This window comes from Rhinoderma darwinii, chromosome 3, assembly GCF_050947455.1.
Source record: "Rhinoderma darwinii isolate aRhiDar2 chromosome 3, aRhiDar2.hap1, whole genome shotgun sequence".
Lineage (NCBI taxonomy): Eukaryota > Metazoa > Chordata > Amphibia > Anura > Rhinodermatidae > Rhinoderma > Rhinoderma darwinii.
The window spans coordinates 319,571,181-319,715,359 of NC_134689.1; the positions used below are offsets into that span (position 1 = coordinate 319,571,181).

The 144,179-nt window shown below is 44.0% G+C and overlaps 1 protein-coding gene across 1 annotated transcript; it reads left to right on the forward strand.

The window, feature by feature from the left end:
- Positions 1–2,877: 2,877 nt before the first annotated feature.
- SYNM (synemin) lies at positions 2,878–93,600 on the forward strand. The gene is made up of 4 exons (XM_075858235.1): positions 2,878–3,740; positions 57,334–57,458; positions 82,443–82,516; positions 89,012–93,600. The coding sequence occupies exons 1-4, from the start codon at positions 2,946–2,948 to the stop codon at positions 93,355–93,357; spliced, it is 5,340 nt and encodes a 1,779-aa protein (XP_075714350.1). The 5' UTR covers positions 2,878–2,945; the 3' UTR covers positions 93,358–93,600.
- Positions 93,601–144,179: the final 50,579 nt, after the last annotated feature.

Consider the following 144,179-nt stretch of genomic DNA (forward strand, 5'->3'; position numbering starts at 1 on the left):
GTGCCTCTTTCTCTAGATTTGCCAACCAGTTAATTTTGGTAATAAATTCTTGTCTGGTAGGTCTATGTTCGTCCAGCCAGTGTTGAGCTTTCAATTTGTGTGCCATGTATAACATTTTGGCCACTGCCACCTTACCGGGCTCCGAGGTCGTCAGGTCTTCAACATATCCCAGCACACAAACAAGCGGACTTAATTCAACAGTTACATGAAAAACTTCGCTTATTAGGGTTATGACCTCTCCCCAGAAACTCTCCAGCTCCCTACAGGACCAAAACATATGAAGCATGCCCGCAGAAACATCTTCACATCGGGGACACAGCAGGTCAGGTTTAAGGGGGGATTCACACGAGCGTGATTTGGCAGCGTGTAGACCGCGTGGTTTTCGCGCGGCACGCAATGCCCTATAGAAGTCTATGGGGCAGTACACACAGTCCGTGTATTTTGCGCAGCGTTTGTTCGCTGCGCAAAATACGCGACAGGTTCAATAACTCTGCGTATTTCACGCATCACGCACCCATTGAAGTCAATGGGTGCGTGAAAACCAGGCAGGTCGCACGGAAGCTCTTCCGTGCGAACTGCGTGTTTGCGCAACAGCTGTCAAAAGGATGAATGCAAACAGAAAAGCACCACGGGCTTTTCTGTTTCCGAACATCCAAACGGAGTGTCTTTGCGATTAGCGAACCCCGACAACCGAAGCTAACTTCATCGGGTTCGGCCAAACTCGTTTTGGCCGAAACCGGCAAAAAAATTTCCGGTCCGCGACGTCGGAAGACATTCACTGTGCATGGTGCTGAAAGAGTTAAACTGTTTCAGCACCATGGACAGTGACTTGCGATCCCAAAATACATGAACCTGTAAAAAAAAACGAAGTTCTAACTTACCGATTACTCCTGTCTCCTTCCTGCAGTCCGACCTCCCGGGATGACACTTCAGTTCAAGTGACAGCTCCAGCCAATCACAGGCCAAGCACAGGCTGCAGCCAATCACAGGCTGCAGCGGTCACTTGGACTGCCGCGTCATCCAGGGAGGTGGGGCCCGATGTCAAGAGAGGCGCGTCACCAAGGACGCGTCACCAAGGACGCGTCACCAAGGCAACGGCCGGGAAGTTCTCGGTGAGTAGGAACTTTATCTTTTTTTTTTACAGGTTTTTCGCTGTTGTGTTCGGCATTCACTGTCGAGGGTGCTGAAAGAGTTAGCTCTTTCAGCACCTTGGACAGTGACGGGCGTCGACAAGCCTCATCTCTATGATGGCGGCTGCGCGAAAATCACGCAGCCGCGCATCAGACACGCATGACACACGCAGCTGTCAAATGGTTTTTGCGCTCGCAAAACGCTGCGTTGTTTGCGCGCGCAAAAACGCAACGCTCGTGTGAATCTGCCCTAACTCCAATATCGTACAGAAATGTTGGCATCTTATATACCTTATGTAGATATAAGAGGGACAGTCTGTGAGCTTCACTCAAGGATAGTTTTGGTACCATCTCCAATATTTCCTCCCAATGTATATCTTCCGATGTCCCTATTTCTGCCTCCCAGCGTTGCACGTAACATGTTTACATAATGAAAAGGTTATAACACACACTTTGGAGTTAGGGGAGTTGAGGAGGAGTGAACTCAGCGTCTAAGCAAAACAAAGTAATAATTCTCACCATATAAATGCCCTTTTACGTAGGCGAAGCATTGTGTAAATGAGCATTCATATGAACGCTAGTTCACAATCAACCATGAGCATTCATTAATCGACTGATAGACTCAGACTAGTTTATATGGCCAATTTTATAGTCACAAGTCGGCAGCACATCTCCCTGTGTAGACAGGGAAATCTACTGCTGACATGATGGAAATGTACAGGGACGAATTATAGTAGTAACAATCGCTCGTCCCAATACATAAACGATCAATGTTTCTTGTGAAAGGGGCAAACTTAGCCTTAGGCCTCATGCACACGACCGTAGCCATGTGCACGCCCGTGATTTTCGAGTCCGCCAGCAGCGGACTGTCAGCCGTAAGCCACCCGCAAATTGCGGGCAATGCACATGGCCGCGGCCATTATTTTCAATGAGCCCGGACCGCAGAAGACGGCCGTAATAAGACATGTCTGTTCTTTCTGCGGTGCGGGCTCCCGGGCCATGCACAGACCGTAAAAACTACGGTTGTGTGCATGGCCCCATAGAAATGAATGGGGCCGCAATTCTCCCGTCGATTTTCGGGGGAATTGCGGCCGCAAAAGCACGTTCGTGTGCATGGGGCCTTACTTGGGCTTTGTATCATGTTATTATATAAGGCTGTGTTTAGTGAAAGGTACAATTGCATCATTCAGCGATGAGGGACACAATGCAACTTTGCAAACAATGAGCGGAAATCTGTGAAGGGAAATATAGGATAATTGGTAAGGTAAGTTTATACGAACGTTTATTATTTTACTATTTTAGACCCACAATTATTTTTTTTTCATATCTTGGAAAACCCTTTTCCGGCTACGTTCACACATAGTTGAATTGCTGCAGATTTTCTGTCCGGATTTACGGGCAGAAAATCTGCAGCGTATTACATTAGCAGCAAAATGGTTAATATTATAAGAAAAAACCTCATCCATACGTTGAGAAAAATCTGCTGTTTTTTTGGTCTGGGAATTTACCAGTGACTTCTCCTATTCCTATTATTCTCCTACTCATAACTTTCTTTTACAGCACCGTCCCAGCAGATGGCGCTGTCTCACGTTACACTGTGCAAAACTACCACCTATTTTCATGAACTTTAAAAGTACTTCACAAAAGTTTTCTGCCCATCTACGAACTCCTCCTTCTTAAATTGTCACTCCCTATAGCTATGAAGGCTGTGTCTCTGAGGAAGAGTCTCAGATCTCTTTGGGGGCAGTTTGAGGAAAGGTGACCTAAACTTTAGGATAGCACACAGGTGCATAGGGATCAAAATTGGTTTTAATCATGTTGCATGTAAGGAGAGGGTTTGGGGATGAGAAAGCCCAACTAAATGAATTAAATAAACGTTTGGACCAGTACCTCTCCAGAGTAAGGCAGCTAGAAGGAGAGAACCAGGTACTGGTAGATGAGATCCACAGACTTCGCCAGGAAAGAGGGGCAGAGTGGACAGAGAATTACTACGATGAGTTATGCCAGTTAAGGAGAAAAGTGGAAGAGCTCAGTGTACAAAAATGTGAAGCAGAACTACAGAAAGACAACCTTTGGCAAGAGATTCAAGATTTGCAAGGATTATGGGAGCAAGTGAGGTCCATGAGACTTAGAATTGACAAACAGCTAGAACTTTACAAGCAAGATCTGCAGCAAGCAAAAAGTAACCAGGCAGCATTGGAAGAACTGTATTTTCGACTTCAACAAGAATGTCAGATCCTTCAAACTTCCCAAAAAGAGGAACTTTTTGCCCTGAGAGATCAGGCTCTTCAGATGCCTTTGCAAATTACTATGCAGGAGGTTGTGCGACCCAGGCTAAGCCTAATGGATGTACAGAGCTTGGCACTGGAGCTTTCAGAATCCTGGAAGGAGGCTTTCCTAGTCTACCAGAAGAAGATACAAGAATTAGAAAATACACTGAGGTTGGATGAAGTACATTGTCTTGGCGTGGATGAGGAGGTCAGAATACAGAAACTACACATAAAGGAATTGCGTAGAGAGTATGAGGAACTCCTGGGAATACAGAAGACGTTGGAAAAAGAGCTCCTGAGGATGAAAGATAAGTACAGGCTGGAGGTGGAGGAGTACCAGGTAGGTAGGTCCATATCATATAAAAAAAATCAAGCTGTGTATAATAATAATAATAATAATAATAATTTAAAAAAAAACAAGCGTCCTCTATTAATAGGTGGCAGCATATTCCACAGCCATGATGGGAATCAGTAAACATACAAAAATGACACATTTCTTTGTGCTTTATCTTTTATTTAACTTTTCAACTTAATTAAAGACCACAAAATAAAATTACCTGTAAATATAAGTATTTTCCTTTTCCACCAAGTTGTCAAGAATTGTATCCAGACACTTATTTACAGCTTTATCTGTTTCTAGGAAAATTGGTGACCACAGTAATTGCCTTTGGAGCCTAAAAACGGCTTGGCACCAAACTTCCCAAGTCTCCTGAATGCCACATTTGTCTAGTTGTGTTTAGTTCAATAATCTGTTCATAGATTTCTGCAAAAGCTGGGTGACAACCAAGATAACGGATACTACAGTTCCCACAGGGGTTGTAACCCGACTTTTCTAGAGTGCAGAGGCAGGATAAGCTGGTACCCCAGGTAGGGATTTTAAAATGCTCTCCTCCACCACAATGAATGTAATTCACTAAAGCAAAGTGCTCATCAGACACAAGAACATACAGCATTATCCATACCTCCCAACGATCGTAAAGAGGGACAACTCATGCGGCACACCATATAATATAATGCCTCCATAGTGACTCCCCACAGTATAATGCTCTCATAGTGCCTCCCACATAGTATAATGCCTCCATAGTGCCTCCCCACAGTATAATGCTCCCATAGTGCCTCCCCACAGTATAATGCCTCCATAGTGCCTCCCCACAGTATAATGCCTCCCATAGTGCCTCCCTACAGTATAATGTCCACATAGTGCCTCCCCACAGTATAATGCCTCCATAGTGCCTCCCCACAGTATAATGCCTCCATAGTGCCTCCCCATAGTATAATGTCCCCATAGTGCCTCCCCACAGTATAATGCCTCCATAGTGCCTCCCCACAGTATAATGCCTCCATAGTGCCTCCCCACAGTATAATGCCTCCATAGTGCCTCCCCACAGTATAATGCCTCCCATAGTGCCTCCCCACAGTATAATGTCCACATAGTGCCTCCCCACAGTATAATGCCTCCATAGTGCCTCCCCACAGTATAATGCCTCCATAGTGCCTCCCCACAGTATAATGCCTCCCATAGTGCCTCCCCACAGTATAATGTCCACATAGTGCCTCCCCACAGTATAATGCCTCCATAGTGCCTCCCCACAGTATAATGCCTCCATAGTGCCTCCCCATAGTATAATGTCCCCATAGTACCTCATCACAGTATAATGCCTCCATAGTGCCTCCCCACAGTATAATGCCTCCATAGTGCCTCCCCACAGTATAATGCCTCCATAGTGCCTCCCCACAGTATAATGCTCTCATAGTGCCTCCCACATAGTATAATGCCTCCATAGTGCCTCCCCACAGTATAATGCTCCCATAGTGCCTCCCCACAGTATAATGCCTCCATAGTGCCTCCCCACAGTATAATGCCTCCCATAGTGCCTCCCCACAGTATAATGTCCAAATAGTGCCTCCCCACAGTATAATGCCTCCATAGTGCCTCCCCACAGTATAATGCCTCCATAGTGCCTCCCCACAGTATAATGCCTCCCATAGTGCCTCCCCACATTATAATGTCCACATAGTGCCTCCCCACAGTATAATGCCTCCATAGTGCCTCCCCACAGTATAATGCCTCCATAGTGCCTCCCCATAGTATAATGTCCCCATAGTGCCTCACCACAGTATAATGCCTCCATAGTGCCTCCCCACAGTATAATGCCTCCATAGTGCCTCCCCACAGTATAATGCCTCCATAGTGCCTCCCCACAGTATAATGCCCCCATAGTGCCTTCCCACTATATAGTACCCTCACACAGTATAATGCTTTCCCACACAATATAATGTCCCTATAGTGTCCCCACACAGAATAATACCCCCATAGTGCCTCCCCACACTGTATAATGCCCCATAGTGCTTCCCCACACAGTGTCATGTCCCATAGTGCCCCCCACATAGTATTGTGCCCCATAGTGCCTCTCCACACAGTATTATGTCCTCATAGTGCCCCCACATAGTATAATGCCCTGTTAGTGCTACCCCACAGTATAGTGCCCCTACAAAAGTATAATGCCTCCATAGTGCCGCCCCTTACATGGTATAATGCCCCCAGACTGCGCTCCACATAGTATAAGGCCCCCACAGTGCCCACTGCACAGTATAATGCCCCCAACAATGTATAATGCCCCCCAAAGTGACAACTCACACAGTATAATTCCCCATAGTAACCTCCACAGTTTAATGTCCCCATAGTGCCTCCCCACAGAGTATAATCTCCCCATAGTCCTCCCACACAGTATAGTGCCCCCCACACAGTATAATGAGGACCCAGATACAGTTGAAATGGAACATGTTGCCTCCCAGGACAACGGGACATCGCCCGGAATCCAGGACTGTTCCGTTGGATCGGGGACGGTTAGGAGACATGGTATTATCAGCTACTCAGACACAGTGTCCAATTGGTTGTACAAAGAAGTTTAAAGTCAAAGCACTTTATTTTTTAATCCATAATTTCCTGCGCATAATGTGCCTTAGGCAGCTGCCTACTCTGTCAGTGACCTGCCACTCAACCCCGCCTTGCCTCAATGGTAAATTTTCCCAGTAATGCAGTGACACCATGTTAGAGGAAGTACATTTGCACAACTGGACAAATTTGCTGTTCAGGATACTGGGAAAGGAAAGTGGCAAGCCTTTTTTAGGGCGGGTTCACACATGGCGGATTTTCACTTAAATTCCGCTGCGGACACTCCGCAGCGTTAATCCGCAGCGGAGCCGTTTCTCCATTGACTTTCACTTTAATTTCGCAGTGTTCGTTTACACGATGCGTACAATTCCGCTGCGGAGCATAGGCTGCGGAGCGGAATGTGGTGTCCGCAGCATGCTCTGTCTGTTGCGGAGCAGTGGCGGACTGGTTGCGGACTCATGGCGGAATTTCTCCATTGACTTCAATGGAGATTCTAAGTTCCGCAATGAAGTCCGCAGCTGTCATGCACATGTCATGTGTGCTGCGGATGCGTCTTGCTTTTTTAACTTGACATTTCTTCATTCTGGCTGGACCTATGTATTTCTAGGTCTACAGCCAGACTGAGGAAGTCAATGGGGCTCCCGTAATGACGGGAGCGTTGCTAGGAGACGTCAGTAAATAGTCACTGTCCAGGGTGCTGAAAGAGTTAAGCGATCGGCAGTAACTGTTTCTGCACCCGGGACAGTGACTACCGATCCCAATATACATGTATCTGTAAAAAAACATATAAGTTCATACTTACCGAGAACTCCCTGTTTCTGTCTCCAGTCCGGCCTCCCAGGATGACGTTTCAGTGGAAGTGACGGCTGCAGCCAATCACAGGCCAAGCACAGGCTGCAGCGGTCACATGGACTGGCGCGTCATCCAGGGAGGTCGGGCTGGATGCCGAAGGAGGGACGCGTCATCAAGACAACGGGCGGTAAGTATGAATTTCTTTTACTTTCACTAGGGAAAGTGCTGTCCCTTCTCTCTATCCTGCACTGATAGGGAGAAGGGAAGCACTTTTCCTGCAGTCCGCAGCGGCCAGTCCGCATCAATTTTCTGCACATTTTGTGCAGATCCGCAGCCGTAATCCGCAACCCGGATTAGGTGCGGCATTGATGCGGACAGTTGCGGAGGAATTCCGCCATGTGTGGTCATGCCCTTAAGCTGCAAAGGCAGTCTTTGCGGTTGTCACCAGCTTCCCTAGAAACAGATAAATCGGTATACATAAATAGATGAATAACATTTTTAACAACTTAGCGGAATAGGACAAGGAATAAATTGAGAAACACTTTAACCCCTTCCCGCTCCTTGACGTACTATTACGTCATGGCAGCTGTATCGTTCGCGCTCCATGACGTAATAGTACGTCACGGGAGTAACGGCCGTTTCGGCCGTCCTCCCGACACATACAGGAGCTGTGACGCTGCTCTCTTGTTCAGCAGCTGTCACAGCTCCTACAGCGGGGACCGATCGCTGTGTCCCCGCTGATTAACCCCTTAAAAGCCGCGTTCTATAGAGATCGCGGCTTTTTAGGGGTTAAGCTGCCATCGCCGGCCTGCTACGCGATAGCGGCCGGCGATGGTGACTATGGCAACCGGACACCAAACAATGGCGTCCGGCGATGCCATAGACGGAAGCCTAGTGGGTCCTGACAACGTCAGGACCCACTATGCTTGCTGTCAGTGAGTAGCTGACAGTTCTAATACACTGCACTACGCATGTAGTGCAGTGTATTAGAATAGCGATCAGGGCCTCCTGCCCTCATGTCCCCTAGTGGGACAAAGTAATAAAGTAAAAAAAAAGTTAAAAAAAGTTGTGTAAAAATAAGAAAATAAAAGATTTAAAAGTATTAAAAGTAAAAATCCCCCTTTTTCCCTTATCAGTCCTTTATTATTAATAAAAATATATAAACAAACAAATAAACTATACATAATTGGTATCGCCGCGTCCGTAACGGCCTGAACTACAAAATTATTTCATTATTTATCCCGCACGGTGAACGCCGTAAAAAAAATAAATAATAAACCGAACCACAATCACAATTCTTTGGTCACTTCACCTCCCAAAAAATGGAATAAAAAGAGATCAAAAAGTCGCATGTACCTAAAAATGGTACTGATCGAAACTACAGTTCGTTACGCAAAAAATAAGTCCTCGCACGGCTTTATTGATTGAAAAATAAAAACTTTATGGCTCTTAGAATAAGGTAACACAAAAAGTGAATGATTGTTTACAAAACGTATTTTATTGTGCAAACGCCATAAGACATAAAAAAAACCTATAAACATCTGGTATCGCCGTAATCGTATCGCCCCGCAGAATAAAGTGAATATGTCATTTATAGCGCACGGTGAACGCTGTAAAAAAAAACGAAAAAAAAAACAATCGTACAATTGCTGTTTTTTAGTCACCACGCCACCTAAAAATAGAATAAAAACTGATCAAAAAGCCGCATGCACCCCAAGAAAACTACAATGGATTCCTCAAGGGGTCTAGTTTCCAAATTGGGGTCACTTTTGGGGGGTTCCCAATGTTTTGGCACCACAAGACCTCTTCAAACCGGACATGGTGCCTAATAAAAAAGATGCTTCAAAATCCACTAGGTGCTCCTTTGCTTCGGAGGCCGATGCTTCAGCCCATTACCGCACGAGGGCCACATGTGGGATATTTCTCAAAACTGCAGAATCTGGGCAATAAGTATTAAGTTGCGTTTCTCTGATAAATCCTTTTGTGTTATAAAAAAAATGGTATAAAGAGGATTTTCTTACCAAAAAAAAATGTAAATTTCACCTCTACTTTGCTCTAAATTCCTGTGAAACACCTAAAGGGTTCATAAACTTTCTAAATGCTGTTGTGGATACTTTGAGGGGTCTAGTTTCTAAAATGGGGTGTTTGATAGGGGTTTCTAATATATGGGCCCCTCAAAGCAACTTCAGAACTGAACTGGAACCTAAAAAAATAAATAAATGAGGCAATACTTCGCTTCTTACATTATACTGATAATGAGCCGTGCCCACCCCGAGATGACCCCAGTTTTGACCGTTTGTATAAACGGAGACCCCTATTAGACCGTTCCAGTGCCCGGTTTTCCCAAGCATACACCCCTGAGAAGTGTATTTCTATTGATGAGTCCCTGGTACATTTTAAAGGGAGGGTTCAATTCCGCGAGTACCTGCCGGGTAAGAGGGCAAGGTATGGCGTGAAGATGTATAAGCTGTGAGAGTGCATCAGGGTATACCTACAGGTTTAGGATATATGAAGGAAAGGCCACCCCCAAACCAGACTGCATCCTGGACTACAATAGGTACATGGGAGGGATGGACTTGTAAGATCAAGCCCTGAAGCCCTACAGCGCCATGCGGTGTGGTATAAGAAGCTGGCCGGGCACATCATACAGATGGCATTGTACAATGCGTACATGCTACGTCGATGTGCAGGCCAGACGGGAACTTTCCTGGAATTTCAAGAGGTGATTATCAAGAACCTAATCTTTAGGGACCAAGAAGGGGGGGGCACCCAGTACTTCTGGAAGCGAGCCCACACGCATCGTACCAGGGCAACACTTTCCAGGAGAAGTTCCCCAAACTGGCAAGAAGGGAAAAAGTCAAAAGAGGTGCAAAGTCTGCTATAAGAGGGGGTAAGGGAGGACACAATATATCAATGTGACACGTGTCCCGAATAACCAGAGCTCTGTATGAAAGTGTTTTAAAATTTATCATACATCCCTTGGTTTATAATTTACCCCAATTTTACTTACCCTGATGCACTCCACACAGCTTATCCCCCCTCGTCTTTCCCCTCTGATCCCTGCTGTGTGTCCAGGCAGCTGATAACAGCCACATGTAGGGTATTGCCATACCCGGGAGAACCCACATTACAGTTTATGGGGTGTAGGTCTCCGGTCAAAATGCTCACTACACATGTAGATGAATGCCTTAAGGGTGTAGTTTTTAAAACGGGGTCACTTCTTGGGGGTTTCAACTGTTCTGGTACCTCAGGGGCTTCTGCATACATGACTTCGCACTAGAAAATCCCCAGTAGGCCAAATGGTGGTCCTTTCCTTCTGAGCCCTCCCATGGGCCCAAATGGCAGTTTATCACAACAAATGGGGTATTGCGGCCCTCAAAACAAATTGCGCAACAGAATGGGGTATTTTGTTTCTTGTGAAAATAAGAAATTTTCAGCCAAAACTACATATTATTTGAAAAAAATAATTTTGTTTTCATTCCCAGCCCAATTCAAATAAGTTCTGTGAAAAAACTATGGGGTCAAAATGGTCACAACACCCATAAATGAAGTCCTTGAGGGGTGTAGTTTCCAAAATGGGGTCATTTGTGGTTGGTTTCTATTGCTTTGATACCTCTGGGGCTCTGCAAATGCGACATGGCACCCGAAAACCAATCCAGCAAAATCTGGACTCCAAAGAACACACAGCGCTCCTTTCCTTCTGAGCCCTCCCATGGGCCCAAACGGCAGTTTATCACCACAAATGGGGTATTGCCGCACTCAGGACAAATTGGGCAACAGAATGGAGTATTTTATTTCTTGTGAAAATAAGAATTTTTGAGCTAAAATGACATATTATTGGAAAAAATATATATTTTTTTAATTCCCAGCCCAATTCAAATTAGTTCTGTGAAGAAACTATGGAGTCTAAATGGTCACATTACCCATAAATGAATTCCTTGAGGGGTGTAGTTTCCAAAATGGGGTCACTTCTGGTGGGTTTCCATTGCTTTGATACCTCTGGGGCTCTGCAAATGCGACATGGCACCCGAAAACCAAACCAGCAAAATCTGTACTCCAAAGAACACACAGCGCTCCTTCCCTTCTGAGGCCTCCCATGGGCCCAAACGGCAGTTTATTGCCACAAATGGGGTATTGATGCACTCAGGAGAAATTGGGCAACAAAATTGAGTATTTTGTTCCCTGTGAAAATAAGAAATTTTGGTAAAAAATTACATCTTATTGGAAAAAATGTCATTTTTTTAATGTCACAGCCCAATTGAAATAGATGCTGTGAAAAAACTGTGTGGTCAAAATGCTAACAACAACCATAAATGAATTCCTTGAGGGGTGTAGTTTCCAAAATGGGGTCACTTTTGGTGGGTTTCCATTGCTTTGATACCTCTGAGGCTCTGCAAATGCGACATGGCACCCGAAAACCAATCCAACAAAATCTGGACTCCAACAAACATATAGCGCTCCTTTCCTTCTGAGCCCTCCCATGGGCCCAAACGGCAGTTTATCACCACAAATGGGGTATTGCCACACTAAGGACAAATTGGGCAACAAAATGGGGTATTTTGTTCCTTGTGAAAATAAGAAATTTTGATCACAAATGACATTTTATTGGAAAAAATGACATTTTTTTCATTTCAGAGCCCAATTCAAATACGTGCTGTGAAAAAACTGTGCGGTCAAAATGGTAACAACAACCCTAAATGAATTCCTTGAGGGGTGTAGTTTCCAAAATTGGGTCACTATTGGGGGATTCCTACTGTTTTGACACCTCAACACCTCTTCAAACCTGGCATGCTGCCTAAAATATATTCTAATAAAAAAGGGGCCTCAAAATGCACTAGGTGCTTCTTTGCTTCTAGGGCTTGTGTTTTAGTCCACGAGCGCAGTAGGGCCACATGTGGGACATTTCTAAAAACTGCAGAATCTGGAGAATACATATTTAGTAGTGTTTCTCTGGTAAAACCTTCTGTGTTACAGAAAAAAAAATGAATAAAATTGAAATTCAGCAAGAAAAATGAAATTTGCAAATTTCACCTCCACTTTGCTTTAATTCCTGTGAAATGCCTGAAGGGTTAAAAAACTTTCTAACTGCTGTTTTGAATACTTTGAGGGGTCTAGTTTTTAAAATGGGGTGTTTTATCAGGGTTTCTAATACATAGGCCCCACAAAGCCACTTCAGAACTCAAGAGGTACCTTAAAAAAAAGGCTTTTGAAATTTTCTTAAAAATATGAGAAATTGCTGTTTATGTTCTAAGCCTTGTAACGTCCAAGAAAAATAAAAAAATGTTCAAAAAACGATGCCAATCTAAAGTAGACATATGGGAAATGTGAACTAGTAACTATTTTGGGTGGTATAACCGTCTGTTTTACAAGCAGATGCATTTAAATTCAGAAAAATGCAATTTTTTCAAAATTTTCTCTACATTTTGCAATTTTTCACCAATAAACACTGAATATATCGACCAAATTTTACCACGAACATGAAGCCCAATGTGTCACGAGAAAACAATCTCAGAATCGCTTGGGTAGGTTTAAGCATTCCGACGTTATTACCACATAAAGTGAAATATGTCAGATTTGAAAAATGGGCTCTGAGCCTTAAGGCCAAAACTAGGCTGCGTCCTTAAGGGGTTAATCCTCAGCAGCGCTGGTACTCCCATTTTTATTTTATCCCAAGTTTTCACACTAATACAAACCGTATTATATTTTAAGACATGGTATACAGTTATGTGACCTATTAAAAAGTTTCCATAAACTTTAATCCCTATACAATCTGTAGTGACATCATTAAAAATCTGCATGCTGTTCATGCACCTGCTATAGGCACAGACAGTCAGACTGGGCCTGTGTAACTGTAGATGTAATGGGCATACAGAAATAGATTCACTTGTTCCATATCTCTCTTCTTTGTAGTGTTTAAAAGGGTTTACTTTAAAATTACTTTGATGACTTATGCTTAGTCTCAGCCTATGCTATTAATCTAGATCGACAGACTAAAGGGCAGCCGTTACTTCATCGTAGTCCTTTCCACAGAGCAGTCCATATGCATTCTGGTACTGTCTGGCACTGCAGTGCATGGACCACAGCGTCACAAGGAAGCTCCAGGTCACAAGGGTCTACCTGCTGGTCTCAAGGGTTGGACGCCCACTGAACACACGTACCTAAGGATATCGCACTTACGACTCAGAATGTCAAGAGACAAAAACCAAAAAAAATCTTCTGGTTCTTAATTACAAAACTGACTGCACCCTGAAAGGGTTTCTGCCCTTTCAAAACAACATTGAAAACTGTGGCTGCGTGTTTTCCACATGGTTTTCTATATCACAGTTTTACTCTACTGAAGCTCATAGGAAAAACATAAGAAAACTGTGCGATTTGTTGCAGAAACATTTCTGTGACAAAAATACGTTTAAGATATCTGAATGCACTGAGAGTGAAAACGCACCATTTGTTCGCCTGCCACTTTTCTCAACACAAACAATATTTTTCATTGTGTCGTGAAAAAGGGTCATAGTCTGCATGATAAATTCAGCAAATCTTTCAAGGCATGCTAGAAATTTTTTTATCTTCCTTATGCCACCTCATGGCTGGCCTCCTTAACACCAGTATTTTGCGCCAAACAAATGACATTTGCATTTTTCAAATTTTATTAACTACACCCTTTTTTCTAGAAACTTTTCAAAACTGACTAGGAAATTGCCAAAAGTGTCTAAAACACATCATAAATTTGGTACACAGCATGAATTCTGGCGCATTTTGCTTAGTACATCTCCCCTATTGTCTAAACAATTTCTGCCACTTTTCATCTTAGAAAAGTGTAGGTGAACCACACCAGGTAAATCTTAGTGTTGTACAATGGTGTTGGCCTAAAGCTGGGGGAAATAAAAATAAGACATCAAGATAAATATAATTTTAACCCATTCCCGACATTTTCCGTATATATATATATATGGCACTGTCAAAAAGGGATTCCCGCACATTGGGAGGGATCACGGAAAGCGGGAGCACTGTGCCTGTCGCTAGACCTGCATAAAGCTTTTGATTCCCTGACCTGGGACTATTTATTTTTCATTCTAAAGAGTTGGGGGTTTGGCGATAAATTTATCACCACCTTGAAAAGTCTGTACTCGACTCCATCTGCCCAGGTGATGATCAAGGGATTCTTTGCAGACCGTATATCCATAGCCCGGGAAACGAGACAAGGGTGCCCTCTCTCCCCTATTCTTTTTGTACTGGCAATCAAGCCCCTGGCCCACCTGATTAGTATGAATAATGACATAAAAGGTGTTGAGATTAGGGGTCAGACACACAAGTATGCACTTATTGGTAATGTCATCCCCCCTTACTTCCCTCCCGAATCTTTATCATGTCTTAGACCAGTTTTCCCAAATTTCAGGATTGAAAGTCAATCATGACAAGTCTGAGGTATTGAACATCAGCATCCCATATTCCATGGCCAAGTTTATACAACTGAACTTTGAGCTTAGATGGAGGGAAGACAAAATCTCCTATCTGGGGGTTCACATCATTCCTTGCTATTCCATCCTTTTCCACACAAATTTCCTCCCTTTAAAACAAAAACTGAAAACAGAACTGCTGCACTGGGCTTCTATGCCTTCCTCCTGGTTCGGCAGAATAGCACCTGTTAAAATGACGGTTCTTCCCAGAATCCTATACTTCTTCCACACTTTACCAATAGATATTCCTTCCCTCTATTTAAAAGACCTCCAGAAGTTTATATTGTCCTTCATTTCGGGTCCAAAACATTGTAGTACTCTTTATACTACTAAAGTCTCGGGGGGATTGGGTTTATCGATCCTAACTAAATACTATCATGCTGCTCGCTTGACACCCTTAATCTCACTCCACAGCGTAGGTAGCCAAGCACGTTGGATTCCTATTGAACAGGCAGCTACTCCTGATATTCCTGTTGACCAGTTGCTATGGTTGTAACCCAAACAAAGACCACCTGTGTTATGCCCGCTCCTCTTTTCTTCCTTGGCGCTGTGGGATAGGTTGAATCACAGATTCCGGTTCTGTTCTATACACACACCTGCAGCCAGATTATTTGCTAATCCTACTTTTGCTCCTGGCATGCAGCCGTCGGCGTTCCAATGGTGGTTGGATAAAAATCTATACCGTATTGGATATTTCTTTGATAGACTAGGTATAAAACCCTGTCATTTTTATCAATCTATACATCACATGCCGGACTCTGAGATTTTTCGCTTTCACCAGATACATAATTTTTATGTCCTCATTTAAACCTATATGGGTTCTGCAAAGTACTTCAGTATTTGAGAATCTATGCCTAAATAACACTAGTGGTCATCATCTCTTGTCTATATTATCTACTTATTTTTGCTCTCTCCATCGGACAAACTATCATATATGTCTATGTGGGAAAGGGACTTACACATGTCCTTTTCTGTTAGGGAATGGCCAGATATGGCAGAACGCACCGCAAAAATCTCTATTAATGCTTCACTGGTTGCAGCCAATTATAAAGTATTTTTACGGTGGTACTTAGTTCCATCTAGACTGGCCAAGGTGTTCCCTTCTTCCTCATCTTTTTGTTTTAGACATTGTGGATGTGTGGGGGAGCCTCTGCATATATGGTGGGATTGTCCAAAGGTGCGCCGGTTTTGGAGACTAATCTTTAATTAACATGTTATATTTTATAACTCAGATTAACTTGAAACTTTCCCGTCACAGGCGTTACTTAATGAGACCATCCCTGGATTATCTAAGGTCTCTCACAAATGTGTATCCTTTCTTTTCCTGGCAGCCAAAATTGCTATAGCTACATCCCGGAAAAGTACTGTAATTCCTCTTCACCTTGTTAAGACTAAACTGAATTGGATTATGGTTAATGACCGACTACGCTATGGTCTCAGATAAGGAAGAGCTCTTTCTTCAAGTTTGGCAGCCATGGCTCAGTTATTTTGAGATGATCTCTTAGGTTCATTTTGCCTAGAAGACATTTGACACTCATTCCCATACCCCCCCTCTTTTCCCTTTTTCTCTCCCTTCCTTTTATAACTTTTTTTTATGTTTTTGTACTGTTGCAATATTCAGAATATACTTGTTTGTCATGAGTCAATTTATGGGGCTTGACCCCCTGATGCTGATTGCATTGTTTGATGTAAAGTTTATCTTTTCTTGAAAATCTTCAATAAAAATTATTGAAATATAAAAAGGGATTCCATCAAACTGCAGTACTATTACCTTCTGGTGAGGACGCGGGCTCAGAAGCGAAGCCCGCTATATCACCAGCGGGAGTCAGCTTTATATTACAGCTGACACCCTGCAGTAATGGCCAGAATCAGAGCCAGCTCTGATCCGGTAAATTAACCCCTTAAATGCTGGCGTCAATAGCAACCGTGGCACCTAAGTGCTTTTTAGCCCATCGGCACCCCAGTGACACCTAATAAGCTTCCTGTCAGTGTAAAAGTGACAGTTCTAACACATTGCAGTACATAAGTAGTGAAATTTATTAGAAAGGAGATCAGGGGTTCAAGCCTTCAAGTACCCTAGTGGGGCTAAAAAAAATAAAGTTAAAAAAGAAAAAAAATTTGTTGTACAAAAAAAATATACATTAATATAAGTTAGAAACCAAAAATCGCCTTTTTCCCCCATAATAATTTTTTTTATATTGGAAAAAATTAAAAAATATATACATAATTGGTATTGGCCATCACGGCCCATACTATAAAACTAAAAAAGTGTTTGTGACGGAAGCCTTAAAGAGAACCTTTGACCTCCCTATACATGTGCAGCTGAGTGCAGCATGGGCAGGGCTGCACAAACCCTGGGGCACGTAACATTTTTTTCCTACCCTCCTCCGTTATTTAGATATTGGTGCCGTTATATTTGGCGCCCGATATTTAAATAACCCCCTAAACTGTCAATGGGGCGTGTACTGGAAGGGGGCGTGTTAATATGGCTGTGACACTGTCCAATCAGATATGGACAGTGTTACAGCAAGAGCGAGGATAGAGGAGAGAGTGTCCGCGCGCGCACGTTTTCACTCTCGCTCTTCAGCTTTCAAGATCAGTCTTCTGCCGAACTGGCAAGGGGGCGTGTCACTGCTATGGACAGTGTAAGAGCTGGGGAGCGCTTGCACTGTCCGTAGCAGAGACACGCCCCCTTGCCAGTTCGGCAGACAAAGTACAAGACAAGAGCTGAAGAGATGAGAGCGCACATGCACGCTCTCCTCTCCACAGCTCTTACACTGTCCGTAGCAGTGACACGCCCCCTTGCCAGTTCGGCAGAAGACTGATCTTAAAAGCTGAAGAGTGAGAGCGTGCACGCTCGCTTGCGCACACTCTCTCCTCTATCCTCGCTCTTGCTGTAACACTGTCCATATCTGATTGGACAGTGTCACAGTCATAGTAACACGCCCCCTTGCCAGTACACGCCCCATTGACAGTTCAGGGGGTTATTTAAATATCGGGCGCCAAATATAACGGCACCGATATCCCCATGTATGGGGAGGTGAAAGGTTCTCTTTAAGACAAGTGTGTGCCTCTAAACTAAATCAAACAAGTCAAGTCTACATCTGAATGGCTGAAAAAATTAAGCTTAAGGTTTTGGTCTGGACTTGTCAAAGTTCTAACTGGAACCCAATAGAGATGATGTGGCAGGACCTGAAACAATTACTTAAACAAAATACTACCAATGTATATTAATTAAAGTAGTTCTTCAAAGAATAGTGGGTAACAGTTTTTGGAGCAAAGTTATCATGAAATTATAGGAAGCCTCAGGTTGCAATTATTTCTGCTGAAGTATTGTAATGAGATAATACGTTTGAGGGGGCGTTTGACATGGTCCGGCTTTTAACTATAGTCCCAACTTCCCATGTGACATTTTTTTCCATAGGGAAACTCAAAGTCATACAATTAAAAAACATTAACAGGCGGCAGTAGGGACTCCTATCCTTATAGAGTACCCGACCCTTCTGAGATTCTGTAAGTAGAGTTCACTGATACAATATTCTATGTAAAGGTTCATTCAAGTCATTGGCACTTTGCTTAAAGATTTCACAGTAACAGAAATCTCTATAGAGCACTGCAGCCCTTTCATTCTTGAGATCAGTGAACTCATGGTCTGCACTAATGTTCTGACAATGTTCTATGAAATGTTAGAAGATCATTTTTGGCTCAATTTCAAACCCTGTTACAGGGTTTTATTTGTCTAATATTAAATTTCGTATAAAGAAACTATCCATTATGACAAATATACAATAAAAAGTCTCTGGGAGCTAAAGGGACTGTTTCCAATAACATTATGGTAAAATATACTGTATTGTGTCTGTAAATTCTATTAAAAGGGTTGTCTCATAAAGCGAACCCTTGTCCAAATGCCCTAGTAGTGTTTATGGACATCATAAAGGGGGTTTCCTTGCTCGGGAACCCACTCTATGAGTCAGAACTGAGAGCCGCTCTGTAGGAGTAGTAGTTGCAGGGGAAAACCGTGAAGAGACGCAGCTAGAGATCAGCTCATCTTCCTTTTAAAAAGATCTTGTATTTGTGGAAGAACCCCTTTAAACTGTGATCCAGAATGTTAGATGTAATTTGTACTTACAAATCCCATATAAAACATTTATTAATGGGGTTCCGTACAAATGTAAATGTAGCATACAGAACCCTTTTAAAGATGTTGTCCCAAAAAATACTTTTATGATCTGTCAATCTCAAACATGTTCCAGCTTTTGTTCAGAATCAATGAGGGTCCCCGCTACTGGATGCCATCGATCTGATTTTTATGACAAGTCTGAATAGCATGTCATGAAAGGTTTTTTTGGTAGTCCCCTTTTAAGGTATATTATATTTCACTGAAGAACACATTGTTTTTATCTTTGTTTGTACTATAATTCTAGCAACAGTGGATATAAAAAGTCTACACACCCCTGTTAAAATGCCAGGTTTATGTCATGTTACAAAATCAGTCCAAGATGAATAATTTCAGAACTTTTTCCACCTTTAACCCCTTAGTGACCAACAATACGCCTTTTTACGTTCCTCACTAATGGGCTTTAGGCTAAGGCGACGCCTTTTAACGTGATCGCTTTAGCCTAAAGTAGCGCCGAAATGAAAGATCAGAGCTCCGTTCTCTCAGCTACCGGAGGTAGCTGAGAGTTCGGAGCAACGACCAGAGACCATAACGAGTGGTCTCTGGTCACGTGATCGCCGTGAATCGCTATTTCACGGCGTTCACGCTAAAGCGGCAAATCGTCGCCATTTCTCTCTCCTCTCATGGAATAACTCCTTAGAGAGGAGAGAGAACGGGTAATTAGTGCGGCCCCCCCTCCCACGTCCGATCCCCCCCGTCCGATTCCCCTTCATGTCCGATTCCCCCCCCCCGGTCCGATCCCCCCCCCCCGGTGCGATTCCCCCCCCCAAAATGGCGCCCGCATGCGCTTTGCATATCTTACCTGTGTCGGCAGCTGGCACAGCAACAATCAGGGACCGTTGTGACTGGTCCCTGATCAGGTGATCTCTGTGATAAAACCTATCACAGAGATCACTGACAGTTATTTTCATAACACAGCCAGGACATGGGCTGTGTTTCTCTCTCCTCCCATTGTAGTTGTTCTGAGAGGAGAGAGAAATCAGTCTGCTGTGAAGAAAGAAAAAGTGATAAAAAATCATCGTTCTAATATATACATATATATATAATATATAAAATCTATATTAGCGTCAGCGCTAGTTTAGCTTTAGTGCTAGTTTAGCGTTAGTTCTAGTTTAGCGTTAGTGCTAGTTTAGCGTTACTATAGGTTTAGTGCTAGTTTAGCGTTACTTTAGGGTTAGGGCTAGTTTAGCGTTCGTGTTTAGGGCCGTTAGAATTTATTTTACGTCTGTTATATAAAAAAAAAATATATATAAAAAAAAATAATAATAATTTGTGTCGTTTTTAGGATTTTAGGTTTACTTTAGGGTCAGGACTTATAGGGCATATATATATATATATATATATATATATATATACATACACATATCTATAAATATGTCTCAGCGTATGTACAGCGCAGAGCAAGCCTACGCCTTGCTATGTTCCGACACTTCTGAAAGCGAAACAGACACCGCTTCAGAATTTGTTCCTGACAGTGACAGTGACGATTCTAATTCTACCGCTGAACCCCATAGTCCTATGGTGGTGGATACGTCAGTCGCTGTAGAGGTGTCAAGTGCAGGGCCGAGTGTTGCAGTCCCTCCCGTGATGTGGGATCCTGCACTATCATTTTCCCCCCAAGTACCCCAATTTGAAGCGACCCCAGGAATTAGTGTCGACGTCCAAAATTTTACCCCCTATAATTTTTTTAATTTATTTATATGTGATACGGTCCTAGACTTGATAGTCCAGCAGACTAATCTGTATGCTAGGCAGTTTGTTCTACAAAAGCCTGCGTCTATGTACTCCAGAATGTGGAGCCCCACAAGTGTCCCAGAAATAAAAAATTTTTTAGGCATTACCCTCAATATGGGTTTGGTTAAAAAACCCTCTGTCCGGTCCTACTGGACTTGTAGTGCTGTCCACGCTACCCCTGTATTTGCAGCAGTGATGTCCAGAAACCCATATGAGGCCCTAATGCGATTCATGCATTTTACTGACAATTCCCAAGTCCCCCCAAGAAGTGACCCAGCCTATGATCGGCTTAATAAATTAAGGCCATTAATCACTCTACTAAATGATTTATTTTTAAAGTTGTACACCCCTGACAAAAATTTGTCTGTAGATGAATCGCTCATGAGCTTCAAAGGGCGTCTTTCCTTTCGTCAATTCATCCCTTCCAAACGAGCCAGATATGGGGTGAAATTGTACAAAGTGTGCGAGAGCACAACGGGTTACACCTGCGGTTTCAAGATCTATGAAGGCAGGGACTGCCAAATTCATACCCCAGGCTGCCCAGAAACTATTGGCACCTCTGACAAAATTGTGTGGAACCTAATGGAGCCATTTCTGCACAAGGGGTACCACGTCTATACAGACAATTTTTATACAAGCGTTGCCCTTTATAAAGCCCTCCATCCTGCAAATACAGGGGCCTGTGGGACAGTACGGAAGAACAGAGTGGGACTCCCACAACAGTTGGTGTCCAGGCGTTTGGGAAAAGGAACATCCATGGCCCTTGCAAGTCAGGAATTGCTTGCAGTGAAGTGGGCCGACAAGAAGGATGTCTACATGCTGTCCACCGTACACACGGACACCACTGTGGCAATTACGGAGAGGGGGGCTACCACTGCAAAGCAGAAACCTGTCTGTGTAACAGACTACAACAAATTTATGGGGGGTGTAGACCTTTCCGACCAGGTGCTTCAGCCTTACCTGGTGAAGCGCAAAAATAAGGCCTGGTACAAAAAGGTAGCAATCTACCTCATCCAGGTTGCTACCTATAACAGTTTTGTTATGTTCAAAAAAGCCCAAGGAACGCTCACTTTCCTTCAATTTGAGGAGAAGGTCATTGAGCATCTCCTTTTTGAGTCCACTATACCGGCACAATCCTGCGAATCTGAGGATGTGCGCAGGCTTTCAGAGCGCCACTTTTTACACCCTATTCCTTCCACTGAGACCCAAAAATATCCCCAAAAAAGGTGTTGGTATGTAGCAAGCATGGCAGGAGGAGGGATACCCGCTTTTATTGCCCCATGTGTCCATCAAAACCAGCCCTTTGTAACTACCCCTGTTTCGAAACCTTTCACACGGTTGCAAATTACTAGAATTTAACACAAAAAAAAAAAATGGGTTGGGGGCCTTTTTAGGGAGTCAATTTCTTTATATTTTCGTGGGCTTTCCAAGTAGGGATTATTTATTGTGGGAGAGGTTGTAGAGCACATTTTTTTCAGACCGTGAAACTAATTTTACCCCTTATGATTTATTTTATTTATTTGTGGGTGATCAAGTGCTGGAATTAATTGTCCAGTACAAAATCCCACATCCACAATTTTTTTATTTTGACTGTTCTTATGACTATGTCCTGCCACATACAGCTGTTACATTCCTAATTCTGTACCGTGATACGGGCATGATCTTTTTTTTTATTTGGAGGATCTCTAATAATTGAGCTGTTCCTTATCAATACACCATGGGCTTTGTTACGGTTCTTCTGGAAATACTGACATCATTTTGGGGATTAGTGATCCTTTACTGTTCCTATAGATGGTTTTGGACACTGTCCCTTTATATATTCTGTAGGTGATTGGTTGTTTTGTGCACATAGCGGTTCCTACCTTGCCGGGCAGGGGCCTGTTATGGTGTACCGCGTCACTTGGCACATTCGTCCCTCATAAGGATTGATGGAGCTAAAGAGACGTTGTACAACCAGTCACTGGAAAAAAAAAACCTTGTCATGGCAGCCCTGCAGGTGTTCTTCTATCTAGTGAACAGACTCGAGTTTGCAACATAGTTGGATACATTTTCCTCCATTTGTTTGAAGATATTGCCCGTCACTCCAGTACAGTTTATTTTTTCCTCTCTGACTGATTTTATATTAGGACAGAATTCTGTCCACAATTACATCATAATGGCACCAACTGCTTCTTCAGCAAGACATAGTCATAAGTACAGGCAAATACGTCTATAGCAACATGTATCCGTTATGAATACACGGCTTCACTTCTCTTCTGTGCCGCACAAATTTATTAATGTGGCATATTTCTAACAAAATAACCTTCTACCACGTCTCCTCTATTTCATGTGGAAACTTAATAAGAGTTTGAAGAAAACATTATATACCCATAGTGTCTGAAATAATAACCATTATTTCCTCCTTTAAAAATTTTTGGTTCGCATGCCCACTACACCACTAGATGAATACCTTTAGGGGTTTAGTTTTTAAAATGGGATCATTTCTGCGTGGTTTTTTTTTTTGTTCAGGCTGCTCAATGCCTCTAAATGGATGATATGGGGCCTAGAATTTATTCAATTGTGCCCTGAAAGCCAAAGGATGCTCCCTCTCTTTTTGGCCCAGCCACACGTCTAATAAGCAGATTGGGGCAACAATGGGAGTATTTTTGAAAACAGGAGAAACTGGGTGATAGATTTTGGGGTGTGTTTCTTCATTCTCATGGTCGCTTTACAAAGAAATCGGTCTTCAAAGTGATACTTTTATATAAAAAGTGATTTTTTTTTAAATTTCACCAGCTATGCATTAAATTTAGCAAAAAACTGTGGGGTCAAAATACTCACTACACCCCTAGATAAATACCTTAAGGGGTCTAGTTTTCTTAATGGGGTCGTTTATGGGGAGTTTCTATCGTTCTGGTAGTTCAAAACCTCTCCAAATGTACAGTGGGGTCTAAAACATTTTCAAGCAAAATATGAGTCCTGAAAGCCTCCGGGTGCTCCCTCCCTTTCGGGCCCTGCCGTGTGTCCTGGCAACGCATTAGGGTAACAATGGGGGCATTTTTGAAAACAGGAGAAAGAGGGTGATAGATTTTGGGGTGTGTTTCTTCATTCTCATGGTCGCTTTACAAAGAAATCGGTCTTCAAAGTGATACTTTTATATAAAAAGTGATTATTTTTTTAATTTCACGAGCTATGCATTAAATTTAGCAAAAAACTGTGGGGTCAAAATACTCACTACACCCCTAGATAAATACCTTAAGGGGTCTAGTTTTCTAAATGGGGTCGTTTATGGGGAGTTTCTATCGTTCTGGTAGTTCAAAACCTCTCCAAATGTACAGTGGGGCCTAAAACATTTTCAAGCAAAATATGAGTCCTGAAAGCCTCCGGGTGCTCCCTCCCTTTCGGGCCCTGCCGTGTGTCCAGGCAACGCATTAGGGTCACAATGGGGGCATTTTTGAAAACAGGAGAAACAGGGTGATAGATTTTGGGGTGTGTTTTTTTCAAAAGTGCTGCCAAAATAGAGTAAAGAGATGGAAATATATATTTAATAAAAAAAATTGTACAGTATGTGTGTACATATGTGACATATTGCAGTTAAAAATAGGGAAAAATGATAATTTTTACAACATTTCTTCAATTTTTCTATTTTTTAAGTTATTTCCGCAAATCGTATCAGTCTACTTTTACCACTAAAATAAAGTACAACATGTGACGAAAAAACAATGTCACAATTACTTGGATATTCAAAACTTTCACAGAGTTATTCTCTGATAAAGTCACACATACCAGATTTGACAAATTTGGCTTGGTCATTAAGGTCCAAACAAGCTTGGTCACTAAGGGGTTAATGTCACCTATAATCTGTACAATTATATTGAAAAACAAACTGGAATTCTTTTAGGGTGGAAAAATAAAAATAAAGAACAAAAATAAATAATGACATAAATAACTCATGAAAGAATAAAGTAACGTTAAAACCAAGCACACAATTGTTTTTCTTGTGAAATTCTCGATAAGTTTGATGTGTCACATGACCCTCTTCCCTTTGAAAAAACTAAAGTTGGATACAAAATGGCCGACTTCAAAATGGCCGCCATGGTCAACACCCAGCTTGAAAAGTTTCCCCCCTCCCATATACTAATGTGCCACAAACAGGAAGTTAATATCACCAACCATTCCCATTTTATTTAGGTGTATCCAAATAAATGGCCCACCCTGTATTATAAGCTACTTATATACCTTCTTTTAAATGACAGATTCTATAAGTATTTTTGTCAACGCCGCTAAACAGGTGATGAATGACAGAAGACGTGACCCTGCAGGGCTGTTACAGTAATCAAACAATTCCTCAGCTATATTTAACCCCCCTCACTTAAAGGCCGGTGACTGATGAAAGCTTGTGTGTCAAGTATATACAATATAATTAGCAGCTCTGCTGACATGAAGGTTAGACATTCGCTTAAATTATCCTGCATCAGAGAATGTCATTACACGAAACCTACTGTGCAATGCCGAGTGCATTGATGCCAGTTGGTTACGCAGTCAATGGTAGGTGTTAGGGAGTGTTTCTGGAATGGCTTTATGTAATGTTATTTATGAATTATATAGTGTTCTGTATATTAGAAATTTTAGTGTTAATTGGTGCATCTGTATTATATGTTAAGTTGGTAAAAATTCTATTCAGCCATTACAGCTCCCACATGGGTGGTCTCCAAACTTTCCTGAAGTCATGAATGGCAAACATGCTAAGGTATGCTGTAATGCCTATGTATTTCTAAATAACTATGCTGATTCACCATTCTGGAATCAGGCAGAGCTGGTTGTCACTCAGATTTTCCAGAAACACATTTAACAAACTAATTGGTAAATTAACTTGACGGAGGAGGATGCGTCAAGGACTCATATTTATATTATATTTTCTTTAGCAATTGCCATTCAGGAGTCTATAAAATAGCTGGATGACAAAATAACATTGAAGATAAATATGTCCAAATAATGTCAATAAGTACATTTTTGTTACTGAATGTGAAAATGTAAATGTAAGTTTAAAGGAACAGTGTTACCAAAATTTTTTTTTTCATGTCAGTTTTATGTTAGTGTTTTATTAAAAAGTTTTTATTTATTTGTGTGTTTGTGTGTTACTTTTTTCTATTTTTTCACTTTTTCTTCCCTATGGGGGCTGCCATTTTTTTTTCCATTTCTGTATGTGTCGATTAACGACACATACAGACATGGAATACGGCAGCCACAGTCCCATAGGGACTGCGAACGGGGCCCGTCCCATCCACTTCTGTGTACGCCGTCTGTGTGGGAACGGCGCATGCGCCGTTCCCACACAGTCCAATTTGAAATGCGCGCCGTCCGGCGCCATTTTCCTGTGGACCGGAAGTCGCGGCTGGACAGTAAGATTACTACTTCCGGTCACGGCTTCCGGACTTGTGCACTTGGACCAGCGGCAGCAGACGGAGTGGACGGGCCGGAGGGAGCCGCGGCGGCAGGAGCAGGTAAGAGATTTCTATGTATGTTCGTGTTTGTGTGTGTTTACTACTGTATGTAAACCTACTACACTGTGTGTTAGCTCAAAAAATGGCGACACACAGTGTAGGAGGTTAGACCGTTCAATCCCCTCGTTTATCCCGGCACTAGCCAGGATAAAGGAGGGGGGGATTCTCAGAGCTCACTAGAGCGAGTGCTTTTTTCCCAATTTTGCAGCAAAAAGCAATGTGGTTGCTTTACCACATGCAATGCTGCAATTTTGGGAATAGCTCCATCTAGTGACCAGCACTGGGAAATATTATAAATTAGAATCTAATTTATAATATTTCCTGACTCGTGAAAAAAATAAAAAAAATTTGAACAATGTTTAATCACCTACACACTAAATGTTTAACTAAAAAAAAAAAAATACATGTTTTGCTGGCAACACATTCCCTTTAAGTGTATGTTCACAAATGTCAGAAGTCTAGCAAGCAAAATGGGGGAGCTGGAGGCCTTGGTACTGGAGGAACATATAGATATAGTTGGTGTTGCTGAAACATGGCTAGACTCTTCACATGACTGGGCTGTAAATCTACAGGGTTTTACACTGTTTCGGAAAGACAGGAAAAATAGGAAAGGCGGTGGTGTATGTCTGTATGTGAGAAGTGATATGAAGGCGGTGGTGTATGTTTGTATATGAGAAGCGATATGAAGGTGAGTGTGAAAGAGACATTAGATGGTGAAGATTGTGAGGAGATTGAAACCTTGTGTGTGGAATATTTAAGGTGTTACACAAAGACAGTTAGTACATGAGGCGATACATCATTAAGATAAGCAATAAAATGGAGGTTATAGGGGTGATGACTTAGGAGTTAAGGGGTCTGGAGTCAGTCTGATGGGGGATGTGACGTGTGTCCATGTAGTGGCTCATAAATCCAAGTGTTAGTTTGAGGCCTTGTGTCAATGACTGGAATGTTATCATCAGCTTGAATTCACAAATTTTTTCGTTCTTAAAATGACCCTTCAGTATTAGGACCTTTAAATCTTCCAAACTGTGGTCTGGTCCAGGGAAGTATTTTCCCACGGGTGTATCCAGCTGCTTTTTTATTGTTTGTCTGTGGAGATTCATTCGTGTTTGTAGTTTTTGTTTTGTTTCTCCAATGTAGATTATTTTTAATTACTTTTATTGATGCACCTTGTACACAGTATCATGTACACTAATTGGAGGATGTACATGGGAAACATGAGAACGTGCCAGTGATTTTATTGTCCTGTTGCGTATTTGGTTTGTGGATGGTGTTTGATGACAAGATGTTGGTACAGGTCTTGCATTTACTACTGTTGCAAGGAAAGGTGCCAGTCTCTGATGGTTATGAGAGGGCACTTCTGACCAGGACATTGCTTAGGTTTGGTGGCCGTTTGTATGCAAAGAGAAGTAAATCCCGGAAAGCTTGCATAAATAATTTTTCTCGTTAGCTAATAAATGTATCATACCTACAATACTTTTGTCTTTTTTGACACAAAAGTATTTCAAATTGCATATTGTTTCTGGCAAAAACGGTACTACACTATTTTTTACTGTACCCAATAGTTATTAAAGAGCTAAGTTCGGTTATTTCTTTCCCCCTCTTCAGAATATTCAGAGATTCTCTAGTGACTGGTATAGTACTAAGGGACTGGCACAGGGTAAATGTGGTGCCTATTTTCAAAAAGGGCTCTCGGTCTTCCCCTGGGTAATTATAGGCCAGTAAGCTTAACATCCATTGTGGGAAAAATGTTTGAGGGGCTATTGAGGAACTATGTACAGGAGTATGTGACAAAAAATAGTATTATACTGGCACTCTGCCTGGGACACTGCTCTGCTCCTGACAACACTGTCCATATATGGACAGTGATGTCAGGGGCTTCCCCAGAGACACAGTCCCGGAGCCGAGCCGCTAGCTCTCTGCCTGGCACTCCTCTCTTCCTGACATCACAGTCCATATATGGACATTGATGTCCAGAACAGAGCTGAGGTTCTGGGCAGAGCGCTAGTAAAGTTGGCACCTATCTATCTATCTATCTATCTATCTATCTATCTATCTATCTATCTATCTATCTATCTCTAAGTATTACACTCGGGACCGATCTTGTTTTAATTACTCAAAGTAAAATTGGAACAATGTTCTATTTTAATTGATTGCGCTGGATCCTCTATTTTTTCGTTTTCCCGCTAGTAAAGGCTCTGCTCCGGTACTCCGTCTCTGGGGAAGCCCCTGACATCACTGCCCAATATATGGATAGTGATGTCAGGGGCTTCCCCAAAGACGAAGTCCCGGAGCAGAGCCGCTTCTTGCGCTCTGTCTGGGACTCCTCTCTTACTGACATCACCCATATATGGACAGTGATGCCGTGACGACGGCAGCGTCAGCACCAGGCGGCCAAGTGGGCCCCCCCCAACGGTAGTGGGTCCCTGCACTTGCCCAGGGTCGCCGGATGCTGACGCTGGCCCTGCTTGAGCCTCTCTCTTCTATGTCCTTTTGCCAATCAGCTGTGGGGTTGTATTTATAACTTTTATTTCCCACCTGTCTTTGCTAGTGAATTTTCCTATCTACTGGTTTCTGATCAAGCTCCTGACTGCTCCTGCACTTCTGTTTTCTGGACCTTGTGTATACTGACCTCAGCTTGTCTCTCGTTAACCCTCTGCTCACCGATTCTGATTATCCGCTCCTGGCTGGTTTTGACTTTGGCTTGTCTGATTACCTCTACTCCGTTTTTGGACTTTTAGTTAACCCTCTGGCTGTCTGGTTTCCAGCTCAGGTTTGTCTGCATTGCACCTTTCATCCAAAACTAGACTCTGTTAAGACAACCTGGGTTCTAAGAAGCAAAGTCCATCCCACCTTGCAGTGAGCTCTGGTGAACCCCTTAGAGTAGCCTTAGACACTGTCGATCAGAGTGGTTACAGATTTGAGGTTGCGGGTTTACGTGCACACTCTCTCCTGGCAGACTCCAGCAGCCTTGAGGCATCGCTCCACTTGCATTTCTATAACAATGGCTTTTAAAAAAAGGCATACGTGTAGATAAATTCCTAGAACTAAAAAATATAAGCTCCTATGTCAATGTGTAGAATTTTTGTTTCATCACTTCCCTTTTTCCCATCCCGTGGTTGAACTTCATGGACATATGTCTTTTTTCAACCGTACTAAGGTTGACATCACGGTCAGTAATTATGAACGAAATCTACTGTCGTGTGCATGGAGCCTAACTATGTAACAATCACTGCTGGAGCTGTAGCACTGGCCATATTAGGCTGCGTTCACATCTGCGTTGTGGCTTCTGTCCTAGCGTATCCGTCAGAAGACCACAAGAACGGAAGTTAACGTTTCCGTAAAAAAATCCATTGATTTTAATGGGTTTTACTTTTGCATCAGTTGTGCTCATTTAGACTCCGTTCTGTCAGGTTTCCGTGTTTTTTGACAGAAGAAATACTGTAGTCTGTTGTGCTATTGTTTCCGTCAGAAAACACAAAAACTTGACAGAAAGGAGCTTTACGTTTTTTTTTTTAACATTGAAGTCAATGGATGACAGATATAAACTGATATGCCATTCGTTTGTATCAGTTATGCATTACGTTTAACGGATCCATGGTTTTCGGCACATGCGCAGACGAAAAATGAAAGCAAGAAAGATGCAAAGATAAAAATAGATCCGTTAAAAACGGAGTATAACTGATGAAGAATTGACATAAACAGAAAGAAAAGAGTCAGTTTTTTTGACGGATCCGGTAAACTGGTCCGTCAAAAACAAACATATTTTACCTTACGTTGAATTGAGTCTGGCATCAGTCAAACTGTCCGTTTTTTTTGTATTTCAATGGATCCGCTAAAACGGATGCCACAATGCAGATGTGAACGAAGTCTTTTCACTGATGGAGATATAACTTAGGCATCATTTACACAAGCGTAATATACGCGCGTGCGACGCGCGTGCTTTTCACGCGTGTCGTACGCACCTATATTAATCTATGGGGCAGTGCAGACAGTGCGTGAATTTTGTGTAGCGCGAGTGCGATGCGTAAAACTCACGACATGTCCTTTCTTTGTGCGCTGTTCGCGCATCACGCACCCATTGAAGTCAATGGGTGCGTGAAAACCACGCATACCGCACGGAAGCACTTCCGTGCGAACTGAGTGGTTCGCGCAACAGCTGTCAAACTCAACGTGCTTTTCTGTTTACAAACATTCAAATGGAGTGTCATAATGATGGCGGCTGCGCGAAAATCACGCAGCCACGCATCATACACTGATGACACACGCAGCTGTTAAGTGCCTTTTGCGCAAAACGCACACGCTCGTGTAAATCAGGCCTAAGGGTCTATTTATACTGTATTTGAGCCTTCCGACAGAGGTATATGTCGCCCATATGGTTACATGTAAAAAAAAAAACATATACTGTGCGATATACAGAGGTAGCCAGCTATCTCTTGACTCTTAATGCATTAAATACACAGTGGCAAGAAACTTTAACTTTACTTTTTTTAATGACTTTTCAATGGCTTTTGTTGTGTGATATCACGCTGCAGCAAGATATCAGAGTCAAAATAAAGATGGCTACATCTGTACTGGATGTACAACATCTACTAGAATTCTCTATATTGAATACCGTACTCAACTATGCTACGCCATAAAGTACTGCTAAAAGGACACTGTTTTGGCATACGTCAGATCAATGGGAAACTATGGATAGATTCGCATATGCACTGGGAGGTACACTACAAACACAGTGTGACTAGGGCCTAAGGCTAGGTAAACCCCATGGTTGGCCAGTATTCATCACTATACCTTTGCCTCAACTGCACTGAGAAGCGTAGTCAACTATGCTTTTAAATACACCTATATAAAAAACGTATATCGCACGCTATATATATATTTTTTTAGGAGTCAATGGCAGACGTATGCAACTGTATGAGCATATAGTTGCATAGTTGCATATGCCTGGAACTTGTATGGCTAAAAACATAATGCCTGAACCAGTGGCGTAACTACCGCTGAAGCAGCTGCAGCGGCTGCTACGGGGCCCGCAGCATGAGGGGGTCCGTGCCACCCGCCGGCATGGGCTCCCACCCATGGCCGGAGGCTCCGCTAGCAGCCGCTATGGATGCTACAGCGCGATGTCACTGAAGGGGTTGTTAGGCTTGTGCGCATGCATGACCAGCGCTCCTTTCATTTCTATTGAACTGTGCAGACCCCGGAAGTCCGGGGTTTCTCATGGAGAACTTCGGGGAACTTTCGGTCCGCCGTTCTTATCGCTGCCAGCGATCACACATGTATCCCCTATCCTGTGGATAGGGGATACATCTCTTTGGTAGGACAAAGGGGGGGCTGTATGGCGTTATCTACAGGGGGGGGCTATATGGCGTTAGCTACAGGGGGGCTGTATGGCGTTATCTACAGGGGGCTTTATGGTGTTATCTACAGGGGGTCTGTATGGCGTTATCTACAGGGGGCTATATGGCGTTATCTACAGAGGGGGCTGTAAGGCGTTATCTACAGGGGGCTGTGTATGGCGCTATCTACAGGGGGGCTGTATGGTGCTATCTATAGGGGGCGCTGTGTGGCGGAATCTATAGGGCTGGCACTATCTGGCACTTGGTGTGATACCAAGGGGAGGGGGGCCCCTTCAAAAGTTTGCTATGGGGCCCAGTCTTTCCTAGTTCCGTCCCTGGCCTGAACATAGTGTGAACATAGTCTAAGAAATGCCTGAAACAAATATTATGCATGAGGATTTCCCTGGTTCTTCTACTTAAAGGTATTTTTTTTTACTTATTTCATAGGGATTTGCTATTTAAGCAATTTCATTTAACCTCTGTAGTACATGACCTTATTTATTTCTAGCTCTTTGCATTCGGATTTTAAGTGTAATCTTGTGAAACAACATGTAAAACCTCACAAGCTTTTAGCCTTCCTGGCTTCTAACTGTTAGGAGACTGTAAATGCTCACAAGCGTCGAAAGTAGTAACCCGACAAAATTTCCACTGGGGGTTACATTATCTGGATAAGTAATTGATATTGTAATTTCCTGTGACATCGAATTTTTGATTTTTCCCTATTGTTTAAACAGAAGCATGGAAAATGTACAAAACAGACTTTGTCTATAGACTTTAGCTTTCCTTGATGGATATATATATATTAAGAAACCTTGTACAACTACTAATACAATGAATAAACTAAGAAGTATTGTTTACTTCTCCTATCTGAGATTCACTTCCAAAATTATGGTTAAAAGCGGATTGATTGCTGTAGGCTCGCCAGCACTGACAGGTCGGGATTCATACATTAAAATGCTGTATGGTACCATGAATAGGTGAAGACTGCACAGTATTAAGGGCCTGTTCACATCACCGTTCAATTCCGTTCCGGTGTTCCGTCGCAGGGTTCCGTCGGGTGAACCTCACAACGGAAAGTGAAACTGACAGCACAGCTTCCGTTTCAGTCACCATTGATCTCAATAGTGACGGAAACATTGCTAATGCTTTCCGTTCGTCACCATTCCGGCTGGTTTCCGGTTTTCCGACGGAATCAATAGCTGAGATCAATGGTGACTGAAACAGAAGCTGTGCTGTCACTTTCACTTTCCGTTGCGGGGTTCACCCGACGGAACCCTCCGACGGAACCCCGGAACGGAAATGAACGGTGATGTGAACAGGCCCTAATGTATATTTTCTCTTTACGCAGCGAGGCAGGGACTCCTAGCGTCGTACATAACTATGATGCTAGGAGCCCGGCTCCCTGCAGCGTGCTCGGTCCGGGACCTGCGGCCGAAATACGTTCCGTCCGACCGAACATGCTCGTGTGAATCCAGCCTTATGCTGCGCATTCACAACATGCTGCATGGGTCCCATATGATGAAATGTCATCACAGGAGACTGCCTGGACACATAGCAGCCGAAAAAGAACAAGGACGCATTGCTATGACAACGCTGCAAGAGGTAAGTATAGGCCTTTATTCAGCCGAATATACGCATCAAATTAAAGCCCCATTTGGTGCAAATATTTGATTGGATTTCCCTGTGTGTCCTGTATCTTCAGGTTATATTTACACAGTGCAGTCAAATTGCGGTTGATTGGTTTCCACGGTATGTGCATGGCCCAGGAGCCTGGACCGCAGAAAGAACGGACATGTCTTATTACGGCCGTATTCGGCGGTCCAGGCTCATAGAAAATAATAGACGCGGCCATGTGCACGGCCCGCGATTTGCGGGCGGCTCGCGGCCGACCCGAAAATCATGGCTCTGTACATGGCTACGTAGGGTCGTGTGCATCTGGTCTTAGGAACCATGTCAGGTTTGAAGAGGTCTTGTGATGCCAAAACAAAGGAAACACCTTTGGAAACTACACCCATAAGGAATTAATCTAGAGGTGTAGTGAGCATTTTGACCCCACAGGTGTTTCATACATTTTATTAGAATTTGGACATGAAAATTTTAAATTTTTTCCAATAAGATGTTGTTTTAGCTAAAAAAAAAACACAATTTCCAAAAGGAACAAAGAAGAAAAAGCCCCACCACATTTGTCAAGCAACTACGTAAAACTACGTAAATACCCCATATTTGGTCATAAACTGCTGTTTGTGCACATGGCAAGGCTTAGAAGGGAAGGCGCGCCATTTGGCTTTTGGAGCACACATTTTGCTGAATTGGTTTCTCGGGAACAGTGTCGCATTTGCAAAGCCCCTAAGGTACCAGTACAGTGAAAACTCGCGAAAAGTGAATCCATTTAGGAAACTATACCCCTTGAGGAATTTATTTAGGCTTGTAGTGAGCATTTTTACCCCACAGGTGTTTCATAGTTTTTATTAGAATTGGGCAGTAAAAAAAAGTTTCATTAAGACGTAGCTTTAGCTCAAAATTTTCATTTGCTCAACAAATAAAGGGAGAAAAGAACCCCAACATTTGTAAAGCAACTTATCCAGAGTAGGGAAATACCTCATATGTGGTCATAAACTGCTGTTTAAGAAAACGGTAGGGCTCAGAAGAGACATAGCGCCATTTGACTTTTGGAGCACAGATGTTGCTGGATTGGTTTCTTGGCACAATGTCGCTTTTGCAAAGCCCCTGTGGGACCAAAAATGACTCCATTTGGGAAACTACACCTCTTGAGGATTTCATCTAGTGGTGTAGTGAGCATTTTGACCCGACAGGTGTTTCATAGATTTTATTAGAATTGGGCAGTGAAAATAAATATTCAATTTTTCTCCAGTAAGACGTAGCTTTAGCTAAAAAAAAATTCATTTTTTTCATTTTCTCAACAAATAAAAGGAGAAAAAGCACCCCAACAGCAATTAAAGCAGTAAAGCAATCTCTCCCGAGTATGGCAAAACCCATATGTGGTTATAAACTGCTGTTTGGGTACACGGTAAGGCTCAGAAGGGAGGGAGCGCCATTTGGCTTTTGGAGTGCAGATTTTGTTGGTTTGGTTTCTGGGTGCTATGTCACATTTCAAAGCTCCTGTGGGACCAAAACAGCGGAACCCCCCCCCCCCCAGAAGTGACCTAATTTTGGAAACTACACCCTTCAATGTATTCACCTAGGTGTGTAGTGTGCATGTTAATCCCGCAGGTGTTTTCCAAAAATTAATGTGCACTCGATGCTGCAGAGTGAAAATGGATATGCTAATATGTGGTGCCAGGATTGTGCAACCATGAAAAGACAGCTCTTTTATGCTGTGTTCCCCGGTTTTAAAAACAACCTACATGTGGCCCTAATCTTTACCTGGACATTCGACAGGGCTCAGGAGTGAAAGAGTACCATGTGAATTTGAGGCCTAATTTGGCGATTTACAAAGTATTGATTCACAATTGCAGAGGCTCTAATGTGAAATAATAAAAGAAACCCCTGATAAATGACCCTATTTTGGAAACTACACCCCTGAAGGCATTTATTAATGGGTGTAGTGGACATTTTCACCTCACAGGTCTTTTGAATAAATGATTGTGCTGCGGATGGTGCAAAGTAAAAATTTTAATTTTTCCCTAGATATGCCATTTTAGTGGCAAATATGTAGTGCCCAGCTTGTGCCACTGGGGACACACTCCCCAAAAATTGTTAAAAGGATTCTCCCATGTATAGAGATGCCATATATGTGGAAGTAAACAGCTGTTTGGACACAGTGTAGGGCTCAGAAGGGAGGGAGCGCCATTTGGCTTTTGGAGCTCGGATTTTGCGTGGTAGGAGTATTACTGGTGTAACGTCTAGGGCCGGGGGTCGTCGTCGTGACTTACCTCTTGACGATCCCAGCCTTAGACATCCCTCTTCACAGGTACCCTTTGCTATTGATTTCAGAGCTCTTTGATCGTATACGGGGGGGGGGCGAAAAAAATTTCCAAGCTTGACCTGCGGGGGGCTTACAATCTAATCCGGATCCATCAGGGTGACGAGTGGAAGACTGCATTTACATTTGATGGACATTACGAATATTTGGTCATGCCCTTCGGCCTGTGTAACGCTCCCGCAGTATTTCAAGAATTTGTGAATGATATTTTTCGTGATCTCCTCTATTTCTGTGTTGTGGTGTATCTCGACGATATCTTGATTTTTCCCCCAGATCTTGTGACTCATCAGGGCCATGTCCGCCAGGTGTTGCTTAGATTAAGGGAGAATCATCTTTAAGCCAAGTTGGAGAAGTGCGTGTTCCAAGAGAAGTCTCTTCCCTTCCTGGGCTATATCATCTCTGATCAAGGTCTCAATATGGACCCTGAAAAGGTCAAGGCTGTCCTGGAGTGGCCATGTCCCCAAGGCTTAAGGGCCATACAACGCTTCCTGGGATTCGCCAACTTCTACAGACTGTTCATTCCCAACTTCTCTTCTCTGACAGCTCCCATCTCCACCCTCACTAAGAAGGGTATGAATGCCATGGTATGGACTTCAGTGGCGGAAATCGCATTTGAAACCTTAAAAAAGGCCTTCACGTCAGCTTCTATACTTCACCACCCTGATGTATCGTTACAGTTTTCATTGGAGGTGGACGCCTCCTTTGTTGGTGCCGGTGCACTACTGTTCCAGAGAGGTTCGAAAGGCAAGACGATGGTATGTGGTTACTACTCCAAGCTGTTTTCTTCTGCAGAGCACAACTACTCGATTGGAGATCGGGAGTTACTGGCCATCAAGCTGGCCCTGCAGGAGTGGAGACACCTACTGGAGGGCGCAGTTCATCCTATCCTGGTCTTCACGGACCACAAGAATTTGACCTACCTACAGACGGCTCAACGGCTGAATCCTCGTCAAGCCAGGTGGTCATTGTTTTGCACGGTTCCGGTTCGAACTCCACTACTGACCTGCCGACAAGAATGTGAGGGCCGATGCCTTGTCTAGATCATTTGAGGCAGAGGACACTGTGGAGTCCCCACAGAATATTATCGATCCTTACTGCATCTACTCTGTTAACCCTTTGCAGGTTAGAGACATTCCTCTGGGAAAAACTTTTGTACGGCTGGCAGACAGAAGAGGATTCCTTCGCTGGGGTCACAGTTCCCAGCTGGCAGGTCACGCGGGTGCCCATAAGACCCGAGACCTAATTTCCCGTCAGTTCTGGTGGCCCACGCTGCCCAAAGACGTCTTGGACTTTGTATCCTCCTGTACGGTGTGTGCAGCAAACAAAGTTGCACACTCCAGACCAGCCGGTCTGCTCCAACCACTGCCCGTGCCCAATGCCCCTTGACGGCATATTGCTATGGACTTCGTCACGGAACTGCCTCTCTCTGTGGGATGCAGTGTGATCTGGGTGGTGGTAGATCGTTTTTCTAAAATGTCTCATTTTGTTCCTCTGACCTGCCTGCCTTCTGACACTCGACTGGCGGATCTCTTCATGCAACACATCTTCCGCCTGCACGGATTACCCCTGCATATTGTCTCGGATCGAGGGGTCCAGTTCACCTCAAAGTTTTGGAGAGCACTCAGCGGCCTACTCAATGTAAAGTTGGACTTCTCATCAGCTTACCACCCTCAGTCCAATGGACAAGTGGAGAGGATTAACCAAATTATGGAGAACTATCTGCGGCACTTTGTCTCTAGACGACACGATGACTGGGTGCAGCTGCTCCCGTGGGCGGAGTTCTCTTATAATAACCATACCAGTGAGTCCACCACCTCCAGTCCGTTCTTCATAGTCTACGGTCAACATCCTCGAATACCCCTGCCCGGCGCTACTATGTCTCAGGTGTCTGCAGCCGACTCTACCTTCAGGAACTTTCAGCAGATATGGCAGCAGACACGATCTACTATTCTGCTGGCGGTGGATCGCATGAAGAGAAAGGCAGACACTAGAAGACGAGAACCCCCCCCCCCCCCCGTTTCTTCCAGGTACAAAGGTCTGGCTGTCTTCCAGGAATATCCGCCTGAGCGTGCCATCCTGCAAGTTTGCTCCCAGGTTCCTTGGACCCTTCGAGATTCTACTACAGATCAATCCTGTGCCGTACAAGCTTCGACTGCCTCCTACCCTCAAGATTCCTAACTCCTTCCACGTCTCCTTGCTAAAACCCGTGGTCCTGAACCACTACTCCAGGACTCCTAGCTCTGCAGTGGTTACTGGCGGTTCATCCAGAACTTTCGAAGTAAGGGAGATCCTGGCCACCAAGAAAGTAGGAGGCAGGACTTTTTACTTGGTGGATTGGAGGGGATTTGGTCCAGAGGAAAGGTCTTGGGAGCCAGAGGAGAACATCGATGCTCCTGTCCTCGTGAAGACATTTCTGTCCCGCTCTGGTCCCAAGAAGAGGGGACGTAAGAGGGGGGATACTGTAACGTCTAGGGCCGGCGGTCGTCGTCCTGACTTACCTCTTGACGATCCCGGCCATGGACATCCCTCTTCACGGCGTCAGCTCCCTCCAGGGAGACGCCGGCACTGTCTTCCGGGTCCTCGTACTGATTCCCGCAGGGCGGGCGCGCCCGCGCGTGCACGGCCTTGAAGGGCCAGTACACATCCAGCTGTCACCTATCAATTATCAGCCCAAATGGTTGCTGGACTATAATTAGGGGCTCTGCCAACTGGTTCCTTGCCTGAGCATTGTTGTATACCCTAGTTTGTCTTTCTAAAGGTCTCCCAGTGTTTTCCAGTTCCCAGTGTTACCGGTTCCTGCTGCCTGTACCCTGTATCTCGTGCTATCGTACCTGCTGTGAAAGTCAAGTCGTGTCTTCCCGCTGCATCCGCGGCGTCACCTGCTGGAAAGTCAAATCGTGTCTTCCCGCTGCATTCGCGGCGTCAACTGCTATGAAACTCAAGTCGTGCTACTGCCACTGTCTACATTGCCTCAGGTACCCGTTCAGAACTATAGACATTGTTTTGTACCTTGTTGGCCAGCTGCTACCCCGCTACGCAGTACGGCCTAGTGGGTCCACACCCCGCGCCGTGACAACTGGTATTTCAGTGTATAATGAGGGGGCAAATGTAAGTTGTGCGGAGTACATCAGGGAATAATAAGAGGGTATAATAATGGGGTACAAAAAAATAACAACATAATTCATAGGTGTGTGTTACGCTGTGAAGCAATCTTTTCTGCACAGGCCAGTATCACATTGAGAAATGTCCTTTCTTATCTCCCTTTTGATCCACACTACGCACCTTTGCAGTTTGGGGAATTTTGCTAGGAAAGTGTTGTCCTGGTATAATACGGGTACCCTCGCTTCCAGCAGATACGTTGCTGAACCACTTCCTGGTTCCCTAATTTTAGGGCCTTGATAAATCGACACTTGAAACAGAAGAAATGTTCCCCTCGGGCCTGCACAACTGCATATTTTTTATTTCTTGAATTATGGGAGTCTCAACTTACTTTATTTTTCATAGACGTAGTGGTATGAGGACTGTTTTTTTGCGGGACGAGCTGTAATTTTTATTGGTACCATTTTGGGGTACATGCGACTTTTTGATCACTTTTTATCCAATTTTTTGGGAGGCAAGGTGACCAAAAAACAGCAATACTGGCATCGTTTTTTTTTTATCTAGTGTTCACCGTGCATTATAAATGACATGTTAGCTTTCGTCTGCGGTGGATTCCGGCAATACCAAATTTATAGCACTTTTTTATGTTTTACAACTTTTTGCACAATACAATTACTTTTGGAAAAATAATGTATTTTTTCTGTCGCCATGTTGTGAGAACCATAACTTTTAAAAATGTTGTCGAGACGAGCTATAGTTTTTATAGGTAACATTTTTGGACACATGCGACTTTTTGATCACTTTTTATTCCAATTTTTCGAAGGCAAAGTGACCAAAAACAGCAATTCTAGCATTGTTTTTTTTAGTTATTTTTTTACTGCATTCACCGCGCAGGATAAATAAAATAATATTTTTATAGTTCAGGCCGTTACGGATGCGGCATATGTATGGTTTATTCATTTTTAAAAAAAAAAAAATGACTTAAGTGAAAAAGGGTGATAGTGTTTTATTTTATTTTATTACTTGAGACTTGAAGGTCCAATTGTCTGATTTATCTTCTAATACATTTTACTATCTATGTAGTGCAATGTATTAGAACTGTCAGTCATTTACAGACAGCAAGCTGATTAGGCTACACCTCCGGATATCATCGCAGGGCTGCCGATTTGCTTCAAACCCCTTAAGATGCAACGATCGCTTCCGATCACTGCATCTAAGGGGTTAATTTCAGGGGTCGAAGCTAGCTCCAGTCCCTGGAATTACAGCAGGTTGTCAGCAGCAACATACAGCTGACTCCCGCCGCTGATGACACAGGCTCAGCTTCTGAGCCCGCGCCATCTTGCCTTCGGTATCAGAAGCCTTTTAGGCCCCGCCTCTGGGTGGGGGCCTAGAATGCTTCCGTACTAGGCAGATCTGGAGTCCAGTATTAGGCCTCCGGTCGCCATTGCAGCCATCAGCACCCCATCAATCTTGTCGCTGGGGTGGCGATTGGCTGCAAACACCTTAAATGCAGCGGTCGCTTTTGACCACTGCATTTAAGGGGTTAATGGTGGGGATCGGAGCTAACTTTGGTCCCCGCCATTACAGCAGGGTGTTAGCTATAACATACAGCTTCTGAGCCTGTGTCATCCATTTGTCGTATGGATACGGCAAATTGCAGGAAGCACTGGCTTTCCATGACGTATCCATACGACAAATGTCAGGAAGGGGTTAAATATTGTGACCCCCCCTGACTGTGGTGTCGACAGGAGAAAAGTGGCGCTGTGGTCGCTTCGTTCTAGTGATTATAGCGGCCAGACCAGTTCTTCCGGGCATCTTATAGTCAATGCCTGACCATGTGGCCTCCGGAAAAAGCTGAACAGTAACAGGAAGCGGTGCAATACTTATCCAGTGCCTTTGTTCCAGTGATCGGTGGAGGTCACAACAGCTAGATTGACACCAATTGGACATTAATGACATATTCTAGCAAAATGGCATATTTATCTGCCATGGGGACAACTACTTAAATTTATGTTCTGGGCAAAATTGTATTTATTTGATTTAAAGGAACACTGGGCTACAGTATACCCCTCAAAATGATATACCTATTTGATGGACACAGGCAATCAAAGAACACAAAAGAGAGTCCCTTTGTCATGCACCCCGCCCCCCTCAGGCCCTGCACTAGGCATAACACCAAGTATTCGTTTTGCATAGTGCTCATCGTGTTAAAGAGAACCTTTCACCTGCCCACACATGTGCAGCTGAGTGCAGCATGTAATGGGCAGGGCTTCACAAACATTGTCTCACTTTAATTTTTTTTCCTATTTTCCCCGGTTATTTACATATCGGTGCCGTTATATTTGGTGCCCGATATGTAAATAAGCCCCTGAACTGTCAATGGGGAGTTTCTATCTAACTAAATGGCAAGAGGGTGTGATATCTTCACTTGACATTGTCCAATCAGCTAGGGACAGTGTCATGGCGGCTTGCGCTGTGTTCCCTCCCGCGAGAACACACAGAGACTGGTGGTTCTGCAGAGAGCGCTCTCTCAGTCTGTGTGTATTCTCGCGGGTGGGAACACAGCGCAAGCCGCCCTGACACTGTCCGTAGCTGATTGGACAGTGTCAGAGCGAAGAGATCACGCCCCCTTGCCATTTAGTTAGATAGAACCTTCCCATTGACAGTTCAGGGGCTTATTTACATATCGGGCGCCAAATATAACGGCACCGATATGTAAATAACGAAGGAAGTTAGAAAAATTATTTCAAGTGAGACAGTGTTTGTGAAGCCCTGCCCATTACATGCTGCACGTGTATGGGCAGGTGAAAGGTTCTCTTTAAATATGATCAAATGATTGCAAGAGAGCGGCATTCTATTAGACATCATTACCAATCTACTTATCATCCAGCCCCAGCTTGTCATGCATCTGCGCCAGTAATAAATATATTTTTTCTTGACAAAAAAATATTTAAGCCTACATGAACTTAACTTGTTGATGTTAAATTATATAATGCAATATCCAATTAATTAATTCATGCTCAAAAAGGATTATGGGATTTAAGTGTATATAAAGGGTAGTCTAAGGGGTGGACTGACCATTCTGGCAGTGCCTGAGAACCCATAGTCAGAGGGGGCTTATAGTCAGCAGATACCAATCACTGAGAAATATGGCGGACAGAGTGAGGGTATGTTCACACGGGCTATTTTCGGTCATTTAAACGGCCCAAAAAAGTCTGGAAAATCGGAAGCAGAATGCCTCCAAACATCTGCCCATTGATTTCAATGGGAAAAACAGCGTTGTGTTCTGACGAGGTGGTTTTGAAAAACGGCCGCGTAAAAAAAGGCAGTGAAAAAGAAGTGCATGCCACTTCTTCAGCCGTTTTTGGAACCGTTTTCCATAGACTAAATAGAAAAACAACTCCAAAAACAGACGTAAAAAACGCAGCGAAAAATGTGAGTGGCTTAAAAAAACGTCTGAAAATCAGGAGCTGTTTTCCCTTGAAAACAGCCCCGTATTTTCAGAAGTTTTTGAGTTTGCGTGTGCACATACCCTAAGACAGTTCCCGTCATTGTCCTTTTCAGTGATGTTATACTGCTTGTGTCCTGGCTCAACAGCTAGATTTTGTTGGATGGCATGCTGCAGAATTTTTCGATACTGTTGCAGGATGCTGGGAAAAGTTATTTGTTTGCTCAATGTGGTTTTTGACCATATATTTTATAAAGCAGACTATTAAAAGTTCAATTTTATTTTCTATGAAACCATTCTCTGTAAATCCGTTTTGAAACTAGTGAAATCTATTGCACCTTCACTGGGCAATTGCTGTGAATTTTTTTGGTATAGTTAATGCAAAAAACTGGTGTAAACTGCTTAGTAAATGTTGACCATTATGACAAATTCAGCTCGCTTACATCTGTATTAAAGAGACTCTGTCACCACATTATAAGTGCCCTATCTCCTACATAAGGAGATGGGCGCTGTAATGTAGGTGACAGTAATGCTTTTTATTAAAAAAAACGATCTTTTTTCACAAAGTCAGGAGCGATTTAAGTTTATGCTAATGAGCTTTCTTAATGCCCAAGTGGGCGTACTTTTACTTTCGACCAAGTGGGCGTTGTACAGAGGAGTGTATGACGCTGACCAATCAGCATCATGCACTCCTCTCCATTCATTTACACTGCACTAGCGATATAGATATATCGCTATGTGCAGCCTCATACACAAGCCCTAACATTACTAGTGTCCTGATAATGAATACACATGAAATCCAGCCTGGACGTCATGTGTACTCAGAATCCTGACACTTCTGACTCTTTTTTGTGAGATTCCAGCAACGGATACGAAATCTCGCGAGATCTCGGAGCTAAACGAGATTTGGTTTCACTTGCCGGAATCTCACAAAAAAAGATTCAGAAGTGTCAGGATTCTGAGTACACATGACGTCCAGGCTGGATTTCATGTGTATTCATTATCAGGACACTGTAGTAATGTTAGGGCTTGTGTATGAGGCTGCACATAGCGATATATCTATATCGCTAGTGCAGTGTAAATGAATGGAGAGGAGTGCATGATGCCGATTGGTCAGCGTCATGCACTCCTCTGTACAACGCCCACTTGGTCGAAAGTAAAAGTACGCCCACTTGGGCATTAAGAAAGCTCATTAGCATAAACTTAAATCGCTCCTAACTTTGTGAAAAAAGATCGTTTTTTAAAATAAAAAGCATTACTGTCACCTACATTACAGCACCCATCTCCTTATGTAGGAGATAGGGCACTTATAATGTGGTGATAGAGTCTCTTTAATAAGAGTCAATTTTGCACGGACCAATCACATTTTTGTAGACTAGTGCAGAGCAAAAAAAATAAATAAAGGACTATAGTTCTCCAAATAAAGTATACAAAATACCAATTAGAATATCAAATTAACTATGATAAACTATTGAAGTGCCAAGACGAGTAAAATGTTATGCATGACCCAAAATACTAGGGCCAATATTGCGCCACAAATTAGGTTTTACTCAAGTTCTTATGAAGTGTTTCCCAAACAAGGTTCCACAAAGCCCTAGTTTGCCGTGAAACCTGGTGAGGTGCAGGGGTGGACATGGTACATTTGTGTCCAAGCCGGAGATGATTAAATGCACCTCCTCCCCCTTACCATGTCAATGTTCAGTGAATACTGCTTGTCTTGGAAATGAGGTCCATGGAAGACTGAGGAGTTGCAACTTTTCTACTAGGGACAGCAACCTCAAAGAAGTTTGGTTTGGAAGTCGGCATTGCTGTTAAAAATGTCATTTAGAATTTAGGGCTGAATGAGAATTATGGATTGTTTGTCCTGCCACCACAGCAAACTTCTATGAGGTGTTCACTGTCCTGTGAAAACATATTTCAGGAGTTCTCATTATTAAGACCTACTAAGAATTTTTATAATTACAAAAGGTTGGGGAAATGGTAATGAGTCCTGTTTTCTGACATCATATGCCAGTTTTGTGCTACAAGTTAGACACATGGTCATACAGTGTTCTACAACACATCGTCTACAGAGTTACTTATCAGTCTGCTCCAGCTTGTCATGTAACTGCTTCAGTGATAAGAATTTTAATTTCAAGATATTTCACTCTCATGGATTCAATTTTGCGTTCTTATTCCTGTAAAGTAGATTTATGCTATGTGGAATTAGTCCTTGCATAGGCTGTGCTGCTAATGTGGATTGCTTTTCCGTTGTCCACAGTAGAAAACCACTGAAGTCTAAAGCCTGGCCACCACATTTTATGTATTCCACTAAAGCCTTTGGAGCTGCCGTGTATGTAAATAATCAAAATTCTGATGCAGTACCAAGTAATAGCAGCACAACCAGTGCAACTACTAAAACTAGAACATGCATGTACTTTAAAGTTCAAGATTGCTTGTGTTGTTACCAGCTGTCTCTAATATTATGGAGCAATGTCATGACTGAAAATGCAGAACTAAAAAGATTATTAAATGCAAGTCATGTATGCCAAGAACCCAATAGACTATGATAAATTATACAGCAATATCACTAGTGTCGTGGAAATCCATCGCTCAAAATATATTAGACTCAAATTTATACGAGTCCAAACAGACTCTCAAGGTCAGACCCCATTAGTCAGTATCCTAATTAGGATATTTCACCGATATATATCGAGAGAGGAGAAGAAAACACACAGACTTTGCTGATATGCTCAAAATGCTCCTCTGAAGGATTTATTACCAGACTCAAACTGTTAAACTGAAATTCAGAAGGGGTGTAAGCTTGAGGTTAACCAATCAGAGACAATGTAACAATATTTGTTATTCAGTAAAAAGCATACAATAAAATACATCCCAGATACATCATTATAATTCTTCACACATTAGGTTTTGCAGTTGGCCTTATCTCTTTTGGACAGAATGTTCCCGTGGAGATGGGGGAGACCATCCTCACGCATACTTGCCACCCTCCCATCTCCCTCCCTGTCCATTCTCTACCAACTTCGCATGGGAACCAAGGTCAAAGATAAAACATATGAAATCAACATTACTTGTATTAAAGGAACAATGACTTTTCTATTCACTACAAAAGAACCAAGATGGGAACTCCAGACAAGATGGCTGCTGCACGAAACTAAATCATTTAAACATTATCATCACTTTCACATAATACATATCTTAGTAATTCGGCATCCTGCTTGATAATTCACAATGTAATTTCATACAGAGAATATAAGCAAATAAATCATCCTTCCCAAACCCCCTTTTTTCTCATATTAAATTACAGAAATTATATATTATGATTATGAAACTCAAGCAATATATCAATAGGGCCACAACTAATATGATGCCATCACCAATGTCCGGTTAGGGTATGGGGTCCCACCAGTGTATTGACAAGTCCTGTACATCATCGTCCTCTTCTTCTCCTGTCTTCTGATTAGAACACTTGATACTGCTGACGGATTCACTCAGGTCTTTGGTCTTTACTTTGAACTTTGCTGATGTCATCAGGACTTGGTTTGGTCCTTCTCATCTGTCAGACCCCGTCTCTTTTAGTATATGTCACCAGGCGTTACACAGCACCTCATGCTGTGAGCCTGGTGTGAGATCCCACGTAGGCGGATTAGTGGAGTGTTATTGTGACCACCACAAACCCTCCGCATCTGCCTTCTTCCTCCGGTAAGTTACTTGTCTGGGCGGCTGCTTGGAATTGTGACACTGCCGTCAGTTCATGACAAACGCGTTGTACTGGCTCCGGCTGCGCCTGCCGCACCTCAGTAATGGAGTTCATCGTATTAAAAATCTTTTAGTTCATATTTACTGGCACTTGCTGGGGACCCCCAACCCTTGTCAATTGTTAAAATAAATACTAATCTGGTGATAACATCTACGTACTATAAAAGTTGTTCTAAGTACATACAATAACAATGTCAGGCCCTTAAACTAAATCAAACAAACACCTTTTATATAAGAAAAACTTCTCTGTTCAAATGGACATGGCACCTAGAAGATGTGTAATTATTGGGTACATTTCATTTGCACTTGGTGTCACGCTTTCCAGCAGGATTTGTACCTTGATCTGAGCTGATTGCCTGGAACATCTCCAGCTCACCAAAATATACACAGATTCCACATATTTATCTGACAAATGTCGCAAACCAATTGTTTTTTACTCTAATTTGTATTGCATGGGAAGGCCTCTCAAGGTCTGTTCTCTTCGTGGGAGGCGGGTATGATAAGGTTGGCACCGGTCTGCCAGGACTGTTCTGTAAGCAAATCAAACAGCTCTAACAGAATTTAGCAGCAACAGCTGTAAAGCCTGGGACATACCAATTAGATCTTATCAAATCGATCCTTGCAGTCTTGGGGCATATGTGAGGTCATACACCATCAATGCAAGTGCCATCAAGAGTGCCTTGGGTGTTACCGGTTCACCTTCCCTTATCCGTCCACATTCTGTTAGAATCTGGTTCTCACGCCTTCCGCTCCCAGTTGGACTCTTCCTGTGGAGAACAAGCTATTTCATTGTATAAACATTAATTGATCTTAATCAAATAATTTATTTGAAGAAAAACATTAACAAATAACATCTTTACATCAAACGTTCACATTGAGCAATAACTAGAAATGATACATGCAAACTCATTTTTCTTCTTTTTATATATATATATATATATATATATATATATATATATACATACACACTGCACAGAATTTTCCTTTCACAATAACAACGACAAAAAACAAATAACTAAAAATGTTTTCAAATGGGAATATTCCACTTCTGTACCTTTTATCTGACGCTTGACTCTAATAGTCCAATGCTAAGGCTGGTCCAGAACTTTACATGAAACTTAACTTCAGTATTTAATATTCCCACAACACTTCTTAAATACAATTATTAAACAAACTAACTTTGGAATAACATCTGGAGAACTGCTGATATCTTATTGTACAAACATCAGGTCAATACTTGGGATAACATTGTTCCCCTGTCACTTACACACAACGTCTGCAGTGGGGAACATACAGGCCGGGCTCCAGGCCCCCCTGAGAAAAGATCTACACACACGAGCACATTGTCATACACTTCTACCTCGGGTAGTTGTATGTTCTGCAGTCGCTGGGACGGGTAATCTGGCCAGGCTGCACTTTTCACAGGTACCTTTGCTGCTTTACCTATGTCATGCCGTGCGCACATCATGCTGGCTGCTACAAACCTAGTGGTGGCATTATTGTATCCAGGGACAAGCCAATTTACTGATACCTGGCTGCACATACTCTTGTTGTCAGTTCTGTCTTCTCTCACTCTCTCAATTGGCTTACCCGATGATCCAATAAAATTCCTACTACTAATGGGCCCATAATTGTGGGCGATGCCAAAAGCGTACCTAGAGTCAGTGTAAATGTCGGCCGTCTTACCTTCTGCCAGGTTACAGCCTCAGCGAGCACCTCCAGCTCCGCTCCTTGAGATGAACAAGAAGGTGAGAGTGGTTTCTGGGTAATTAACCTTGTGCCTCGTATCCTGTTCTACACATACTGTATATGATGAAGTATGTCTACATTACAAATTTACATTGGAAACCCATGTCACATATAGATAGAACATTTCAAAAGGGTGGAGTTTTATTGTTCCACATTCATCTGATGATCCAGAACACTTGTAAATCCCACCCACCAGGTCCTGTAAATACCTGATTAATACAAAAACAAACAAAATATATTACTGAAATCTGGCATAAAATAAACAATATTCAAACAATTTTTTTGTTTTGCCTTCTCCCCATCTAAATCTATAAAGACTCATCTGTGAGTGACGTCACCTCTGCCTCCTGTGTAAATTTGCTGGAGGGGGATGGTCTTTTACACAATACCTCATATTGGGTGGAGACTACAGCACAGCTTACCCAGTGCCATATTCACCGTTCTGGAAGGATCTGGAACCATCTACACAGAAAAACCTCAAAATGTAGGTTACTGTCATACACATTTAATCTGGGTTACTCCTTGAAGCTCATACACATTTTGTAGATCTCCTAGAACCAAATTCATTAATTCAAAACAAAATAAAACACAAAACAAAACTACCTGATCAGTCCCTTCAACATTCCCTCCTATTTGGACTCTGCGAAAGTAATGTAGCAGGGTTCAAAACTACATATCAACATAATAAAATTAGGCACTCTTCGCGGCAGTAGCAGTACTACATCGTTTACATAGAGTGCAGCAGGGCCGGTCACATGACAAATCGTCGTATCGTCATCAAAGAAGACTGTGCGACTAGACTTCCGGTTCCACGGCAGCGCTATAAAAATCGATTAAAATCTCAGGATCAGCGCGACGGGGGACCAGAATGTAGATTAGATCACATACTGCAGTGAGTACACTGCTAATAATTTTTGGTCCCATGATAACCCATTTAAATAGACAAATATCCGAAGGACAGGACATCAAAGGAAACTATGTTGCAGTTAGTGTATGTGTACATGAGTCGTTTTTGTAATTGTGGCAAAAAATGCAGCGTTTTTTTTTACAAAAACTGAGTGATTTTTCCGTGATTACTGTGATTGTGGCAAAAAAAAACCGCAACAAAAAAGACTCATGTAAACATACATGTCATGCACAAACAGAAAAAATGGGACATAGATATCATCAAAACCACAAAAAAGGCCATACTTACTAGGTAGGTGGGTGGGTGAAAACCCGTTCCCATCAGGACGCAGACGGGTCAAAGAATGCTGCAGAAGGAGTGTGCATTAAATAGTGATAGCCCCTCCCACTAGTCTTGAGGGGACTGGCGAACTAAGTGCTCAAAGGTGTGCGATAAATGAGTGTCAGTGTAGTGCTAGGGTGTGAATGGATGGTAAAAAATAAATATGTATGTATAAAAGTGTCAGAACTGTGTAATAATGTAATAAAAATAAATAAATGTGATGAATAGGGGTCAGTGCTGTGAATAGTACATGGGGTGTCAGTACTATGTGTAATACGTGGAGGGATAATGTGCTGGTCGTCAGGCATGGCGTATCTTGCCGAATAACAGCCTATTTGTAACGCCGCTAGTGTTAGCTAAAGCGGGCTGCTCTGCATTCCAAACCAAACGCCAGCACATCATGCCCTCCCATCATGCCCTCTGCGTCCTGATGGGAACGGGTTTTCACCCACCCACCTACCTAGTAAGTATGGCCTTTTTTGTGGTATACATGTCATGCAGTCATGTCATGGGTAATTGCTACTTCTTCAAAATTGTGGCAAAACACAACATTTTTATCAAAATTGCAGAAAATTTGTTGCCGCAAAGTAAGAAAAAAAGGGCAACCGCTATGTCTGAATATACCCTGAGAACATTTGGGGAGATTTACAAAGAAAAAATTTGCAAGAAATTCCAGCTCAATTTACGGTAAAAGAAATGTCACGAGTCAAGGGGTTAGAAGACAAGGAGTAATGTGAACCTGTTATTTGTCTTCTTGACTCATTCTTACTATGGCTATGCATTATCTACTGTCCAAGGAAGGAGCAACAGCTGACCATCACATCCACGTCTGATAAACTTTTATAACGTTTCTGTAATGACGTGGTAAGGAGACAGACAGGTGAGCCCTAATCTACCCGCCACTCAGTCCCTGCCTACTTACACGACCCGTCCTAGGCGTCCTAGGTGACGGCGTACAACTGGGCGACGGTCCCTACGCTCAATAGGTGCACGAGAGACAAACAGACAAGGGGACACAGAAGCTACGGGAAATGGGGCAGTTGCCCACGGCGACACCGTGAGCAACAAGAGTAGTGAACGAGCCGAGTCAAACCAGGAGTGTACGAGGTACCAAACGCAGAGCAGGAGAGTAGTCAGTAAAGCCAGGGGCAATTTGAAGCAGAGGGCAATAGTACTAGCAGGAACAGCAGAGCCAGGAAACCAGACAGAATCACAGGCAAGGAAGAGCAGGAAATGAAGGTATAAATAGACAGAGGGCGGGAGCTAGCTCCGTCTGGCCAGGCTGTGATAGGTTCTCCCACTCCTCAGCCTACCAGCCTGAGTGGTAGCAGATGGAGTCACTCTATCAGACCTAGGAGCAGATGTAGACTGATTAATCACGGGCGTCGACACAGAAGCTGTGTCAGTCAGATCCTTTACAGTTTCATTACATGTGACTGTTGCGCCTGAACACAGAGCAGCCAGAAGAGCAGGAACGCATTTCAATGGCAGTGCAGCGAGAGGTACTTGGGCATTACAGGTTGGGCTGCGGCTGCCCTGCCGGGACTGCGGGGATCTGTACTCCCAGAACTCCCAGCAGCCCCGATCATCTGCTCAGCAAAGTAAAGTCTCTTGTAGAGTACTGTCTGGGCTGTGGCTGCCCTGGTCCCTGCTTGTTCTATTAACATCTCTACACTGGAAATCTTCTCTCTGCTAAGTCAGCACTACAGAGCATTGCTGGATTTACTGACCCTGCTGCTGGGCCAGAATTATTCACTTCTCTGAGTAAGGCTGCATTCAAACAAGCATAATATAGGTGTTTTTGTGCGCCCCTATTACAGACACAACATCTGGACCTCTCATGGTTCATGAGAACTGGGGTGAGAGAACATAGGCTTTTATGGTGTTCTAAATCAGGATCTCATGAACCGCGGGAGATCCGGGTGTCAAGTCCATACTACAGGTGCAAAAAAGTACCAGTCTTAAGCTCATGTAAATGTGGCCTTAGTGAACATCAGCAGCAAATGTTCTCTCTGAAGGCAGTAGTGCTAGCATAGGCAGGGCAAAATGTACAGTACAGCCAGCAAAGCTCTGCAGCTATTTTATAAGAGGTTGCAAGAGATGGTTTAACCCGTGTAATTACCCCCCACTATTGGGTACAGCCTGGTTTTGGGTGGTGTTTTTTTAGTAGCTAAAATGCTAATGTTAGTTTAAAGAGGCTCTGTTACCACATTATAAGTTCCCTATCGCCTACATAATATGATCGGCGCTGTAATGTAGATAACAACAGTGTTTTTTATTTTGAAAAAAGATAATTTTTGACCAAGTTATGAGCAATTTTAGATTTATGGTAATTACTTTCTTACTGCCCAACTGGGCGTTTTTTAACTTTTGACCAAGTGGGCGTTGTACAGAGAAGTGTATGACGCTGACCAATCAGTGACCAATCAGCGTCATACACTTCTCTCCATTCATGTCCATTTGTACTGAGCACAGTGTGATCTTGCTGTGCAGCCACATACACCCACATTAACGTTACTCAAGTGTCCTGACAGTGAATGTACATTACCTCCAGCCAGGACGTGATGTCTATTCAGAATCCTGATACTTCGGTAACGTTTGTGTGAAATTTACAGCACAGCAGGCGTAATCTCGCTGTAAATGACAATTTACAGCGTAATCTCGCGAGATTACGCTTGCTGTGCTGTAAATTTCACACAATCGTTACAGAAGTGTCAGGATTCTGAATAGACATCACGTCCAGGCTGGTAGTGAGCTCTATTCACTGTCAGGACACTTGAGTAACGTTAATATATGAGTAAGTGACTTCGCATAGTGATCTAGCAAGATCACTATGTGCTGTGTAAATGAATGGAGAGAAGTGTATGATGCTGATTGGTCAGCATCATACATACACTTCTCTCCACAATGCCCACTTGGTCAAAAAGTAAAACACGCCCAGTTGTCCATTAAGAAAGTCATTAGCATAAATCTAAAATAGGTCATAACTCCGTCAAAAATAGATCGTTTTTCTAAATAAAAAACACTGCTGTAATCTACATTACAGCGCCAATCACATTTATGTGGAAGATAGGGCACTTATAATGTGGTGACAGAGCCTCTTCAACTTTACTAAAGTGTCTTGAGAGTGAATAGACATTACCTCCAGCCAGGACGCGATGTCTATTCACACTCCTGACACTTCGGTAAAGTTTGTGTGGGACTTAATAGCTGCACAGCGTGATCTTGCGAGATCACGCTATGTATGACAGCACAGCGAGATCATGCTGTGAAGCGATTAAGTCCCAAACAAACTTTACCGAAGTGTCGAGAGTGTGAATAGACATCGCGTCCTGGGTGGAGGTGATGTCTATTCACTCTCATGACACTTCAGTAAAGTTAATGTAGGTGTATGTGACAGCACAGCGTGATCTCGCGAGATCACGCTGTGCTGAGTACAAATGGACATGAATGGAGAGAAGTGTATGATGCTGATTGGTCAGCGTCAAACACTTCTCTTCACAACGCCCACTTGGTGAAAAGTTAAAAAACGCACCAGTTGGGCATTAAGAAAGTAATTAGCATAAATCTAAAATTGCTTATAACTTGGTCAAAAATGATAATTTTTTCAAAATAAAAACCACTACTGTTATCTACATTACAGCGCCGATCATATTATTTAGGAGATATAATGTGCCGACAGAGCCTCATTAAAGTCTATATTGAAATATTAAAAATGTCTACAAACACAAGGTTTAGGTTTGTGGCGTTTTTGTAGCATATTCGGGGTCATTGGTGCTTTTATCAAAATACAGCATGCTCTAGACATGTCATTTTTTCTAGCATTTTTCTCCATAGGCTTCTCTATAGAACTTCAAAAATAAAAAATAAAAACGCATGTACAAAATAACACAGATTTAAAAAACGCCACCAAAAATGCATGTATAAAGCACTTCAAGCTGCAGGTATCATGTGTTTATGTGAATATATTTGTGTATGTAAGGCTTCGTTCACATCTGCATCAGGGCTCTGTTCCGGCGTTCTGTCTGAGCTTTCTGTCGGACCAGAGCCGTGACTGACACAAACTGAAACCATAGGTTTCTGTTTCCATCACCATTGATTTCAATGGTGATGGATCCGGTGCCAATGGTTTCAGTTTGTCTCCATTGTGCAAGGGTTCCGTAATTTTGACAGGATGAATACCGTAGTCAACTACGGTATTCATGCACAGGTGTATGTGAGTGCCTGTTTGTATATGTGCGTGTAGTGTTTTACACACTCTCTGCTTTAGCCCTATTTACGGATTTAGCAACCGGGCTCCAGGAAAGCTTGTTACCCCCCTCGTATTTATTTGCATTTCTGTAAGGATAGAAACAGAAAAAAATAAGTTTATCAAGTAGCTGACACACATAGAGTACTGTATATTTACGCAAATAAGCTTCAATGCGGGAGTAGTGCTGGATCTGGCTGTTCAAAATGAGAAAAGCATCTTTACAAAATAGTTTGTTGATGTTTACCAAGCAACAGTGTCTAAGGTGATTTTTTTTTAAAGCTGAGAGATAAACAACTTAAGCAAAGGGCAGCAGTGGGCGAAAAGCATTCTCATGCCAAAACTCTCATTTGCATGGATCAATTTAAAGTGCAGTATTTTGGGCAGTATTTGTAAGCCAAAACCAGGAGTGGGTCCAAAACATAGAAGAGGTGCTAATCTTTCCACTACATTTTTTCCCTGCGTAGGGTCCACTCCTGGTTTTGGCTTCCAAATACTGATGCAAAATACTAACCAAAAAACGCAAGTGAAAGTGGCCTTAAGCAGATGTTAATGCAGCAGTGTTTTGGGAAGCTGACAGTTAATATTTAGAACTTTCGATAAATATATAATTTAATGTTTCTCCTTTTAGTCATTGGCAAATAATTGTCATTATTTGTATTATTATCTCCATGATGGCTGAAAATCACTCCAAGAAGATATAAAAAGGTCTAAGGGCTCATGCACACATCAAGGCCGTGTACACAAACTCTGTACACCAAGACAATGAGTCCCTATGTGTCCGAATACAGAGCCAGAGGATCTCTGCATGCCACCATATAATTTGTCCTTGGGGCACCATATTAACCCCTTAATGACCAGCCTATTTTAAACCTTAATGACCAAGCCATATTTTAAGTTTTTCCATCGTCGCATTCCAAGAGCTATAACCTTTTTATTTTTGCGTCAACATAGCTGTATAAGGTCTTGTTTTTTGCGGGACAAGTTGTATTTTTTAATAGCACCATTTTGGGGGACATATTATTTATTGATTAACTTTTATAAACTTTTTTTGGGGGGGGAATAGAAAAAAACCTGAAATTTCGCCACTCTTTTTGCCATCTTAAATCTACGCCGTTTACCGTGTGATATAAATAACACAATAACTTTATTCAGCGGGTTGTTACGATTGCAACGATACCAAATTTGTATAGTTTTTGTATGTTTTACTACTTTTACACAGTAAAAACGCTTCTTTTTCAAAATTATTTGTTTTTGTGTCTCGATATTTGAAGAACCGTAACTTTTTTATTTTTTCGCCGATGCGGTTGTATGAGGGCTTTTTTTGCGGGAAGACTTGTAGTTTTTATTGGTACCATTTTGGAGTAGATGCGACTTTTTGATCACTTTTTATCAGATTTTTTTAAAGTCAGAATTCACAGAAAACAGCAATTTTTCCATAGTTTTTTATTATATTTTTTACGGCGTTCACCGTGCGGGTTAAATAATGTAATAGATTTATAGTCGGGGTCGTTACGGATGTGGCGATACCAAATATGTGTAACTTTTTTACTTTATTTTATTTTTTTAATAGTAAAGCATTTTGTAAGGGGAAAAGCTGGGTTTTTCATTTTTTTTCACATTTTTTTTAAAATTAACTTTATTAAACTTTTTTTTTACTTTTTTACTAGTCCCACTAGGGGACTTCACTATGCGATCCTCCGATCGCTATTATAATACACTGCAATACTTTTGTATTGCAGTGTATTACTGCCTGTCCGTTTAAAACGGACAGGCATCTGCTAGGTCATGCCTCCGGCACGACCTAGCAGGCATTCATTACAGGCAGACCTGGGGGCCTTTATTAGGCCCCCGGCTGCCATTGGAGACACAGACACTCGGCGATCGTATCGCCGGGTGTCGGTGGGATGAGAGGTAGCTCCCTCCCTCTCTCCAAAACCACTCAGATGTGGTGCACGCTATTGTGCACCGCATCTGAGGGGTTAAACGGGTGAGATCGATACTTATATCGATCTCACACGGCAGAGCAGGGATGCCCCCAACCCTCAGCTGCCTCTGGCAGCTGAGAGCAGGGAGATTTGACGGCTCCCTGCTCTGTTTACTTTATCCTGATGCAGTGCCGTAAAAAGGCGTATGCATCAGAATAAAGCCCGTTAGTGGCCGCCGTGAGAAGGCGTATTGGCGTTCACTAACGGGTTAAAGGGGTAATCCCAGAATAGATCATTATCTCCTATCCCCAGGACATTAGTATCTGATCGCTGGGGGCCTCACTGCTGGAACCCCCACGATCACTAGAACAGCATACCTTCCAACTTTTGAATTCGGAAAAGAGGGACATTTAAGCCACGCCCCTAACCACGCCCAATATCCCGCATAAACACATCAAATCACGGCCAGATCCTTCTACAAATAACAAGCGCACATTGTCACTTCGGATCTCTAGACTGTCTGGACATCACAGATATTATGGATCAGGTTATATCGTCTTTATGTTACTTTTCCTATCTTGGGTATAATCATCACGGCGGCAGCAGCTGCAGGACAAACCAAAAGGCTGAGAACAATGAAAGTCAAGAGGGAGACCCTGTGGTGGATGACTTTTCAATTGACAGGTAGCAGAGTTACATGATGGGGATTTTTTTTTTCCAGTTGTGTAACTCTGCTACCGGTCAATGGAAAAATCATCCACCAGAGCCCCCTGTAGATTGCTCCACACACAGCACCCCTGTACATAGCGCCAGACACAGCCCCCCTGTAGATAGCTCCACACACAGCCCCCTTGTAGATAGCTCCACACACAGCCCCCTGTAGATAGCGCCACACACAGCCCCCTGTAGATGGCTCCACACACAGCCCCCCTGTACAAAGCGTCAGATACTGCCCCCTGTAGATAGTGCCACACACAGCCCCCCTATAGATAGTGCCAGACACAGCCCCCCTATAGATAGTGCCAGACACAGCCCCCCTGTAGATAACGCCAGACACAGCCCCCTGTACATAGCGCCAGATACAGCCCCCTGTACATAGCGTCAGATACAGCCTCCCGTAGATAGTGCCACACACAGCCCCCTGTATATAGTGCCACACAAAGCCCCCTGTACACAGCGCCACACAGCCCCCCTGTAGACAGCTCCACACACAGCACCCCTGTAGATAGCTCCACACACAGCACCCATGTAGATAACTCCACACACAGCCCCCCAGTAGATAGCTCCATACACAGTCCCCCTGTAGGTGCCACATTGCCGCCAGAGCGGTAGAGGTAGGCTTTATTCACACGACAGGGTCCAAGTGTCGGCCGTTTTTCACAGCCGTTTTGCTTTCGTTCCGATTCTGTTCCGGGCTGTGTTGCCGTTTTTAACGGCCGATTTTGACCCGTTTTGCATTCGTTTATTTCACTGTCTGTTTTAAAATAGGATGAATTTTATTTAAATTTGTTGCCACACACAGCCCTCTGTAGATAATGCCACAGCCCCCCTGGTAGGTAATGCCACCCAGCCCCCTGTAGGTAAAGCCACCCAGCCCCCTGTAGGTAATGCCACCCAGCCCCCTGTAGGTAATACCACCCAGCCCCCTGTAGGTAATGCCACACAGCCCCCTGCAGGTTGCACCCAGCCCCCCCTTCCAGGAGAAGTCACTGACTTCAATGTCCATATATGGACAGTGTAGTCACTGACTTCTCCTGGAGAGGAATCCCCGGCCACAGGGTCGGGGATTCCGCTTCAGAAGTGAGTGTCGTCACTGTGTCCATATATGGACAGTGTGGTCACTCACTTCTTCTGTAGCGTATCCCCGGCCACAGGGTCGGGGATTCCGCTTCACAAGTGAGTGACGTCACTGTGTCCATATTGTGTAGGCATGGACTTCTCAAGACCTCTGAAGGTGTCCTGTGGTATCCAAGTATTAACAGCAGACCCTTTAAGACCTGAAAAGAGCCTTCAGGGATCTGACTTGTTTTTTCAATACATCACACAGATGCTAGATTGTATTAAAATCTGGGGAAATTTTAAGAGCGCATTATCCTGCTAAAAGGCCACTGTCATAAGAGAATAACTGTTGCCATGAACATGTGTACTTGGTCTGCAACAATGTTTAGGTAGGAGGTACATCTCAAAGTAACATTCACATAAATGCCAGAACCCAAGGTTTCCCAGCAGAACATTGCCCAGATCATCACACTACCTCTTACCATAGCGCATTCTGGTGCCATGTCTTTCCCAGGAAAGCGACGCACACGCACCCAGTCGTCCACATGATGTAAAAGAAAATGTGATTGATCATACAAGGCCACTTTCTTCCATTGCTCAATGGTCCAGTACCAATTCTCACATGTGGTTATTGTCGGGGATTTAATTCACCTGTCAGTGGTTTTAATGTAATGGCCGAACACTGTGTGTGTGTGTGTGTGTGTGTGTGTGTGTGTGTGTGTGTGTGTGTGTGCGTGTGTGTGTGTGTGTGTGTGTGTGTGTGTGTGTGTGTGTGTGTGTATATATAATATGTACAGTACCAATTGCTACCTGCCCTTTTATAGAATTTATGTGTATTATTGCTTATTATAAATAGTCTTACATTTGTTCCTGCAGATCATAATAGAAGAATTGGAAATTGAAAGACAGACTATTACAATAACCATCACTGATCGTCTGAAGGATTATCATGACCTCATGCAAGTGAAGACAGGACTTAACCTGGAAGTGGCTGCTTATAGGTAAAGTGCACTTTGAAACCATAACCCTGACCTGTCAAAGCTCTAGGACTCAATACCGTGTTTCTTCCGCTAATCTACTTTTTCATCGAATAATCCCACACTTCTGATCACTGCGGAAAGTTTTGCACGAAATAGTGTCCACCTAAATTTATTTTTAGAAAAGTCAAATTACTTTATGCAGAAATGTTGGGACTGCAACAGGTCTAAAGCTGAAGGCAGAAAAAAGTTTAAATCGTAGCCACATTGTAAAAGGGTGTAGAGGAATGTCAAAATGGTGCACACTGCTAATTGGTCTTGTATGGCAACACCCTTTTTAATTGCAAGACTATTGAGTGATTGCATTTACACACAGCAATTTGCTGAGCTTACAAACAAAATTTTTAGCGCTACAGAAGATTTGCAATTGCAGTTTTGACTTCTATAGTTGTGGTCTGAAAATATGACTTTAAAGCCTAAAGTAAAATATGACAATGTCTACATACACACAATGTTTTGGTTTGTGGGTTTTTTTTGTAGTGTTTTTGGGCACAGTGGAGTTTTTTTTCATAATACAGCATGCTCTAGGTATGGTGTTTTTTGGGGTGTTTTTTTAAATAGGCTTCTCCATAGGACTTTTAAAATGGCAGGTAAAATGCATGTATAAAATTACATAAAATAAAAAAACATCACAAAAAAAAGCATGAAAAAAAACCACCATTAAAATGCATGAAATGTATGGCAATTTTTGAATGTGTTTAAAAACGCTAAAAAAAAGTGTTTGTGAAGGAGGCCTTATCAAAACATGTAAAGCCATCCTAAGATTTCAAATAAAGTTCCTTGGAAATGCTGCAAATTGCACTTGGTCAGCATTTTCCATCAGCTTTTTTCTTAACTTGTGACACAGTTAATGAAGTTAATTGGAGAGTATAGGGCTGTGAATCTATATGTGCTATCTAAAGAAATTATGCAACGTGCAAAATTCTGCATCCTTAATATGGATTGGATTTTAATATTGGTTGCAGTGCTGGACAGTTTGGTGGAAATAAGGATCTGTTCACATAGCGTTATTGCCCTCTGTCAGAGGTATACATCAGAGAGCAACGTATGCATAGGTACAGGGCCGGCCTTAGGTTGGATGGTGCCCGGTGCGGGACTCTCTATTGCTGCCCTCCACAAACCAAAAATTAACCACATATATAGACACGCGCATACTGGAGCATATATACTGAACATACATAAAGGCAGATATTTAGACACACAGGAAAATATATATACACACATTCTGGAATATATAAAGGTAAATACATAAAGGTAAAGGTATAGACATACAAACACATACACACACACACGTACGCACACAGCCACATATACCAATACATAAAGTCACATATATAGCCATACAGGCACATATATACACAACGGCACATATATACAAGCATAAAGAAACATTCACATACAGACTCATATATATCCACACAGGCACATATATACACAGTTCAGATAATGCAGTATATGTTACCTGCAGTCTTATGTAATACCACACATAACACAGTAATAACTCTCTGATCACACATAATGTAATAGATGTCACCTGCAGTCCTTTGCAACACCACTGATAACACAGTGATAACTCTTTGGGTATGTGCACACACACTAATTACGTCCGTAATTGACGGACATATTTCGGCCGCAAGTACCGGACCGAACACAGTGCAGGGAGCCGGGCTCCTAGCATCATACTTATGTACGATGCTAGGAGTCCCTGCCTCTCCGTGGAACTACTGTCCCGTACTGAAAACATGATTACAGTACGGGACAGTTGTCCTGCAGAGAGGCAGGGACTCCTAGCATCGTATATAACTATAATGCTAGGAGCCCGGCTCCCTGCACTGTGTTCGGTCCGGTACTTGCAGCCGAAATACGTCCGTCAATTACGGACGTAATTAGTGTGTGTGCACATACCCTTTGAGTAAACATGATGTAGTAGGTGTTTCCTAAAGTCCTATGTAATACCACAGAAAACACACAATAAAAACTCTCTGAGTACAAATAGTGTAGTTGGTATTACCTACAGTCCTATGTAACATCACAGATAACATACAGTGATAACTCCCTGAGTACAGATAATGTAGTGGATGTTATCTGCAGTCCTATGTAACACCACGGATAATACACTCTGAGAACTATATCCACACAGGCACATATAAACACACACACACACACACACACACACACACACACACACACACACAGGCATATATATATATATATATATATATATATATATGCATACACACACACAGAAACATATACACACTTACACAGAGACATATATCTATAGACACGCAGGCACACATATACACACGCATACTGGAACATATACATAGACAAACTCAGAGACTTATATACACAGACACATATACATATATACACACTCATAGCCACACATAAGCACTTACATCCTTCTTGCAGGGGCAGACTGTGGGCGAAGCTTCCTCCTCTTCTCTTCCTACCTCTGCTCTTGTTTCCTCTCTGTGTTACCAAGAGCAGAGGACATAGAGATCAAACGGCCTGCCCAGTGGCGCCCCCTACATGCTGTGAGGGTGTAGCACCCTGTGTACTCACACAGGCCCTGCAAAGGTATATAGTTATAAACATCGCTCATGGACTCTCCATAGTAAAAAAAAAAACGTACACAGTGTAATATACTTTATTTTTTAACTATATCCCGCTGTATAGAATAGCATAGTCTACTACACTATTCTATTCAAAAAATAAGGTAAACCTGCCCGGTGTATGACAAAAGCACACTCTTGGTATACGCCAGGTGAATTGCTGCCTATGGATACGTTCAGCATATGAGCTTTCCAGACGCTTACACTGAAAAAATTGTATGAGAACAGCCTAATTCTTATCCATGATCCATCTACTCATAAGTCTATAAAGACGGGGAGGAGGGAGCAGGAGCAGAGTGCGAGAGAGAGGCAAAGAGACACAGACACTGCAGCAATTTCCTAGTAAGTGTTATATCGCACTCCATTGCTGGAATCAAAACCACACCACTCATTTCTTCAATATTTCATGCGGAAAACATTCCTTTGTGCCAGTCCATAGTATTAGGACATCATCAACATATCTCAACCAAAGGCATTTCTGCGACGTCCATTTCCCCATGGCATCCATAGACACCACTCTTTCTTCCCACCAGCCCAGGAATAGCTTTTCATATGTGGGGGCACACAGGCTCCCCATTGTTCTACCCCTGAGATGGTGGAAAATTTTTATGTCAAACAAGAAATAATTGTGCTTAAGCACGAATTCTACAAGGGTCATGACAAAATTGTTATGCCTATCTAGGTGTGTGCCTCTCATTCACAAGAAATGTCTGGCAGGGTTGCATCCACCTTCATATGGGATTGAACTATGCAAAGCCTCTACATCCAGGATTGCTAGTCAAGTAGCTGGATAGAGGCAAATATCTTCCAGCCTTCTCAACACGTCCCTAGTGTCACAGACATATGAGGATAGGGCCAGAACAAAAGGTCTGAGCACCTGATCAATGTTTGCACTTACCCCTTGTGTAAGGCTTTTGATTCCTGACATTTTAGGGCAACCCTTCTATGGGTTATACCCCTTATACACCTTTTAAAAGCAGTAGAAAGTAGCTATCTGTAGATATTTGTGTTTATTAAAAGAAAGCACCCTCTTAGCAATTAGATTCCCTTTCTGAAATTTATAAAAACCAGCGCAAAGACTCCTTAGGAATAAAAGGAGGAACCTGATTGGTTGTTATGTGGTTTTACTCCACTTTTACTTGTACTGGTTTTAATAAATTTTCCCCAATGTATTTTCCAGATGTGACACTCCTTTAGGGTGAGAATACACAGAGCGGCAGCTGCATGTGTCCGAAACCACCCCCCACAGTGACAAATGGCCCCACGATGTTGCCGGTAAAACTTTGGTATTACCAACTAAATTGGGAGGCCATTCACCACTAGGTTTTTGTCCACATGCGGCTGCCACTCTATGTATTCTTACTCTTAAAGAGGTACTATATTTTCAGTGACATTTTTATGTGTCATAGCAACATATCAGAAGTTTTGATTGATGGGGTGCGGGTGCTGAGTCCCCCTTCATCGCTGAAACAAAGGGGCAGAATTGTTCAGCCCAGCATTCTACACCTTTAACTGTGATCGGCTGTCCTCGTCAGCCTGAAGACGGGCTTGTAGACTTTCTATAACGTCTTTTCACGAGGAGCGTCTTTTGACTATGACTGTTTGAGATACAACTGCTTTGTATCCTGTATACAGAGCAGCTGTAACTAGCTCTGAAACCTGTATCCGTCAGGTCAGCAGCACTAACGGGTTCAGTGACAGCGGGTCCTACTTGTCTCTGACACGCAGGATCGAACTGTTACCGATCACATCTAATTTATGCATGTCAGAGACACACAGGACCCACTGTCACTGAACCCGTCAGTGCCACTGACCTGATGGATTCAGGTCTCAGCGCTAGATACAGCTGCTCTGTACAGGATACAGAGCAGCTGTATCTCAAAAACTTAAAATAATTTTTAATAAAAAGTATTTAGAAAGTTTCACCCAACACACTGATAGACATTGTTATTTAAAAACAAATAAAATGGTTTTAAAGGTGTACATAGCATTTAATTCAGTAGGATAAAACAGGCTAATTGCTAGTAGGTATGAAACGGAACAGTGAATAAGGAAAGTATATTGGAGGAAAGAATTTATTACACATAAAGTGGTCTTTGGACCTTACAAACCCTTTTAAGTATAGGAAAATATTTCCTATACACATTATGGCATGTTGGCGATGCATACACATCTCTTTATATGTACAGGAAGCTCTATGATATATTGTCATGTCATGCAATGGCTACATTAACTATTAATAGAATAACATTTGCATGGTTTATTTTTATTTTATTTGTAATACTGATTTAGTTAAACTGTTTCTTCTCTAATATCTAATATACATATTCCCATGTCATCTTCTGCTATGTGACAAGGATTCTCTTGCAAAGAAACGAAGTACTATGCACACCAATATGGAATTATTTATCCAAGTAATTAATTAATTTATTTGTAGCCAGTGACAGTGCGTGCGACGTTTCGGTCAAAACATTGACCTTCCTCAGGCACTTTAGTCAATGCCGGTCCTGCGTGGCTGGCGCTGTAAGATTGGCGGATAAGAGATTGCGTGAAGTAGGGGTGTTACTTTAAAAAAAAAAAAAAGGTAGAGAATGTGTGTTTTCACATTCGGAATAACTTTTCCAGAACACACCTTACCACTCCACAATCCTCAACCCCGATATGGTGGAATTTCCTTCCAGCTGAGGTGTCAAAAGATAATTTCTCCTTTTTCCATCTCAATATGGTTTCATTCTCTGACAGCTGATGTGCCAAAATATATTTTCTTCTTTCACTGGAAGAGGTTTTTGGACATGCTGCACCTTTGGTAGAGGGAATAATTTTCATACCTTGGACATGTCTAAATAAACCCTAAATTATAAAATAAAAATTGATACTAAACCCCCATAACTACACTATATATTTTCTGAAAGTAGACACCTTGCACATCATCATTGGGACATTATTATAACAGTCACTATTGTGACATCATCACAACAATCACCAGTATGAAATCAACACAAAGATCACCAATGTGACAAAATTACAATAATCTGCATTGTAAGATCATTACATTAGAACTCAGGCAATCACTGTTGTGACAACGTCACATTAGTGTCTGGGAAGAAAAAAACGTACACAGCGCCACATGGTGCAAGATAAACCTGATAGGTAAGTTAATTCAAGTGATGGTAAGTTAAAGCACTTACCTAAATCGGTATGTACTGGCAGGTACAATTTAGGGATGTAGGCAATAGTAAAATAAGGTTGCAGCTTTCAATATCCAGATGCCGGCATCAATTGTATTATGCCGCAAGAAATAGCCATTTAAAAAGGTATATATATTTTTTTAAATATATATATTAAAAATGGATATAGGAAAGCGCTACACAAACGAAGAATCGGCAGAGTAATAGTACTAATGGGTGGATTTATTTAGGGCAACGCGTTTCAACATAGAACCTGTCACCATTGTGACATCATCTCATTAGTATCCAGACAATCACCGCTGTGGCATGATCACAACAATTACCATTAAGTCATCATCACAGTAGAACCCACAATAGAACTCACCACAAGAATCACCATTGGGATAAACATTATCACATCAATTACCATTGGGACATAATCACAACAATCACAATGGACATCATCACAAGAATCATCATTGTGACATCTTCACATCAATCACCATTGTGACACCATCACAACAATCACGATTGTGAAATCACATTAAAACCCAGACAATCATCACTGTGAAATAATCAAAACAATCACCATTGTGACATCATCACAGTAGAACCCAGAAAATCACCATTGTGACATCAACACTACAATCATCATTGTAACATCATAATAGATGAACCCAGGCAATTACAATTCGGCCAAAAACAGAATAATCACCAGTGGGACATAATCACAACAATCACCATTGTGACATCATCCCAACATACACCATTTTTGCATCATCACAACAATTATCATTTTGACATTATCAGAACAAACACTAATGTGACATTATCACAACAATCACCATTGTTACATCATCACAACAATTACCATTGAGATATCATCACTAGAGATGAGCAAATCGATTCTACACTAATTTAATTAGTTAAAATTTCCCGATAGTTTAGAATTTTAGCGAATCCAAAACATCTTCACAATTTTGTCATTGGCAAACAATCACCACTTTGACATAAACAAAAATCAATTACCATTAGGACATCATCACAGTAGTTACTAAAATAGAGAAAAAAGGAAGACACGGCGCCACATGGTGCAAATTAACCTGATAAACTGGGAGAACAAGTTAAACACGGCTGGTGCTCACCTTGTGAGTGTGAAATACTGGCAGGTATAACACTGGTGGTGAAGGTGCACTGGGGCACAAACAGCTGCTGCCTAGGTCCGGTAACGCAACAACCAGGAGGTGCTGCCAGTGGATAGTTGATTGAAAACGGGAAAAAAATCTGAAAAAAAAAGGACCACAGGGGCGCTGCTGTTAATATAAATAGGAATGAACGATGTTCATGTTTTAATGAGTAAAAGGAGAATGTACAGGCTACGCGTTTCAACGCCGGACCGGCATCTTCGCCTGACGAAGACGCCGGTTCGGCGTTGAAATGCGTAGTCTGTGCATTCTCCTTTTACTCATTAAACCATGAACATCGTTCATTCCTATTTATATTAACAGCAGCGCCCCTGTGGTCCTTTTTTCCCCTTTTTTTCCCTTTTTCAATCATCACAGTAGAACCCAGATAATCACCACCGTAACATCATTATTATAGTAGAACGCAGACAATCCATTGGGACATCATGACAACAGTCACCATTGTGACATCACAACAATCACCATTGTGACATCTTAACAACAATAACCATTGTGACATTATCACAACAATCACCATTGGGACATAATCACAACAATTACTATTATGTCATCATCACAACAAGCACCCTTTTATCATCATATTTTCAAAACAAATACAATTACAATTGCAACAGGCTCACAGAAGGACTCAATCAGCATTGTTACATCATCTTAGAAAAACTCATACAATTACCATTGTGACATCATCACAACAATCACCATTGTAACATCATCACAACAACTACCATGGTATAATCATATCAGAACAAAGACAATCAACATTGTAGCATCATCACAGAAGGACCCAGACAATCACCATTGTGACATCGTCACAGTAGAACCCAGACAATTAACATTGTGACATCATCACAGTAGAATCTAGATAATCACCTTTAGGACATCATCACAGCAATCACCTTTGTGACATAACGCAACAACCATCATATTGACATCATCATAGTACTCACCATTGTAACATCATCACAACAATTAACAGTGTGACATCCTCGCATCAAAACCCAATCAACATTGTTACATAATCACAGAAGGACCCAGACAATCACAATTAAGACATCATCACATAAGAACCCTGACAATCACCATTGTGACATCATCACAGAAGAACCAAATCACCTTTTGTTACATCATCTTAACAATCATTATTGTGACATCATCGCAGTAGGACTTATACAATTACCATTTTGACATATAGAAAAATTTAATAAAACACAGTCACCATTGTGACATCATTACAATAATCACCATTGCGACATCATCACAGTAGAACCCAGACAATCACTTTTGTGACATCATTACAAAAATTACCCTTGTGAAATCATTACAGAAGAACCCAATCACTATTTTGACATCATTCTAGAACCCAGACAATCACCCTTGTGGCATCATCATGACAATCACCATTGTAACAGCATCATCACAACAAATAACATAGTTGAAGCATCACATCAACCACCATTCCGACATCATCACAATTATCTTCATATCCTCAGAACCCAGATAATCAGCATTGTGACATCATCACAGAAGGACCCAGACAATCACCATTGTGACATCATCACATTAGAACCCAGCAATCATTATTGTTACATCATCACAGTAAATCCCAGAAAACCACCATGGTAACATCATGAATTAAATCCAAATTGTGACATCATCACACAATATAACCCAGACAATCACTGTTGTGACATCATCACAGAAGAACCCAGACAATCCCCAGTGTGACAGCATCACATCAGAACCCAAACAAACACCATTGTGACATCATCACAATAGATAAGTTAGTACAGCAAAAAATTTGAGGGAATGGCGGCGCTCCTCTGAGCCTATTTGTGAGGTGGTGAAGTGTAGATCGCCGGCTGCCACCCACTGCAGTCCCTTGGTGCTAAATCCTTAGTACCTGGGACAAGGTATGAGTCAGAAGATGAGAAGAAAACTGCAGTTTAATTACGGGCATCGGTGCCAGACTGAAGAGGATCAGGAACGGAGTCAAGTGAGTAGGATCTAGGAGATCTTTTATTGAGAAGACGACGCGTTTCTGGACCGGACTGGTCCCTTCGTCAGGTCGGTATACTATAGTTGCACATGTAGGGTGCAGAAATATGTAGTTAAAAGACCGTTGAACATGTATTGCTTGTATAAATCATGATGTTTTAATTTTGAAGCCATGAAGGGTTTTTATCCCGGAACGGCTACTGATAATTTGAATGTAAATTGAACTGTTTTGCACCGGTGTGTTCCCGGTCTTTTTACCACATATATGTGCACAATACACGTGCAACTATTGTCACGGACACTGGGTTTGTGGACCCACTAGGCCGCTCCGCCGTAGCGGGGAGGCAGCTGACAAGGTCACAGTCTATGTGAAAGCAAGATAGCAAACAGTAATGCTTAGATACCTGAAATAGTCCGGACGGTGACTGTGGCTTCAGCACGGATGGAGGCAGGTGCGGAAAGTGGCGCCAGACGTGGCGGGCAGTATCCGATGAGCAGATGGCACTTGACGTGGCAGATGGCACTTGACGTGGCAGATGGCACTTGACGTGGAAGATGGCACTTGACGTGGCAGATGACACTTGACGTGGCAGATGACACTTGACGTGGCAGATGACACTTGACGTGGCAGATGGCACTTGACGTGGCAGATGGCACTTGACGTGGCAGATGACACTTGAACACGGGTAGGCACAGGAACAATGCGGAATACAGGAACGGTAACAGGGCACGGGTAACAGCTGGAACGGGAGACACTAAGGGACCATTTGCGAGACAGACAGGGAAAGACTAACAACGCTCAGGCAAGGATCAGAAGGGCTGGGGCATTCTTATAGGGCAGGAAATCATGTGGGTTAATGAACATTGTTTTCATGTGCGCGCGCTGGCCCTTTAAGAGCGGGCGCGAGCGTGCGCGCGCACCCTACGGGACCCGGCCGGACGGAGCGGAAGTGAGCGCTGGCATCTCCTAGGAGGGAGACGGAGGCCAGCGCTCACAGATCCATGGCTGCGGGTGTCGGGAGGTGAGTGAACCCGACGTCCCGCAGCCATGGGCGCTACAGTATCCCCCCTCTTACGCCCCCTCTTCTTGGGACCAGAGTGAGAGAGGAACTTTTTAATAAGAGTAGGGGCGCTGAGGTTCTCTTCTGGCTCCCAGGACCTCTCCTCTGGACCAAACCCTCTCCAGTCCACCAGATAGAAAGTCCTTCCTCCAACCCTCTTGCGGTCCAGGATCTCCTTTACCTCGAATACATCAGAAGGACCGCTGGAAGCAACTGTGGAACTAGAGGTCTTGCTGTAGCGGTTCAGGACCACTGGTTTCAGGAGGGACACATGGAAGGAGTTAGGGATTCTGAGGGTAGGGGGCAGCCGCAGCTTATAGGAAATAGGGTTAATTTGTTGCAGGATCTCGAAGGGACCAAGGAACCTGGGAGCAAACTTGTATGAAGGCACCCTCAAGCGAATGTTTCGAGAGGACAGCCAGACTTTAGTCCCAGGAAGATACTGAAGCGGCTCTCTTCTTTTGGTATCTGCCTTACGCTTCATGCGATCTACCGCCTGCAAAATAGAGGACCGGGTCTGTTGCCAGATTTGCAGGAAGTCCCTATATGCAGAGTCAGCAGCGGGTACCTGAGATGAAGTCGACACTGGAAGAGGAACTCTGGGATGTTGACTGTACACGATGTGAAACGGAGTGGAGGTGGTGTACTCACTTGTGTGGTTATTATAAGAAAACTCCGCCCATGGTAGAAGCTGTACCCAGTTATCGTGCTTTGAAGAGATGAAGTGGCGGAGATAATTTTCCATGATCTGGTTGATCCTCTCAACTTGCCCATTGGACTGAGGGTGATAGGCAGAGGAAAAGTCCAAACTCACATCCAGGAGTTTACAGAGGGCTCTCCAGAACTTGGAGGTAAACTGAACCCCCTGGTCGGACACAATGTGAAGAGGCAAGCCATGCAAGCGGAAGATGTGCTGAATGAAGAAGCTTGCCAGTCGAGGAGCAGAGGGTAGGCCGGTCAGCGGGATAAAATGTGCCATCTTAGAGAACCGGTCCACCACCACCCAGATGGTGTTGCATCCTGCCGAGAGAGGAAGGTCCGTGACGAAGTCCATAGCGATATGCTGCCAGGGGGCACTGGGTACAGGCAGGGGTTGAAGCAGGCCGGCAGGCTTGCTGTGAGCCACCTTGTTAGAGGCACACACCGTGCAAGCAGAGACAAAGTCCAGAACATCTTTAGGTAGCGTGGGCCACCAGAAGTGACGAGCGATGAGGTCTTGGGTCTTACGGACACCGGCGTGCCCAGCTAGTTTAGAACTGTGTCCCCAGCGGAGAATTCTTTTTCTGTCTGCCAACCGAACAAAAGTTCTCCCTGGAGGGATATTTCTAAGCTGCAGAGGATTGGCGGTGACAACGCAGGATGGGTCTATGATCGTCTGAAGGTACTCCACCGTGTCTTCCGTTTCGAATGATCTGGACAGGGCATCGGCCCTCACGTTCTTGTCAGCGGGATGGTAGTGGAGCAGAAATTGGAAACGGGTGAAGAACAGTGACCACCTGGCTTGACGAGGATTCAGTCTTTGACCGGATTGAAGGTAAGTGAGATTCTTGTGGTCGGTGAAGATCAGAATGGGGTGAGCAGCGCCCTCTAGAAGATGTCTCCACTCCTCCAGGGCCAATTTGATAGCCAGTAGCTCCCGATCTCCAATGGAATAATTGCGCTCAGCAGAGGAAAACAGTCTTGAGTAGTAGCCACACACTACTGCCTTTCCTTTGGAGCTCCTCTGGAATAGAAGTGCGCCTGCACCAACAGAGGAAGCGTCCACTTCCAGTGAGAACTGCCGAGATATGTCAGGGTGATGGAGGATCGAAGCTGAAGTGAAGGCTTTCTTGAGGCTAATGAATGCGGACTCTGCCTCCGGAGTCCACACCTTGGCGTTCACACCCTTCTTTGTAAGGGTAGAGATGGGGGCCGTCAGAGAATAAAAGTTCGGAATAAACTGTCGGTAGAAATTGGCAAAACCGAGGAACCGCTGTATGGCCCTTAGGCCTTGAGGACGTGGCCATTCCAGGACAGACTTTAACTTCTCAGGGTCCATCTTAAGGCCTTGATCCGAGATGACATAGCCCAGGAAGGGCAGAGACCTCTTTTCAAAGGTGCATTTCTCTAACTTGGCATACAAGCGATTTTCTCTTAGTCGCAGAAGAACTTGACGAACGTGCCTCCGATGGGTCATCAGATCTGGGGAGAAGATTAGAATATCATCGAGATAAACTACAACACATGTATAGAGGAGATCTCGGAAGATGTCATTAACGAACTCCTGAAATACTGCGGGAGCGTTACACAGTCCGAAGGGCATCACTCGGTATTCGTAGTGCCCATCGCGGGTGTTAAATGCCGTCTTCCATTCATCACCCCGGCGAATCCGGATTAGATTATAGGCCCCTCGCAGATCTAGCTTGGAAAAATTTTTGGCTCCTCGTATGCGATCAAACAGCTCGGAAATGAGTGGCAACGGGTACTTGTTCTTGACCGTGATCTGATTGAGACCACGGTAATCAATGCAGGGTCGGAGAGATCCATCTTTCTTTTTAACGAAGAAGAATCCTGCCCCGGCCGGGGAGGAAGATTTTCGAATAAAACCCCTCTCCAAGTTCTCCTTGATATAGGCTGACATGGATAAACTCTCAGGCAAGGAGAGAGGATATACTCCGATGTGGAGGCAACGTCTCAGCCTCTCGTTTGCAGAAGACATCCGCAAAACTGGCATACTGAGAAGGTAGATTGGAGAGTGACTGCGGCAGAGGGGGTACAACAGGACGGACTTGTGACAGGCAATGGCTATGGCATCTGGAACCCCATTGAAGAACTTCTCCAGAACTCCAGTCGAGTGTCGGGGCGTGAAGACGGAGCCATGGCAGACCCAGCAGGATAGGATTGATAGCCTTGGGTAGTACCAGGAAGGAGATCTGTTCTGAGTGAAGAGCTCCGACCCATAATGTCACCGGCTCAGTGATGAGCATGATTGGATCAGGCAGCGGTAGACCATTCACAGAGGCAACAGCCAGGGGTCTCTCCAGATGGACTGTGGGTAGTTGAAACCGATCCACTAGATCTTGGTGAATAAAATTAGCAGCCGCTCCATAGTCAAAATAGGCGGAGGAAGGATGTGATGCCTGTCCGGTGATGATGGTCACAGGTATCGATAATTTGGAAGAGGTTTTAACGTTTGGAGACGTTCCACCTAGGTACTGGAGTTTCCCGGTTTCTGTGGGCATTGACGCACAAAATGACCCTTGAGGCCGCAATACATGCAAAGTCCAGAGGAGCGTCTGCGCTGCTTCTCCTGTTCAGATAACCAGACTCTGTCTACCTGCATTGGTTCCTCAGGTAGCGCACTAGGGGTGGACAATTGTGGTCTCTGGGCAGGGAGTGCTGGTCTGTGGGCCCGGCTCTCCTGACGAACCTCTTGAGAGCGCTCCCGGATTCTCATATCAACCCGGGTGGCTAACAGGATGAGGGCATCCAAGGTAGAAGGAAGGTCGCGGGCTGCCAGTTCGTCCTTGATGTGAGAGGACAGTCCCTGCCAGAAGGTCGCCACCAGTGCTTCATTGTTCCATGCCAGCTCGGCTGCTAGGGTACGGAAGGAGATCGAATACTCCCCTACTGTGGAGCCTTCTTGCTTGAGGGTCAACAGAGTGGCTGCGGCAGAGGATGTTCGACCCGGCTCCTCGAACACGGCACGAAAGGACTGCAGGAACAAGGCTAGGTCCGCGGATACAGGTCCTTGTTGCTCCAAGATTGGGTTTGCCAATGCGAGGGCCTTGCCAGCGAGGAGGGAGATAAGGAACGCTACTTTAGCCTCCTCGGAGGGGAAGAGATGAGGCCGTAGCCTAAAATGCACCGTTCATTGATTGAGAAATCCTCTGCACGCTCTGGGGTCACCGTCATAGCGAGGAGGAAGAGGCAGAGGAACTGAGGATCCGGAACAAACAGGGGGAGCAACAGGCAGTGGCACGGCAACAACAGCTTCTGGAGGAAGAACCGGGGGTGGAACAGCGAGTAGATCCAGGCGGACCAGAATAGAATTCACCGCCTCAAGGAGTTGATCCTGACGAGTGCGTAGGTCATGCATGTCTGTCTGAATCTTCTGTACTGGGGTCTTGGGCTGGCCAGCGGGTTCCATGGCCTGAGCGTACTGTCACGGACACTGGGTTTGTGGACCCACTAGGCCGCTCCACCTTAGCGGGGAGGCAGCTGACCAGGTCACAGTCTATGTGAAAGCAAGATAGCAAACAGTAATGCTTAGATACCTGAAATAGTCCGGACGGTGACTGTGGCTTCAGCACGGATGGAGGCAGGTGCGGAAAGTGGCGCCAGACGTGGCGGGCAGTATCCGATGAGCAGATGGCACTTGACGTGGCAGATGGCACTTGACGTGGCAGATGACACTTGACGTGGCAGATGACACTTGACGTGGCAGATGGCACTTGACGTGGCAGATGACACTTGACGTGGCAGATGACACTTGACGTGGCAGATGGCACTTGACGTGGCAGATGACACTTGAACACGGGTAGGCACAGGAACAATGCGGAATACAGGAACGGTAACAGGGCACGGGTAACAGCTGGAACGGGAGACACTAAGGGACCATTTGCGAGACAGACAGGGAAAGACTAACAACGCTCAGGCAAGGATCAGAAGGGCTGGGGCATTCTTATAGGGCAGGAAATCATGTGGGTTAATGAACATTGTTTTCATGTGCGCGCGCTGGCCCTTTAAGAGCGGGCGCGAGCGTGCGCGCGCACCCTACGGCACCCGGCCGGACGGAGCGGAAGTGAGCGCTGGCATCTCCTAGGAGGGAGACGGAGGCCAGCGCTCACAGATCCATGGCTGCGGGTGTCGGGAGGTGAGTGAACCCGACGTCCCGCAGCCATGGGCGCTACAACTATTGTATACCGACCTGACGAAGGGACCAGTCCGGTTCAGAAACGCGTCGTCTTCTCAATAAAAGATCTCCTAGATCCTGCTCACTTGACTCCGTTCCTGATCCTCTTCAGTCTGGCGCCGATGCCCGTGATTAGACTGCATTTTTCTTCTCATCTTCTGAAGCATCACAATAGAACCTTGGCAATTACCATTGTGACATCATCACAGTAGATCCCAGAAAGTCACTATTGTGATATCATCAACACAATCACCAGTGTGATATCACAACAAATACCATTGTGACATCACAACAGTCACAATTGTAATATTATGTGTAATATTATTGTGGCATCATGACAATAGAACCCAATCACCATTGTTACCTCATCTTAACAAGCATTATTGTGACATCATCACAGTAGAACTAAGACAATTACCATTTTGACATAATCAGAATAGAGCCCAGACAGTCACCATTGTGACATCACTACAATAATCACCATTCTGACATCATAACAACAATTACCATTGTGACATCAACACAGTAGAACCAAGACAATAACCATTGGGACATTATCACAGCTGAACACAGACAACCACCATTGTGGTAGCATTACTAAAATCACCATTGTGACATCATTACAATAGAACTCAGAAATTATTTCTGAGACCTCACACAGACAATGCCCATTATGACAATATCACAGTAGAAGCTATACAATCACAAGTGTGAGATCCTGACAACAATCACCATTGTGACATTATCACAATAGAACCCAAACTTTTACCATTGTGACATCCTCACAACAATCACCATTGTGACATCACAATAGGCCCTAGAGAATCACTATTGTGATATTATCACAGAAGAACCCAGACAATTACCATTGTGATATAATCAGAATAGTACCTAGACAATCACCATTGTTACATCATCAGAACAATCACCATTTTAACAAAATCTCATTATAACCCATACAATTACCATTGTGACATTATTACAATAATCATTATTGTGACATCTTCACAACATCATCACAGTAGGACCCAGACAATCACCATCATGGCATCATCATAGTAGAACTCAATCACCATTGTGATATCATCACAATAGAACCCAGGGAATCACTATTGTGAAATAATCCCAACAATGTGACAACAACCACAACATGACCATATGTTATGTCAATGTCATTGAGACTTGTCCAGAAGTCACACAAATGCCAGTGAGACTTGTCGAGACGTTACGTAAATGTCAATGAATCATGCTTTACATATTAACACTAATATGGAAATACACAACATCAAAAAATGCATGTTTGTGTTTTTACGTGTGGTACCGCTATTGCAGTTATCCACAGCATCAGTTCTAGGGAAATTTTCTAACAAAAATTGCAACCATGTTTGAAGGCAAAGCATGGTTCAATCCACATGTACTAACAGTTTTGTCTGCAATGTGTCAATGTTTTTTTTTTGTCCAGAATTATATTCGCCATGATAGCCTCTGTAGAAATAAATCATATTTCCCGGAGAATTCATGCCAGGATGCAATCTCACATCTCAATGCTATTTACATGATCTTAATCTTGGACTATGATGCATAGTACTAAATATAAGCAATGAAGTGAGTGTGAGAGAATCGAGGACCCTGCCATACTTTGTGTACAGCTGGTTATATGTCTGTTTATCTTCTTGTTTATTGGTATCTTGTTGATCTTACCCACTTTTTGCTACGGTTTTAAGAGATCTTTATTAAGCAACCTTATTTATATGCACTGTCAGTGGTAGAGATGCATGAAACAAATGTAAATTGACTCTGCCGACATGTACGGCCACCTGTCTTCTGGTTCATATTACATTACCAATGATTCCCTTTTCAGCTGGGTGTGGTTGTTATGCTATCCTTTTTTCATTCACACCTCGCGTACTAAAAAAATATTATCTCTAGCCAGAGAGAAGCAATGAGTCAGTTTCCGAATCCCAGCAGGATGGTGTCAAAAAATGAGTCTGATTTAATTTTGGGTCTACACTCTCAAGACTTAGATTAACTACACTTAATCAAACTTTTTATATGTCATAGAGACATATGAAAAGTTTGGATCGGTGGAGGTCCGGGTGCTGAGACCCCCACTGTTGCTGAAACAAAGGGGCAGAAGTGCTCAGATGAGGGCTTTTCTCCTTCGGCTGTGATTGGCGCTCCCTGTCAAGCTGAAGACGGCTCACATAGATGTTCTATGTAAGCCGTCTTCAGGCTGATGAGCGCTAATCACAGCCGGGGGTGCAAAGCCCTCAGCTGAGAACTTCTGCACCATTATTTCAGCAACGGTGGGGGTCTCAACACCCGAAACCCCTCCGATCCCAAATTTTCATTTATCTCTATGACATATCAATAGTTTGATGAAAGTGTAGTTACTATTTAAAGCTTCAGCTTAATTCTGAGCCTATGCTACTAAATGTGTGCTGTCCCGCTGCTTATTTAGAGTTCTCTATGGCTGTTCATACCACTGACAACAGCAGCCAGATCTTCCCAGCCATCTGTCCAAACAATTATCAGTTAGTCAAATTTTGCAGCCTGCATCTAAAAAATGGAACACTGTGCTCCATTACACAACAGTTTATACATTCTGGGAAAGACAACATAATAACAATTGATTCGATTTCTTAACCCTTTATTAACAAAATTTGTTATGTTATTTATTAAAACCTGCAGCATTTGAATATACCTCAAAGGGGTTTTCCCATAATCAATATTTAGCACCTATCTACAGGATAAATGATAATTATCTGTGGGGGTCCGACCGCTGGGACCACCACCGATCACGAGAATGGGCTTACCGTTCACTATAGAAATGGAGCTGTAGTGCGTGTAGCGTCCATGGCCGCGGGCCGTCGGGTTTACTCACCTCCCGACGCCCGCAGCCATGGATCTGTGAGCGCTTGTCCCCATCTCCTTCCTAGGAGACGTCAGCGCTCACTTCCGCTCCGTTCAGGTGTGTCCCGTAGGGTGCTCGCGCACGCTCGTGTCCGGCCTTAAAGGGCCAGCGCGCGCAAATAGGAGGAAGTCATCATCATCAACTGCCACGATTTCCTGGTCTATAAGAAGGCCCCTGGCATTCTAATCCTTGCCTGAGCATTGTTAGTTTTCCCAGTCTGTCTTGCAAATGGTCCCTTAGTGTTTCCCTTTCCTGTTGTTACCCGTGCCTTGTTCCCCGTTCCTGTTTCCCGTGCTGTGCCTTAGTATCAAGTCGTGCCACGTCCTGTGTCATCTGCCACGTCTGGAGGAATCCGCCACATCCGGTGTCATCTGCCACGTCCAGAGGAATCCGCCACGTCCTGTGTCATCTGCCACATTCGGAGGAATCCGCCACGTCTGGTGTCTTCTGCCACGTCCGGAGGAATCCGCCACGTCCTGTGTCATCTGCCACGTCCGGAGGAATCCGCCACGTCTGGCGCAACTTGCGGCTCCTGTGTCACCCGCCACGTTTGGCGCTATCTGCTGCAACCATCTCCATCTGTGCCAGAGCTGCGGCCACCGTCTGGACTATACAGGCACTCTTGTGCGGGACATTGTATTTCTGGGGTGTCCTGTTGTTTGGCCAGCTGCCTCCCCGCTACGGTGGTACGGCCTAGTGGGTCCACTAACCCGCTTCGTGACAGTACGCTCAGGCCATGGACCCCGCTGGTCAACCTGAGACTTTGACGACACAAGCCATGCTGGCCGGGATGGAGGATCTCCAGTCACAACAAGACCAGCTCCTCCTGTCGGTGAACGCCATAGCCCATCGGTTGCTTGCTCCAACCACAGTCATCACCGCACCCGTTCCTGCCGTTCCTCCTGCTACACTTCCTGTCTGTACCGGTACCAACCCCCTGTGTTTCTTGCCACTACCTCCACGCTATGACGGAGATCCGAGGTGCTGCAGGGGATTTTTGAATCAGTGCCTGATCCATTTCAGACTACATGCCAGGTCCTTCTATTCGGATGACGTCAGGATCGCCTTCATCACCTCTCTCCTTACTGGCAAAGCCCTGGCATGGGCTAATCCTCCGTGGGAACATCAGGGACCAGAGACCCGTGACTTGCAGTGCTTCTTACAGACCTTCCGCTCGATCTTTGAGGCACCTGGGAGAATTTCTTCAGCTGCTGCATCCTTGCTAACCCTACACCAGGGAGACCTCTCCGTGGGCGAGTATGCCATCCAGTTCCGTATCCTGGCTGCTGAATTGACCTGGAACAACGAGGCTTTGGTGGCTACATTCTGGCAGGGACTGTCTTCAGGGATCAAGGACGAGCTCGCTGCTCGCGATCTGCCAACTACCCTGGACGATCTTATCCTACTCGCCTCCCAGGTTGACATGAGGATCCGGGAACGTTCCCAAGAGGTTCTCCGGGAGAGAGAACTTCTTAGGCTGGATTCTGCTGTCCTGCAATCCCCCTCAGTCGTTCCACCAGAGGATCTGATGCAAGGTAATTATGTCAAATTGTCTACCCAGGAGAAACAACGCAGACGCACTTCTGTTCTTTGTCTGTATTGCGGCCGTGGAGGCCATGTTGTGCGTCTGTGTCCCCAGAGGCCGGAGAGACCCCATTGCCTTGGATTGGTTGGAGAGACAACCCTAGGTGGAACGGAATCTAACAGAGCATTCGGTTCCAAATTGACTGTTCCTGTGACCCTGGTATCCGGCGAGAGGACGCATCAAGTTTCTGCCTATCTTGACTCTGGCTCTGCTGCTAACTTCATCCAGAAAGAGCTCGTGGATCATCTTCAGTTGCCCACAGTTCCCCTAGAGACGTCTTTGGCTGTTGCCTCAGTTAATGGACTGCCTCTGCCTGATCCCATCATTTCTAAAACCAAGCCGTTGAAGCTCCAGGTTGGAGTCCTGCATTCTGAATTGATTTCTTTCCTTGTTTTGCCCAAGGCCATCAATCCTGTTCTGCTGGGCCTGCCTTGGCTTCTACTACATGCCCCAGTCCTGGACTGGATTTCTGGAGAGGTTCTCCAATGGGGCTCCAAGTGCCATGGTCGTTGTCTGTTGCAGATCCATCCTGTCAAGCCTCCTCTGCCTCAGTCGTTGGTGGGACTGCCTCCCCATTTTGCTCAGTATGCAGATGTTTTCAGCAAAAGGGAGGCTGAGACGCTGCCTCCACATCGGACCTATGACTGCCCCAATGAACTGGTTCCTAATGCCTCTCTCCCTTGTGGACGGGTATATCCTCTCTCCTTGCCTGAGTCTCTATCCATGTCGGCCTATATCAAGGAGAATCTGGAGAGGGGTTTTATACGAAAGTCTTCCTCCCCGGCCGGGGCTGGATTATTCTTCGTTAAAAAGAAGGATGGATCCCTTCGTCCCTGCATTGACTACTGGGGCCTCAACCTGATCACAGTCAAGAACAAATACCCGTTGCCACTCATTTCTGAGCTGTTTGATCGCATACGAGGAGCCAAAAAATTTTCTAAGCTAGACCTGCGGGGGGCTTACAATCTAGTCCGGATTCGCCGGGGTGATGAATGGAAGACTGCTTTTAACACCCGGGACGGGCACTACGAATACCTAGTGATGCCCTTCGGACTGTGTAACGCTCCCGCAGTGTTTCAGGAGTTCGTTAACGATATCTTCCGGGATCTACTCTATGTCTGTGTTGTTGTTTATCTGGATGATATTTTGATTTTCTCCCCAGATCCGACGACTCATCGGAGGCATGTCCGGTTCTACTACGATTGAGGGAGAATCATTTATACGCCAAGTTGGAGAAGTGCGTCTTTGAGAGGAATTCTCTGCCCTTCCTGGGCTACATCATCTCGGATCAGGGCCTCAAAAAGGATCCTGAGAAAGTGAAGGCTGTCCTGGAGTGGCCACGTCCTAAAGGCTTAAGGGCCATACAGCGGTTCCTGGGATTTGCCAATTTCTACCGGCAGTTTATTCCTAACCTCTGTTCTCTGACGGCTCCCATCTCGACCCTTACCAAGAAGGGTGTGAATGTGGACTCCAGAGGCAGAGTCCGCATTTATTAGCCTCAAGAAAGCCTTCACTTCAGCCTCGATCCTCCATCATCCTGACGTATCTCGGAAGTTCTCACTGGAAGTGGACGCTTCCTCTGTTGGTGCAGGTGCACTTCTGTTCCAGAGGAGCTCCAAAGGAAAGGCAGTAGTATGTGGCTACTACTCAAGACTGTTTTCTTCTGCTGAGCGCAATTAATCCATTGTAGATCGGGAGCTGCTGGCCATCAAATTGGCTCTGGAGGAGTGGAGATATCTTCTAGAGGGTGCTGCTCACCCCATCCTGATCTTCACCGACCACAAAAACCTTACCTACCTTCAGTCTGCACAACGACTGAATTCCCGTCAAGCCAGGTGGTCGCTGTTCTTCACCCGTTTTCAGTTTGTGCTCCACTACCGTCCCGCGGACAACAATGTGAGGGCCGATACCCTGTCCAGATCGTTTGAGACGGAAGACACGGTGGAGTCCCTTCAGACCATCATAGACTCGTCCTGCATTATCACTGCTAATCCTCTGCAGGTTAGAGACATCCCTCCTGGCAGGACTTTTGTTCGGTTGGCAGACAGGAGAAGAATTCTCCGCTGGGGACATAGTTTTAAACTTGCTGGACACGCTGGTGTCCGTAAAACCCGAGACCTGATTGCTCGACATTTTTGGTGGCCCACGCTACCTAAAGATGTTCTGGACTTTGTCTCTTCTTGCACGGTGTGTGCCTCTAACAAAGTGACTCACTCCAAGCCTGCCGGCCTGCTTCAACCTCTGCCTGTACCCAATGCCCCCTGGCAGCACATTGCGATGGACTTCGTCACAGACCTTCCCCCCTCAGCAGGATGTAACACTGTCTGGGTGGTGGTGGACCGGTTCTCTAAGATGGCTCATTTTATCCCGCTGACCGGCCTACCTTCTGCTCCTCGTCTGGCGAGTCTCTTAATTCTACACATCTTTCGCTTGCATGGCTTGCCTCTACACATCGTGTCAGATCGGGATGTTCAGTTTACCTCTAAGTTCTGGAGAGCCCTCTGTAAACTCCTGGATGTGAGTTTGGACTTTTCCTCAGCCTATCACCCCCAGTCCAATGGGCAAGTTGAGAGGATAAACCAGATCATGGAAAATTATCTCCGCCACTTCATCTCTTCAAAGCACGATAACTGGGTACAGCTTCTTCCATGGGCCGAGTTTTCATACAACAACCACACAAGTGAGTCCACCACTTCCACTCCGTTTCACATTGTGTACAGTCAACATCCCAGAGTCCCTCTTCCTGTGTCGACTTCATCTCAGGTACCCGCTGCTGACTCTGTATATGGGGACTTCCTGCAAATCTGACAACAGACCCGGTCCTCTATTTTGCTGGCGGTAGATCGCATGAAGCGAAAGGCAGATACTAGGAGAAGAGAGCCACCTCAGTATCTTCCGGGGACTAAAGTCTGGCTGTCCTCTCGAAACATTCACTTGAAGGTGCCTTCATACAAGTTTGCTCCCAGGTTCCTTGGTCCTTTCAAGATCCTGCAACAAATCAACCCTGTCTCCTATAAGCTGCGGCTGCCTCCTACCCTCAGAATCCCTAACTCCCTCCATGTGTCCCTCCTGAAACCAGTGGTCCTGAACTGCTACAGCAAGACTTCTAGTTTCACAGTTGCTCCCAGCGGTCCTTCTGATGTATTCGAGGTAAAGGAGATCCTGGACTGCAAAAGGGTAGGAGGAAGGACTTTCTATTTGGTAGACTGGAGAGGGTTTGGTCCTGAGGAGAGGTCCTGGGAGCCAGAAGAGAACCTCAGCGCTCCTGCTCTTATTAAAAAGTTCCTCTCTCGCTCTGGCCCCAAGAAGAGGGGGCGTAAGAGGGGGGATACTGTAGCATCCATGGCCGTGGGTCGTCGGGTTTACTCACCTCCCGACGCCCGCAGCCATGGATCTGTGAGCGCTGGTCCCCATCTCCTTCCTAGGAGACGCCAGCGCTCACTTCCGCTCCGTTCGGCTGTGTCCCGTAGGGTGCGCGCGCACGCTCGTGCCCGGCCTTAAAGGGCCAGCGCGCGCAAATAGGAGGAAGTCATCATCATCAACTGCCACGATTTCCTGGTCTATAAGAAGGCCCCTGGCCTTCTAATCCTTGCCTGAGCGTTGTTAGTTTTCCCAGTCTGTCATGCAAATGGTCCCTTAGTGTTTCCCATTCCTGTTGTTACCCGTGCCTTGTTCCCCGTTCCTGTTTCCCGTGCTGTGCCTTAGTATCAAGTCGTGCCACGTCCTGTGTCATCTGCCACGTCCGGAGGAATCCGCCACGTCCTGTGTCATCTGCCACGTCCAGAGGAATCCACCATGTCCTGTGTCATCTGCCACATCCGGAGGAATCCGCCACGTCTGGTGTCTTCTGCCACGTCCTGAGGAATCCGACACGTCCCGTGTCATCTGCCACGTCCGGAGGAATCCGCCACGTCCTGTGTCATCTGCCACATCCGGAGGAATCCGCCACGTCTGGCGCAACTTGCGGCTCCTGTGTTATCCGCCACGTTTGGCGCTATCTGCTGCAACCATCTCCATCTGTGCCAGAGCTGCGGCCACCGTCTGGACTCTTGTGCGGGACATTGTATTTCTGGGGTGTCCTGTTGTTTGGCCAGCTGCCTCCCCGTTACGGCGGTACGGCCTAGTGGGTCCACTAACCCGCTTCGTGACAGTGCGCATGCTCGGACACCGCTCCAAGCATTTCTATGGAGCTTTTGAAGAAATGCTCGACAGCCCCATAGAAATGAATGGAGCAGTGGTCGAGCTTGCGTACTTCCGCTCCATTCCTATGGGGCTCCCAGGAACGGCAAGGTAAGTCTGTTCTCGTGATCGGTGGGGGTTCCAACGGTCCGACCCCACCAATTAGATATTTATCACTTTTCCTGTGGATAGGTAATAAATATTGATTATGGGAAAACCACTTTGAGGCCTGGATCATTCACGCAGTTTTAGTGGCAGTTTTGAGTCCGTTTTTCTATCCAAACATAGTAGTGTATACAAAAGAAAGGAGATGCATCGATCCTTTCTTTTGGATCCACTTCTGTCTTTGGTTATAAAAACTGAGCCAAAAACTGCATTAAAATTGTGTGTGTGATCCAGGCCTACTACATTAAGCGTGGACTCACATGCAGCGTTTTGCTGCATTTTGCAGAGGTTTTTATGGCATTTTTAATGGCATGAGTGTTTTGTGGTGCTTTTATAAGTGCGGCCAGATGTTACATTGAATCCTAAAATAAAATATCAAATGCATTATACACAACTGCATTTTGGTTTGTGGCATTTTTTAAGCAAATTTCTAATCAGTGGCATTTTTTTTGCTCTGGGTATGGAATTTTTTTTTCAGGCGATTTTCCCATAGGCTTCTCTATGGGACTTCAGAATCACCAGAAAAAAGCATGTACAAAATGACAGCAAATGAAAAACGCCGCAGAAAACACCAGAAAAAAACACATTACGTTACATTTGAAAAACGCTAGAAGCTTTTTTTGGTGAAATTTAAAATTGCAGAAACTTTCTGTGTGTGAAGGAGGCCTAATGGAAAAGATTTTTTTAAATTTTACTTTATATCAGACCTAATTCCATATCTATTCAGTATATTTGGGTTTGTTAACACAGATTAGTATGGAAAAGTGGTGTTAATTGTGAGGGTAGCAAAAAGCTTGTTTTGTGGGTGGAGTCAGATTATACTAGTATAGACTTAGGCTGGATTCACACGAGCATGTTCGGTCAGTAAAGGACGGAACGTATTTCGGCCGCAATTCCCGGACCGAACACACTGCAGGGAGCCGGGCTCCAAGCATCATAGTTATGTACAACGCTAGGAGGGACCCTTCTGACAAATAGGAATTGTCCAAAGTCGACTAACCCTTTAAAATCTGCATCATGCCTTATTTGTTTCAAATTCTTCCTGGATTTGTCATGTATTTCATCCATTGCTATGTGTGTGAACATAGCCTTTTACTTTTTGTGTTACATATTGCACAGTTTTACACCAATTTTTATGATTTATTTTGTGGTCTTGTTATGACAGGGCACTACTGGAGGCAGAAAGCAAAAAGGGCACAGTGATCTGGACAGAATCTTCAATGAGGAACAGGCCTGCAGGTAAGATTTGTCTTATAGGAACTGCTTTCACAGAACAAGTATGTACTGTCCATGTAACAAAACATGTCCTAAAAAATACCCTATTGTCAATTTTTATTTTAAAGTTTAGGCTCACTTTGAACCCAATTATAGAATATATTATATAGAGAATTTCATATATAGAAATGCTTTAATATAATGTTATTTTTTGATATTTTTTTCACTAGGTAGTCTTGCAGTGGAATTTCAAATTGCCCACAGCATCTTTTCAGTCCCATCAACAGCCTATAGACTCCTTTAAGACTGTCTATATATTCTACCTCCTATTTGCAGACTATAGACTGCCATAAACAACTTGATTTAAAGGAAATGTTTTGTTATTTCCTTGGCAGTCCTGTTCCATTTTTGGATCACGCCTCGTGCTGTTCTGTTAAGGCTAAGTTCACAGCCCGAATTTGAGCAACACGGTTAGGGTATAGTTTACCCATCAATGATTCCCATACTATAAATACTAAATGTACGGTATATTATATTACCTTTAACCTATTTTTTTTAACTGCATTTCATTGTATTTTTTTTTTAATTGTTTGATTTTTTATATTGTTTTGTACTATATAATGTACTTGGAAACTAAAAAAAAATTATTTGTGGGGTGGAATAGGATAAAAACAAAGATTCCCCCATTGTTAGTTGGTTTTCAGTTTTACGGCATTCACCGTAAATCGACACATTAACTTTTAATCTGCTGATCAATTCGATACCAAATTTATCTGAATTTGCTTTTTGCTGTTATGTTCTGAAAGGCATAACTTTTTAATTTTTCCATCAATTAATTGTTGTGAGGGTTTTGTTTTTGCAGGGCGAGATGTAGTTTTTTACTGGTACCATTTTGGTATACATGCAACTTTTTGATCACTTTTTATTTCATTATTTTTTTTTGAAACGCAAGGTGACCAAAAAACAGCAATGCTTGCATCCGGCCGGTTAAATTCATAATATTTTAATAGTTTGGCCTTTTACGGATGCGGCAGTACCAATTATGTTAACTTTTTTTATTAGGTTTTTTTCACTTTTAGTTATTTTATTATTTTTAAATTAAAACATTTTTTTTACTCCCCCTAGAAAACGTAAACATGTGATCTTTGGATTGCTGATGCATTATACTGCTCTACATTTAACCCATTAGTGGCCGTCGTAAAACACTAATGGGCAGTCACTAACAGATTAAAGATAGAGCACAGATAAAGGCAATACACTTTGTTCCGATGCAATAGCCTTTTTACAGCGCTGCATCAGAATAAATAAATAGAGCAGGGAGTCGTTAACCAGGGAGCAGGGAGCTACCTCTGGTAGCTGAGAGCAGGGAGCAGCCCTGCTCTAACGGGTGAGATCGATATCATTATCGATCTCTCTCGTTTAACCCCTCAGATGCGGCTTTCAATAGTGAGCGCCGCATCTGAGTGGCTTTGGAGAGAGGGAGGGAAAATCGCAGGGTGTCGGTGTCTTCTATGGCAGTCGGGGGGCTTAATAAAGGCCCCCAGGTCTGCCACTAATCATGCCTCCCAGAGGCATTGCCTAGTAGATGCCTGTCCGTTTTACAGTGCATATATTACAATGCAATACATTGCAGTGCATTATAAAAGTAGTTAAGTCCCCTAGTGGTACTAGTAAAAAAGTTTAAAAAAAGTTTATTAAAGTCAATAAAAAAAATAAGTGAAAAAAAAATGAAAAACCCACTTTTTGCCCCTTACAAAATGCATTATTATAAAAAAAAAAGGTGGAAAAGTTACACAAATTTGGTATCACCGCCTCCGTAACGACCCCAACTATAATGTTATTACATTATTTAACCCGCACGGTGAACGACGTAAAAAAAATAAAATAAAAAATAATGCAATTGCTGTTTTCTGTGAATTCTGCCTTTAAAAAAATGTGATAAAAAGTGATCAAAAAGTCACATCTACTCCACAATGGTACTAATAAAAACTTCAAGTCATCCTGCAAAAAAAAGCCCTCATACAGCTGCATCGGCTGAAAAATAAAAAAGTTATGGCTCTTAAAATATGGAGACACAAAAACAAATAATTTTGAAAAAAAAAAGTGTTTTCACAGTGTAAAAGTAGTAAAACATACAAAATCGATATAAATTTGGTATCGTTGCAATCATAACAACCGGCAAAATAAAGTTACTGTGTTATTTATACCACACGGTAAACTGCGTAAATTAAGGACGCAAAAACGTTTGGTGAAATTGCTGTTTTTTTCTATCCCCCCCCAAAAAAGTTAAAAGTTAATCAATAAATTATATGTGCCCAAAAATTGTGCTATTAGAAAATACAACTTGTCCCGCAAAAAACGAGACCTTATACAGCTATGTCGACACAAACATAAAAAAGTTATAGCTCTGATTGAGACGATGAAAAAACTTAAAAAATAGCTTGGTAATTAAGGTCAAAAATAGGCTGGTCATTAAGGGGTTACGCCTCCTGTAAGGTTTAATAATATATCACAGAAGGCAAACCTGGAGGCCTTCAATAGGTCTCTGGCTGCCATGGCAACAGTTTTGGGAGCCTCCCTATGTCTAACTACTCAAATGCCGCAGTTGCTATTGACCGCAGCACCTGAGGGGTTACACGTCCTTGATCAGGGTTATCTCCCATCCTGTCTTTTGCAGGTGTGTGTCAGTTGTTTGAAAACAACCGGCATCCGCTGCGTATGGTGCAGGCTCAGTTCCTCAGCCCGCGTTATATTGTGGTGGCGTATATCCGACATAAAAAGATGTAGGATGTTGCCAAGAGGTTAAAACTGGGAATTTTAGGAACCAGTCTAATAGCCTGGGGTATGAGTTCTACATAATGGGTGCAGCATGGGAGTGAGAGCATGTAATAAGGGAGGATAAGAGCGGCAGGTCATTTTCTAAGTGAAGAGCACTGTCACTATCCGTGGGTATGTGGACCCACTAGGCCGCACCGCCGTAGCAGAGTAGGAGCTGGCCAAACAACAGTGTATCAAGTCTATACAAAGTCCAAGCACAAGGGTACCTGTAATAGTCCAGACAGTAGCAGAGGCTTAGGCACAGATGGAACTTTGATGGTAGGTGAAGCAAAACGTGGCAGGAGGTACCAGGCGTGGCATATGTCACCAGATGTGGTGTATGACAGCAGGCGTAGCAGACGGCACAACACGACTCCAACACTAGGGAGGGCACAGGAACAAATACAGCACGGGATACAGGATACAGGTAGCAGGGGACGGGAACACTAGGAACAAAATACGACTAAGGGACAATTTGCAAGACTAACATGGGAATACACAACAATGCTCAGTCAAGGAGTGAAAGGGAAGGGTCCTTTTTATAGTCCAGGATGATATGGGGATAATTAGTTAATTCTTTACATGTGCCCGCGCTGGCCCTTTAAGTTTGGGAAAGAGCTCGCACGCACACACTAGTGTAGGGCAGGACGGCCGCATGTGCTGGCATCTCCGAGGAGGGAGACGTCGGCAGGATGAGAGGGGTCTGCGGTTGCGGCCTTCAGCAGGTGAGGGGAGGTACCGGTCCGTGACCGTGGCCGTTACAAGCACAAGTGGGTTGGTAGATGGTGATAAGAGCAGAAATTAATGACTGCGTAGCATGAATAATCATCCAAGGAACTTGTTTTAGCTATAGTACTTTAGAGTTCAATGAATGTGTACTTTACACCACTCCAGACAATGCTTGGCATTGCACATGGTGATCTCAGGCAGGCAAAAATGAAATAAACTGACTTGCATTATATGACTTTGAAAACCATTCAGTTCCTCAGCCCGCGTTATATTGTGGTGGCGTATATCCGACATAAAAATATGTAGGATGTTGCCAAGAGGTTAAAACTGGGAATTTTAGGAACCAGTCTAATAGCCTGGGGTATGAGTTCTACATAATGGATGCAGCATGGGAGTGAGAGCATGTAATAAGGGAGGATAAGAGCGGCAGGTCATTTTCTAAGTGAAGAGCACTGTCACTATCCGTGGGTATGTGGACCCACTAGGCCGCACCGCCGTAGCAGAGTAGGAGCTAGCCAAACAACAGTGTATCAAGTCTATACAAAGTCCAAGCACAAGGGTACCTGTAATAGTCCAGACAGTAGCAGAGGCTTAGGCACAGATGGAACTTTGATGGTAGGTGATTCAAAACGTGGCAGGAGGTACCAGGCGTGGCATATGTCACCAGATGTGGTGTATGACAGCAGGCGTAGCAGACGGCACAACACGACTCCAACACTAGGGAGGGCACAGGAACAAATACAGCACGGGATACAGGATACAGGTAGCAGGGGACGGGAACACTGGGAACAAAATTCGACTAAGGGACAATTTGCAAGACTAACATGGGAATACACAACAACGCTCAGTCAAGGAGTGAAAGGGAAGGGTCCTTTTTATAGTCCAGGATGATATGGGGATAATTAGTTAATTCTTTACATGTGCCCGCGCTGGCCCTTTAAGTTTGGGAAAGAGCTCGCACGCACACACTAGTGTAGGGCAGGACGGCCGCATGTGCTGGCATCTCCGAGGAGGGAGACGTCGGCAGGATGAGAGGGGTCTGCGGTTGCGGCCTTCAGCAGGTGAGGGGAGGCACCGGTACGTGACCGTGGCCGTTACAAGCACAAGTGGGTTGGTAGATGGTGATATGAGCAGAAATTAATGACTGCGTAGCATGAATAATCATCCAAGGAACTTGTTTTAGCTATAGTACTTTAGAGTTCAATGAATGTGTACTTTACACCACTCCAGACAATGCTTGGCATTGCACATGGTTATCTCAGGCAGGCAAAAATTAAATAAACTGACTTGCATTATATGACTTTGAAAACCATTCAGTTCCTCAGCCCGCGTTATATTGTGGTGGCGTATATCCGACATAAAAATATGTAGGATGTTGCCAAGAGGTTAAAACTGGGAATTTTAGGAACCAGTCTAATAGCCTGGGGTATGAGTTCTACATAATGGATGCAGCATGGGAGTGAGAGCATGTAATAAGGGAGGATAAGAGCGGCAGGTCATTTTCTAAGTGAAGAGCACTGTCACTATCCGTGGGTATGTGGACCCACTAGGCCACACCGCCGTAGCAGAGTAGGAGCTAGCCAAACAACAGTGTATCAAGTCTATACAAAGTCCAAGCACAAGGGTACCTGTAATAGTCCAGACAGTAGCAGAGGCTTAGGCACAGATGGAACTTTGATGGTAGGTGATGCAAAACGTGGCAGGAGGTACCAGGCATGGCATATGTCACCAGATGTGGTGTATGACAGCAGGCGTAGCAGACGGCACAACACGACTTCAACACTAGGGAGGGCACAGGAACAAATACAGCACGGTATACAGGATACAGGTAGCAGGGGACGGGAACACTGGGAACAAAATACGACTAAGGGACAATTTGCAAGACTAACATGGGAATACACAACAACGCTCAGTCAAGGAGTGAAAGGGAAGGGTCCTTTTTATAGTCCAGGATGATATGGGGATAATTAGTTAATTCTTTACATGTGCCCGCGCTGGCCCTTTAAGTTTGGGAAAGAGCTCGCACGCACACACTAGTGTAGGGCAGGACGGCCGCATGTGCTGGCATCTCCGAGGAGGGAGACGTCGGCAGGATGAGAGGGGTCTGCGGTTGCGGCCTTCAGCAGGTGAGGGGAGGCACCGGTACGTGACCGTGGCTGTTACAAGCACAAGTGGGTTGGTAGATGGTGATAAGAGCAGAAATTAATGACTGCGTAGCATGAATAATCATCCAAGGAACTTGTTTTAGCTATAGTACTTTAGAGTTCAATGAATGTGTACTTTACACCACTCCAGACAATGCTTGGCATTGCACATGGTGATCTCAGGCAGGAAAAAATGAAATAAACTGACTTGCATTATATGACTTTGAAAACCATTCAGCTCTCCAGTATAAAAAATGTTATTGTTAATGTTTCTCTATGAAGATTTCGTAGCTGTATGCTTGATGTATGCACCTGTTAAGCCCCATGCACATGGCCGTAATTTTGATCCGCAATTACGGACCGTAATTGTGGATCAAGGTACGGACCCATGAATTTTTATTGCCCATGGACACCTTCTCATATATTTATGGGAAAGTGTCCGGGCCGTAGAATGGCTCTGTAAAAAATGAGACGTCCTATTTTTTGATTTTACGGACCATGCTCCCATACTTTACAATTGGAGCACAGCCAGCAAATGCGGATGACTGTCCACGGCCGGCCGTGCCCGTAAACACCGGCTGTGATTAAGGGCACAGCCGTGTGCAGGGGGCATTAGCAATGGGTATCATTAAAATTGCTGAGCTCACTATGTGAAAGTAGTGGCCACATACTTTTGGCAGTGTAATGTATATGCTGTATACTTTTTTACACTTTTCGAATGAGGAATGCGCATATAACCATATTTCGAAAACTTGATATATAGCAATTAAAAATATATTGACTAAATTATGTATAATTTTCTAACATATATGTGGTATATTTTATCTAGGATACGTAACATCAGCCTTTGAGAAATCAACAAACTACTCTAACAGAGGAATAAAATACCCAATTACAGGACACAAAGAAGAAATAAGAAGAAATATGGAGACCACAAATATAGACCGATTCCTAACTCGCACTTTACCACAACCACAAATTAGATCAAAATATTCACAGCTTGGTAATACAAGTAGTTCTTATGTGTCACATGTATATGAAAATACAACTCAAGACAAAAGCGGAAGGTGGGACACAAGTTTTCCTTCAAGATATGACATATCAAACAAGACTTTCCCACAAACGATGTATCGCCTAGAGCAACCTACAGTTGCCACACCATTTTTACCAACTCAGTCTACACTGATTAATGAAACTACTAAAGAGCAGACAGTTAAAGATCTTAAACCAGTAGCTCGTCCAAGAACTCATTCCAAAGAAGCCAAAAAAGTAGATGTACATATTAGGACAGAAGATAGAAAACAGGATACCATCTCGCAAAGGACTTTAGAAACAAAAGTAACTGAAGAAATGAGAGCAACTTCGCAGCCTGTAGAAGAAATACAACAAACATTGGAAATTAATCTCCACAATATCGAAAAAGATAACACAATCAGTGAAGAGGCAGCAAGTGTAGCAAAATCAGTGACGAAAGACATGATTCAAGAGCCTAAACCACAAGAGCTTCCTGTCAAAAAAGAAAGGAAGAAAAGAGAGCAAGCTAAAAAAAGAAAGGGGGAATTAGAAAAAGTTGACATAGGTGAAATGGATGTAGCCGAAGAATCAAGAGCTGAGGTCCATGACACCACCCATGTAACAAAAACTGTTGCACTTGGGGAAAAAGAATCAGAAGGAGCAGAAAATCAGCAAATTGTGTTAGAAATACCAATAGAACTAAAAGCAAGAAAAACAGAAAACATTACACAAAAAAGATATATGGAGGACAAAGCACAACAAAATTTTAGTTATATGAATGTGAATGATAAAAGCATGTTTCTAGGCAATGTAGATAGCCTCAAAGCGCATAAAACCAACATAACTGAGGACTCTGACGTGACAACTATATCAGGACAAAGAGAAAAAGGAACACTACATGATGATATTTTTAGACATTTAGGTCACTCTTCTGTTATAGATGAGAGTGAGACTAACGTAATCTCCGTTGAGAAGAAACAACAGGACAGTGGATCTGGAACAACTATATTTGGAGAAAGTATGCAGAGAGAACAAGTTGTCCTGGATATACCAATACGGTATGAAGGGAGGAAAAGAGAAGTTAGTTCAGAAATAGAGAATGTGGAACATTCGGAACACAGCAGGCTTTCAGGGAACTTTAAACAAACTAATGTGAGTGAAGAAGCTTTTCTAAAAAATCAAGAAGCAATTAACGCAAATGAAAATTATGAAGACAATGCAAAGTGCACGGTGGAATCTGAAGTTGCAGATAGTTCTTCAGAACCTAATGGCAAGAAAGCTATGGTCGCAGATATTCTAAGACAATTAGGGCAACCCACTGCTCTGGATGATTCTAATGTAATCTATGTGGAAAGGGAAGAGCAATGTAGTGATGGCTTTGTAAAAACTCAGATTTTTGTGCAATCTAAAACAGAAGAAGAATTTGATTTGTTTGATGAACCTGACCTAACAGATCTATGGAATACAACAATCATTCAGTCACCAACAGAAACTGTGCCAGGGTCAATTGGGAGCCAGTCTGAGGAAACAGGAAGCAGGACAACAAAAAAAACAATCTTGAAGGATGTGACTGGAGCACAAGCAGAAGAATGGATAGGAAATGTAATCCACTCTGGATTAAAGACAGGGACAGGAAAGTCAATTAATGTTGAGATAGTGGAGGAATCATTTGAGACATTTGGATATGAGAAAGGAGATTTTTCTACCCCATTTCATGTAGAAGAGGCAGAGGATAACTTCAATATAGAAGAATCGGTCATTACGGAACAACATTCCTCAATGCCAACAAAAAAGCTGCAAGATGAAACTCAGCTCAGAAAAGGTCCATCTCAAGTTGAAGAAGTAAAAGAGGGTGAACATGTTGATGAAGAGACAGATTACTTTGTTTATGTTCCTGATGATATTCCATGTCTAGAAGAAGAGGAGGAAGAAGAAGAGACTTTACGTGGACAGATCCATACTGAAGAAGAATCTCATGTTAAGTATTCTTGGCAAGACGAGTTCCTACAAGGCTCACAGGGTCGTAAGAGTTTAAGTGACCTTCTAAAAAATGCCATGACCACTGAGCAAAGCTCAGCCAGTGAATATACTTCTGATGAAAATATAAAAAGGTTGGTCAATGCAGAAAAAGAACAGTCACACACTGAAAGTATTGTAATTGAGAGAAAAATTGAAGTACCACAAGAAATGAAGTCATCAATAATGAATCTTTTGTCGAAAGACAATAAAAATCCACAGGAAACATTGAAAGGAGCATTGGACTGCCTACAAGGGAAACTTCCACAAGATCTTGTTGATGAACTGTCAACACTAGCTGAAGAAGAACAAACACAGAATAGCAGTTTGACAGTGGATATCAAGAAAGTTGGACAAACTGAAGAAAAGGGTATGGTTACAATTGTAGCAGAAATTAATGTATCACAAACTGTAGACACTGATAATATGGATATGTTAGAGCTAGTTAAGGATGTTCAGAGTGAGGTGACAGCCATACATAAATCTAATATAAAATCTGATGACATAACATCTTTCCTGCATACACAAAATGAAAATGTAACATTTGCAAAAGAATCTGATAAGTACCAAGAATCGTATCATTCTGTCACCATGGGAACAGATAATGGTGCCAAACATTACATTACTGAGGAGATCAGTGTCAAAGGGCAAACTAACCCAAGTATCCTTTATAGTCCTACAAGAGAACTATCTATAGGGCAAATCTCCACCGATGTAAATAAATTCATAAAACATATTGAACTTAGCACTCAGGAGAATGTCACATGTGAGGAAACAGGAACTGAACAAGGTTCAGCTGGTGAACTGTCTCCAACAGAAATAAATAGGTCTGAGCATCATTTCACGATTGGACCCAGGGAAATGCTCTCTAAGAAGCAAATCATCTTTGAGGGCCCAATTTCAGAAACACTTAAACTGGACATAGTGAAAAATACGGAAGACTACTCAGATCAGAACAGATCTATTAGACATATTAAAATAAGTCCAACAGAAAATTACCCAACAGAGAAGATTATATTTCATGGATCTATATTCAAAACATCGGGCACTGGAGGTAATGTCACAGGAGGTTTATCAGTGAAAGATAACTATGCAAACAATGTAAGCCAAATTGACCAAACATTGGTTTACAGGGAAAACCAGAGTGGAGACCAAGAGAAAATAATTCAGGGTAATGATTACATTGCTGGTACAAGTAATACTATTTCACATTTTAAGATAAACTCTGGTGAAATGAGTAAGGAAATCTTATTGGAGGGATCTATTCCAAGACCTAATGATCTTAGCAGACATATCACTTTAGATCCTGAAGATAAAGGTGCTCCTATTGAGTTTAACTTTGCTACTCAGAAAGTCCATGTAGCAAAACAAATTAAGTACCAAGGTTATGTTTCTGAACCCCAGTCAACTGAAAATACTGGGAGTTTTGTTCAGTCAAAAGATCAGTCCAACATCAACACATCTGTCCATCATATTAAATTAAGTCCAAGCAGAGAGCAAATAGTTTTTGAAGGCCCTATGTTACCAAATTTTCAATTTAGAGAAGCAGATGGTGCCCATATGGAAAATAAAAACAGATCTATTAGCCATATTCAACTAGGTTCTCCTGATAGTCATACATCAGAATGTATTACTTTTGAAGGACCAACTAGGGAAACCTATGAATCATCAGAGTATATTGTTTCATCTCCATCTGGGGATTCCAGTGAGAGTGAAAGGTCAATTAAACACATTAAATTGGGGCCAACAGAGAAGTCATTCATATTTCAAATGGATATAACCAAAATTGCCACACAACATACAGGCGAAGAAAGAACCCAAGAAAGCAGTATGGTGATTACTTCTAGTAAGACTGAAGGACAGCAAAAATCTAGCCAGTCATACAATGAATTGAAGGATGATTCAGAGGTGGCAGAAAGTGGATATGGCATGGAAGAGATGGCTGGCATCTCTCAGTTCCCTTATAATATCACATCCCACCAGTACATTGGTGATATGTCAGAAGTCGAGAAAACTGTGCAGTTGCAAAGAATAGTTCAACAAAGTCACATGGTCTCTGATGACAAGAAAGTGGCAGTGGTTTTCCTTGATGATGGCGATGATGAAGAGGAGCCTGATCAGGATTATTTACGACGTTCATTTTGAAATCAATATATACAACGATAACAAATGCTAAGAACTATAAATATTTGTATTTGATGACATGTGCATTGCAAAACCCACTAACAAGAGAATTTTAGGGCCCCTTTATACAGTCAGATGGCTCTAATGAATTGACTTCTTTATCTAATGTGCTAGTCATTCTATTGATCAGTCACAAGCTCTGCTGCTATTCATCGTGTCTGGAAATTGCTTTTATATACATACATACATACATACATACATACATACATACACACACATATATATATATATATATATATATATATATATATATATATATGTAATTTTATATATCAAATAATTTAGAACTGTAAGGGAGAAACCTACCAACTTCCACAAACATTAATATACAATTAGTAATCATATGAGTCTGCAAGTTGCATCTCTTCGACATTAAAGGGACTTTATCTAATAAAAAAACAAAACACCTGTCTAAATAACCTAAGACATTTCAAGATGATTGAGGGGGTTTCCATTCGTTTATGAGCCGGAGAGCTGCTAAGAATGGCTGGCATGTAATAAATACTACATTTCATCAATGATAACAGCTGACCGACACGGGTCTCTTAAGATCAGATCCAACTTCAATATAAAAGGGGAAGACAACCCCTATAATTACAACCAACTGCATCGCTTGCCATAATTTGCACATAGGTGTGGTATAGATTCTAGTAAATATTGTTCAGCTGCAGAGAATAGCTCCTTTCAGTATGTGCACGCTACAAGAATACTTTAGTCATGATACAATAATATCTGCATTAGGAATGAGTTACTATTATAAATGTGTGTGGATTGTACACTTGGGTTTTATTAATTAATCTTACATTCCTTTTTCCTTCTGTATTGAGAAAAGGTTATTTATGAACACTGTCCATAGAGACAAAGATGGCCGTAGGCATAGCTTAGGGGGTCAAACATGCCAGACTTGTATTAAGAAAGTACAACCTACAGAAAGCCAGTGGCTCCCCTATACATACAAATAAACCACCAGTCCCTCTACCTAGTTATAACGCTGGGCTGAATGCTTGATCTGCAGATGCATATATCATACACTTGGTGCAGTGTCAACAATCATTTTGGAAAAATATAGCAAAATAAATTTGTGTCTACAATAAATTAAAACATAAAAAAGAACAAATCAAATAATCCACAAATAATTAAATTAACATAATCCATCCATTTAAACAATTTTGCCCTTGGGTTATGTATGGTATACAACCCTGCCTGTTGCTCAGAGATATTTAAAAAGGAAAAAAAGTAGAGATTAAGGCTAGGGCTACATAGAAACTTTTGGTTATGCAACCTCAATATTTCCCTATAGGGAATAAGTTGCAAAACAATATCAAGAATTCCGACATGCTAGGGAAAATTGAGGAGCTGCGATGCATTAACCTGTGATTTTACCATGACTATTATGGGATCAAAATCTGCTGTCGAGCCCTAGCCTAAATTATTTTGTCACACTATTTGAGACTTAGGACATTCACCCTTTTGCCTCATTTGTTGCACAGCAGCCTCCCAGGGCACAGGCAAAGTTGGTGTTTCTGAAATTCACATTTGCGCATCCTTGGGTGTCTCGGGACACATAGACATAAAAGAGGAACAGTTGTAAAGGGAATTCAGTTGCTAGTCCTTATCCCCAGAGGTGGCTCAATGAAATATGGGGCCTAGCCCTAAGCATAAAGTAATTGCCTCAAGTTGCTTTACCTTAAGGGTATGTTCACACGCAGTGTTTTCAGACATAATTCGGCCGTTTTACTCCTCGAATTACTCCTGAAAAAGCGCCCCTAATACGCCTGCAAACATCTGCCCATTGCTTTCAATGGGAATTACGATGTTCTGTTCTCACGAGCCTCGTCGCTGTCAAAATACGGCGCGTAAAATTACGGCTCGGCAAAAGAAGTGCAGGACACTTCTTGGGATGTTTTTGGAGGCGTTTTTCATTGACTCCATTGATAAACAGCTCCAAAAACGGCCGTAAAAACGCAGCGAAAAACGCGAGTTGTTAAAAAAACGTCTGAAAATCAAGAGCTGTTTTCGCCTGAAAACAGCTCCGTATTTTCAGACGTTTTTGCTCACTGCGTGTAAACATACCCTAAGCCAGCTCTGGAGGTATTATGTCAGACTTCTTGACCTCTAAAATCAGACCTCTAAAATCTGGAAAGATTATTAAAAATTAATCATTTAACATACCTACAAAAGTTTTCCTATTTACTAATTAGTTCCTCATTGACTTTGACGAACAGGTTTAGTCAACACAAGTTATTTTCTATATATAGATCAGATAGAAGTAAATGTATTGGCGCTATAGGGTTACATAGGTTTACATGGCAGTCTGGCAATGGAGATCATGTAGACATTTGTCTATAATATTTGAGTTCAGGTCAGATGTAATTTACACTGTTTATCCTGGTGGATATGAATAGGACACAGCAACAGACACAACATCACTTTATATATTTCTCTAATATAAGCACAATTAGCACAGATTAGAATACATTGTGAGCTATATTACCATCCCCCTTTCAAAGGGAGTTTGGGGTATGAACATTCAGGGGGAGGCAGCAATAGTATCCACTGACTTAGTTTTATTAAGACATCCAATAGATGTTCTAATTTAAAGAAGTCTGTCTCTATGGCATGTCTCTTATGAAGCCAGGGTACACTTATCACATAGCAGTAGCTAGACTTTCCTGCATTTGTGAATGAGTCTTCACTTTGTTTTTCTCAAATGCCAAATTTAACTTACATTTGTCATATTTATGAGTGATGTTAAATAAATGATTAAATCAGGTCAAGTGGTAGACACAGCAAAAGAATAGTACCTCATGCATCTTAGGGTATGTTCACATGGCTTATTTCCAGCCGTCTTTCGGGCTGTAAACGCCCCAAAACGTGACTGAAAAAACGGAAGCTGAACACCCCCAAACATCTGCCCATTGATTTAAACAGAGTTTCGTTCCGACAGGGCATTTTTGTACGCAGCCGTTTGAAATAACAGCACAGAAAAAACACCCCGTAAAAAGAAATGCATGTGACTTCTTGAGCCGTGTTTGGAGCCGTTTCTCATTGGGTTAAAATAAAACAGCTCCAAAAACGGCCGCAAAAAATGCTTGATGCTTAAAAAACGGCTAAAAATTAGAGGCTGTTTTCCCTTAAAAACAGCTCCGTATTTTACAGCCGTTTTTTGTTTAGTGTGTGAACATAGCCTTAGGGTATGTACACATGGCTTATTTTCAGCCATTTTTCGGGGTGTAAGCGCCTCGAAAAACGGCTGAAAAACGGAAGCTGAACGCCTACAAACATCTGCCCATTGATTTTAAGAGGAAAAACCGCATTTTGTTCAGACAGGGTGTTTTTTTACGTGGCGATTTGAAAAAACGGCACATAGAAAAACGCCCCATAAAAAGAAGTGCATGTCGCTTCTTGAGCCGTTTTTTGAGCCGTTTTTCATTGTGTCAATAGAAAACAGCTCCAAAAGCGGCAGCAAAAAACGGCTCTAAAACGTTTGTGGTTTCAAAAGTGGCTGAAAATCAGAGGCTGTTTTCCCTTGAAAACAGCTCCATATTTTACAGCTGTTTTTTGTTTTGCGTGTGAACATACCCTTAGAATGTAATATGAAATAATACCACTGAGAATGACCTAGAGAGGAAATCATATCTCCAGTTATTATCATTGCATAGAAAAGCACTTGTACTGTGCATGATTTTTAATAAGTACCTCCAAAGAAATGCAGCCTAGAGAGATGGTGCCCGGTTGCCTAGGCCTCTCCTGCAAAGGAACGTCATTACTATAGGTACACTTCAAAAGGGTTCTCTGCTTTAGACAATTCCTACTGGTTAGAAGGATTTCTAAGTGTCCTCCTACTAAGACCCCAGCGATCAGCTGTAGTTTGTGTGGAAACCTGTCAGTAAGGGCTTATTCAGACGAACGTGGGGAAACTCGGACGTGAAAAATGGAAGTTTTTCACGTCTGAGTTGCCCCCGTGCGAGTCCCGTTTTCTCAAATTCTCATAGACTTGAGTCGATGGAGGGATTTGTGAAAAGGGAACAAAATAAGACATGTTCTATTTTTCAACGGACCCCTCACACAGTCCGCTGAAACAACGGCCGTGTGAACGGCCCCATTGAAATACATTCATTCGTGTGACAAGCGTTGTTTTAACAGCCTTCCAACTGATCTGTTCTACGTTTGTCTGAATAAGCCCTAAGTGTTTAATTTCCTTGTAGCACCACCACAGGGGAAATTAGGCATTACACAGTTCTCATTCAACTCAAAGGATGGTCTGTATACTGCAGGACAGGACCTCCAGAGTGAGAGATGCTCTTTATAACTACTCTCCATTTTAGCCAAGATAAGAGGATCCTGGGTAGCCCCCTCTTTTAAAAGGGTAAATTAAAATGTGCTTTTTTAGGTAGACAAGCCCTTTAAAGATCTGCCATTTAAAACTGAGATAAAAAACACAAGCTGCGTAGCTTTAATTTGTTTTACTTTTTAGAAGACAGTAATATGGTATAGTACAGCATTGTAGAGATTTGATGGTATCCAGTGCCATAGGACACCAACGGGAGTAGGGACCGAAGACGGTACTTTGCTTTCTCAGATATATATAAACTTGATAAGAGATAATATGATGTTTTTTCTGTTTTATACTAAATATATGGTCTTGTTGTTTCAAAATTGTATATATAGATAAGCAGATAAAAAATAGTGCTCTAATGACTGATCACTGGACACAGTTTTATTGTCGACAATCCACTGGTTCAGCAGAACGAAAACGATGTAACAGCTTATAATGAAGACACTTTGCTAATAGTATATATTGAAAAATACTTTTTTTTTTTATTTTAAGTTTTGCCTTCCTGCATGGGAAAGAGTTCTCAACACTGGAGTTTTGCTTTAATTCTCTGTCTTCTGGGCCACAAGTTTATTTTACATGTATCTTTTTTCAGATGGGTGAGTTTTGCGTATCACACAATGTTTAAAAAAGCTTGTTTTTAATGCGGAAAATAATCTACCAGACACCTAACACCGTAGGGATTAATTATACTTTTTTGCACATCTCTTCACCATTTATAGGACACATTGACCTCTTGTATTAAAACTGTCACAAAGAAAGAGTGGCTTTGATGCCGATAGGAACCAGTTACCAATCCATGTTACAATTTTTGATCCATGAGGCCCATTTTCTCTCGGTGCAAGAAGAATACTTGTAGTTGATAGCCCTAGCCTATAAAATCAACAAATCCCTAATTCATGTTCAACTCTATTCCTCACAGCATGTAAGGGAAATTGAAGTATTTGGTTTAGATTATGTTTAACACCCAGTGTTGAATATTTTTTTTCTACAAAAACATATATAGGTAAATGAGATTTATTTTTGTAATGTGAATGGATTTGCAGCACACAATATTATCATTTTTGAGTAACATATATAACAAATAGTCTAAAGTCTATCTGACAGGCACTTATAGTAGAAGCAGCCATTTTCTGTGATATGAATACCTTCAATTGCTGGGTACGTGTTATTAGACAACATGTAGACCAACAAACATGTTCACTAACATATAATAACTGGGACAGCGAACTGGTAACTTTTATCTTGTTGAACACTAATTTACAGTAGCTTAAAGCAGTTCTCTGAAGTAAAAAAAATTAGGTTTATTTTCCTTAGCACTATGAGGCTGGGTTCACACGAGCATGTTACGTCCGTAATGGACGGAACGTATTTCGGCTGCAAGTCCCGGACCGAACACACTGCAGGGAGCCGGGCTCCTAGCATCATAATTATGTACAATGCTAGGAGTCCCTGCCTCGCTGCGGGACAACTGTCCCATACTGTAATCATGTTTTCAGTACGGGACAGTAGTTCCACGGAGAGGCAGGGACTCCTAGCATCGTACATAACTATGATGCTAGGAGCCCGGCTCCCTGCAGTGTGTTCGGTCCGGGACTTGCAGCCGAAATACGTTCCGTCCATTACGGACCTAACCTGCTTGTGTGAACCCAGCCTAAGTGTTGATTCATATGCAGAAAGTCCATAGTCTGTTGTGTGTATGTACGCATGTAACCAAACACAGTGCATCCACAAGGAATCTAATTTGCTTGTATATTCCAGTGTAAGCACCTCTGCCCAGTATAAACGTAATATAAAAATCATTTCTTGATGCAAATTCCTGTAAAAATGGCTTCTTTTACTGTGTCACTTTATACTTTACTATTAGACAGGTTTGGCTTTTTCATGGCATTTTCATACAGTAAATCTATTATGAATGTAGGTACTTATTTCTTTCTGATTGACTATTAAAGATATGTTAAAATGATGACTGTGTGTCCTTTCCTTAAAATGTATGTCTAACACCTTGAATTACAGTAGGAAAGGTATTGGTCCTAAAATGCAGTGCATTATAATGAGGTGTCCATTTCTGGGGAATACACAGAGACAAGGGGGCCCTATAGCAAAAATGTAAGTTGAATTGTGCCCAGTTTTTCATTACACCCAGGGCCGGTTTTGTGGAAAATGCGGCCTGGACAATCAGCAAAGTAGGGTGTCCCACCTGACCTTTTTAGTCTGTTTTCTGGTCATTTCAAAAATCCCTGTTTGCCCCTGTTGGTCTATTGTAGTAAACGTGTTCATTTTAAATTCCCTGGTGGTTTAGGGCAATGAAGGGGGTCAATGGTAAATTCAGGTTTCTCCTCAGGGTTCCACCCGAAGAGATGAGGGCTCTGGACAATTGCCCATTTTGCTACCCCTTAAATTTTACCTGATCACACTCCATTATCCCAGGACAAGAGGACATTGTACTTGTCGGGTCCCAACCACTTCCCATCTTTTGAAGAAGAGAAGGGCAATTGATACTATGGTAATTTTTCTCTTGTTGTGAATATGGAGAGGGAGAGCCCCGTGAATATTCACACAGTTCATAAGAAAGGAGGATATGGCCAGCCTGGGTCTCCCACAGGGTCAGCTTTAGCACCAGGCCCATGACAATCTGAGGAAGTATGCTCTACGCTGGTCAAGCTGAAAGTGGGGTTCTTGGCATTAACACAAACATTTTCAGTAAAATTCCAATTGTACAGAATTCCTGCTAATCTGGTGTCCAAAAAAGGTCCCACTGCCAAAACTAATAGGGAATTTCAGTGACAGAAAGCAGTGATTCAGTGTCAAGTCAACACCATAGAGCATCCTCAACATGTTTGCAGGGAAGGTTTGTGGACAACATGTCGCAGCTTGGGGAAGAATCAAAATACATTTTATAAAGCTTTCATGGTCCAAAATATCTAATTATCAAGCATCTTGTTGATTTCAAGCCTGTTGAGTTGTTGGAATTGTACTGTGCTTAAGACAGAAATATATTCATAGCATATTCCAGTAGAATATACTCTTAGGGTATGTGCACACGAGAAGTGCCTTTTACGTCTGAAAAGACGGACTGTTTTCAGGAGAAAACAGCTGCCTCGTTTCAGACGTAAAAGCTCCTCCTCGCATTATGCGAGGCGTCTTTGAGCTCGTAAATCTTGAGCTGCTCTTCATTGACTTCAATGAAGAACGGCTCTAATTACGTTGCAAAGAAGTGTCCTGCACTTCTTTGCCGAGGCAGTCAATTTACGCGTCGTCGTTTGACAGCTGTCAAACGACGACGCGTAAATTACAGGTCGTCTGTACAGTACGTCGGCAAACCCATTCAAATGAATGGGCAGATGTTTGCCGACGTATTGTAGCCCTATTTTCAGAAGTAAAACGAGGCATAATACGCCTCGTTTACGTCTGAAAATAGGTCATGTGAACCCAGCCTTAGTAGCAGAATCCCTAGTATTTGCTATATTGATCTGTAGCTATAGAACAGATTTCTTTGCAGTTGTCTCTGGGTCCATCAAGTGTTTATGGGAGTCCAGGGTCGGACTACCCCATCAGATTCTCAGAGGATCCTCTGGTGGGCACAGGCTCTGAAACATTAACAGTCCAGTAGTAGACAACCCCATGTTTTTTAAGCCAATCACTTGCCACTCGGGTTTATTCCTTAAAGGGATTTTCCCACAAAACACATGTATCCCCTATCCACGGGATGGGGGAATACATGTGTGATCTATGGGGGTCCAACTCCTGGGACCCCCGAAGTGATCCATGTGATCCAAGTGCGCATGCTCGGCCAGTGCTCCATTAATTTCTATTGGACTTTCGGGACTCCTGTCTCCGGCATAGAACTTCATAGAAATGAATTGAGCGCTGGTCGAGCATGCGGACCAGCGCTCCATTCTCATGGAGCACTTTGGGGGACTTTTAATCCACCATTCTACTCGTCATTGGGGGTAACAGGGGTTTGACCCCCATCGATCACACATGTATCCCCTATCCTGTGGATAGAGGACACTGTACATGTGTTTGTGGGGAGACCCCTTTAAGGATTAATTTTAATAAAATAAACTATTAGACCTTGTTGATATGTCCTACGTGTATAATGAAAAAAGATTACGATGCAACAAAAAGTGGATATGCACATGTTCTGTATAATGTAGGTGGAGAATTTTCCTGCATTTCAGAATAAACAAGAATATTTCTGTCTACTGAGAAAATTAGAGCATTGTGTATTGCCTGTGTACGTTAAAATTGGAGGTAGAATTAAAAGAAGTTGTCTAATTAGGGAAAATCCATTTTCAAATACTCTATTAGGAAATTGTGAGTTAATAGAAGGGGTTTCCCATTCAGCACCCTCTTTTATTAGCCAGATAATAGACGACTAAAGAAGAGAGTGTGTCTCACTTTGAAGAGCCTGGCATGTCTACACATGACGCGGGCAATGAGCACTGCATATTGTTTTATTTCCCCTGAGGCGGTACTGCAGTGGAAAGGGAACACTTGCTGCCAGATTCTCCCACAGCTGATTGCTGGGGATCCCAGCAGCGGGACCACCTGTAAAAATCTTTTGGGGGACCCTTCTAACAAAAGGAATTGTCCCAGCAGCAGGACAACTTGTAAAAATGTATTGGGGGACCCTTCTAACAAAAAGGATTTAGTCAAACCCGAGGTACTGTTAAAAAAAGAAATCATTTTTATACATTTGATTCAAGTCATTTTGCATTTAATACTGGACTTTCATGAGTTTGTCCGCTGTATGCCAGTTGATTTGCGGTCTGTTGTGTGCCCACTGTGTGGCAGCTAGTAAGCAGTAAACTTTATCTCTTTGTCCTCCTCAGGCTGTAAACTAGTTAAAAAATGGTAACAAATGACATCTTCCCAGCAGCACAGGACACCACATGGGAATATCTCTTCAACAAGGAATGCTTCCACTGACAGCTCGAAAGGTCAGGAGTATTTTAAAAGTCAGCAGCTTCAGTTCTTGTTTAAATTTCAGCACTCGGGCATTTAAATCACAGCAAGTAAGGCAGTCCGGACGTTTTTCTACCAAGCATAACACAAATATATTAACTCTACATTAAAACACCAGGACTGTGCTTGATACGGATTTAAAATGTCATTGGGATATGCAGCATAGACAAAACAATGCTTCTTGGATCTTACAAGCACATTTTTTTCCCTTCTTTCATGGATGCAACTTTCAACCTAGCACTGGCCCAGACATAACTTGAAGCTCCTGGGCCCCAATGCAAAACCTGTAACAAGGCCACCCCACCCACCATATGCCATTTATAACACTAGTATCTTCTCTTGCCCACTCAGGCACAAGGGCCCAGGTGTGACTGCTACCTCTGCGCCCTCTATAGCTACACCCTGTAAAATTTAATTTTTCTAATGGCTGTGTAATATCATATTACTTGAACTCTATGTGGACATAATGGAGTTTGAAAACAACAGTTCGAACACAGTTTACTTACTAAGCAAAATGCACAAAAAAAGTGGAGTACATGGTGCGCGCCAAATGTATTAAGTATTAGACATATATTATTCGTCTTGAAGGAAGAGAAATCTGGCAGACAAGCCTAGCGGGCTGTGCTAAATTTATCACACCACTTGCACCATTGTGGTTACTTTGGTACAAATTGTGCCATTTTTTACTAAACTGATGCAACCTAGGACTCTATTCATACATGTACGCCCGTGCCAAAATTTTACTTGAATTTAAGTCTAAGATCCAGAAAGAAGGTTGATAAATATAGTACAGGAAATAAAAAGTAAATATTTTGAAATACATTTATATTTTAAATAGTTATATACTGAATATTACAGCACAGCAAATTATTGAGGATAACAATGTGATATAGTAATAATAATAATAAACTGATGTGCATGCATGGATTACAGGTGTCAAAGTGTACTTCCTCTCTTCTTCACTATCTATCCACCACATATGAATTTCCACAAAAAAATATGCTGTATACTGATGCCTTTTATACTTAATATATTTAACGGGAAAAAAAATCAAACAAAATAAAAAAATAATAATTTAAATGCCTTTTTATGGTGAAAAAAATTTCAGACCATGATGCTTTAGGTAAAGTGTATCGGCCAAAATGCCACCCAGTCTAGAACTCTTTCCCTTCTCATTGCCATATATGGGACGTGACAACTGCTGCTTTGAGTAAAAAAAGTGGCAGGTATAGCAATTGTCCTTATTTTATGTTTTTGCTTTGTTTGTATTTCTCTTTGTTTTTAGATTTTCTAATAGAAATAAATACTATATTATTATATGAAAAATGTGAACAAGCTATATGTTATCAGTCATTGTCAAGCCGCATTGCATTCTAAAACGCTTCTGTTCTAATCCTAAATACAATTTTGCAACATTAATTACAGCAAAAGTCTTTCTGGTACCTGGTAAGAATTAAACCGTATATTCAATGTTTAAGGCTAGTTATACTTTAATAACATATCTCTTTATATACTTGTAGTGACTGAGATGTTCACACACAGAACAGACTCTATGGAGGGGGGTATGTTTGTGTGCGACTGTATTTAGTGTGAGGGAAATCTTGGAATAGGCCCAAAGTCTGCATCACGGAGAAAGAAAGAACTACCAAACATGGTTCTCATGGCTGCATTGATATCTTCTACTTTGCTTTGAGGCATAGATGTAATATTAAGAAATATTTGCACAGGGGGAAGTTAATTCTTCTATCCTGATTATTTAACCCTGTCAATTACTAAATTGTTGGCATCAAACTTCTGAGATTAATGATTGAATATACCGGGGGCATAGCTAGGGGGGCAGGCGGAGCATGTGCCCTGGGCGCAACTAAGAGGGAAGGTGGGGGGCGACCAGGGCCGCACTGTCCATGACTGTAACGTCCATGGCCAGGGCCCATCGTTCCGACTTAAACCTCGACGGCCGTGGCCATGGACATCTTACGTGCGTGCAGCGTCGTCCTCCTGTGAGGCACGGTCTTAAAGGGCCAGTGCGCACATTTGCAGGAAGTCTGCAATCTAGCCAGGGGCGTAACTAGGAAAGACTGGGCCCCATAGCAAACTTTTGACTGGGCCCCCCTCCACTGGGTATCACACAACCCCCAATATAGATAGTGCCTCCCTATAGATTCCACCACACAGCGCCCCCTATAAATAGCACCATACACAGCCCCCTGTAGATAGCGCCATACACAGCCCCCTGTAGATAATGCCTTACAGCCCCCCTATAGATAACATCTTGCAGCCCCAAATCCCCCCTGTAGATAACGCCATACAGCCCCCTGTAGATAAGGCCATACAGCCCCCCTGTAGATAACGCCATACAGCCCCCTTGTAGATAATGTCTTACAGCCCTAAATCACCCCTGTAGATAATGCCATACAGCCCCCTGTAGATAATGCCATACAGCCCTCCTGTAGATAACGCCATGCAGACCCCCCTGTAGATGACGCCATACAGACACCCCCTGTAGATAACGCCATACAGACCCCCCCTGTAGATAACGCCATACAGACCTGCCCTAGAGGTAAAGCAAAAAAGGCCCCCTGTAGATAATGCCATACAGACTCCCCCTGTAGATAACGCCATACAGACCCCTCTGTAGATAGCGCCATACTGACCCCCCTGCAGATAACACCATACAGAACCCCCCCTGTAGATAACGCCATACAGACCCCCCTGTAGATAATGCCATACATACCCCACAAAAAAACAAAAAAAACAAACGGCCTATAGTTTGTCCTAAAAAAGACATGCATCCCCTATCCGCAGAATAGGGGATACATGTGTGATCGCTGGCAGCGATAAGGAGAACGGGGGACCGAAAGTCCCCCGAAGTTCTCCATGACAAACCTCGGACTTCTGGCGTCTGCGCAGTTTAATAAAAATGAAAGGCGCACTGGTCACGCATGCGCACAAGCGCGACCGGTGCGCAAGTCATTTCTATGGAGCTGCAGACAGACCCTGGAAGTCCGAGGTTTGTCATGGAGAACTTCGGGGGACTTTCGGACCCCTGTTCCCCTTATCGCTGGGAGTCCCAGCGATCACACATGTATCCCCTATCCTGTGGATAGGAGATGCATGTCTTTTGTAGGAACAACCCCTTCAGTGGCAGCCGTAGCAGCTGCTAGCGGAGCCTCCGGCCATGGGAGGGGGCCCGTGCCGGCAGGTGGCACGGGCCCCATCATGCTGCGGGCCCTGTTGCAAACGCTAAGGCTGCTATAGCAGTAGTTACGCCACTGAATCTAGCCCAGGATGCCCTGGGCTATAAAAAGGGCTCTGCCCTCTTGCTCTTTGCCAGAACATTGTTTGTTACCCATAGTTTGTCGTGCTAATGGTCTCCCAGTGTCTTTCAGTTTCCCAGTGTACCTTGTTCCTGTATCCCGTATCCTGTTTCCGTGTTACCCAGTTCTAGTGCCGTGCTGTGCTACAGTCTACGCTTGATTTGCTACGCCACACCTGACGTATTCCCGCCGCCTGGTCCAGGACGTGCGTGCCTCGCTACTGTCTACGTTGCCTCAGGTATCCTCGCTGAACTATTGAACTCTGTACTTTACCTGTTTGGCCAGCTGCCATCCCGCTATGCGGTACATCCCAGTGGGTCCACACCCCGCTTCCTGACAGTACGCTCTGGCCATGGACTCCGCTGGTCAATTCAAAGGCTTGGCACCCTCCCAAGCCATGCAGGCGGACCTGCTGGATCTCCGAGCTAGGCAGGATCAGCTCCTTGTGGCAGTGGACTCTATGGTGCAGCAGCTAGGGACGCTAGTTGCTTCTCTTCCTGCCTCTATGCAAGCCCCTCAAGCCGACCCTCCTGTTACTCCTCCTGGCAATTCCTGCCTGGATCCTCGGTTCTTGCTGCCATTGCCCTCTCGGTTCGATGGAGATGCCAGTGCATGTCGGGGGTTTCTGAACCAATACCACATTCATTTTACCCTGCACTCCCGAGCATTTCCGTCGGACGGAGCCAAGATCGAATTTATCATATCCCTCCTGACTGGCAAGGCCCTGGCATGGGCTAATCCTATCTGGGAACATCAGGGACCCGAGACCCAAGATTTCCAGGTTTTCATGCGTATATTCCGAACTGTTCTTGAGGAGCCAGGGCGAGTCTCATCGGCAGCCACTACTATCTTCAACCTTCGCCAAGAGGACACCTCCGTGGGCGAGTATACGATCCAGTTCCGGACTCTGGCAGGAGAGCTATCCTGGAACAATGAGGCCTTGTTGGCATCCTTTTGGCATGGCCTGTCGTCCGAGGACGACCTGGCCGCTCGAGACCTGCCTCCTGCCTTGGACGACTTGATTCTGCTTGCCACATAAGGCTGAGGGAGAGATCTCACGAGGTTCATCTGGAGCGTCGGCGCCAGACTGGCGCCCAACTTCCAGCAACCCCTCTTGCCTGCTTCTATTGCTTTGCCTGAGGTCCCGATACAAGTAGACCGACTAAAATTATCGGTCCAGGAGAAACTGCGCAGGTGCACCTCTGGACTTTACATATGTTGCGGCCTCGCTGGCCATGTTGTGCGTCTGTCCCCTCAGAAGCCAAAAAACCCCAGCACCTAGGTTTGGTTGGAGAGACAACCCTGGGCGTCAACACATTGAATCGAGAACTCTCTTCCAAACTATTCATTCCCGTAATCATCATTGCTGGCGAGAGGTCCCATCCGGTCTCTGCCTATCTGGACTCCGGCTCTGCAGCCAACTTCATCTGCCAAGACCTTGTGGATTTTCTTCAGTTGCCTACTATCCCGCGTGAAAGGCCGTTGATCGTTGCCTCGGTGGATGGACTGCCATTGCCTGACCCAGTTGTGTCCGTAACCAAGCCGTTGAGACTCCAAGTGGGAGCCCTTCATGCTAAACTCATCTTCCTGTTCGTACTGCCCAAGGCCGTCAACCCTGTGCTGCTGGGTTTGCCTTGGCTCCGTCTGCACGCCCCCGTCCTGGATTGGAACTCTGGAGAGGTTCTCCAGTGGGGCCCGAAGTGTCTTGACCGCTGTCTGGGTCATATCCAGTCGTCACAGCCTGCCCCTCTTCAGCCATTAACAGGGTTGCCTTCTTGTTTCTCCAGCTTCTCCGATGTCTTCAACAAAAAGGAGGCTGAGACCTTGCCGCCACACCGGGCATATGATTGTCCGATCGACCTGGTTCCTGAATCGTCTCCTCCTCGTGGTAGACTGTACCCTCTCTCCTTGCCAGAGACCCAGTCCATGTCGGCCTACATTAAGGCGAACCTGGAGAGAGGTTTCATTCGTAAATCCTCATCTCCGGCCGGAGCGGGGTTCTTCTTTGTTAAGAAAAAAGATGGATCGCTACGACCTTGCATTGACTACCGACGCCTAAACCAGATCACGGTGAAGAACAGGTACCCTCTGCCTTTGATTTCTGAACTGTTTGATCGCATACGGGGGGGGGGGGGTGAAAAATTTCTAAACTGGAACTGTGGGGGGCCTACAATCTGATCCGGATTCGTTGAGGTGACGAATGGAAGACTGCCTTTAATACTCGTGTTGGGCACTACGAATACTTAGTTATGCCCTTCGCCCTGTGTAACGCCCCCGCAGTATTTCAAGAATTTGTCAATGACATTTTTTGTGATCTCCTTTATGTTTGTGTTGTGGTGTGTCTCGATAACATTTAGATTTTTTCCCCAGATCCAGTAACTCATCAAAGTCATGTCCTCCAGGTGTTGCTCCGTCTAAGAGAGAATCGCCTTTATGCCAAGCTAGAGAAGTGTGTATTTGAGAATAAGTTTCTATCCTTCCTGGGCTATATTATCTCCGATCACGGCCTCAAGATGGACCCCCAGAAGGTAAAGGCTGTCCTGGAGAGGCCACGGCCCCAAGGCTTAAGGGCCATACAACGCTTCCTAGGATTCGCCAACTTCGACCGACTGTTCATCCACAACTTCTCATCTTTGACTGCTCCTATCTCCACCCTCACTAAGAAGGGTATGAATGTCAAAATGTGGACTACAGAGGCTGAAGCCGCATTTGAATCCTTAAAAAAAGCCTTCATGTCTGCCTCCATTCTGTACCATCCTGATGTATCCCTACAGTTTTCGTTAGAAGTGGACGCTTCCTCGGTTGGTGCTGGTGCACTGTTGTTACAGAGAGGATCGAAAGACAAGGCTGTGGTATGTGGCTACTATTCCAAGCTGTTTTCTTCCGCAGAGCGCAACTACTCGATTGGGGATCGGGAGTTACTGGCCATCAAGCTGGCTCTGCAGGAGTGGAGACATCTACTGGAGGGAGCGGTTCATTCTATCCTGATCTTCACGGATCACAAGAATTTGACCTACCTACAGACGGCCCAGCGGTTGAATCCTCGTCAAGCCAGGTGGTCGTTGTTCTTTGCTCGTTTCCGGTTCGAACTCCACTACAGACCTGCCGACAAGAATGTGAGGGCCGACGCATTGTCTAGATCTTTTGAAACTGAGGACGCTATGGAATCTCCACAGAATATTATTGACCCATCCTGCATCTTCTCTGTGAATCCCTTACAAGTTAGTTATTCCTTCGGGAAGGACTTTTGTGCGTCTGGCTGACCGAGGAAGAATTCTTCGCTGGGGTCACAGTTCTAAGCTGGCAGGTCAGGTAGGTGCTCGTAAGACCCAAGATCTAATCACTCGTCAGTTCTGGTGGCCCACGCTACCCAAAGACGTTATGGACTTTGTCTCCTCATGCACGGTATGCGCAGCAAATAAAGTTGCTCACTCCAGACCTGCTGGCCTGCGCCAACCACTGCCTGTGCCCGTTGCCCCCTGGCAACATGTCGCTATGGACTTTGTCATGGATCTTCCTTCTTCTGCGAGTTGCAGTGTGATCTGGGTGGTGGTGGATCGATTTTCCAAGATGGCTCATTTCATTCCCTTGACCGGCCTGCCGTCTGCTACGCGATTGGCTGACCTCTTCATACAACACATCTTCCGTCTGCACGGCTCTCCCCTGCATATTGTCTTGGACCGAGGGGTCCAGTTCACCTCGAAGTTTTGGCGAGCACTCTGCGGCCTCCTCAGTGTAAAATTGGACTTCTCTTTGGCCTATCATCCCCAGTACAATGGGCAAGTCGAGAGAGTTAACCAGATTATGGAGAACTATCTACGTCACTTTGTTTCCAGGCGCCATGATGATTGGGTGCAGTTGCTCCCGTGCGCAGAGTTCTCTTATAACAACCACACCAGTGAGTCGACCACTTCCAGTCCATTCTTCATTGTCTACGGTCAGCATCCTCGTATACCTCTTCCTGTTTCCACTATGTCCCAGGTTCCTGCAGCCGACTCGACCTTCAGGGACTTTCTACAGATTTGGCAACAGACCCGATCTATTCTGTTGGCGGTGGACCGCGTTGAAAAGAAAGGCAGATACAAGAAGACGGGCGCCTCCGCAGTTCCTTCCGGGGACTAAAGTCTGGTTGTCTTCTAGGAATATACGGCTGAAGGTGACGCTGTACAAATTTGCCCCTAGGTTCCTCTGACCCTTCGAAATCCTGCTACAGATCAACCCAGTATCCTACAAGCTGCGGCTCCCCCCTACCGTCAGGATTCCTAACTCCTTCCACGTCTCCCTGCTGAAACCCGTGGTCCTGAATCGCTGCTCCAGGACTCCTAGTTCCGCAATGGTCCCTGGCGGCTCATCGGGGACTTTCGAAGTAAAGGAGATTCTGGCCACCAAGAAGGTGGGACGGACATTTTATTAAGTGGATTGGAGGGGGTTTGGCCCAGAAGAGAGGTCTTGGGAGCCAGAGGAGAACATTGATGCTCCTGTCCTCGTGTGGAAGTTTCTCTCCCGCTCTGGTCCCAAGAAGAGGGGTGTAAGAGGGGGTTACTGTGACGTCTATGGCCACGGACTTAAACCTCGACGGCCGTGGCCATGGACATCTTACCTGCATGCAGCTTCATCCTCCTGTGAGGCGCCGGCACTCACTTCCGGACATCGAGAGTATCTCCGGCGGGCGCGCACCAACGCGTGCACGGTCTTAAAGGGCCAGTGCGCGCATTTTGCAGGAAGTCTGCAATCTAGCCCAGGATGCCCTGGGCTATAAAAAGGGCTCTGCCCTCTTGCTCTTTGCCAGAACATTGTTTGTTACCCATAGTTTGTCGTGCTAATGGTCTCCCAGTGTTTTCCAGTGTACCTTGTCCCTGTAGCCCGTATCCTGTTTCCGTGTTACCCAGTTCTAGTGCCATGCTGTGCTGTTGCCGTGCTGTGCTACAGTCTACGCTTGATTTGCTACACCTCACCTGACGTCTTCCCGCCGCCTGGTCCAGGACGTGCCTGCCTCGCTACTGTCTACGTTGCCTCAGGTATCCTCGCTGAACTATTGAACTCTGTACTTTACCTGTTTGGACAGCTGCCATCCCGCTACGCAGTATGGCCCGGTGGGTCCACACCCCGAATCATGACAATGACCGTCACCCCCTCCTGCACTATAGGCAATGAATGGCTGGGTACATTCCATGCAGGTCCATTCTGCGCTTTTCAACGACTCAAGCGGCGCGATTACTTCTTTGCGCCGCTTGCGTCTATGAAAGGCGATGATTGGCAGGGCAGAATGACTTGCCCTGTCAATCAGCGGCTATCATCGATGCAAGCTTGCGTCATTCAACCCCAGCAGACCTGCTCAAAAAAGAGCAGGTCTGCATTGCCACCGGGACAAACGCAGGTACAATTATATGTATTACATTGGCAGGGCACAATGATTTGCCCCACCGATGAGCGAGCAGGTCTGCATTGACACAGGACGGCATGGGAACGGGATCAAGGTGAGTATGTAAAGTTGTTTTTTTCTTTAAAAAGTGTGCGTCACATTATCTACAGGAGGGGAGGGGAGGACTATATGTTGGGCAGAATCTATAGGGGGGACTATATGTAGGGAACTATCTACAGTGGTCGGCTATATGTAGTGAACTATATACAAGGGGGCTATGTGAGGCACTATATACAGGGGGGTTATATGTGGGGCATTATATACGGGGGACTATATGTGAAGCACTATATACAGGGGGCTATATGTGGGGCACTATTTACAGTGGGTTATATGTGGGGCACTATCTACAGGGGGGCTACATGTGGGGCACTATATACAGGGGGGCTATATGTAGGGCACTATCTACAGGTGGCTATATGTAGGGCACTACCTACAGGGGGCTATATGTAGGGCACTATATACTGGGGGCTATATGTGGGGCACTATCTACAGAGGGGCTATATTTAGAGCACTATCTACAGGGAGAGCTATATGTGGGGTACTATCTACAGGGGGATCTATGTAGGGCACTACCTACAGGGGGATCTATGTAGGGCACTATCTAAGGGGAGCACTGTCTACAGGGGGATATATGGGGGCACTATCTACAGGGAGCACTGTGTGTGTGGGACACAGTGTATGATGCTATTATAATCAGAGACAGTATATGTTGCTATTATAATTAGATGTGCAGTATATAGCATTATTATATTTACAGCATAGTGTGTGGCATAATGAGAATTTCATGTACGTTTAGAGGTGCAGAATGTTTGAAAAGTGAGAAGCTGAAGACATCTGAGCTGAAAACTGCAGAAATGGGCCGTGGCCGGGAGAAGTCGTCATAGAGGTCTGGACCGGATGGAGAAGAAAAGAGAAAAAGAACAACTAGAATCTGAGATAGTCGCCGGTGAGTCACTTAATGTAAATGTTTATTCTGCCTCTAATCAGTAATGTAGTCACTGCATGATCTGCAGCGAGATGATGGGTGGTATGATTTTTTTACTGTGAAACAGCAACTCCCAGCATATCCTTAACATTGTTCGGTCTATGCTGGGAGCTGTAGTTTTACGGCGTACAAATCTATACTGCAGGGGTTGCACTAAATTGAGCTCTATTTGTGTTGGTGTTGTATTTATGTTCTGAGCTTTGTTCTGATGCTGTATTTATGTACTGAGCTTTGTTCTGGTGCTGTATTTATGTACTGAGTGTCATGCCCATGGACATGGGCCATCAGGCTCACTCACCTCCTGAAGGCCTCAGGCATGGGTCTGCGAGCACTGGCCCCAGTCTCCTCCTCAGGAGACACCAGCGCTCACCTCCGCTTACCTTGGCCGGGTCCCGTAGGGTGCGCGCGCATGCTCTTGCCCGCTCTTAAAGGGGCAGCGCGCGCCACGGACTTTAATGTAAAATTAGCCCATGAGTACCCTGGACTATAAGAGGGGCCCAGCCCATTCCTTCCTTGCCTGAACGTTGTTGTCTTACCCAAAGTTTGTCTATGCAAATGGTCTCCTAGTGTTTTCCAGTTCCCAGTGTTTCCCGTTCCTGTATCCTTTATCCCGTGCTATTCTAGTCAAGTGCAATGCTGAGCTGTAGTCATGCTGTGCTGCATACCACGCCTGTCCTGCTACACCACGCCTGACGTCTGCCTGCTGCCTAGTCCCAGCCGAGCCTGCCTTGCTACTGTCCGAGCTGCCACAGGTACCCTATACGAACTATAGACTGTGACCTGCGCCCTGTTGGCCAGCTGCTATACCGTCAAGACAGTACGGCCCAGTGGGTCCATGAACCCAACGTGACACTGAGCTTGGTTTTGGTGTTGTATATATGTACTGAGCTTGGTTCTGGTGTTCTATTTATGTCCTAAGCTTGGTTCAGGAGTTGTATATATGTACTAATCTTTTTTTATGTATTTTTTCATAAACTTTATTTAACTGTTTTACTTTTTTTTTTTGTCCCACTATGGGAATTCACCATGCGATCTGCTTTGGTCTACTTAGTATACCAGAGCATTATTGCCTGTCAGTGTAAAAGTGACAGGCAATATATTCGGCCATGCCTCTGGTATGGGCTAATAGGCAGTTGCTGAAGGCAGACCTGGGGACCTTTGGTAGGCCCAAGATGCCATGGAAACACGACGGCGCCCCGTGATTTCTTTGCGGGGGCGCCGATGGGCTGACAGAGGGAGCTCCCTCCTTCTCTCAAACACATTAGATGCCGCTGTCGCTATTGACAGCGGCATCTAATGGGTTCAATTGCTGGAATCGGAGCACGCTTCAATTCCAGCAGTTGGGACAGGAGCCAGGATGTATAACAGCCTTGCTCCTGCCGCTGATCACGTGGGTACACTGGCAGTACCCACCCGATCAGAGCGATGGATATATCCGTCCTTATGCAGGAACTAACACCTGCTTCCGACGGATATATCCGTTGCTCATCGTTAAGGAGTTAAAGGGGTTTTGTACAAATGTAAATATGTTAGAAAGCATCAGCACATCAAATGATATGCGTTAAAATGATATCTCTGCAAGCAGCTACGATTTGTACAGGGGCACAATCAGCAGCTGCAGATTTGTACTTGAGCTGTGGCTAGTAAGTTCTAGTATAACCAGCTCATCTGTGTGATAGCTCACAAGGATAACCTACAGCTGCTGACAGCTCCCTGCTCTCATGTACAGCTGCTTGCGGTGTTACTACTTGATGTGCTGTCACCTTGTAATATGTATTTACATTAGTGCGTAAACCCTTCAAGTCTGAGGTTGAAAGTAGAAACATGCTTTCCATCTAACGTTAATGAATGAAGTATATGAACAGCAATTTCTCAATATAATATTATTATTAAACAGTAGTAGCGTCCCATACAAACAGGACTAAGGCCTCATGCAGACATCCGGGGTGGGCACGGCAAATCACGGGCCATGCACATGGTCGTGTACATTAATTTCAATGAGCCCGGACCACAAAATGCATTCCATATAGGACATTTCCCATATTATTGCGGGCAAGTCTCCCAGGCAGTGCACGGACTGTGGAAACCACAGTCGTGTGCATGGGCCCATAGAAGTGAATAGGACCGCAATTCACCCGCAGATTTGCGGGTGAATTGTGGCCGCAAAAACACGTTTTTCTGCATGAGGCCTAAGTCCCCATGCACACGAACGTGCTTTTTGGCCGCAATTCCCACAAAAATCCACAGGAGAATTGCAGCCCCATTAATTTCTATGGGCCCATGCACACGACCGTGGTCTCCACGGTCCGTGCATGGCCCAGGAGCTTGGACCACAGAAAGAACGGACATGTCTTATTACGGCCGTGTTCTGCAGTCCAGGCTCATAGAAAATAATGGTTGCGGCCATGCACATGGCTACGGTCGTGTGCATGAAGCCTAAGAGAGACACATTTTATATCATACTCCTGAGAATGAGGGAGCCAGACCTTGTTAGGGAGGTGGTATTGTATGCACATTCACTTTACATTGGAATCAGTAGGAAATATACAACAAAAATGAGGGCTAACTTGGCTTAGTTTTCATAAATTATATGAGAAAACCACTTTAAGTGATTGTAATGAATTAATAGCGATAACATTTTGAATAAAGATTATCCAGCTCCACCTTAAATTGATCATTAAACGACTGTAGAAGGGAAAACCAGGTGAAGACACCAGGTGCTTGGCTTCCCATCTGGATCGATCACAGAATACCCCACCCAACAATCTAGAACTAAGAAATGCATACCCCCCCCCCCCCCAATTAACCACTGGACACTAAATGTAACTAATTAAATACCAGATAACATACACCAAGGGTCCAAACCTGTATGTGCCAAAGAGCACCAGGGACAGGGTGCTGAAGATAACCATTGTTTGCTAATGGTCAATTATTATACTGTATGTGCTACTTACCAATGGGGACAAGAGTAAGCAAGGCCTGTGCCGTTGTCCGGTAGGGCATATAAATAAAGGTGGCTTACCCATTCCTCCACCTATTCCCCCATCGTGAACAGTGAGCCCTGACTAGACCAATATCAATAGGTTTTCTATCTGTCTGACACTCTATCCACCGAAATTATCAATATAAGGAAAGTTTCTTTAAAGTGTAACTAAATGTTCGACAAACTTCTGACATGTCATAGTGACATGTCAGAAGTTTTGATTGGTGGGGTCCGAGCACTGAGACCTCACCAATCGCTAAAACAAAGCGGCAGAAGCGCTCGTGTGAGCTCTCTGCTGCAAAGTTTCTCTTCGGCCTTTTCGGGAAATCAATGTATCAGAGTACGAGCTCAATAGAAAGTCTATGAGCCTGTACTCCGATACATCGGCTTTCCGGAAATAGCAAGAAACCGCATCTGCCGCTTCGTTTTACCAATTGGTGGGGTCTCAGTGCTCGGATACCCACCAATCAAAACTTTGCACAATGACAGTTGGAATTGAACACGGGTATTACAGCTCACACCCGGGACTAACGGACAGAAACAGCGATTGCACTGTTACAGGAGCATGTAAAAATGACAATATACTGCAATGCATTAGTATTGCAGTGTGTTCTACCAGTGATCTAACGATCGCTGGTTCAAGTCTCCTATGGGGATTAATAAAATTTGTAAAAACAAAAGTAAATAGTTATTATTAGTGGAAAAAATTAAATAAATATTTAAAGTCCAAAAAAACAACCTTTTCACATTTTTTCTCTAAAGTAATGTAAAAAAAATTAAAAAATACACAAAATTGGTATCGCTGCATCCATAAAAGTTCAAACTATTACACTATACCATTATTTAACTCGCATGGTGAACGCCGTGAAAAATAAAGAATTTAAAATGGCAAATCCGCTGTTTTTTGGTCACCTTGGCTCTACCAAAAAATGTAATAAAAAGTGCTAAAAAAGTTGTATGTACTAAAAAAGGATACCAATAAAAACTATAGCTCGTCCCGCAAAAAATAAGCCCTGACACCACTCTATTGATGGAAAAATAAAAACGTTATGGCTCTCGGAAAGCGGGGAGGGAAAAATTAAAAAGAAAAAGCAAAACATGGATCGGGCCGGAAAGGGTTAATTACTTTCTAATGAAAAAGCATTTATGACCACATGTGGGGTATAGCCGTACTCAGGAGAAATTACTTTACAAATATTGGGGTGCTTTTTCTCCTTTATCCTTCGTAAAATTGAAAAAATTCTACATTTTATTGGAAATAATGTTGATATTAATTTTCACGGCCTAATTATAATAAATTCTGCAAAAGACGTGTGGGGTCTAACTGCTCACTATACCCCTAGATAGATTCCTCAAGTGGTGTAGTTTTCCAAATGGGGTTACTTTTGGGGGGCGTCCACTGTTTTGGTCCATCGGGGGCTTTGCAAATTCGACATGACACCCAAAAACTATTCCAGCTAAATTTGAGCTCCAAAAGCCAAATAGCGCTCCTTGCCTTCTAAGCCCCGCTGTGGGTCCAAACAGCACTTTATTACCACATATGGCGTATTTACATAATCGGGAGAAATTGTTTTACAAATGTTGGGGTGCTTTTTTTCCTTTATTCCTTGTAAAAATTACAAATGTCTACGTTTTTTCAGCAAAACAGTAGATTTTTACCTTTACAGACTAATCCCAATGAATTCAGCAAAACAACTGTTTGGTCAAAATGCTAACTTTACCCCTGAAAAAATTCCTTGAGGGGTGTAGTTTCCAAAATGGGGTCACTTTTGGGGGCTTTACACTATTTTGGTTCCTCCAGTGCATTGTAAACGCGACACAGCACCGAAAACTATTCCAGCAAAATCAGAAATCCAAAATCCAAATGGCGCTCCTTCACTTCTGAGCCCTGCTGTGGGTCCAAACAGCAGTTTATTACCACATATGGGGTATTTCTATAATCGGAAGAAATTGCTTTACATATGTTGGGGTGTTTTTTCTACTTTATTCCTTGTAAAAATTAAAAATTTCTATGTATTTTCAGAAAAAAAGTAGATTTTCATCTTCACATACTAATTCAAATACATTTAGCAAAAAAACTCTGGGTTCAAAATGCTAACTATACCCATAGATAAATTCCTTGAGGGGTGTAGTTTCCAAAATGGGGTCACTTTTGGGGGGTCTTTACTGTTTTGGTACCACAAGACCTATTCAAACCTAACATGGTGCCTAAAATATATTCTAAAAAAAGGAGGTCCCAAAATCCTCTAGGTGTTCCTTTGCTTCAGAGGCCTGTGTTTCAGTCCATTACCGCACTAGGACCACATGTGGGATATTTCTAAAAACTGCAGAATCTGGGCAATAAATATTGAGTTGCATTTCTTGGGTAAAACCTTCTGTGGTACAGAAAAAATGTATTACAAATGAATTTTAAAAAAAAAATTACATTTGTAAATTTCACCTCTACTTTGCTTTAGTTTCCTGTGAAACGCCTAAAGGGTTAAAACACTTTCTGAATGCGGTTTTGAATACTTTGAGGGGTGCCGTTTTCAAAATGTGGTGATTTATGAGGACTTTCTAATATATAAGGCCCTCAAAGCCACTACAGAACTGAAGTGGTCCCTGAAAAAATAGGCTTTTGAAATTTTTGGGAAAATATGAGAAATTGCTGCTAAAGTTCTAAGCCTTGTAACGTCCTAGAAAAATAAAAGAATGTTCAAAAAACAATGCAAACATAAAGTAGACACATGGGTAATGTAAACTAGTAAGTATTTTGTGTGGTATTACTATCTGTTTTACAAGTAGATACATTTAAATTTAGAAAAATGCTAATTTTTGCTAATTTTCTCTAAATCTTGGTGTTTTTTACAAATAAATATTGAATTTATCGACCAAATTCTTTCCCTAACATAAAGTACAATATGTCACGAGAAAACAATCTCAGAATCACTTGGATAGGTAAAAGCATTCCGGAGTTATTACCACATAAAGTGACACATGCCAGATTTGAAAAATCGGCTTCGTCCTGAAGGCCAAAACAGGCTCAGTCCTGAAGGGGTTAAAATTGCATTTTTTTTTTTTTTCATTAACTTTTCTCCTACTAACTATACACCAGTTTACAAAGAAATAAAACTCGTAGAGATGTGGGAAGGTCCAAAATCCAATAGGGTTCTACATATGCCTGTGCTTCTCAATGTGCTCTCGTGTAATAGCAGTCAATGAATGACATTGTACAACATTTCATCACTTCAGTACCACTGCATAGAAATCACACAAAAAACAAACTGTGAAATGGGACATTTACACGTTTCCCCTTAAACGACTCCAGTGTAGCTTTAGTAGTATACTTAGGGTCATTGTCCTGGTTGAAGGTGAACCGCCTTCCCAGTCTCAAATCTCTGGCAGACTGAAACAGGTTTTCCTCAAGAATTGCCCTTTATTTACTGCCATCCATCTTTCTTTCAATCCTGACCAGTTTTCCATTCCCTGCGGATGAAAAATATCACCACAGCATGATGCAGCTACCACCATGCTTCATTGTGGGAATGGTGTTCTTGAGGTGATAGGAAGTGCTGGGTTTGCGGCACAAATAGCATTTGCCAGAGGCAGGGCTTCAAAGGTTTACAAAGATGGCAGACCTGGGGGCTTTCATCAGGACCCCAGGCTGCCATGAAACCATTCCCCCCCCCCCCCCGCGGTGGAGGGGGGTGCCCGCCTGATTCTAACAATTTAAATGCCGCAGTCGTGATTGAGTTTTAAGGTGTTAAACGGGTGGAATCAAAGTGATCTTTGATTCCGCCCGTTGCAGTGAGGTGTCGGCTCTATTACACAGTCAAGTATGGAGCTCGCTCAGCCTGTGAGCGCGCTCCATACTTCCCCTTAACCGTTATCACGTACAGTTACGTGATAATTCATGAAGGGGTTAATATGCCCTAAGCTGTAACTTCAATAGTCTTAGTTTTCAATTTAGATGGCTCATTATCATATATATATATATATTAAAAAAAAATACCGGAATGCCTTGTGGGCTGTGAGCTTTCAGAGTTCATATTTTCCTCTCTGATTCTGGCCTTTTTCCAGTCCATTTGATCTAGGTGGGGAAAAATGGCAATAGCTCCCATTTCCACCAAGACTTTGTGAACAGTGCCAACACTACGCCAGCCTGAATCAATGCAAACCTTTGTTTGCCTCAGAGAGCACAAATGACACCCCATCCAGACACACTCACTTGGAAAATAATAGGCAATGTGTATTACTGGAAACTTTTAAGCAATGAATCCTTGCAAACTCATTGAGAGAAAAAAATAATGCACTCTGACTCCTTTCCGAAAGCTAGCTCATCTTTTCCATTCCTAAAGTTGTTGTTTTTTTAACTTTTGTATGACTTCCATGGAAATCCCTGCTACTATTTTGTTTAAATAAAAAAAATCTCCATTTATAATGTAAAGCTGCATGTTAGAAAAAACATTTGCAATTTTCAACAGTTGATGTAGCACTGCTCTATGATCTTACTGTAATATCCACAAAAAGCTGATCATAGGGAGTTCCGCTATTGGAACCACCTGCGATCACCTGTAATCTGTGGGGAAAAACCTGGTAGTAAGGGCTTGTCCACACACAACTGAATTGCTGCAGAAAATTTCTGCAGCAATTCCATTGAAAGTCAAAGGCTTTCTGCTGCGTCAAAAACGCACCATTTCCTTTGTTTTTTACGGCAGAAAATGGTTCGTAAATTGCTGCGTTTTTCCCAATTTTAGGAGATGGAGACATCTCCTCTGAATGTCCACTGCGGAAGACTGCACAAAGATAAAATAAATGCTTCATACTTATGTAGCCATGGCGATACGTCCCTCTGCCGTCCTGCAAGCCAGCTTCCTGGGATGACGTTTCATCCCTTGTGACCGCTGCAGCGTTTTGCAGCGGAACCGCTGCTTTTCCTCCGCAAAAAAAACCACAACAGCTGCTATTGGTTGCGGGTTTTACCTCCCCATTGTATTCAATGGGGAAAACCCGCAACAAATAATCAGCGTTTATGCAAATACAATTGACATACTGCAGATTAAAAGACCGCACCCCAGGTCAATTTCTGAGCGGCGTGTGGATGAGATTTGTTCAAATCTCATCAACTTTGCTGCTACTGTATTATGCTGCAGATTTTCCGCAACGAAATCCATTGCGGAATATTCACTACGTGCGAACTTAACCTTGAAGTGAGTATTTCCCATTGGACACCTTTTTGTTTTCTTCTAAAACTGTGACAAAAAAATTAGTTATCTAAATATACCACATGTTCCAGCCACCAGGCGGCTGAGATGCGTCCATAGTGTGGCCTAAACACCAAGTTGACATGTGGTTTTACAAGAAAATCGACGGAGTGTTTAAATGATTGTTAATGTCCATGCATTTTTACAGGTAAACACCAATTTAATCCGCAAAAAATGCAGGTGGCTGCTGTGTGTGGCCCTAGGCTGGGTCTAGACATAGACTTATTTTTAGTGAGTATAAATCGCTATCCATAAAAATGCATTAGGCTAGGACTATTTATCGCACTACAAAAAAATTGCTGTAATATCGCTGTTCATAGGAATACATTGAGTAGCTTGAAAATCCCTTCAAAATTGCTCCAGTCAATCGATCTGCTTGCGGTTTTTATTTTAATCTCTACATGCTGGGATTTCAGAGCTACACACTTGTCAGAAGTGATTTGGAAGATATTTTAAAAACAAAGATATAATATTTTTACATTCCACTGTACCCTATGTGTAAAGATTGAGCCTCAAGGGGTTTCTTGTCAGTAAACCATAGTGTACAGTGAAAATGGTAGTAGTTTACCAGTACCAGTAGTTTACTAAATAAATCCTCAAATTCTTACTTCTTTGATCAAAATCATGCTCAAGTAGTCCCATCAGTTGATATTTTTTCAGTCAAGAACAAGAACTGTTCCTGGGTGTCCACAAATGTCTTTCACAATGACAGATACAGAGTAACAGGACAAACTATTTATAATCTTGGTATTTACCGCCTACAGCATGTCAGGTAATTTATGGAGGGGCTGGTAGTAAAATGTCAGGCCTCATTGCTCCTTCATGACAGGAGAAGCTACAGTGCATGGAGTATACCCAAAAATACTGTATATCAAACATATTGCAGAGGTTAAACTACATATAGTGTACGTTACAACCTGCTATATGTGACACTAACAGAACAGGTCTGAGGGTACCCACACATGGATTTGTTGTGGATTTTCCACTTCTGCAGTGGATTTTGCTGCGGATTTCACCCCTTCTACATTGAGTATGAAATCCGCAGTATCCATCCAGAACAGCATGAGCAAAAAATGTTTAAGCAGAATTCGGATTAATTTTTTTTAATTGCATCTACCTGCCTGCAACAGTCTTATGCTGCAGATTTTCTGTCCTCAAATCCAGACCAAAAATCTGCAACAAATTTGCTACGTGTGCAGGGGGCTTGAGGGTCCAACTACATTTGTTCCTTAGGGTATGTTCACACGAGGGCGTCCGTTACGGCTGAAATTACGGGGATGTTTCAGCCTGAAAACATCCCCGTAATTTCAGCCGTACCGGCATGTGCAGGCGCTTGAACGCCGCGTCAATTACGGCCGTAATTAGCGCTGCTATTCATTGGAGTCAATGAATAGCGGCTCCAATTACGGCCAAAGAAGTGACAGGTCACTTCTTCTACGCGGGCGTCTATTTATGCGCCGTCATTTGACAGCGGCGCGTAAATATACGCCTCGTGTGAACAGACAAACGTCTGCCCATTGCTTTCAATGGGCAGATGTTTGTCAGCGCTATTGAGGCGCTATTTTCGGGCGTAATTCGGGGCAAAAACGCCCGATATACGTCCGTAAATAGGCCGTGTGAACATACCCTTAGACTTTTGCCATTAAAGAGGGTGTTCCACCAATACAACCTCTGTCCATATGCCTTATTAGGGCAAATGGAGATCATTAAGGGGTAGCCTCCCATTTGGAGTAAGGGTATGTTCACACGACCTATTTTCAGACGTAATTCAGGCGTATTATGCCTCGAAAAGACGGCTCCATTACGTCTGCAAACATCTGCCAATTGCTTGCAATGGGTTTTACGATGTTCTGTTCAGACGAGGTGTGATTTTACGCGTCGCTGTCAAAAGACGGCACGTAAAAATACGCCCGCGTCAAAGAAGTGCAGGACACTTCTTGGGAAGTTTTTGGAGCCGTTTTTCATTGACTCCAATGAAAAACAGCTCCAATTCCATCTGTAAAAGACGACGCGAAAAACGCGAGTACTTGCAATTACGTCTGAAATTCAGGAGCTGTTTTCGCCTGAAAACAGCTCCGTAATTTCAGACGTATTTTGCGTTTGCATGTGAACATACCCTCACCCTCTATGAGCCAGAGTGAATAGTTGCTAACAAGCATACTGTACATCATAATGGTTGCCATGTACACTTACCCTGCATCGTCTTCTGCAAAGGAAATGCATAGCTGTCTATGGCTGGGTTCACACAACCTATTTTCAGGCATAAACTAGGCATTTTACGCCTCGAATTACGCCTGAAAACACGGCTCAAATACGTCGGCAAACATCTGCCCATTCATTTAAATGGGTTTGCCGACATACTGTGCCGACGACCTGTAATTTTACGCGTCGCTGTCAAAAGACGGCGAGTAAAATAACAGTGTCGTCAAAGAAGTGCAGGACACTTCTTGGGACGTAATTTGAGCCATTTTTCATTGACTTCAATGAAGAACAGCTCCAAATTACGGCCGTAATTGACGCCTCGCAAAACGCGAGTACGAGCAATTACGTCTGAAATTCAGGAGCTGTTTTCTCCTGAAAACAGCTCCGTAATTTCAGCCGTAATTGACGTTATCGTGTGCACATACCCTAAATCTTACCCCAGCGATATATCCCATTTAAAGGCGTTGTCTGTCATGAGACAACCCCTTTAAGTCAAGCTCTTGAGTAAACCAGTGTGGGAAGCCAGGCAGACTAGACATGTTATCCAGTTTCTCAGAAACATTTAATTGATTTTTTCTTCCAATTAATTTCAATGTAAATAAACGTGCTTGGCAATGGCGTAACTACCGATGTAGCAGCCATAGCCTGCAGCATGAGGGGGCCCGTGTCGCCCACCGTCATTGGTCGCCCCATGCCCGGTGGCACCGCTAGCAGCCGCTATGGCTACTACAGCGGTAGCAATGCCACATTCAATAGTATCTGCGTCCTTAGGACGCAGAAACTATTGAACAATACGGCAGAGCTGGGAGGTATCTCCCCGCTCTGCCAATAAAGGGGTTGTCCCACAAAACACATGTATCCCCTATCCACAGGATAGGGGATACATGTGCATACTTGCCAACTGTCCCGAATTTCCCAAGACTGTCCCAAATTTACAAAGACAGTCCCGGCAAAGTACTCTCTCGGGACTTAGCCCGGCAACTGCTAAATTCAATTGTATCTGCATCCTCAGGACAAAGATACAATTAATTAAATACTACAGCAGAGCAGGAAACTATCTGCTTCCTGCTCTGCCATTTACTCCTCCTGGAACTAAATCCTCGGCCAAAGCGTTGCCCACGCCATGGCCAGGGATTCTGCTGCAGGAGGTGCCACTGACATCACTGCCCTTATTTGGACAGTGAAGTCAGGGCTCTCTCAATGAGCGAAATTCCCGGCCAGGGCGTCAGCAATGCTTTGGCCGGGGATTCAGTCGCTACAGGAGTAGCCCATGACTTCACTGTCCATATAAGGGCAGTGACATCAGGGGCACCTCCTGCAGCGGAATCACTAGCCAGAGAATTGCTGACGCCCGGCTGGGGATTCCGCTCATAGAGGGAACCACAATGGGTCTATCTACAGGGACAGGGAGGGGGGTGGGGGCTATCTACAGGGGGAGTATGTGCCACTATCCACAGGAGAAGTATGTGGTACTATATACAGGGGGGAGTATGTGGCACTATATACAGGGGTAATATGTGGCACTATCTACAGGGGAAGTATGTGGCACTATCTACAGGGGGAGTATGTGGCACTATTTACAGGGAGGTTGGTGGCACTATCTATTGGGGGTTGTGTGTGGCATCATCTACAGGGGGTCTGTGTCGTATCATCTACAGGGGGTCTGTGTGGCATCATCTACAGGGGGCTTGTGCGCATGCGTGGCCGGCACTTCATTAATTCCTATGGAGCTTCCGGACACAAAAGCCGGACATAGACCCAGGAAGTCCCATGCTTCCCCGGGGGACTTTCGTTCCCCATTCTCCTTATTGCTGGGTGTCCCAGCGGTCAGATCCCCAGCGATCACACATGTATCCGCTATCCTGTAGGGATACATGTGTTTTGTGGAACAACACCTTTAACTAGGCTAAAGGCCATTTTTTGTTTGGGGGTGTTGGGGCTGAATGGCGCTATCTACAGGATGGGGTCTGTATGGTGCTATCTACAAGAGGGGGGCTATATGGTGCTATCTACAGGAGGGCGCTGTATGGCTCTATCTACAGGGGGGGTTATATGGCACTATCTACAGGGGGGCTGTATGGTGCTATCTACACGGGGCTGTATGGCACTATCTACAAGGGGGCTGTATGGCGCTATAAACAAGGGGGGCTGCATTGCACTATCTACAAGGGAGAGGTGGGAGTGCTATCTACAAGTGGGTGTGACACTATCTACATTGGGGGCTGTATAGCACAATCTACAGGCGGCGCTGTATGGCATTATCTACAGGGGGCACTATCTACAAGAGGGCACTGTGTGGCAGAATCAACAGGGGGGACACTATCTACAAGGGAGGGCTGTGTGTGGCACCCAGGGGAGTGGGGGGCCCAGTCCAAAAGTTGCCATGGGGTCCAGTCTTTCCTAATTACGACCCTGGTGCTTGGGAACAAGGAAACGAACCCATGGGAAATTTTTGCAGCACATGATTTAGTCAATACCCAAAATTACCCGACCATTGTATAATTTATATTATCAAGAGTTAAATATGAATCACTTCAGTGCTTCAACGGCTGCTTCTGTGCACCAGATGGAAAATAGACTTAAAGCATGAACACAATCACCAGTTCTATGAAAACAGCATGTTGCATCTGTCAGAAAGATTCCAGGGGATGAAAACTTGACATAAAATGTTGGGAAAAAAAGGCTGGGATACCTTCCAATGTAGCAGTGGTATGGTAAATGTACCACTTTAAAAAAAAAAAATAAAAATACTACTACTTTTTTTTTCTTTGGAAGCCGTTGTAGAAATTTTCCTTAAACTCATATTAAAGGCTATGTACACCTTCTTTTTAATAAATCCATATTTTTTGTGATTTCAAACAACTTTCAAATTGGACCAGCGTTCACCGGACCTGTCAGTGCAGCTGACCAGATGGAATTGGCTTTGACGGCGGAATACAGCTTCTATGTATACAGGATACATAGAAGCTGTATCATAAAAGTAAAAAAAACTATGTAATTAGTCAATTTAAAAGTTGTTTAAAGTCACTAATTATAAACAGGAATCAGCAGGAAGCGATGCACTGTGTATTAAGAAACCTTTCTATTATAGTCAGCATTAACTTTTTCATCACTTTGTGGTACTGTAGCTTTCCTGTGAGATCAGACCAGATATGCTTGCTTTTGCTCCCTACGTGTATCAATGAGCCTTGGGAGTTCATTATACTGTTGCCGGTTTACCAGTTGTCCTTTCTTGGACCACTTTCAGTAGGTATTTACCACTGCATACAGGGAACACCCCACAAGACCTTAACGGGCTAATAGACTAGTCCCTGTGCCAGAAGCCCATTACTTTACGTGCCAAGTTTAAAGGCACTAGGTGCTCCTTCACACAGTGCCTATGGCAGCAGGGGCATAACGATTGCGGTCGCAGGGGGTGCAAACGCGACTGGTCCTAGAGGGGAAGGGGGCTATCAGGCCTCACTGAGGCTAGAATCACCAAGCCACACTGTTGCAACCAGCAGCAGCCAGCCTAGCAATCAATTTTGTTTGCATGCATAGCCTGCGCTGCAGATTGGAATCTAGCAAAGTGATGTGCATGTAGCAAGGCGCTGACTGTTCAGTTGGTGGTGGAGGGTGGTTTGGCAGTCTAGGTACTACTGTTTGAGAGGGCTGTCACTATCGACCTGGCCCGGAGGGGTAGATGGACCCTGGCCGCCGCTGCCTCACGTCACGGCACATATGTGAGCGACTGGAGCAAGGTTCAGCTGGAGCTTGCTGGTAATGGGTGGCTGGTCTACTACTACTCTGTGTAACACACTCACTGTATACTGGGCTGAGGCATCTGGCATGGGGCTAATATGACTGTATGCTAGTAGCTCATCTCTGTTTGTTGCGGGCCCGAAGAAAAGTATATGTCGCTGATCTCGGCTGTGCAGGGAGGCATGTTAAAGAAGAATACTGTTACTGCTGAATATATTACTGAGCTAAATACACAGTAAAGCTAGGGCTACACAGTGAATTTGGCCGCGGCCAAAAATCGTTGTGCCACCCTGCGTACATCGCAGTAATGAAAGTGAATGTGGCCACATTGCGAACAGCAGGTTGCCTCGAGTATGACACCAACATGCAGGTCGCAACATGGCCACATTCACTTTCAATACTGCGATGTAGGCAGAGCGACACAGTGATCTTTGGTCGAGGGACATGAGCCAAAACCAAAGTCGCCGTGTAGCCCTAGCCTTATATAGCTGTGGCACATCCTGGGAGGGCTCTTTAAGAAAGCCAATTTCCCCAGGATGAGGGCTGCAATTCAGGATATAGACTGGGAAGAACTAATGTCAAATAATGGAACAAATGATAAATGGGAGATTTTCAAATCTACTTTGAGTTATTATAGTGCAAAATTTATTCCTACAGGTAATAAGTATAAACGACTCAAATTAAACCCCACATGGCTTACACCTTCTGTGAAAGGGGCAATACATGACAAAAAAAGGGCATTTAAAAAATACAAATCTGAGGGTACAGCTGTAGCCTTTGTAAAATATAAAGAGCTTAATAAAATCTGTAAAAATGTAATAAAATTAGCAAAAATACAAAATGAAAGGCAGGTGGCCAAGGATAGTAAAACAAATCCTAAAAAATTCTTCAAGCATATAAATGCAAAAAAGCCAAGGTCTGAACATGTAGGACCCCTAGATAATGGTAATGGGGAGTTGATCACAGGGGATCAAGAGAAGGCAGAGTTACTAAATGGGTTCTTTAGCTCTGTATATACAACAGAAGAAAGAGCAGCTGATGTAGCCGGTGCCAGTGCTGTTAATATATCAGTTGATATACTGAATTGGATGAATGTAGAGATGGTCCAAGCTAAATTAAATAAAATAAATGTGCACAAGGCTCCGGGACCAGATGGGTTACACCCTAGAATTCTTAAAGAGCTTAGTTCAGTTATTTCTGTCCCCCTTTTCATAATATTCAGAGAATCTCTAGTGACTGGTATAGTGCCAAGGGACTGGCGCAGGGCAAATGTGGTGCCTATTTTCAAAAAGGGCTCTAGGTCTTCCCCGGGTAATTATAGACCAGTAAGCTTAACATCCATCGTGGGGAAAATGTTTGAGGGGCTATTGAGGGACTATATACAGGATTATGTGACAATAAATAGCATTATAAGTGACAGCCAGCACGGTTTTACTAAGGACAGAAGTTGTCAAACTAACCTAATCTGTTTTTATGAAGAGGTGAGCAGAAGTCTAGACAGAGGGGCCGCTGTGGATTTAGTGTTTTTGGACTTTGCAAAGGCATTTGACACTGTCCCCCATAGACGCCTAATGGGTAAATTAAGGACTATAGGTTTAGAAAATATAGTTTGTAATTGGATTGAGAATTGGCTCAAGGACCGTATCCAGAGGGTTGTGGTCAATGATTCCTTCTCTGAATGGTCCCCGGTTATAAGTGGTGTACCCCAGGGTTCAGTGCTGGGACCACTATTATTCAACTTATTTATTAATGATATAGAGGAAGGGATTAATAGCACTATTTCTATTTTTGCAGATGACACCAAGCTATGTAATATAGTTCAGACTATGGAAGATGTTCATGAATTACAGGCAGATTTAAACAAACTAAGTGTTTGGGCGTCCACTTGGCAAATGAAGTTTAATGTAGATAAATGTAAAGTTATGCATCTTGGTACCAACAACCTGCATGCATCATATGTCCTAGGGGGCGCTACACTGGCGGATTCACTTGTTGAGAAGGATCTGGGTGTACTTGTAAATCATAAACTCAATAACAGCATGCAGTGTCAATCAGCTGCTTCAAAGGCCAGCAGGATATTGTCGTGTATTAAAGAGGCATGGACTCGCGGGACAGGGATGTAATAATGCCACTTTACAAAGCATTAGTGAGGCCTCATCTAGAATATGCAGTTCAGTTCTGGGCTCCAGTTCATAGAAAGGATGCCCTGGAGTTGGAAAAAATACAAAGAAGAGCAACGAAGCTAATAAGGGGCATGGAGAATTTAAGTTATGAGGAAAGATTGAAAGAATTAAACCTATTTAGCCTTGAAAAAAGAAGACTAAGGGGGGACATGATTAACTTATATAAATATATTAATGGCACATACAAAAAATATGGTGAAATCCTGTTCCTTGTAAAACCCCCTCAAAAAACAAGGGGGCACTCCCTCCGTCTGGAGAAAAAAAGGTTCAAGCTGCAGAGGCGACAAGGCTTCTTTACAGTGAGAACTGTGAATTTATGGAATAGCCTACCGCAGGAGCTGGTCACAGCAGGGACAGTAGATGGCTTTAAAAAAGGGTTAGATAATTTCCTAGAACAAAAAAATATTAGCTCCTATGTGTAGAAATTTTTCCTTCCCTTTTCCCTTCCCTTGGTTGAACTTGATGGACATGTGTCTTTTTTCAGCCGTACTAACTATGTAACTATGTAACTATGTAATTTGCCGTCCTGCTCAGCCTGCCTGCAAAACTCACTTAACTTAAAGGGGTTTTACCATGAGAGACATTTATGACATCCACAGAATTTGTCATAAATGTCAGATACAGTGAAGGAAATAAGTATTTGATCCCTTGCTGATTTTGTAAGTTTGACCACTGTCAAAGACATGAACAGTCTAGAATTTTTAGGCTAGGTTAATTTTACCAGTGAGAGATAGATTATATAAAAAAAAAAAAAAGAAAATCACATTGTCAAAATTATATATATTTATTTGTATTGTTCACAGAGAAATAAGTATTTGATCCCTTTGGCAAACAAGACTTAATACTTGGTGGCAAAACCCTTGTTGACAAGCACAGCAGTCAGACGTTTTTTTGTAGTTGATGATGAGGTTTGCACACATGTTAGATGGAATTTTGTCCCACTCCTCTTTGCAGATCATCTGTAAATCATTAAGATTTCGAGGCTGTCGCTTGGCAACTCGGATCTTCAGCTCCCTCCATAAGTTTTCGATGGGATTAAGGTCTGGAGACTGGCTAGGCCACTCCATGACCTTAATGTGCTTCTTTTTGAGCCACTCCTTTGTTCCTTTGTTGCATTGGCTGTATGTTTCGGGTCATTGTCGTGCTGGAAGACCCAGCCACGAGCCATTTTTAATATCCTGGTGGAGGGAAGGAGGTTGTCACTCAGGATTTGACGGTACATGGCTCCATCCATTCTCCCATTGATGCGGTGAAGTAGTCCTGTGCCCTTAGCAGAGAAACACCCCCAAAACATAATGTTTCCACCGCCATGCTTGACAGTGGGGACGGTGTTCTTTGGGTCATAGGCAGCATTTCTCTTCCTCCAAACACGGAGAGTTGAGTTAATGCCAAAGAGCTCAATTTTAGTCTCATCTGACCAAAGCACCTTCTCCCAATCACTCTCAGAATCATTCAGATGTTCATTTGCAAACTTCAGACGGGCCTGTACATGTGCCTTCTTGAGCAGGGGGACCTTGCGGGCACTGCAGGATTTTAATCCATTACCGCATAATGTGTTACCAATGGTTTTCTTGGTGACTGTGGTCCCAATTGCCTTGAGATTATTAACAAGTTCCCCCCGTGTGGTTTCCGGCTGAGCTCTCACCTTCCTCAGGATCCAGGATACCCCACGAGGTGAGATTTTGCATGGAGCCCCAGATCGATGTCGATTGACAGTCATTTTGTATGTCTTCCATTTTCTTACTATTGCACCAACAGTTGTCTCCTTCTCACCCAGCGTCTTACTTATGGTTTTGTAGCCCATTCCAGCCTTGTGCAGGTCTATGATCTTGTCCCTGACATCCTTAGAAAGCTCTTTGGTCTTGCCCATGTTGTAGAGGTTAGAGTCAGACTGATTAATTGAGTCTGTGGACAGGAGTCTTTTATACAGGTGACCATTTAAGACAGCTGTCTTTAATGCAGGCACCAAGTTGATTTGGAGCGTGTAACTGGTCTGGAGGAGGCTGAACTCTTAATGGTTGGTAGGGGATCAAATACTTATTTCTCTGTGCACAATGCAAATAAATATATATAATTTTGACAATGTAATTTCTGTTTTTTTTTTTTAATATTATCTATTTCTCACTGGTAAAATTAACCTAGACTAAAAATTCTAGACTGTTCATGTCTTTGACAGTGGGCAAACTTACAAAATCAGCAAGGGATCAAATACTTATTTCCTTCACTCTAGATGCAAGTCCCACCTCTGGGTCCCGCACCTATCCCTAGAACGGTGCCCCTAAACCTCGTTCTGCCGCTCTGTTTTGTGGCAGAAGCAGGTGAATTCCGACCATGAATTAGGAAAAAGCGTAGCTCGCTGAGCTACGCTGTTTCCATAAGTTCCATAGAACTGAATGGTAGCTACGGAAACAGCGTAGCTCGCATGCTACGCTGCTTCCGTAACTGCCATTCAGTACAATGGGAGTTAAAGAGGCTCTGTCACCAGTTTATAACTGCTCCTACCTAATCGAATAGGTGCTTTAATGTAGATAACTTTTTTTTTTTTTTTGTTTTTTTTTACAAAAAATGTTTATTTTTGACCAGGTTATCGACATTTTAAGATTTATGCAAATTTGTTCTTGATGCCCAACTGGGCGTTTTTTTTACTTTTCACCAACTGGGTGTTGTAAAGAAAAGCGTATGACGCTGACCAATCCGTTTCATATACTTCTCTTCATTCCAGCCCAGCGTGATCCACAGTGCAGTTAAAACTCACGAGACCACGCTGCCCTTCACCAGAACGATGGAAGACTGAACAGACATCGCCTCCAGCCACTGCAGATTCGGATAAACGTCCTGGCTACATTGTGGCCTATTTATTCACATATCTGTTTTTTGTGTTTCATTTATTAGTTGCATTTTTTTTTTTTTAATTATGCCTTGTACCATCATGTGCGGTAACCTTAAGGGTATGTTTACACGGCAAATGAAAAACTGTCGTAAAATACGGACCTGTTTTCAAGCGAAAACAGACCCTGATTTTCAGCCGTTTTTTATGCATAAGGCGTTTTTTGATGCGTTTTTGGAGCTGTTTTTAAATTGAGACAATGAAAAACGGCTCCAAAAACGGCTCAAGAAGTGACATGCACTTTTTTTTACGGGGCGTTTTTTATGCGCCGTTTTTATAAACGGCCTCGTAAAAAACATCCTTTGGGAACGGAACACCGTCTTTCCCATTGAAATCAATGGGCAGATGTTTGGAGGCGTTCAGATTCCGTATTTTCAGCCATTTTTTGGGGCGTTTACGGCCCGAAAAACGGCTGAAAATAAGCTCTGTAAACATACACTAACCTAACATACCCTAATAATTACCATTGGTCACCAATTTTAGTCTGTTCTACCCTGGCCCTACTTGCTTTTCCTCCTTTACTAAAAAATGTATGTACTTGGATGATTCTTATCCATGTACAAATGCTGCTTCTAAAGCTAAGGGAGGGGGATACATTTAAAGCTAAAATAGGGTTGTGTTCTTGGCACCATAGCGATGTCATACATTACACTATGTACACATATATGGCATCTCTATACATGTCATGTGCCCCCCCATGTTTTTTTTTTTTTTATTGAAGACAGTATAGCTATAAGACCACTTTTAGAACACATATTAGACTTAGCTACACTGATTCAGCAGTACACTATACCTGGAAATTATTTGATAATGAAATTCAGCATTGTGGTGCCTAGAACCTGTATCTGTAAATTCATCATCCCTGCCCCCAAATAATTTTCCATTGTCATAAACACTAATGTGTGTAACGGCCGTGGCCGTGGACCGCAGACCCCTCTCATCCTGCCGACGTTGAATGGATGCGGTGTGATACGTCTATGGAGGATTTTAATGTTTCTAGTTGCCGGCGCTGTTGATGTGTAGCTGTGTACACATGCGTCGGTGTCCAAAAGTAATTGTCTACTATAACGACTGCTGCTCCCCTCTACTGCTGTATATTTACCTCTCCACAGCATCCTCTGACTCCTGCTGCCACCGCATACCTCCCTCTCTCCGGTCTAGTCACGGCCTCCATCACCTCTTTATAGTGCGCACACGCTGATTCTTCCTCCCTTAAAGGGCCAATGCGAGTCAAATTACTACAGAGCTGTAATGGATACGAGGTAGGAAGACGACAGGTGAGCCCTAATCTACCCACAACTCAGTCCCTGCCTACTTGCACGGCCCGTCCTAAGTGACGGCGTACAACTGGGTGACAGTCCCTACGCTAAGTAAGCGAAAGACAGACAAAATGGCCTTAAAGGGCCAAATCCTCCCTTAAAGGGCCAATGCATGTCAAATTACTACAGAGCTGTAATGTATACGGGGTGGGGAGACGACAGGGGAGCCCTAATCTACCCGCAACTCAGTCCCTGCCTACTTGCATGGCCCGTCCTAAGTGATGGCGTACAACTGGGCGACGGTCCCTATGCTCAGTAAGTGAAAGACAGACAACACGAGACAAGGGCACACAGAAGCAAAGGGGAAGAAGGGGCAGTTGCCCATGGAAAACCGTGAGCAACAGGCAGTGGTGAACGAGCTGAATCAAACCAGGAGAGTACGTAGTAGCAAAACAGAGCACGAGAATAGTCAGGCAAGCCAGGGTCAAAAGTTACAGCGGTCAATCAGGTAAATAGCAGAAATAGCAGAGCCTGGAAACAAGAGAATCACAGGCAAGGAACATGCTGCGAGGGTATAAATAGACCAAGGGCGGGAGCTAGAACCGTCAGGCCAGGCTGCGATAGGTTCTCCCTCTCCTCAGCCTGCAAGCCTGATTGGTAACAGATCGCGTCACTCTAGCAGACCTTGGAGCTGATGAAGGCTGATTAACCCCGGGCGTCATTTTTGTGGTTTTGATGTTATCTATGTCCCATTTTTTTCTGCTGGTGTTTTTGAATTAGGAACGAAAAGTTCTAGTTAGGGACTCGCAAGGCACTGGGGACCCTTGACGTTGGGTTGCGAGCTTTGCGTATTTTGGCCAAAATAACAACTAATACCCCATATTTCATGGATATTTTTACTATGTATACTTTTTTTCAGGACGCAGCCGGGTCTTATATGCTGGGAGGACATGATGTGCTGGCATTTGGTTTGGCATGCAGAGCAGCCCGCTTTAGCTAACAGTAGCGGCGTTACAAATAGGCTGTGATTCGGCAAGATATGCTATGCCTGACGACCAGCACATTATCCCTCCACGTATTACACATAGTACTGACACCCCATGTACTATTCACAGCACTGACCCCTATTCATCACACTTATTTATTATTTCTTTTTTATTACATTATCACACAGTTCGTACACTTCCTTACATACCCCTTTCTTTTTTACCATACATTTACACCCTAGCACTACACTGACACTCATTTATCGCACACCTGTGAGCACTTAGTTCGGCACTCCCCTCAAGACTAGTGGGAGTGGCTATCACTATTTAATCCACCCTCCTTCTGCAGCATTTTTTGACCTGTCTGCGTCCTGCTGGGAACGGGTTTTCACCCACCCATCCACCTAGTAAGTATGTGCTTACTGGGTGTTTTTGTCATTTTACCGGGGTTGTGTCTGGCGCATGTCAGGCAACCCTCTACATGTCGAGTAACTGCGTTCTGGAATCAAGGGGCAAACCAGTGGTGTAATACTGTGCTCCTCATGGCTCCTTTTGAGTTATGAACTGGGGAATGCGCTAGGGTGCACATCATTGGGAAAAGACTACATGGTAAGCACTTTTACCCTTTACACGCCATGGCTCTCCTTCGCCTCTGACAGCTCCTGCCTCCTGCCCCAATTTCTGTTCAGGGGCTGGCGCTAGGATCTGGAAAGCACACAGCAATTCCTCCGCGACTGGGCCCACTTCTTGGACTACCAACACGGGGAGGGTTGCATCTCCTTTTGCTGCTTGGTTAGCCTGTGCATTCCCTTCCGCTTCAGGGTTGTCTAGTCTTGTGTGTGCTTGCACTTTAATTATGGCTCCTTCTATAAGTAATGCTAAAGCCTCAAATAGTTATTGTACTGCATCAGCATTTTTGATTGGTTTGCCTGCTGAAGTCAGAAAGCCTCTTGTTCGCCATATTGTGCCATAATCGTGTGCAACTCCAAAGACGTACCTTGAGTCTATATAGACATTCACCCTTTTACCTGTGCCCAACTTACATGTTTCAGCGAGTGCCATGAGTTCTGCCTCTTGGGTAGAGCTGCTGGAGGGCAGTGACTTTGGCAGCACTATCTTACCTTCCTGGACTACTGCATACCCGGTGGTGAAATATCCTGTCTACTCATTCCAGTATCTGGATCCGTCTACAAAATACTGAACATCATATTTAGTCAAAGGTACATCAGTGACACCTGGTAACCCTTGGGCTTCAAGTTGCATTAAACTGGGACAATCAGGCTCATGTTCCATATCAAACAAGACATTGTCATTTGCAAGTTCGTACATTAAGTGTCTGGCACCCCCCCCCCTTTCCCTTCCTTTCTCTACAACAGGGGTATCAAGCACGCGGCATGCAGCCCCTGGGGCTGTCATCTGCAGCCCGCGGGACACAGAGCCGCTAGTATAGGCTCTGCTCCGAGACTCTGGAATTCCCTGACATCGCTGTCCACATATGAACAGCGATGTCTGGGGCTTCCCCGGAGCCGGAGTCCCGTGCAGAGCGCTAGTACAGGCTCTGCTCCGGGACTCTGTGGAATTCCCTGACATCGCTGTCCATATATGGACAGTGTGTCAGGGTCTTCCCCAAAACTGAGTCCCGGGCAGAGCACTAGTATCGGCTCTGCTCCGGGACTCTGTGGAACTCCCTGACATCGCTGTCCATGTTTGGACACACGATGTCTGGGGCTTCCCCAGAGCCGGAGTCCCATACAGAGCGCTAGTATAGGCTCTGCTCTGGGACTCTGTGGAATTCCCTGACATCACTGTCCATATATGGACAGTGTGTCAGGGTCTTCCCCAGAGCGGAATCCCGGGCAGAACGCTAGTATAGGCTCTGCTCCGGGACTCTGGGGAAGCCTCTGACATCGCTGTCCATACATCGACAATGATGTCAGGGGCATCCCCAGAGTAGGAGTCCCAGTGATGTCAGGAGCACAGCTGGAGTCCCAGGAAGAGCCTACTAGTGTTCTGCCCGGGACTCCAGCTCTGGGGTTGCCCCTGACATCTCTGTCCATTTATGGACAGTGATGTCAGGAGCAGAGCTGGAATCCCAGGCAGAGTGCTAGAAGCGGCTCGGCTCCGGGACTCCAGCTCTGGGCAAGCCCTTGACATCACTGTGGCAGCATCTGCGAAGGGCACTGTGGCAGCATCTGCGGAGGGCACTGTGGCAGCATCTGCGGAGGGCACTGTGGCAGCATCTGTGGAGGGCACTGTGGCAGCATCTGCGGAGGGCACTGTGGCAGCATCTACGGAGGGCACTGTGGCAGCATCTACAGAGGGCACTGTGGCAGCATCTACAGAGGGCACTGTGGCAGCATCTACAGAGGGCACTGTGGCAGCATCTACAGAGGGCACTGTGGCAGCATCTACAGAGGGCACTGTGGCAGCATCTACAGAGGGAACTGTGGCAGCATCTACAGAGGGCACTGAGGCAGCATCTACAGAGGGCACTGTGGCAGTGTCAGGTCCGTATTTCACACCGAATAACCACCTCTGTAAATTGAAAACTGAAGGCATGCCTGGAAAGAAGTAAACCAGCCAGAGATGTTTGGTACACAGCTTTCCCTTAATCAGACAAGAAGAGAACTGACCCTTTATTCAGAACAAAGAAACACACAGAGAAAAGACATATGCTCCTCCCTAGAGATGTGGGACTTGCTTAAGTCCCATTGGCTCCTCAGCTGTAAGTTCTCCTGTACATTCTTCTGCACACTCCTCTTTGCATTTCAGGGGGCGGTGTCTTCCATAGGCGTGTTATGCAGGCTCTTTGTGCTCCATGAATCCAATCTCTTTGTGTAATATACTGAATATATATATATATATATATATATATATATATATGTAAGGATAATATTTTTCAAACAATATACATGGTAATGATCCCTGACAGTCCCCCCTAAAAATATTATTATTCTATCCCTGAGTCTTGCCTATCAACCTACAACTGACCACTCGAACCAGGCGGGTAGGGATTGTTTTGGATTTCTTCACCAGCTTGAGACGAGCTACTCCTTATGAGTAACCCCCCTTTGTACCTGGACTTCCAAGGTTTCGGAGTGGTCCTAACTTTCCCTATTCTCCTCAGGATACAGGATGGTTGTCTTGGTATAATCTACAAGCCGCTGCTGGTTGTAATATATATATAATTAATCCAGTCTACATTTTTGTTAATGGTAATAATTGTCGCACTGTCACTTACTGTCCTAATGGGACTTCTACCCCTGCAGATATGACAGGTCATGGGCAGCACAGTGACCTTCACCTCACACCGTCACATAAACTCCTCAGATTGTAATTTGCAGCACCGTGGCATATTTACACACATTATAATTATAAACCTCAGACATTATAAACAATAGGGCCTCAACTAATAACATAATGCTATCACCAATCTCATGCTATCACCCTCAGGGTTTTCGGGTCCTATCAGTTCATTGCCAGTACTGTACATCATCGTCCCCTGCTTCTCCTGTCTTCTGCTCTTCACTGACTATCACCCTCAGGGTAAACCACATAATTGTGGAGTCAGACTACGTTGGTGTCCAGTGGGGGAGTTATTATTACCCCCTCCTAGCCACTTACTTATCAAACACTTGATACTGCTGACGGATTCACTCAGGTCTTTGGTCTTTACTTTGATCTTTGCTGATGTCATCAGGACTTGGTTTGGTCCTTCTCATCTGTCCGACACCGTCTCCTTTAGTTTACGTCACCAGGCTGTACATAGCACCTAATGCTGTGAGCCTGGGGTGAGATCCCACGTAGATGGAGTAGTGGAGTTGTATTGTGACTACCACCAACCCTCCGCATCCGCATCCGTCCTCTTCCTCTGGCAAGTTACTTGTCTGGGCGGCTGCTTAGAATTGTGACACTGCCGTCAGTTCATGATAAAAGCATTGTACTGGCTCAGGCTGCGCCTGCCACATCTCAGTGATGGAGTTCATCATATTAAAAGTCTTTTAGTTCATGTGTACTGGCACTTTCCGGGGACCCAAACCTTGTCAATTGTTAAAATAAATACTAATCTGGTGATAACATCATCCGCATACACGATAAACGTTGTTCTAAGTACATACAATAATGTCAGGCCCTTAAATTACATCAAACACTTTTATATAAGGATAAAACTTCTTTGTTACAATGGACAGGGCACCTAGAAGATGTGTAATTATTGGGTACATTTCATTTGCACTTGGTGATCCTTTTTCAGCAGGATTTGCACCTTGATCTCAGCTGATTGCCTAGAACATCTTCTACCCACAGAAATATACACAGATTCCACATGTTTATCTGACAAGTGTCTCAAACCAATTTTTTCTTACTCTAATCTGGTTCGTTCTACCTGGGAAGGCCTCTCAAGGTCTGTTCTCTTCGTGTGAGGCGGGTATGATAAGGTTGGCACCGGTCTGCCAGGACTGTTCTGTAGGCAAATCAAACAGCTCTAACAGAATTTAGCAGCATCAGCTGTAAAGCCTGGGACATACCAATTACATCTTACCACATTGATCCTTGCAGTCTTGGGGCATATGTGAGGTCATACACCATCAATACAAGTGCTATCAAGAATGCATTGGGAGCTACCGGTTTACCTTCCTTTATCCGTCCACATTCTGTTAGAATCTGGTTTTCACGCCTTCCGCTCCCAGTTGGACTCTTCCTGTGAAGAACAAGCTGTTCATAACCTAATCAGTAATTGATCTTAATCAGATAATTAACTTGAAGAAAAAACATTAACAATGACAGATTTATGTTAAATGTTCACACTGGGCAGTAACTAAAACTGATTGTAATGGCAGGGGGTAGGGAGACGGACAAGTGAGCCCTAATCTACCCGCCACTCTGTCCCTGCCTACTTGCAACGACCTGCCCTAGGCGACAGGGTACAACTGGGCGGCGGTCCCTGCGCTCAGTAAGTGCACGACAAACACGACAAACATACAAAGGAACACAAGCAAGAAAAAGGGGCCGTTGCCCACGGCAACACCGTGAGCAACCAGAGTGGTGAACGAGCCGAGTCAAGCCAGGAGTGTGCGAGGTACAAAACGAAAAGCAGAAGAGTAGTCGGTAAGCCAGGGTCTGTATGGAGCAGGATCAAAAATAGCAGGAGCTGTAGCTGGGCCAGGAAACCACAAGGAAAGAATCACAAGCACCGAGGGACAGGAAGTGCAGGCTTAAATAGACCGAGGGCGGGAGCTAGCTGAGTCTGGCCAGGTTACGATAGGTTCTCCCACTCCTAAGCCTGCCAGCCTGAATGGTGGAAGCAGGAGTCAGTCTCAGGGATGTATTCTCAGGTGCTGACTGATTAGTTCTGGGAGTTAACCCCGAAGCTGTGCCTGGCAGATCCTTTACAGTACCCCCCCTTTTATGAGGGGCCACCGGACCCTTTCTAAGTGGACCTGGCTTACTGGGGAAACGCAGGTGGAACCTCCTGACCAATACCCCAGCGTGAACATCCCGGGCGGGTACCCAACTCCTCTCCTCGGGCCCGTATCCTCTCCAATGGACCAGGTACTGGAGGGAGCCTTGGACCATCTTGCTGTCCACAATCCTGGCCACCTCGAATTCCACCCCCTCAGGGGTGAGGATGGGAACAGGAGGTCTCCTCGAGGGAGCCAAGGACGGGGAGCAGCGTTTGAGGAGGGAGGCATGAAACACGTCGTGTATCCGAAAAGACGGGGGTAACTCCAGCCGGAAGGAGACAGGATTGAGGACCTCAATGACCTTATATGGTCCAATAAACCGGGGAGCAAACTTCTTGGACGGAACCTTGAGACGCAAGTTCCTAGACGACAACCACACCAGATCCCGACCATAAACAGGGGGTTAGCAGAACGTTTTTTATCAGCCTGAGTTTTTTGTACGCTCTGGGACACCTCTAGGTTTTTCTGAACCTGGGCCCAGACTGTGCACAGTTGCCGATGAACGACCTCTACCTCGGGATTGTTGGAACTACCAGGTGAAACGGAGGAGAACCGTGGATTAAACCCAAAATGACAAAAAAAAGGAGAGACCCCTGACGAGTTACTGAAAATTCGGCGAGGGGAATGAAAGAGACCCAATCAAATTGACAGTCAGAGACAAAACACCTTAAGTATTGTTCTAGAGATTGATTAGTCCTCTCCGTTTGGCCATTGGTTTCAGGATGGAAGGCAGAGGAGAAGGACAGATCAATCCCCAACTTCATACAGAAGGCTCTCCAAAACAATGAAACAAATTGTACCCCTCTGTCCGAAACAATATTGACAGGGACCCCATGGAGACGCAGGATGTGTTTGACAAACAAGGTAGCCAACGTTTTGGCGTTGGGTAGTTTCTTGAGGGGCACAAAGTGGCACATCTTACTGAAGCGGTCCACCACCACCCACACCACCGACTTGCCTTGGGATGGAGGCAAATCGGTGATAAAATCCATGGAGATATGTGTCCAAGGTCTCTGGGGAATGGGCAACGAACGCAGTAAGCCCGCTGGTCGGGACCTGGGAGTCTTGGACCTAGCACAAACCTCACAAGCGGCGACGTAGGCCTTAACGTCTTTAGGCAACCCAGGCCACCAATAATTTCTGGTAATGAGGTGTTTGGTACCCAGGATGCCTGGATGGCCAGATAGTGCGGAGTCATGATTTTCCCTAAGTACCCTTAGCCGGAATTGCAGGGGAACAAACAGCTTGTTCTCAGGAAGGTTCCCGGGAGCTGCACCTTGATCAGCAGCAATATCAGAGACTAAATCAGAATCGATCGAGGAAATGATTATACCTGGAGGCAAAATACAAGCAGGATCTTCCTCCGAAGGAGGGCTGGCCATGAAGCTACGCGACAGTGCATCAGCCTTAATATTTTTAGACCCAGCCCTATAGGTAACCAAAAAATTTAATCTGGTAAAAAATAACGCCCATCGAGCTTGTCTCGGGTTTAGCCTCCGTGCGGATTCTAGGAAAACCAGATTCTTGTGGTCGGTAAGGACCGTTACCTGGTGCCTAGCCCCCTCCAGGAAGTGGCGCCACTCTTCAAATGCCCATTTAATGGCTAAGAGTTCGCGGTTGCCAATATCATAGTTACTTTCAGTTGGCGAAAACTTCCTGGAGAAGTAGGCACAGGGGCGGAGATGGGTGAGGGACCTGGTACCCTGGGACAAGACAGCCCCTACTCCCACCTCAGATGCGTCAACTTCCACGATAAATGGCTCCATTTGGTTGGGCTGAACCAGCACCGGGGCCGAGACAAAGCACTTCTTAAGGACCTCAAAAGCCTGGACAGCCTCAGGAGGCCAGTGGAGGAGATTAGCACCTTTGCGAGTGAGGTCCGTAAGGGGCTTAGCGATGACCGAGAAGTTAGCAATAAATCTCCTGTAATAATTAGCGAACCCCAAAAACACTGTAACGCCTTCAGGGAGGCAGGTTGGACCCATTCCGCCACAGCCTGAACCTTGGCGGGGTCCATGCGGAATTCATGAGGAGTGAGGATTTGACCCAAAAATGGAATCTCCTGTACCCCAAACACACATTTTTCGGTTTTGACAAACAGTTTGTTTTCCCGAAGGACCTGGAGCACCTTCCTGACATGCTCAATGTGGGAGGACCAGTCCTTGGAAAACACCAGTATGTCATCAAGGTACACTACCAGAAAAACCCCCAGGTAATTTCTCAAAATCTCATTTATGAAATTCTGGAAGACCGCAGGGGCATTACACAACCCAAAGGGCATGACTAGGTATTCGAAATGGCCTTCGGGCGTGTTAAACGCAGTCTTCCACTCATCCCCCTCTTTGATGCGAATAAGGTTATACGCCCCCCGTAGATCCAATTTAGAAAACCATTGGGCCCCCTGAACCTGATTAAAGAGATCAGGAATCAAAGGAAGGGGATACTGGTTCCTTACCGTGACCTTATTCAGGCTACGGTAGTCAATGCATGGCCTAAGACCACCATCCTTCTTCCCCACGAAGAAGAAGCCAGCACCTACCGGAGAAGAAGAGGGACGAATGTAACCCATGGCCAGGGATTCCTGGATATACACTCTCATAGCTTCACGTTCGGGACAAGAAAGATTAAATATCCTACCCTTAGGAAGCTTAGCTCCTGGTACCAATTCGATAGCGCAATCGTATTCTCTATGAGGAGGTAACACTTCGGAGGCCTCCCTAGAGAAAACATCAGCGAAGTCCTGAAAAAACTCGGGTAGCGTATTCGCCTCCTTAGGGGGAGAAATAGAATTAACAGAAAAACATGACGTACAACATTCATTACCCCATTTGGTTATCTCCCCAGTATTCCAGTCAAACGTGGGATTATGCAACTGCAACCAGGGAAGACCTAGAACCAAATCGTACGATAATCCCTGCATCAACAGTACAGAGCATTGCTCCAAATGCATGGAGCCAACAAGGAGTTCAAAAACAGGGGTATGCTGTGTAAAATAACCATTAGCAAGAGGAGTGGAGTCGATACCCACTACCGGGACAGGTTTAGGCAAATCAATCAGAGGCATAGCAAGGGACATAGCAAATTCCACAGACATGATATTAGTAGAGGACCCTGAATCCACGAAGGCACTGCCGGTAGCAGACCTACCATCAAAAGAGACCTGAAAGGGAAGCAAGATCTTAGTACGTTTCATATTTACGGGAAATACCTGTGCGCCCAAGTGACCTCCCCGATGATCACTTAGACGCGGAAGTTCTCTGGCTGCAATCTTACGCTTAGGACAGTTGTTCACTTGATGCTTGTCGTCCCCACAGTAGAAGCAGAGACCATTCTTCCTGCGGAATTCTCTACGTTGTTGGGGGGACACGGAGGCCCCGAGTTGCATAGGTATCTCTGAATCTTTCGGGGAGGAACGAAGCAACGGAGCTTCGGGAGGCATCATGGGGGAGTCGGAGGAGAAAACACATAAACGTTCACGTTGTCGTTCCCTGAGACGTCGGTCAAGTCGTACCGCTAAAGCCATAACCTGGTCTAGGGAGTCAGAAGAGGGATAGCTAACTAGCAGGTCTTTCAGGGCATTCGACAGACCCAACCTAAACTGGCACCTTAAGGCAGGGTCATTCCACCGAGAAGCTACGCACCACTTCCGAAAGTCAGAGCAATACTCCTCAACAGGTCTCTTACCTTGACGTAAGGTCACCAGCTGACTCTCGGCAAAGGCAGTCCTGTCAGTCTCGTCATAAATAAGTCCAAGAGCAGAAAAGAAACAATCAACGGAGGAAAGTTCAGGGGCGTCAGGAGCCAAGGAGAAGGCCCACTCTTGGGGCCCTTCCTGGAGCCGGGACATAATTATACCCACCCGCTGGCTCTCAGAACCTGAGGAATGAGGCTTTAAACGAAAGTAAAGCCTACAACTCTCCCGAAAGGAGAGAAAAGCCCTCCGGTCCCCTGAGAACCGGTCGGGCAACTTGAGGTGGGGTTCAAGGGGTGCGGTGAGGGGAACTACCAGGGTAGCATCAGGCTGGTTGACCCTCTGAGCCAGGGCCTGGACCTGTAGGGAGAGACCCTGCATTTGCTGAGCCAGGGTCTCACGGGGATCCATAGTGGTGTCAGGGACCAGGGGTAGACTAGGTATGGGCTTGTGATTATGTAATGGCAGGGGGTAGGGAGACGGACAAGTGAGCCCTAATCTACCCGCCACTCTGTCCCTGCCTACTTGCAACGACCCGCCCTAGGCGACGGGGTACAACTGGGCGGCGGTCCCTGCGTTCAGTAAGTGCACGACAAACACGACAAACATACAAAGGAACACAAGCAATAAAAAGGGGCCGTTGCCCACGCCAACACCGTGAGCAACCAGAGTGGTGAACGAGCCGAGTCAAGCCAGGAGTGTGCGAGGTACAAAACGAAAAGCAGAAGAGTAGTCGGTAAGCCAGGGTCTGTATGGAGCAGGATCAAAAATAGCAGGAGCTGTAGCTGGGCCAGGAAACCACAAGGAAAGAATCACAAGCACCGAGGGACAGGAAGTGCAGGCTTAAATAGACCGAGGGCGGGAGCTAGCTGAGTCTGGCCAGGTTACGATAGGTTCTCCCACTCCTAAGCCTGCCAGCCTGAATGGTGGAAGCAGGAGTCAGTCTCAGGGATGTATTCTCAGGTGCTGACTGATTAGTTCTGGGAGTTAACCCCGAAGCTGTGCCTGGCAGATCCTTTACACTGATACCTACAAACTGATTCTTCTTCTTTATATATATATATATATATATATATATATATATATATATATATATATACATACACTGCACAGAA

What these genes read in the sequence shown, in the direction of transcription:
- SYNM (XM_075858235.1), top strand. Translation starts at nt 2,946, where the DNA reads ATGTTGCATGTAAGGAGAGGGTTTGGGGATGAGAAAGCCCAACTAAAT. An exon ending in TGGAGGTGGAGGAGTACCAG is followed by an intron (nt 3,741 to 57,333) that starts GTAGGTAGGTCC and finishes TTGTTCCTGCAG; the next exon opens with ATCATAATAGAAGAATTGGA. An exon ending in CTGGAAGTGGCTGCTTATAG is followed by an intron (nt 57,459 to 82,442) that starts GTAAAGTGCACT and finishes TTGTTATGACAG; the next exon opens with GGCACTACTGGAGGCAGAAA.